Source organism: Denticeps clupeoides, chromosome 4 (genome assembly GCF_900700375.1).
Source record: "Denticeps clupeoides chromosome 4, fDenClu1.1, whole genome shotgun sequence".
Classification (NCBI taxonomy): domain Eukaryota; kingdom Metazoa; phylum Chordata; class Actinopteri; order Clupeiformes; family Denticipitidae; genus Denticeps; species Denticeps clupeoides.
The window spans coordinates 33,220,657-33,363,563 of NC_041710.1; the positions used below are offsets into that span (position 1 = coordinate 33,220,657).

Genomic DNA, 142,907 nt, shown 5'->3' on the forward strand with positions numbered 1-142,907 from the left:
CTGTAATCATGCATGCTACTTCTATATAATCATGTTGGGTCTGAGAGAGGCCAAGCTTCAGTCCAATTACTGCAACATTCAGAAATGCCCCTGACCTGTAAATATGTTGCCTTTTGGAATGTGTTTGAGAATTTTTAGATTTTATGTTTATTTTATCAACCATTGAATTTCGTCTCTGCTACCTGACTCATGTTTACCACAGTAGCTGTGTGACTCTGCATGTGTGTTTCTATTTCTGTTTGGATGAACTTGCATCACCTTCCATTGTCAGTAAGTGTGTGTAGATGTCTGTGAATGTGTGTCATGGTTAAACAATGAACATGCTTAGGCCAAGAGGACCATCTATGTGTGTATGTATGTATGTGTGTGTGTGTGTGTGTGTGTGTGTGGGTGTGTGTGAGAGAGAGAAAGAGAATGTGTGCAGGAAGAAAGAAAACATAAGAATGGTTCATTTTATCCAATACCACACTCACTAAGAATACTAAGAGGAGGTCAAATGCTTCTTTAGGTTCCTAAGATTATAAAACTTGTCATCACAAGTGTAAAAGTTACGAGTATTATGAGGGAATTATGGCATGTTTTTTTCTGCCCACCATAAAACAACATGAAAGTCCACTGAGGTACGAAATACACAGGTAACCTGAACTGAAACAACAATCAGCCAGTCATACAGCCCGACTCACACAGACACATTCGACAGCAGCCACACTTCGCCCACACAGAGCGCATGGCGGCCCATCTGTGATCAGCACAACTGACCCAACAGAAAGAAAGAAAGAAAGAGAACGGAAGGAAGGGAGAACAGGTAGCGTTAATAACTGTTCTACTTTAAAGTGTGTGTTTGTGTAGGTGTGTGATCCTCTACCAACTCTCAGATGCAAGGCTGAGGGTCAGAGAGTCATCAGCGGAACATCACATCTCATGGTAGAGCAGCACCGTATCCGGATGATGGTGATGATGCCACAGTTCATCTGTAAATTTATTTATGCCTGTTTCAAAAAGACATAAAAAGGTTCATCTGTTCATCTCAGATCCAGCTGCTGCTAAGCAACGCCAAACAGTATCAGCTGGATGTAATGAGGTGGAGTGATAGATCATGATGTCCACCACTGAATATCTTAAGAACCTAGAATGATTTACTGTTGCAGCACGGCTGCCCTCAGTCCGAGTGGAAATGATTAGCTGCCCGACTTACCAGTTCTGGGCCATTTTTCATTCATGCCCAGCTGTTCTTTTTCCTAATGGATGATTTGAAAAGATAAAAGTCAGTTGTTACCAGGAGTGTGATGTTTATTACTCAGCAGACAGAGTGAAAAATGATGATACTATGAAATATGAATTCTTGTCAGCACAGGATATTTACTGCAGGCACGGTTGCAGTCATGGCTTTTCCTTTCTTTCTCATTCCTTCATTTGAAGTGTGTCGGACAGAAAGATATCACAGAGCTCGCTACTGAGCTCTTTTTGTCCCCCATGTTACTCATGTTCAAACCACTTGACACAATGCAGCTACTCCTTAGAAACCTCAAAACCATCATACACAAAGACACAAACACACACCTACACAAACACACACACACACACATTTCATTGGTCTGTATTTCTAGGCTGAATATTTCTGAACCTGCTTTATTACCTCAACCAGTCCTCACCAGTCGTGTATTACTGGAGAAAGCAAAGCATAAAATAAACATAATATTTCATCTTCCTCAGAATCTGCAACAAAAGTTTTATCAGACAATGAGTAATATGTGATACTCACATTAACCTGAGGCAGGCTAGAAAGGAAAGAATAGTGTGTGTGTGTGTGTGTGTGTGTGTGTGTGTGTGTGTGTGTGTGTGTGTGTTTTGTCTAATTTTCTATGTGATTCATCAGGAGTATTGCTATGGCAGGTTATTATGTAAAAGTGTCCATCTGTGGTCACGCACACACACACACACACACACACACACACACACACACACGAAAATAAAAACTGTCTGACACATTTTAAGACAAACAGACCGAATGTAACAAATGGAAATGTACAACATAGCAATACACAAACCCACACACACATGAGCACAGATATGAAAATAAAAAGGAATATTGAGCTGCACAGCAAGAGAGAGAGAGAGAGAGAGAGAGGTCTGAGATGTGCGAATCTGTTCATTATAGGAACAGGATTACATCATCTGGAGTCTGATATTCATATCAGACGCTTAACATTTAATTCATATTCAATTTCTGAACAGATTAGACTACATAAACTACAGTAAATACGGAAAGTATTCAGACCCCTTTAATTGTTCCTTGTTATATTTCAGCCATTTGCTCATTTAAGTTTAAATTTTCCTTCATTAATGTACACACAGCACCCCATACTGACAGAAAAACACAGAATTGCTGACAAGTATAGATTTATTAACAAAGGAAAACTGAAATATAAAATTTCAAATATGTGTTTTCATCCATCGTTATGGATTCTTTTATTATAAATTGTCTGCATAATTTGGCTGTTGAAAGACTGGCAGACATATGACCATCAGCTGTGCAGATGAAGGTTCTACAGAGTTCTCTGTCTTTTTTGGTTGGAAAACTTTTCAGGAAACAAGCACGCCTTTTATTCCATTGGAAACATGATCATCTGTCAAGAGTCTCGGCTACAATACAACTTTAATCCAGGGGAAGGCGAACTAGATCCTCCAAAACCCCCACCCACACCTACACTACCTAAATAGCTGCTAACATGTCAGAAAAACAGTAAAATAAAAAACATGACTAACTCGTCTGTAGAGTCTTTCCCTCTCGACAGCATGTGTGAGCTTGTCCAGCCTGAGGCAGGCATGACACACACATACACACACACATACACATACAGATGTCTGTTAAATTTCTCGGTGTTCATCGGGGCCAGGTAGGCAGGAAGGTGACGAATACGGAGCGTCACCAGTGTCGGCATGATTACCTGGATGTGACGTGAGCAATACTGGATTCAACCGGTGAATTTCCAACATGTTTCCATAATTCTACATCAGCAGGGAAAGTGTTTATTACATTTACATTTACAGAATTTACCAAACGCCCTTAACCAGAGCGACTTACAATCAGTAATGACAGGGAGACACTCAGGGTTAAGTGTCTTACTCAGGGACACAATGGTAGTAAGTGGGGTTTGAACCTGGGACTTCTGGTTCACCCACTAGCCTACTACCACCCTTATTATACATTTATCAGTGCGATATATGTCATAAAATAACCATAAAACTCTAATAAGTTGCTTAAAAGGTGTAATGTATGAATGAATTTACTGTAGTTGAGTTTACTGTAGTTTACTTCTAGTTCTGCTGTGTCTGGACTGTTGTTGTCCGCTGGTGGGCGGGGTTTATCCTCCTGCTCTGATTGGATGTGCGGTACGATGTGGGCGGGATTTCGTTTGGCTCTCCGACAAAACTGAGCCAAGGCGCAACTCCTTCTCACACGAGGAGTCTGAATTGCGGCGAGTCGAAACCTGAGCTTTAGCGCTTTACTCTGTGCGTTCGAATCCTCGGAGAGATTCTGTTGCTGCTGAGGAGAAGGAGGATGAGGATGATGATGATGGACGCGCTTGGTCTTCTCTGGGTCGCCCTGACGCTCTGCGCTTGGTGCGCGTCTGGCGAGCGGCACAGCATCTTTTGGAACAGCAGCAACCCGAAGTAAGTTTTGTGTGTGTGTGTGTGTGTGTGTGTGTGTGTGTGTGTATTAAAAGGGTCGAGTAGTCGCGTGTTCCACTGAGGTTCTTTGGCCAAGAAGGAAAACTGATCGCTCGGCAGGGATCGATCGGAGTGACGGGCGGGATAGTGCGACACTGGAGACACGGGGACACTGGAGGCAAGGCGACATTGCGCAACAGCGCAGCGGTCTGGTGTAATACCTGTCACCTGTCACCTGTGACGCAGAGTCGCGCTCCTTGCTCGGGATGTGTTTGAATTATGGCCACATGTAATATGCCTTCTAATGTTAGAAGGCATTTACATGTTAGTTACAGAAAAGTTACATATTGAATAGTCTGGTCACAACGTGTGTGTGTGTGTGTGTGTGTGTGCGTGTGTGTGTACATGTGTGTGTGGTGGGCTCCTGGATAAATCAGGGCCAGCATACTGGTCCAGAGACAGATCATTTGTGTTTATTTTAATCCTGACATGGTTCACATTCTGTCTGGAAGTTGCCATTGCATAACCATAACAAGACAAATCATAATTTTACAATAATCCTGCTTACAGATGCTAAATATAGCCGTGACAGTGGGGCAGCTGGCACAGATGGACTCATGAACGCTAAAATCCGTCTCATTCACTCCTCCGGGAGGATGTGAAGGTCCAAATGAAGTTGTGTGCTGATCTGCGGGCCTGGTGAAGAATACCAGTAATCCCATCAGGAGATCAGGATCCCACGATTTACACTTCAGTTTCCAGTAAAATCTCCTCTAATTTCTGAGAGGAAACAGAGAAAAGATTTAGTCATTTTTGTGTAAGGTTTTATGCACGTACACACACACACACACAGACACTCACACTGATAAAGAACCCATGCAGACACACCCTGAACTTGCAAGTGTATTTTATTGCATATCTTATTTTTAGAGCACGTACGTGTGTGTGTGTGTGTGTGTGTGTGTGAGTAGTAGAGTTCATTGCAGGGTTTCCAGTGTTTGTGGTACAGTTGGGGAGGTGCCAAGGTCTATCAGGTTGATGTGGACACACTGGTTTGTGTGTGTGTGTGTGTGTGTGTGTCTGGGCACTTAAATGATAGCACACGTCTCACTATGTTTTAAAAGAAGCTTGTTTTTCTGTTCGTTAACAATTAACAGTTCCACACACACAGCTAACGAGCCCCGCCCCACCCCTCCCACACACAGTGTAACCCATGGAGAATGTGAGATTTGGGGTATTATTAGTACCAGCCCGCCTGCCAGACATGTTGCTAAACTCAACCCTGTCAGCTGTCCACTGCCCCCTCAACAACACACACACACACACACACACACACACAGAGACCCCTCTCAGTTTCTGTCTGGGGTCTTTCTATCTGCCTTTTCCCCCTGCATAGATCTCCTGCTGTACCTGTCTGTCCCGTACACTTCCCAAACATCTCCACTCCGCCCATCCATGCAGATTACGGGACGGATGGGACAGGATGGGGTGGGGTGGGTTGGAATGGGGGGTAATCTGTGTGGATGTGGCTGAGTTAAAGAGTTATATATAAATGTGCTGTAATCTGGATGTTCCGTAATCCGGGAAGATGACATCTGGGAATGTGTCTGCCGCAGCCATACATTGTCCAGTCTCTTCTTCCAGCTTGAGTCCTTGATTATTGTTGGATGTTGTCCCTTCAAGCATGACACACACACACACACACACACTCCTCTTCCCAATTTTCTCTCTGCTTCTTATCTCTGTCCCAGACATCCGCTCTGTCTCACTGTCCAGAGTCTCTGCCCCCCATTTGCTCTTTCCTGGACCCCACAGGGTCTCTGTCTCTGTTTGGTCTGCCGTCAGTTTCCTCTAAAATCGAAGGCAGATCTTTACTACTTTCATTATGTGCCGTTTTCTGCATTGTTTTAGTAGGCAGCTACATTTTGTGTGTGTGTGTGTGTGTGTGCTTGTTTACATTAAGTAGCTCTCTACTGCCCCCTAGGGAGTTTATGTTTCCCAGGGCTATGACGACTGCTTCTCTAACATCTCAGTCCATGTCTAAAAGGTCTGAGAGCAGCAAGTAACAAGTTAAACAGCAGGTTGTGAGAACAAGGAGGAGGAGGGGTGAAGAGGAAGGCAGTAATGGGAGGAGGGCTAATAGAAGGGTGAAGAAGATGAGGAAAAGAAAGAGTGAGGGAGGGTCCAAGGGGAATAAAAGAGGAGGTGAAGGAAGGAGGAGTGAGACGACAATGATTAATGACAAGTGGAGAGTGAATGTCGACTTTGCAGCATTTAGCATAGACTCCCAGAATGAACATTTGTTCTCTCTCTCTCACACACACACACACACAAAAACACACATACAAAAACACACATGGAATATGCAAAGATCCTACTATTAGTATCTTAATCTGTATCTGTTAAGGCATTATTATAGTTGGATAAATGTTATTTTTTTGCATGTCTGTTTCTTATCATACTGTCTTTGTGTGTATATAAGGAAGATTTCATTTTAATTAAACACTGTTATACAGCTCCAATAAGCCATAATAATTATAATAATTAATTTAGCTACACTTAAATGAATTATACTAAGCTGTAACATAAGTAAGAATTTTGAGTAAACATAATTCATAGAAATGTCATCCCAGATTAAACATTTTTGTGCAAGTTTCACATTTCTTCAGTAAGTATACTAGGGTGTGTAGGATGATTTGAGTTATCTGGCAACATTGGTGCTGGGTGGTTTTACATCAGACCATTTTCAGTAATGAATGTGTTAAATAAAATAAATGGGGGGACAACATGGCTGTAATGGAACTGTGTTGTAATGTGTGTGTGTGTGTGTGTGTGTGTTTCGCTCATACACGTTGCTGGCAGTCAGAAATTACGCAGTTGTTGCACCTCCACCTGTTTCCATCAGTGCTGACCGGCTGCATATGTGTTTGTGTGTCTGCTGACTCAGAAGGTGTGTGCGTGTGTGTGTGTGAGAGAGAGAGAGTCAGAATTTCAGTCCTGATCTTTGACTCCAATGACCTGCCAGACAGCTAAAGGCATTCATGAGTGAGGGAAACAGACGTCACTTCACACACACCCTGATAACCAGCGTAAACATGTCCACTTTCTTGATTTATTAATACAATACACATTGCCCTCTGGTGTACATAAAGTCTGTTGCGTCTTAACAATAGTATATGTGTGTGTGTGTGATTCAGTGGATGTGAACACATTGTGTGACATGTTAAAACCAGATATGCCACGTGACAGGTGTGTACGTGTAAAACACACCTACACACATCAAGACTGTATCAAATTTTTTTCTTCTTGGTTCCACGTTGGTCTGATATATATTTATAAGAAATATTTGCTCTGATCTCCATGGTTCTCTTATTGTGCCAGGTTCCTGTGGGATGATTACTCGGTGGAGGTCCACATCAATGACTACCTAGACATCATCTGTCCCCACTACAAACTGGGCGAGCTCCCATCCCAGGAGGCAGAGCGTTACATCCTCTACATGGTGGAGCGGGACGACTTTGAGACGTGTAAACCTCATTCCTTCGACCAGCTGCGTTGGGAATGTTCCAGACCCTTCGCCCCTCACGCCCCTGAGAAGTTTTCGGAGAAGTTCCAGCGCTTCACCCCCTTCACGCTGGGAAAGGAGTTCCGTCAGGGAGAGAGTTACTACTACATCTGTGAGTGCACGCTACTTACTGTGTAAACACTAGCACCTAACAGTGAAAAACTGTGTGTGTCTATCTAAATTTCCTGTATTTTTTCTTCTTACAGCAAAACCTCTTCATGGCCATGGGCAGGAGTGCTTGCGATTGAGAGTGGATGTCACTGGAAACCATCATGGTAAGAATTGCATGGCTCCCAAACGGAAATATGCCAGTGGGCACTGGACACATTATGCATGTCACACATTATGCATTCTACTGTGAATTCCATTTGTCATTTTCTTTATTCCGATTGGTTCATTAACACAGTGGTGTATTGCATGAAAAATTGGGCCCTGTTTTTAAACTTGCACTCAAGGCAGCAGTACGTTCTGAGCTTGCCGCTTTATCATCCTCAGCCTTTACATAAAAAGATTTAAAAAAAAAAAAAGGAACCATAACCATGCATCTCACCTTCTTCAGGCCACAAGGAGCACAGAAAGACTGCAGAGAAGGAAGAGGTGAAGGAAGAAGGACAGAAGAGACAAGGAGGAGGAGGAGAAGGAGGAGGAGTACACAACCCGTCCAACAGGCTTCCTGCAGGTTAGGAGAACATCCACCTGTTCTACCCCTCCATTCTAGTTTCAACAATCCCAGAAAGAGTGATTGTAACACGTCTCCTTCTCTTGCTCCCAGATGACCCAGTGGCCATTTTTCCTGTTGTCCAGAGAAGTGTGGGCAGCTCAGCAGTGTCCATCTCAACAGGCTCCTTCTCAGTGACTCTGTTCCTCTCCATCATACTGCTGTGGTTTCTTCATGGAAACTGATTGCGTCTGCTTTTAAACTGGACTTAAACTGGATTTAAAATGGCGACCCAGAGTCGCTAAGGCTGGTGCAGGACGCTGAGCCAGAAGAACAAAATGAAGATTTTTCTAAAGAATAAAGCTTTTTTATACAAGATTAAATGCAATTCACATGCCGTGTTTAATATTTAATTGAAGTGAGTGTTTTACTGTCTTTGTGAGCATGAATGCTGTGAGTGTTTTTAATGTTGACTTTTTAATGTTTTTTTGTTACATATCGTTTTTTTGTACATTTTACATATCTTGCTGGTGTCACAAAATATACTGAACATTTAGAAGTGTATTACTGTTTTTTTACCACCTGAGCCAAAAATGGAATATGGTAGATCAACTGTAAAGGCTGAATATGTGTGAACATTTTGGGATTACATGGTAATCCCAAAAAAGGTTATTTCAATGGCCTTGTTATGGACTTGTTATGCCATGAAAATAACCTTTTTTTAGTAAAGGCTGAATTCAATCAAGTCATGTCCCTGACAGTTATTAAAAAAAGGAAAGGTCCCCAGTTCCCGCAGAATGTTCCGTTTTCACTGCAGTGTCGGAAATGAGTGCTTGTTGTAAATGTGGCATCAGTCACCTGGTCTAGTCACACCGTCTGCACAAAGTGAACAGCCATCTGTATGGCATTGTGTTTTGTTTACATTTATGTGTATTAAATTGTATATTTGTACATAGAGATGGTTCTATAAAAAAACTTAAATAAGAATGTAATGTAATAAAACTTCATATGGTCTTATATTATAATCTGTGTTGCTTTATTACTGTGTTTATGATTAAATGAATAATTTAATAAGGCACCACCAGATTGGTTTGAAATGAAAACCGTATGAATAAGATCCTTCATGTTTTGGTGACTGTGAGACTGTAACATGGCCTGACCAGGCACCGTGTCCCCTGCCTTTCATCCTCCCATTCACAGTGTCAGTGCGAGAAGGGCAGAATGAAAGGAGAACAGTATAACCTCTCACCATGGTGTGAAGATGTCACTCTGGCGTTTACGCTCTCACTCTCTGTCATTCTCTGGTTTGCTTCCCGGTGGAAAAATCCACTTCATGTCCAAACCCAAACAGATCTCTATTGAGGGCAGTGGTGGCCTAGCGGTTAAGGAAGCCCCCAAGGTGCCACTGAGGTGCCACTGAGCAAAGGGCCGTCCCCACACACTACTCCCCATGCGCCTGTCATGGCTGCCCACTGCTCACTAAGGCTGATGGTTAAATGCAGAGGACACATTTCGTTGTGTGCACCATGTGCTGTGCTGCAGTGTTTCACAATTCATTTCATTTCACTTCACTTTCATTTCATTTATTCTATTGCACACCAGTAAACCTCACTTTAGACCCCTGGGTTGCTCAAATGTGAAGAAAGCCTCTATTTCGCATATTTAGCATTATATTTACATGTACTACATTTACCAGGCACTTTTATCCAGAACAACTCCAGTCCCCCTGGAGAGACTTAAGTGTCTTGCTGGTCAGGCCATAGGGTGGTAGTAACCTAGTGGGTAACACACTCGCCTATGAACCAGAAGACCCGGGTTCAACCCCCACTTACTACCATTGTGTCCCTGAGCAAGACACTTAACCCTGAGTTGCTCCAGGGTGACTGCCCCTGTAAATACTGATTGTAAATCGCTCTGGATAAGGGCGTCTGATAAATGCTGTAAATGTAAATGCTGTGTGTAAGCATTTGTGTAGTTCTCCCCCACCGATCCTAGATCAGCACATACAGTAATGTCCGTCCAAAACTTTATTTGCGAAAGGCAGAGCTGGGGTGTACAATTGCATGCTCAACCAAGCTAGCAAAGTACACTGCGTTTTTTAAAAAGATGATTTGAAGAAAAATATTTGTCACCACTAATAATAATTATTATTATATGTATTTAATTTTTTTACAGTCATTAATTTTTTTTCACAGTTCGTTTAATTGAACAACTTTCCGTTCAGTGACGTAATACTGCGCGTAATGTGACGTATGAGGGTGGTCAAGACATCGTGCTGTGATTGGCCGAGACTCCGTCCAGTACTATCACGTGGGCCAATCAGAGCAGACTATTCTACCGCAACCGGATTCCAAACGCGGAAACCGAGCGAGCGGGCTACCCTTCGGGAGACGTCAGCGTAGTAGTTCGGTGTGTTTGTGTTGTGTCCTGCGAGACGTGTCCTGTACGCTGTATCATTTTTTCGCCCTTCTATGGATTTTCTGCAGCTTCTGTCATGCGCCTGCATCGTGTTCACCCTCGGGATGTTCTCCACGGGGCTGTGAGTTCCTGCATCCCTACTGTGCGCCGAGTCTTATCCACAAATCACGTAAATTATAAAGCCTGTGTGTGTCCGTGTGTGTGTGTGTGTGTGTGTGTGTGTGTGGTTACAGGACCGACTTGAAGAAAATGAGAGCCAGTCAGAGTGCTGAAAATGTCCAGTTCCTGCCCTTTCTGACAACATGTTTGAAGTAGGGTGTCTGTCTGTGAGCAGTGCTGCTAATATTACAGGAAATTTGCTTTACAAATAATGTCTGTGTGTGTGTCTGTGTGTGTGTGTGTGTGTTTGTGCGCTTGGTGCTCACCCATCAGTAACCTGGGATGGCTGTATTATGGCACTCTGAAAAAGGATGGAACGCTGGTCTTCGTCAATGCCACTGGATCCCTTCTCCAGATTGTCTTCATCCTGTTTTACTTATACTACACCAAGGAGAGGGTGAGACCCTCCAAGAAACAAGCTACACACCTCTACTGTCACCATTGCACAGATGTATACTGCGCGTGCAGAAAAGCTCTAACGTGTGTGTGCGTGTGTGTGTTTTTAGAAAAAGTCATGGATGCAGACGGTGGTGATGGTGTGTGTGCTGTTTCTAGGTCGGGCATATTTCTCTGTGGCCGTCCATGAGGGTGATGCCCAGCTCGCTCAGCTCGGACTGGTCTGCAGCATTTTCACCGTCAGCATGTACCTGTCCCCCCTCGCTGACCTGGTAAAACGCCACATTCGCCACATTTACAACATGGCAAAGATATACATGATTTTCACGACTGAAAAAGACTGAACATTTTGTCCGTGTATAATAATATTTGATCTGCATATTTCTGACTACTGACCTGGAAGTAGATGGAGGAAAAGCTGGGACTAGTTTTTCCTGCCAGTCTAGTTTTTCAGCAGCATTCTCCGGCTCAACCCTTTCAGCCAGCCGGGCTGCTCAATCATACCCTCAACTTCAAACTTGTTACTTCTGCTGTACTTTTTATCATTTTTGTTGTAAGTTAGACCTGGACCTGTGATTAGTGGGTTTGGACCTTGATAAGCAAGTTTGGCTGCCACAGCAGTTCTGGAATGCCACGTTACATTATCTGCATTCAAATGCCAAGGTCTTTCTGTTGAAGTTTAAAAATGTCTTCCTCTCATCTCCACTTTCCTGTTTTCCATGACCTTCCTCTCCTTCTTATCTCCTTTTGTGCCCAATAATGCTTCCTGTTTTTTTTCATTCAGTTTATTCCTGTTTTCATCTGAACTTGCGTGTATGCATGTCATGATTACCATCTTTTTTTGTTGTAAATCTATTATATCATCACTGCAGCAAAATCTGACTCTCTGTCACTCTCTCAGCTAGAGATCATTCGCACACGCTCAGTAGAACGTCTCTCCTTCCCACTGACCGTTGCCACATTCCTGACCTCAGCCTCCTGGACTCTGTATGGCCTGCAGCTGCAGGATTTCTACATCATGGTGAGGAGGGATGGAGTTTTTTTGTTTTGTTTTTGTTAGATTAGAGCACTGACCTTTCTATCTACGTGGTCAGTCTGGTCAGGGGGGGTAGTAGTAGTAGCAGCAGCAGCAGCCTAGACACTTGCCTGTGAACCCTACTACTACAACCACTGTGTCCCTGAGCAAGACACTGTCTCCAGGGGGACTGTCCCTGTAACTACTGATTGTAAAGCACACTGTAGAAATGAAATCTAACTAATGCTAATGAGTGGTAGTAGCCAAGTGGGTAACACACTTGCCTATGAACCAGAAGACCCAGGTTCAAATCCCACTTACTACCATTGTGTCCCTGAGCAAGACACTTAACCCTAAGTTGCTCCAGGGGGACTGTCCCGGTCACTACTGATTGTAAGTTGCACTGGATAAGGGCGTCTGATAAATGCCGTAAATGTCTAATGCTATTCTCCAATCTCATCAATCTCTTTCAAAAATAGTTTTCTCACAGGTTTTCCATTCCATTTAATGCAGTGCATTCAATTCAGTCCTTCTCTCATGTTGCAGGTACCGAACACACCAGGAATCATCACCAGCCTCATCCGATTCTTCCTCTTCTGGAATTTTTCACCAGTCAGGCAGGACAAGCCATCTTATAAACTCATCCAGATTTAAACCAGACTTTGGACAAATCAGGAAGTGCCTTACTCTTCATTTTAGCTTCTGGACATTCATCTTCATATCTGCCACTTCCTGCAGTGATCTGGGCATGTTACTTGAAATGACTGTGGTCAGGCTCTGCAGATGGACCTTCTGCCTGCACTCAGCAAGGCACATCAGTGGATTCCTTCAGGTCCAGTGAAGTTGAGTGTGGTGAGATCAGGTTCCTGTTTACTGGCCAGTTTACTAACTGGCCCAGAAACATTCAGCTGTGGTGGAATGTTCAGGTTTAGATTTTAAAACATCCTCAAAATGTCAGATTAACAGAGGACCTCAGTTAATTAAACCTTAAATTCTACAACCGACCAATACTTTCTTCCCCTGCCATTATGATCATGTGATCACATCCACTTCCATGTGCCTTAAGTGTGTTTCTATATTTATATCTTAGTTATGACCAAATGATGGAAAATATGGGGTTATTTTATGTCCCCAGTTGAAAACTGAAAGATAAGTAAAAGGCATATAATTAGATAATAAAATTATTTAAATCTGACTAGGTTTAGGTGTAGGAGACAACTTAGTATAGAAAATGTTCCACGTGATCATACAGATATTATATATGACTAAGTTCTTACATATGAGAGTGTGGGTGTCTGTATTCATTCCTGTTTGTTCTTTTTTTCCCCCTTTTCACTGAAGGTGCAACACACACTGTGCTAGTAAGCAAATGCCACTTTGTTCTGAGATTGACCACAGAACCAAACTTTTTTTTTTTTTTAAACAAAATATCTATAAGCTGGACCAAGGGGTGACTAAATGCACTTTAACAACTGGACTGAAAGGACATCTTAATTGCCATGTCATTAAATATTTGAGAACTCAGACACTGATTTATAGAAAAGATGCAGGGTTTTGAGGTTGAGGATGTCTCAATTCAGGCTTTTAGAGGGTGTTCACACTCTGGCCAAATGGGGAAGAAAATAAGGTGAAATAATAATTGATATTATATTTAACAGTTATGCATAATCAACAGTGTCCTGAAATGAAAAATTACATGGCATCACGTCATAAAAATCTGAAATGTAACGTCAAATGTGTTCATTCTATGTAGATCTGTCTTTTTATATATATATATATATATATATATGTGTGTGTGTGTGTGTGTGTGTGTGTGTGTGGTAATTTTGTATACATACTAAGTTTTCAGAAACATTAAAAATATATTATTTTTAATTCTGCCAGATTTGAATGGGGTGTTTTGCCATTTGAAACACCACAGCACACAGTTAACCCAAGTTAACAGGGGGCAGTCATGAACGGCACCCTAGGAACAGTGTGTGGGGACAATACCTTGCTCAAGGTACGTCAGTGGCACTTGGCCGGTAGCAGATTCGAAACCCCAACCTCCCAGCAGGCAGCTGTATGAACTTCCATTGCAGGTAGGTATGTTATGAAAGTGTAATTGATGACGTTCTTGTGAATGTCCTGCAGCAGCGGGTTATTCTTCAAACCTGAGCCTCTGCTGGGTCAGCACAGCTTTCCCAGATCTCTTGCACTGAAAAAAAGAATATCATTTTTAATAGTGACATCTGATGCGAACATCAATCAAATTTGATTCACACCATGATTCATAAAACATTTTGTGCACATGCAGATACCCCAGTAGGACGGCTGCATTCTGTTTCTTAATGTAATAATTTATTTGACAAAGAGCCTAACACTGGCATTCACAGTACTTGAAATAAAGCTGAACATTAAAAAGTGTATTATATGTGCAGAATGTACAAAAATATGGGGTAAAATGTATTTAGCATGTCACCAATTTTCAAAGTAAATTTATTTCTAAAGTTGCTTTTAACATGAAATTCCAGATGTCCTCATCCCATCCAATCCACAGATGCAAAGAAATCACACCATAGCTGTCCATACCTTGGTATTGGTGTCCTTGACCTCCCTCACATGCACCCTTCACCCTCTTCCCATATGGAAGAAGGTACATTGGGGCCCTCACTGCCAGACTAAGCAGTAGCTTCATCCCACAGGCCATCAGACACCTGAGCACTCCCTTCAGACTGACACACACACACACATACACATAAGTGTAGGATGTTGGAATATGTATGTGTGCATTAGAGTACAGTGTGTGTGTGTTCCTGCAGCATGAGTGCCGTGTTGTGTCTGGGCTCAGGCTTGATTTCTGATGACAGGAAGTGCTGCTGGGAAACTGGGCAGCGGCTGTTCCCACCACTCATACCAATACGCACAGCTACATACTCTCACACCAGCACAGGATGAAGGGACACGCTTTGTGTTCTTTTTTCTTGGTTGTACGGTAGATCAACACCAACATGCAGTCTCATTTTAAAATTGTGAATTGATGAGAGGAGAGGAACTGCTAATCTGGAGTGAGAGAGGGAGTGAAGGTGTGGATGTGCGTGTGTAACAAAGAAACATACAAGGTGTGATTTGTGAGTTATCAGGTGGGTGGGACTGGGGGGAAGGGGGGGGTGTCATATGTGAGGTTGTGCGTCTAACAATGGAAGCCCAATCAAAAACAGGATCCCTCTGTTTCCTGCATCAAAGATTCTGTCTCTGTCAAACACACACACTCCCATTGTTTCAGTGGTTAAACACCACAAGCCTCTCCTCCGCCCGGCACCATCATAACTGGACAGCTGTTAGATCATGTAGAGATGCCAAAGAGCCACAGAGCAGAACGCCAGAGCAGTAGCTTGTGTGTGTGTTTCATAATGGGGCTAAAAGTGACCAATGCAGACATCTTTTTTTTATGCTATTAAGGGCACTGTTTTTGATCTGTTTTGTATAATCAGGAAAGAGAAAACCCAGAACATGACTTTTAATGATGTGTTCATAATTAACAGAGTTTAAAATGCTCCAACTTCCACATTCAGCACGATTTAGCATCCGAACTGAGAAAAGCGTGTCACAGCGGGACGAACAGAGGAATGTGCTCACTGTCATCTCCTTCCCTTATCTTTCTCTTCTTTTCATGCCATGCGATGTTTAATCCATGTACAACAGACATGCAATATAACACACACACACACAAACAGTCATAACCGCACCTGCTCATTTCCGTCTCGGATGAGGCTAACAGCAGGTCACCAAGGGTAACAGGTGAGGTCAAAGTTGACAGACTGTAAAAAATGGGCTGCATGGGCAGTTAATTTCTCTTGCTTGCACACACACACAAAGACAGATGGTTTTTTCATTACTGCACAGAAACACTCATGGCACACGTGACACTACAAATTCCATTACACTAGTATTTGTCACATCTAGACCAGTTACATTATCACTAGTTAAATCATACTTACAAAATATATTATACCACAAATTTTTGTATCTTATAAGAGTAGGTCACCCAGCCCTACCAATCATATGTGAGAGACGCCTCAGTAATGCCACCTAGTGACATTTTACTGAAGCCATTGCAACAGAGATCAACACATTTTATCCCTCTTCTCATTTATTCAAGGGAATAGTTGGGAAGAAATGAATGATTACCATTTCATATTTTTATCATATGTGTATTTACACACCAGCTGTTACATTTAAAAGAAGCACAGTGACGTGTGCAAACTTCTCCTGCTCTTCAAATAATTACCTGGAATGATGTGAGATTCTCATTCCGACATCCTTCTTCCTGTACTGGGATCACCAGTGGAAATAAACATGTCTGTGGATCACACACACACACAAAAAAATAAAAGTACACGAGAGAGGAATATCATTCAAGGTTTTATTTTACAAACATTCTGCCAAACCAGAATATGGGCCAAGAAACGACCTCAGATCACTACAAGACCAAGCAGTGCAGTTCAGACTGAAGCTTCATATAAAAGGGACATGATTCTGACAACGCACACAAACAGGCCAAAACCTGAGCTCTGTGCAACAAAACTGTACAGTCCCTGACAAACTTCTATTTTGTAGAAACACCTAAAATTAAACTGACTTTTAATTAATCAATTGGTGTTAGAAATAGCTCAATAAAATCCTACCAAATGATGTTTAATGCATTGAAAGGAATTAGTTTCACTGAAAAAAAGATTCCTCATTTAATCAAGACAGAAAGGTCCATTTTTGGCAAGACAAAAGTTTTGTCGCCTATACAGAAATTGAACAAATTTACTGCAAATACAAAAATATCAGCAAATTAAATAGTGATGCTGTCAGATCCAAATGTAATATCTTGAATGATTTCCATGAGCTTGAAGGACTGCATCTATCCGGTCTGGCAATTACAATTTATTGATGAAGTCAGGAATCGCTAAGAAAGCAGTCTTGCATGCCTCCCAGAGTTCATCAGTATTCTTTGGTTTCGTCTTCCATGCTTCCTCTTTCATTCAACCTCACACATGCTCAATAATGTTCATGTCTGGTGACTGGGTTGGCCAATCCTGGAGCATCTTGATCTTCTTTGCCTTGAGGAACATTGATGTGAAGATGGAAGTATGTGATGGAGCACCATCTTGTTGCAGAATTTGGCCTTTTTTATGGTTGGGAATACAAAAGGTAGCTAATATTTCTTTGTATTCAGACTATTGATGTTGCCTTCTACCCTGAAGATCTCTCGCACACCCCCATACTGGATGTAAAAAGCCCATGATTATTACTTCACCAAACTTCACTGTTTTCTGGGTGAATTTCGGATCCATGCTGGCTCCAGTAGGTCTTGACTGTGGTGTGGTGTATTGATCGGAAATCTTCTGCCACTTTTCGAGCATCCATCCTTTTAGCAGGCTGTGGGCCTTGGCAAATGCCACATGGTTTTTCAATTGTCTTTTGTTTTGTGCTGTCTTCTGGGCACTGACTCGACCATGGAGGCCATTTCGAGACAGAATCCGACAAACTGGTTGACACAGGGACTTCAGGTGACCAGGTTTCGTGGAGCTCTGCTGCAGTGGAAAATGGGCTGGCCTTGGATTTTTGAGCCAACAAACGGTCCTCTCGAGCAGTTGTCTTGCGGGGTCTGCCTGACCTGGGCTTGTCAAAAACATCTCCAATCTCTTTTTTTATCCTCTGTACTTGACGCTGAGACACATTGAAGGTGTCTGCCATATCAGCAGTGGATCTGGTCTTCAGCCTCTTCAACACTTTAGTCTCAGGGTGAATCTTAGGCATGTTTGCAGAGGTCTAGTTGCAGTTGATGTGAAGGTCTAGTGTACTGGGATTCTGAGACCTAATTGATCCATTGATCCACAGGTAAAGCTCATATGAAAAGGTCTTGTCACAAGGTTTTGCACTGAAACATTATTACAAAAGCTGTTGGGAATAAAATGAGCCATTTCTTGTAAAAAAAAACAAAAATTCTTGATTAGAAATATATTTCAGAGAAACTTGGTCAATTTGTACACAAACGACAAGACTTTTGTCAGGGACTGTACACACACTCACACAAACACAGGTAAACTGAGACTACCAGCTGCACAGTTTTAAGCAGAATCTTAAAGCATGGACATGTTGGTTCGAGATGGAGTATGTGAGATTGAGGTCCCTGAATGCTCTAGTTTTGGCCCAGTGTTCAGACAAACAAACCAAATGACAAGACACTTGAGCACAATCACGTCATCACAACCTGACAGCTCATAGCACATTCACTCCTGTTGGAAAACCACACCCACGTTCAACATTTGAAATGAATTACATGGACTAAATTACAATCAGTGTACTGTAGGGGGACAGTTTAAACCAAAGCAATTTACGGAATACCACACACACACACACACACACAACACAAAAAAACCCGTAGACAAGATTAAAGGAGAAGTGCTGGCCCAAAGAGAGCAGCCCAGCTGCTGCCACGCCTGGAGTCAAGCACAAGCAGCACACACGACACACAGGACACCGACGTGTGGGGAGAATCCCTGTGACTGAGTCGGAGTCAATAAAAAATAAAATAAAACCACGCACTCAGCATTCACTCACTCGTGGTTGACTGTTAGAAATCTCTCGAGGCGTCGAGAAGAGTTGTAGGAATCGCATTCTGTCGCATTCAGCTGGACATGCAGGTGCTTTATTCTATTCAGATTTCAGCATGAACAAAGGATTTTCTGGGATCCACTTAACAGCTATAGTGCAATTCCATCCAACGAACCCTTCTTAAAACCTTCTTCAATATAAATACACAGATAGATCGACATGTGGGAGAAACGTGCATATATCTTCAGCGTTGACTGAGTGCGGTGGTGCGGGATTGGATGGTCACCCTCTTGGGCGGGGTCTGTTCGGTACTGCGGTTGACTATGAGCTCCTGTAGCTGCAGTGCTCCGCCACCAATGAAACAAAACGCCGCACAGATGGGGTTGGAGCAGTCGACAGGCCCCTCCCACAGCACACGCAGCGAGTGGGCATCGTAGAAGGTGACTCGGCCCTTCTCACAGTCCAGGCAGACACCGAGTCGGGGGGGCAGAGGGGCGGTGAGGGGGGGGCTGCAAGGCTTTGCCGACCCCGTTGCAGACCTGGGCAGGAGAATCTTGCCCATGCCTATGGTGAGGAAACAGAAGGCGGGGGGACAGTCCTGAGTGTCTTCTGCTCCGCTGTCATGCCCACTGTCTGGGTCACACCTGAACAGGGTGGGGACAGAGTCAGGGAGGGAGAGAGGGAGAGAAAAAAAAAACAAACTCACACACACACACACACACTGTCCTCACCGTGGGCTGGCCATGTCCCCTGAAAGGTGGAACCAATCCTGCAGTTTAGACTCCTGTCCAACCCCCACCTACACAACACAAACACATACACTCTTACACAAGCAACACATAAAACTGCAGTATATTTAACACAGGTGGGATGATGATATCAACAATTCCACAGAATGACACACCTTAACCAGGTAGGAGCCAGGTTCTACTGAGCATGCCCAGTAGTGACGTCCTTGCGTGACTGACACATCAGACACCAGCAGGTCGGCGGTCAGGTGACAGGAAGTGAGCATTCTATCTGCCGCCTGGAGAAGGGCAAGGCCGGGAACACTTCGGGCATATGTCAGACCCTTCCCCAGCGCCACGCGGTCAGAGTGCAGACCCCAGCGAGAGTCCAGACAAAACGACAAGACTGCAGAGCAAACGAGGGGGGGGGGGGGGGGGGGGGGGGGGGGTTCAAAAGAGGAACGAGGTACAACACAAGAAGTACGGGATAAGCTGTGGCGCCCCGCTGAAAACAACTTTTATTATGCCTATAGGCATTTCAGAACCGTTCTTCACTGAGCTAAGCAGTGCCGGGGTGGGGCAGCGTAGTGTTGTACCTCTCGTTCCTCTTCCTCAGGGAACAGTGGTTATTCGCATAAAACGACATTCCCTTTCAGTTCATTCACTCGGTACAACACAAGAAATATGGGACATATGTCACGCCCCTCCCGGCGGAACCGAACCAGGGAAAGATGTGGGAGACTAAGAAACAGTTTGCCCTACCAAGGCGATCCCAAATTGGAGTCCCAACTTGTGGGTGGAGCCTCCATTCCCTCACACAAGGCCGCCCTCTAGAGAGGAGATCTGCCCCTGTGTTCCAGATGGTCTGCCGTAACCTGGGTGACTGTGTTCATATGCGCGCAAGTCGACCAGCTGGGCAGCGAGGCACCCGTGGAAGATGTGGTGGGGACCCCTAATGGGCCCGGAGGGGAAAGCAGAACAGTGAGTACACCCTTTACAGCACTTTTCACACACTGGAGATTTAACGAAGCCAAATGTAAGACTTTTTAAGACCTTTTATTAAGGCCACTTTCATCAAATTTAAGACCCTTCACTGGGGTGGTCAACTACATTTCTCCAAGAGATACTGTGAGGACCAGATGCTCTTCTAAAATGCAGTACAATTGTATTTTATCTTAAGTAATATGTTATTGTTATATTAATTTTTGTTATTTGTAGGCTTTGTAAATGTTACCACTCATATTACCTGTAGTGCCACTAGGGGGCAACTGCATAATTTTTTTATTTTCTTATTTCAGGGGTGTGGGATTCGTAAATTTTTTTTTTGCGATTACTGAGATCAATATTGTGATATAATAAATTGCACTTGCTTGCCTATCAATAAAAAAACCCACATCAAATTAATAATGATTGTAAGACCTGAGGGGAGATGGTGGCGACGGGTTGTTTTGTATCAGGGTGTGTGGCCCCATCTCCTGCCTATAGGCGTGATTAAAGGCGTCTTCGGCTGGGCACACAGAGGCGTGGTCATCCCCATACTTCCTGTGTTGTAAATCGACTGAATGGGAACTGGGAATTTTGTGCGGAAAACCAGGCAGCTGACATATTCCAGTTACCAGGGAATACAAGGGATGAGAGAGAAAGGTGGAGAAAACGAAAATTAAAAAAAAAAAATTATAATCAGCAACAGAACAATACTGAATATGTGGAATTAGTATAAAGAACACGAAGATGGAGATGTGGAGAAATACAGTACAGACCAAAAGCTTGGACACAACTTCTCATTCAATGTGTTTTCTTTATTTTCATGACCATGTACATTAATAGACAGTTGGAAAACCATTTCAGGTGACGACCTCTTGAAGCTCATCGAGAGAATGCCAAGAGTGTGCAAAGCAGTAATCAGAGCAAAGTGTGACTATTTTGAAGAAATAAAACATGTTTTCAGTTATTTCACCTTTTTTTGTTAAGTACATAACTCCACATGTGTTCATTCATAGTTTTGATGCCTTCAGTTAGAATCTACCAACGTAAATGGTCATGAAAATAGAGAAAACACATTGAATAAGAAGGTGTTTCCTTTTGGCATGTACTCTATATGAATAGTGTGTAATATGTCGTCATAGGGACAGATAGACATTTATTCTACTGTCATTGTTTTCATCATTTTAAATATACTTAATCCTTATTACTTAACTGGATGGTAGGGTGTTGGTAGCATCCTAGTGTATAACACACACGCCTAGTGTATAACACACATGGTGGAATGGTGCCAGAGCAACAACCTGACACTCAATGTCACAAAGCCCAAAGAGAGGATTGTCAACTTCAAGAAGAAACTGACTGTCCCCACCCCACTGCGCATCAATGGATCTGCTGTTGAGATCGTCAGCAGTGTGAAGTTCCTGGGTGTGCACATGACAAACGACCTCTCCTGGAGCCTCAACACCACCTCCACCACCAACAAAGCCCAGCAACGTCTGCACTTCCTCAGGAAGCTGAAAAAGGCCAACCTCCCTCCACTCATCCTCACATTGTTCTACCAGGGGACCACTGAGAGTGTTCTCTGCTGCTACATCATTTACATTTACAGTATTTATCAGACGCCCTTATCCAGAGCGACTTACAATCAGTATTTACAGGGACAGTTCCCCTGGAGCAACTTAGGGTTAAGTGTCTTGCTCAGGGACACAATTGTAGTAAGTGGGATTTGAACCTGGGTCTTCTGGTTCATAGGTGAGTGTCTTACCCACTAGGCTACCACCACACCACATCACATCACTGTCTAATACAGGAAGACAGCAGAGCACATCATCGGTGTTCCACTTCCACCCATCTCTCAGCTCTACAAGAAACACCTCATCAACATTGTGAAGGACTCTCACCACCCCTCACATCCCCTGTTCTCCCCCCTACCTTCTGGCAGACAGTTCCGCAGCATCAGAACTGTAACTGCCAGACACTGCAAGAGCTTCTTCCCCCAACCAGTCAGAGCACTGCCTATAGACAGGAGATCTCAATGCACTGCCATCACCAAAAAAACTCAACAACAATACACTTCCAGCCTTATGCCCCTCCTAACATGCTGCTCATTTTGCACATTTGTCTTGTCTTGTGTGTCCTGATCATAATATCAAACATATATATTGTCCTGTTTGTCCTTGTTTAGCATACAGAAAGTTTTAAAGTTTTCCTCTATTGTCTGTATAGTATTTAAGTTTAGTTAAAAAAAATTCTGAAATTTTTTGTGTCACGTTACAATACTTGTGTAGATATTTTTTTCTTTCTTTTATGATTGCACTATGGGTAACACACTCACCTATGATCCAGAAGACCCAGGTTCAAATCCCACTTACTCCCTGAGCAAGACACTTAACCCTAAGTTGCTCCAGGGGGACTGTCCCTGTAACTACTGATTGTAAGTTGCTCTGGATAAGGGCGTCTGATAAATGCCGTAAATGTAAATGGGTCTGTGTGAAACAGTATTTCAATACATGGTATACTGTGTATACTGTTAGAATGACAATAAATCTCTCTTTAATCTTGAATCTATATGAACTTAAAGACCACAAACTCCACTTTCTACCATTGTGTCCGTGAGCAAGACACTTTATCCTGAGTCTCTCCAGGGGCACTGTAACTGTAACTACTGACTGTAAATCGCTCTGGATAAGGGCGTCTGGTAAATGCCATAAATGTAAATGTAGATGCTGATTATAAGTAAAAATCTCCATGTCTACGTGTTCACACACATGTGTGTATTTGATTTGTGATGTGATGGGTGTCTCACCAGGTGCTGGCGGAGTGTGAAGATACACCTCCTCACTGTACTCTCCAAACCCCGCCTTGTTACAGCCTCTCACTCGTAGCACATATACGCTGTCCATCTCCAGCTTGTCAATCACAGTACTGGTCCCATGCACCTCGTTCATCCGCTGCCAGTTATTCTGACCGTTAGTTCCATTCCCTTCAGTGACAACTCCACCCCACACCGACCCGACTCCGCCTACTTTCCTGTGGTACTCCACCGAGTAGTGCCATGCATGGGCGGAGTCCTGTGGCAGCCGCCAGCACAGATAGAGCTGATCATAGGCCAGGGTCTTCTGAGTGTCAATCACAGGTGCTGACGGGGCTGCCAGTTACAAGAAAACTATGTCAGGCAAACATAATGATAAATCTCATTTAACATTTGCCATGTATAATATTCCTTCTAAATCACAAATGATTGGCTGTAAATGACAATTATTCTAGATCAAATTTCTTTTTTAAATCTTGGGGGGGTTTTTTATGTGGAAGTCATTCATTTTCTACCTAATGTAGTATCACTTGAGAAAATGCTGTATCACTCAAAACTGAGGGATACACGTGAAGCTTTCAAGTAAACTGTAAAAAGGGGCGGCTCAACATTGGAAAGATGGTGCATGAGAGATTGTAGTGTCTTTTGTAACCTGAATGTCAAGACTTGAATGTATTTTAAACCTTGTATGAACTCAATGCTACTGAGATGCTTGAGATCTCTGGACACATCCATCTGGAAGTGGCGAAACGTGGGATCGATGGACAAAGAGAAATTCTGTAGGTGCTGTATGGCCTTCACCAGCCTGAAGAGAAGAGCCATAAACAAACAAGTCACTTTTTGTGCCATTTCACAAAGATACACACACCGTAGTTCCACACGATGTTCATGGTCCTACCTGTAGTGTGTAATCCTGGCGGCCTGTACAAAGCAGGGCTGGTCGACCTCTTTCAGTAGCTCGTGTGTGTACGTGACCAGGCCAGCATTGTCCTGCAGACTGCATTTCTCGTCCAGCTGTGAATTCAGGGCATCGGCCCGACGCAACCGCGCGTTTTCCAACACCAGCGTCAAACAGGCCTGTCGCTCGGCCAGCACGCAGCGCAACTGGCTCACGCTTGCCGACAACTGTTCTTGCGCCAGAGAGCTGTTCAACTGCAACGAGACACGCCAGATGTTATGAGGTCAGTGTTAAATCTGTAATATTACAGGCCATAGTCTGCCACTGGTTAACAGCTGACAGAATGTCACATAAATCCATAACAATTCAATCAATCGTGCAGCTTCTCACTAGTGCAACTCAGGATTTACATAAACACCATAGATAAAAACAAGGATGAAACAAGGATGATACACCTGTGACACTGATGGATGCGCTGAAAAAGGCTTCTATCATTTTAAACCCATTGATCTTTATAAATCATACATCAATACATCAATAAAAGTCATGTTCTAAGTGACAAAAATAAGTACACATACAAAAACATCTACCAAGTGCTTGTTGTATCTCTTTATGTAAAGCCTGCGGAGGCCTGACCTTGCACCAGCAACCAAGAAGAGTAGACTGGCTGAAAAAGGCTTGCTATCCTTGTCTGTCTTTCATTATTGCTGTACATACTTTGTGGTCTTCCTCCACTGAATGTTCAAAATATTTCTACATTTTTTTACCTCCATCTGTGTTATAGCATCCTCCAGGTGATTAATCTGAGCCTGCACCAATTCCTGGTTGGCCAAAATGAAATTAATCTCCTTAGTGATTTTCTCCTGCAACACACGGGGAACCATTTTAAAGCATGAAAGTGCAGGCTTTTCTTTCTATGGATTCGTTGAGGAAGCATAATACAATTTTTGAAACAGTTCAGAAAAAGCAGAGAGGCTGAACTGGATGTGTTGATAATGGCAAGCATGGATTAATTTGTTGAAAATTCCTTTCTTTTGTTAATAATAAATGCAGCAGCATTTGTTAATCAATTATAAGGCTTTACTTTAATGCAAACCTTTTTATATCTTGCCCATGCTGGCTGTAAAATATTGAACAAAAAATGTAAGGGTTGCATTGTAAATTCAGACGATGTTACCTTCAGGGACTGGAAGGCCTGGGCAATGGGCAAGACTTTATGCCCACTATGGACACGGCGCAGTTTACAGAGCGAACAGAGGAGGCGCTGGCACATGCAGCAGTAAAACTGAAGTCTCTCCTGTTCATGCTCCACACACACCAACACCTGCACAGCAACACAGCAGCAAAACCAAATTAATGGAAATCTTAAAAGCTGTATCCTTTGGAATCCATAAAGTGGCCATCATCTGCTCGATACATGTCTGAGGCTGTGCATGAACATAAATGGGTCACAGCTACACGTGGGTGCTTTTCTCACCTTTGGTCTGAAGTTGTGTGTGGGCAGTATGTGCTCATGCTGTGCTCGGGGGGTTCCCCAGGGATGGTAGAGTTTGAAGCATTCGTTGCAGAAGTTCGCCCTGCAGTCTGCACAGCCCTTACTGGCCTCCATAGCCTGAGGGGCCTTGCAGAACTGGCACATCACTGCAAGAGTGCCCACACTAAGCGAGTGTCTGTACCTACAGAGAGAATTCATCTGATCACTCTTCATAACATTCTGGAGTATATGCAAATTGCCATACACAAAATGGTGATTTGGTGAAAACCAGTATTTGTGTCATTCTGAATTTTTGTCGACGTCCGTACAGCATCCAACATTTGTCTCCTTCCACGTGGTTGTGTGGTACAATGATACAGTTAAATAAAAAATAAATTCAACCTCTCCTCCATCTTCATTTTGATACCTTTTTGCTATTGATTGCATCAGAATGCGTAAAAATAAAAAATTAACCCTTTACGGCCACTGAATTACCCTTGATCAACGGTACCATTCCGCAAACGTATTTCAAGCTGGGGGAAAATATTTGTCATACTGCATTTGTTCTTTTTTCCCCATCCACTCCATAATCACATGGTTTTTAGGTGAAAAATATGGAACTCAGAAGACTCTCTCCTGGCAGTCACCATAAAACAACTCCAGATGGTCCAAAATGTGGTAGCCCATCTCATCTTCAATCAGCCAAAATACACCCATGTCATGCCTCTTCTCACCTCTCTCCACTGGCTCCCGGTAGCTGCTCGCATTGAGTTCAAGTCCTTGATGCTGCCTACAAGGCTGTAAATGGAACTGCACCCTCCTATATCAATACACTACTAGCCAGCTACACTCCTGCACGCCCTCTCAGATCAGCAAATGAAATGAGACTGAAAATTCCCTCTTCACGGGGCCTCCGATTCCAATCAACTCTGTTCTCCTTTGTTGTCCCTGGCTGGTGGAACAACTTGCTTTGCTCCATTCGACTAGCCATTTACATTTACGGCATTTGGCAGACGCCCTTATCCAGAGCAACTTACGACTTTCAAGTTACCATCGATGAAGAGATCAATTCTGGTTCACTAGGACCCCAACAATGAATACAATCTTTTTATTCACTCTGGTTTAGATTCTGTATACAAGTTTGACAACAAGAAAGTTACAATTTAATCTAAATATTCTCTAAAGAGGAAGGTCTTGAGCTGTCGTTTGAAGGTGCTCAGTGACTGAGCTGTTCTGACCTCGAGGGGAAGTTCATTCCACCACTGAGGGGCCAAGACGGAGAAGAGTATAGATGAGCGTCTTCCTTTTACCTTCAGAGATGGAGGGACCAGGCGAGCAGTACTGGAGGCTCGAAGTATACGAGGTGCAGTGTGAGGTGTAATACGGTTTAATAGCCGAGACTACTACCACCTTTATAAAGCTGTCAGGTTTGACTGCAGCTGTGCAGTTTGTTATAATAAAACCCCATTCCCAGCATGTCAGACCTCTGCGCTTCCTTCCCCCGTAAGCCCGTAGTTGTGACAGAATGCCGGAGATCTTCCCAAAAGCGCAGAGGTAAGAAACAGAGGAGAAGAAACGCCACGAAGGACGCAGCCCGGCAGGACGAACGCGGAAGCCGGGGGAGAGACACGCCACCCGTTCTGGTGGAGCGTTTTCTCCCCGATAAGCCGTGGTACGCGGCGCCGCGTGATGAAGCAACACCCGGAAGCAACAACGTCGGCGGGTGAGGGGGCGGAGTGAAGACAGTGGCGTCGGCAGCAGCGAGGAAGTGACGTGGGCAGCGAGCGCAGAGGATGCGACCCCCACGATCTTCGCCATGTCGAGCCAAGAACTCTGCGCTCTGCTGACAAGGCTCCCCGTGGACTGGGACGACACGGACGACGACGAAAGCACGGGAGACGAGAGTTGGGCTCTGCCCATCGCGCCCGTCCATGATCGTCGCGAGGTCTGTGGGGACCCACTCACTTCCAGGGGGGTGAGAAGCGACAGCGGCGGCGTCTCTCCAGCGAGGAGGTGGGCAGGCTCCAGCCCGAATGGCCAGAGTACTGCCCATGGGAGTTGATCGCACCCTGGGTCCAGGATGTCCGCAGGGTGGACGACCCTCGGAGTCACCGGTGCGAGGACACTGATGACGAAAGCGGCGATGCCGTAGATTTTCGTTGGGTGGTCGGGGCTGGGATGGCTCCACCCAGCGCACGCGTCCGAGATTGTCGCGACATCTGTGAAGACCCACGTGACTTCCGAGGGTACGAGGTTGACACGGACTACGACGAGGATGACGCCAATTGGGCAGTCGGTGCCGGGATGGCTTCGCCCATCGTGCCCGTCCATGATCGTCCGTGGAGACCCACGTCACTCCCAGAGGTGCGACAACAGTGAGGAGGAGGACAGCGATGCGGGGGTAAGCTGGTGGAACAGGGCGACAGGAGGTCGCCAACCAGCAACTGCACTGCAGGAACTGCCTCACAGGGAAGATGCGCTCCCAGCTCCAGTCGCCAACCCGCCTTCCCTCTGCCCGGACGTTCCCCAGCTGAACGGCAGCGCATCACCAGCGCCCCCGCATGCTGGAGAAGACGTCCACCACCCCCCACGCCACACGCCCACCACCATCTCCAGCGATGTGCCCAGCCCTCTGGCAGCAGGGAGAGACAGACAGAAGGAGTTTTCGGGACTTCCTGCAGAAACTGAGGGTGGAGTTTGATCGGCCAGAGCCTGAGCCAGGGATCGAACTCTGCCCCTCCACCACATCCAGCGCCAGTCAGGATCTGGGGCAAGAAGGCCCGAGATCCTGGCTGGGCCCCCTGAGGAAGTCCCGGAGTGCTCAGAGAGGGAACCAGACGACCCCCTCTTCTGTCTGTCTCTGTCTGTGTGTGTGTGTGTGTGTGGCAGTTGTGTCCGTATGTCGCCCCCACTTCCCCTCTTTGTGTCCACCAGATGGCGACCCAGCTGCGGAGCCAAACCCCAGGGAGGAGGTTCCTGACCCGAATGTGCTGGTCCAAGGCGAGGTGGACAAGCCCCAAGGTACCCCTAAGTCCAGCCGGGGGGGTGCTCCCCCAAATAATTTTTTGGGGGGGTGCAGTTCGGGTTGGGGGCTCCTCCTGAGGGGAGGGTAGGTGGGGAAGCGATGGAGCTGGGTCCTCCGGTAGCCGATGAGGAGGGTGGGCCAGGCATGGGCCTGCGTCCGCCTCCAGAGGGGTGGAGCGCCATAGAGCCCCCGGGTAGGCATGAGGACCCAGCTGGGACAGGCAGGAAGAGGGCCTGCTTGTCCCAACGGACACAGAAGGGGCTAGCCGGATGGTCTGGCAATGCCCCCCCCTTGGCACCAGGGCCGTGCAGCGAGAGGGGCTGCATAGTCCCAGAAGGCACCAGCCAGAGGCTCCGGAACAATCTCCCTGCGCGGTGCAGGGGGTGACACAAGACGTGTCAGAGGGGACGTGCGAAGACAGGGCCCGCACGTACCCGGATGGATCTGCCCTGATTTTTCTGTGCAGGTCGAGGGTCCGGGGCCGCCAAGCGGGCCCACTCCGGGGAGCCAGGCCGAGGGTCCGGGGCCGCCAAGCGGGACCACGCCGGGAAGCCAGGCCGAGGGTCCGGGGCCGCCAAGCGGGACCACGCCGGGGAGCCAGCCTGAGGGACCGGGGCCGCCACGCCTGACCACGCCGGGGAGCCAGCCCGAGGGACCCGGGCCGCCACGCCTGACCACGCCGGGGAGCCAGCCCGAGGGACCGGGGCCGCCAAGGGGAGGATACAGCAGGGCAGGAGCCCTGTGGTTGCCACCGTCCGCCCCGCCACCTCCACTGATGGTACTGCTGGGGCTCCGAGGACGTAGCACTTGGAGGGGGGGCTCTGTCAGGATTGACTGCAGCTGTGCTCAACACCGGTGGCCAATCCTGACGGCGCATAAATGCCGGATATTTCCGCCCCTTCCAGATCTCCGGCATTTTCGTGAAATTTATTTGGCAACTGTGTGTATGTTTGTAATTTGAGTTCTGGCAATCGCCACACGCCTACGGGTTAGTTTATGTTCTTTATTTAAGTTAAATTGTTTTCGGCCACCGCGCCATTGTTTATTTGTATTTATTTATTGTTTGTTATAATAAAACCCCATTCCCAGCATGTCAGACCTCTGCCTTCCCCCGTAGGCCCGTAGTCGTGACAGAAGCAGTTGAAAACCCACTTATTCAAAAAGTATTTCAGACGAATCTAACACTTACATACACACATGCACGCACACTGCACAAATGAAAAACATTTCCTCGTCTAGCACTTAATTTCTGAGCATGTTCTTTTTTTTTGACAAGTTCGGCCTTATCAGGGCTCTTGGTTTTGTAAGCTCAAAATCTTTAGAAATCAAACGAGAATTGCTGGTGTCTTCCTCTTGTAAGTCGCTTTGGATAAAAGCGCCTGCAAAATAAATTAAAGTAAAGTAAAAAATAGAGCGGATTTCATAGAGCCCTACATGTTCGGTGGGTGAAGGACTTTAGTAGCTCAGCAAACAGAAAACATCAATCCATGGATGAATAAAAGAAAATAGTTCTTGAAAATAACTGAAAAGAAATAGTTGTCAAAGAAACAAAGAACTTCTTGGCCAAAAGATGAAACACCAAAGAATAAATCTTTATAGTGCTGTTTGTCCCATATCAAACCACCGCATTGGTGGCCTAGTGGTTATTTCACCCGTGCTATAACCTTAAGGTTATGGGTTCAAATCCCGCCAGGTCGCAACTCAGGTAGGTTCCGTTGACCAATTGTCGCTGAGTTTACTTACACTTGATCAACGGGACCGTTCCACAAACACAAAAAAAATCTTACCTTTTCCTCACTAAAAAAAGAAAAGGTAAGGTGTCTGCAGAGGTGTAAGTCGCGCTGGATAAAGGCATCTGCCAAATGCCTTAAATCTAAAGAAGACTTCAAAAGGAAAAAATGGAATTTAGGAAAAAAATAATATGGATTTCATAGAGCCCTACATGTTCTGTGGGTGAAGGACTTTAGTAGCTCAGCAACGGAAAACATCAATCCATGGATGAACCTAAAAGAAACAGTTGTCAAGGAAAAAAAGAAATTCTTGGCCAAAATATGAAACACCAAAGAATAAATCTTTGTAGTGCTGTTTGTACCATATCAAATCACCGCAGTGGTGGCCTAGTGGTTATTTAACCCGTGTTATAACCGAAAGGTTATTGGTTCAAAGCCCGCCAGGTCACAACTCAGGTAGGTTCCCTTGACCAATTGTCGCTGAGATAAGTTACCCTTGATCAACGGGACCGTTCCGCAAACACAAATTTTTTTTTTTACCTTTTTCCCCTAAAAAAAAAAAGTGTAAGAGGCATTTTATTTTTATTTTCAAAAAGTAGGCATGGTTAACTCACTTCTTTCTATTGGTGTCGTGTTAATGCATCATAATACACAGAGGTCAAAGTTAAACAATAACTAAGAAGGCCTTTGTTCGCAACATGTTATAAAACAGGATAAATTACTAAAATTGGGTTAAAATTGGGCCTATTATTAAAAACTGGAAAGAAAGTTATCACAGCAAAAACTGTGATCTGATAATAACCTTGAATGACCATGATCACAGATCACTCAGAAACAAGTCAAAATTATTCCATACACACTATTAATAGGGAACTGAAGAACTGTTTTGCCAAAAGAAAGCACTCAAGATGAATCATGAAAAGGCTCCCGTTTGATAGAAAGCACAAAGACCTTAATGTACAAGCCTGCAGAGCCATTGTTTTAATCTGCAGTTGCTTCAGTTGATCTGGTCTGGGTTCGAAAACATTATGTGATGATAATATATAGTCTGTTGAATGCCTGAATATTGTGAATGACCAGATATTTCCATAAATTCCACCTTTCCTGATGGCAAAGGCATTTTTCAAAGCAAAAATTCCTGAGATCTTAATCGAGCTCTAACATTGAAATAATGGTTCAAGAGCATGATACATCATTTTCATACATAGATTGGCAACCAGAAAGTCCAGAACTTAAGCCACTGAGAATTTCTGGGATGTACTGGAGAAGACATTGGTTTGACATTATCAATAGATATTCAGAAATAAAACCTTGGATATGTTTATTAAAACAATGTCTTTGTGATTGTACTGTGTGCTGTAATCTATGGAATATTTTAAGAACAAATATTCAAATGGAAAGGGAAGAGATACTTGGCCAAAAAGACAAAACAAATTACGATATCTGTTTTTGAACCTTATGCTGTTAGGGCACTGGTGGCCTAGCACTAAAAGAAGCGGACGTTGTAACCAAAAGGTTATGGGTTCGAATCCCGAGCCGCGTAACCTTGACCAACGGCCACTGAATTACCCTTGATCAACGGTACGGTTCCCCAAACAAAACTCTCCAAACTTGTTTCAAGCTGGGGATAAAAAAAAAAGATACAGTGAGGTAAGGTAACCACAACTGCTGTATGCTCTTCATAGAAAACATTGGGATTTACATCACAGTGCTGTGCTGGACGTGTTCAGGACCCTATGATTCATGAAAACCCAACAAATAAAATGGAATCCGGTGTAAAACGTGGAATTGTATATAATTTGCGATTCTGGCTACTACATTTCTAACACACCAATGCAATGTAAATGCACGGTTACCTATGACAAAGAGGCTGTCAGTGTCAAATCTGGACCACTTGCCCCATCGGTTCTGTGTGAACTCGGCAAACTCCGAACAGTTCAGCAAACTCTTGGTCTTGCAAAGCTGATTCAAAACGGGATTTTATTATAATGGTTCCAGTTCATAATGCAAGTTGGCACAACTTTGTATTCCAGGTCTTCCCAATGTTTATTTATTGGATACGTTTTTATGTTGATTTCAAATGTGAAGCACTGTTACAAATTGTGTAATAGAATGTGTAACATTGTGAAACAGTTATTTACATGAAATGACCATATTATTTACAAGTAAATGGTTTACAAAAGCAAACAATAAATTCCCAAGCACTTTGTTGAACAATGATTAAATGTGATTTGTCATACTGCATTTGTTCTTTTTTTCCCATCCACAATCACACAGTTTTTAGGTGAAAAATATGTTTATAACAGAAAACATGGAACTCAGAAGACTTCAAATGACTTCAAAGGACTTAAAAAATAATTTTTTGATTGCATAGAGCTCTACATGTTCGGTGGCTGAAGGACTTTAGTAGCTCAGCAACAGAAAGCATCAATCCATGGATGCACCAAAAAATAAATAGTTGTCAAAGAAACAAAGAAATTTTTGGCCAAAAGATGAAACCCCAAAGAATAAATCTTTATAGTGGTGTTTGTCCCATATCAAATAACCGCAGTGGTGGCCTAGTGGTTATTTAACCCGTGTTATAACCAAAAGGTTATGGGTTCAAATCCCACCAGGTCACAACTCAGGTAGGTTCCCTTGACCAATTGTCGCTGAGATAAGTTACCCTTGATCAACGGGACCGTTCCGAAAACACAAAAAAAAAAACGTACCTTTTCCTCACTAAAAAAAGAAAAGGTAAGGTGTCTGCAGAGGTGTAAGTCGCACTGTTAAGGGCATCTGCCAAATGCCTTAAATGTAAAGAAGACTTCAAATCGAAAAAATAGAATTTAGGAAAAAATAATATGGATTTCATAGAGCCCTACATGTTCGGTGGGTGAAGGACTTTAGTAGCTCAGCAACGGAAAACATCAATCCATGGATGAACCTAAAATAAATAGTTGTCAAAGAAAAAAAGAAATTCTTGGCAAAACATGAAACACCAAAGAATAAATCTTTATAGTGCTGTTTGTACCATATCAAATCACCGCAGTGGTGGCCTAGTGGTTATTTAACCCGTGTTATAACCTAAAGGTTATGGGTTCAAAGCCCGCCAGGTCACAACTCAGGTAGGTTCCCTTGACCAATTGTCGCTGAGATAAGTTACCCTTGATCAACGGGACCATTCCGCAAACACACACAAAAAAATCATACCTTGTGTTTTATTTTTTACTTTCAAAAAGTAGGCATGATTAACTCACTTCTTTCTATTGGTGCCGTGTTAATGCATCATAATACACAGAGGTCAAAGTTAAACAATAACTAAGTAGGCTTTTGTTCGCAACATGTTATAAAACAGAATAAATTAATAAAATTGGGCCTACAGGGAGTGCAGAATTATTAGGCAAATGAGTATTTTGTCCACATCATCCTCTTCATGCATGTGGTCTTACTCCAAGCTATATAGGCTCGAAAGCCTACTACCAATTAAGCATATTAGGTGATGTGCATCTCTGTAATGAGAAGGGGTGTGGTCTAATGACATCAACACCCTATATCAGGTGTGCATAATTATTAGGCAACTTCCTTTCCTTTGGCAAAATGGGTCAAAAGAAGGACTTGACAGGCTCAGAAATGTAAAAAATAGTGAGATATCTTGCAGGCTGAAAGACGACCACCACTGAACAAGACACACAAGCTGAAACGTCAAGACTGGGCCAAGATATATCTCAAGACTGATTTTTCTAAGGTTTTATGGACTGATGAAATAAGAGTGAGTCTTGATGGGCCAGATGGATGGGCCCGTGGCTGGATTGGTAAAGGGCAGAGAGCTCCAGTTCGACTCAGACGCCAGCAAGGTGGAGGTGAAGTATTGGTTTGGGCTGGTATTGTGGGGCCTTTTTGGGTTGAGGATGGAGTCAAGCTCAACTCCCAGTCCTACTGCCAGTTTCTGGAAGACACCTACTTCAAGCAGTGGTACAGGAAGAAGTCTGCATCCTTCAAGAAAAACATGATTTTCATGCAGGACAATGCTCCATCACACGCGTCCAAGTACTCCACAGCGTGGCTGGGGAGAAAGGGTATAAAAGAAGAAAAACTAATGACATGGCCTCCTTGTTCACCTGATCTGAACCCCATTGAGAACCTGTGGCCCATCATCAAATGTGAGATTTACAAGGAGGGAAAACAGTACACCTCTCTGAACGGTGTCTGGGAGGCTGTGGTTGCTGCTGCACTCAATGTTGATGGTGAACAGATCAAAACACTGACAGAATCCATGGATGGCAGGCTTTTGAGTGTCCTTGCAAAGAAAGGTGGCTATATTGGTCGCTGATTTGTTTTTTTGTTTTGTTTTTGAATGTCAGAAATGTATATTTGTGAATGTGGAGATGTTATATTGGTTTCACTGGTAAAAATAAATAATTGAAATGGGTATATATTTGTTTTTTGTTAAGTTGCCTAATAATTATGCACAGCAATAGTCACCTGCACACACATATATCCCCCTAAAATAGCTAAAAATAAAAACAAACTAAAAACTACTTCCAAAAACATTCAGCTTTGATATGAGTTTTTTGGGTTCATTGAGAACATGGTGGTTGTTCAATAATAAAATTATTCCTCAAAAATACAAAAAATACAAAATACAACTAAAATCAAAAATACAACTAATTCTGCACTCCTGGTATTATTAAAAACCGTAAGGAAAGTTGTTATCACAGCAAAAACTGTGATCTGAAAATAACCTTGAATGACAATAATCCCAGATCACTCAGAAAAAAAGTCAAAATTATTCCATACACACTATTAATAGAGAACTGAAGAACTGTTTGGCCAAAAGAAAGAACTCAAGATGAATCATGAAAAGGCTCCCGTTTGATAGAAAGCACAAAGACCTTAATGTACAAGCCTGCAGAGCCATTGTCATAATCAGCAGTTGCATTAGTTGATCTGGTCTGGGTTCGAAAACATTACGTGATGATAATATATAATCTGTTGAATGCCTGAATATTGTGAATGACCAGATTTTTCCATAAATTACACCTTTCCTGATTGGAAAGGCATTTTTCAAAGCAAAAATTCCTGAGATTTTAATCGGGCTCTAACATTGAAATAATAGTTCAAGAGCATGATACATCATTTTCATACATAGATTGGCCACCAGAAAGTCCAGAACTTAAGCCACTGAGAATTTCTGGGATGTGCTGGAGAAGACATTGGTTTGACATTATCAATAGATATTCAGAAATAAAACCTTGAATGTGTTTATTAAAACAATGTCTTTGTGATTGTACTGTATGCTGTAATCTATGGAATATTTTAAGCACAGATATTGAAATGGAAACTGGCAATGCACATTCAATCAGAGCATGTAATTTGATATTACATTTTGCAATAGGTAATTCATAATATGTAAGCATGGTGTGAAGAAATCAACTGTGGGAGCAATTATTAGAAAATGAAAGACATACAAGACCACTGTTAATCTCCCTCGATCTGGGGCTCCACGCAAGATCTCACCCGTGGGGTCAAAATGATTACAAGAATGGTGATCAAAAATCCCACAACCACTGGCTACTATCAGTAACACACTACGCCGCCAGGTACTCAAATCCTGCAGTGCCAGACGTGTTCCCCTGCTTAAGCCAGTACAAGTCCAGGCCCGTCTGAAGTTTGCTAGAGAGCATCTGGATGATCCAGAAGAGGATTGGGAGAATGTCATATAGTCTGATGAAACCAAAATAGAACTTTTTGGTAAAAACTCTACTTGTCGTGTTTGGAGGAAAAAGAATGCTGTGTTGCATCCAAAGAACACTATACCTACTGTGAAGTATGGGGATGGAAACATCATGCTTTGGGGGTGTTTTTCTGCAAAGGACCCGGCCGACTGATCCGTGTAAAGGAAAGAATGAATGGGGCCATGTATCATGAGCAAGGGCATTGAAGATGAAACGTGGCTGGGTCTTTCAGCATGACAATGATCCCAAACACACCGCCGGGCAACAAAGGAGTGGCTTCGTAGGAAGCATTTCAAGGTTCTGGAGTGGCCTAGCCAGTCTCCAGATCTCAACCCCATAGAAAATCTTTGGAGGGAGTTGAAAGTCTTTGTTACCCAGTGACAGCCCCAAAACATCACTGCTCTAGAGAAGATCTGCATGGAAGAATGGGCCAAAATACCAGCAACAGTGTGTGAAAACCTTGTGAAGACTTACAGAAAACGTTTGACCTCCATCATTGCCAACAAAGGGTATATAACAAAGTATTGAGATGAACTTTTTATAGTGAACAAATACTATTTTTTTTTCTCATTTTGTCTCTCATAGTTGAGGTGAACATTACAGGTCTCTCTCATCTTTTTAAGTGGGAGAACTTGCACAATTGGTGGCTGACTAAATACTTTTTTGCACTGTAACAGAGTAGAGTCTGTAGGGTGGTAGTAGCCTAGTGAGTAACACACTCGCCTATGAACCAGAAGGTTCAAATACCGCTTACTACCACTGAACAAGACACTTGAGTGTCTCCAGGGGGGACTGTCCCTGTAACTACTGATTGTAAGTCGCTCTGGATGAGGGTGTCTGGTAAACGGCGTAAATGTAAAATGTAAATAACAGAGGCTCTGTCTCTATAAAGTGGCAATTATTCTGATGCATATGTGTGCGAAAGTGCAAAGTGTACCGTTCTACAATGCGCTCCAGCGTGAGGTTCCTGAGGCAGTCAGCGAGACCCCTCTCTCCCAGCTCCACATCTTTCTTACAGGTAGGACAGGGAAACGACATCAGCAAAGGAGGGGTGTCCTTACGCCTTCGTCCAGGGTATGTACCACAGACTGGTGCAGGGAGAGGGGGACAATGAAGATAAGTGCTGCAGAAGAAGTACCGCCTTGACTTGTTTTTACCAGTTGCTGACAAGAGACAGAACAAGACACACAAACCTGTTTTGAGGACACGGTCTACTCCTGTTTTGGGTGGCGGCCTGCGTGCATGCCGCGGTGAGCGTGTGCGGGGGCTGGATGTGGGGGTATTGGGTTCAGGCGGCAGCTCGGGGGGTGGATAGCCCCTCTGCACCAACACATCCGCCGCACACAACACACACACACTGTGCAGACATGGAAGCACTATGGGCTGTTTCACCATTTCCTCACACAGAGGACACCTCAGCTCATGCTCCATACTCTTCAGGTTATCCTAGAGAGAGAGATTTTTTAATTAAGCATTGCCTGTCTCCTAATCACTCATATGATTTTCATTTTCATGCTTGTCAAGTATCATCATTAACATCATTGTCTAACTGGCAGTCATTTTTGACACATGTTTTTTTTTTACCCAAAAAAGCATAAGCTACTCTAGCCTGTTTGGTACCCTATACAAGAAAAAAATTTTACAAAATCACAAAATAAAATCTAGGAATCCAATGTGATGAGTATATGTTAAGATGTGATAAGTATGTGTAATACGTACATATAAAGTGTGGTTAAACTATGATGAGTATGTCTGATGAATATATGTTAAACTGTGATGAGTGTGTGTTTTTATGAATATATGTTAAGATGTGATAAGTATGTGTGATGAGTATATGTTAAAGTGTGATGAGTGTGTGTGTGATGAGTACATGTTAAAGTGTGATGACTGTGTGTGTGATGAGTACATGTTAAAGTGTGATGAGTGTGTGTGTGATGAGTACATGTTAAAGTGTGATGAGTGTGTGTGTGATGAGTACATGTTAAAGTGTGATGAGTGTGTGTGTGATGAGTATATGTTAAATTGTTATGAGTGTGTGTGATGAGTATATGTGGCATAGTACCACTGACCTTTTGAACGGTTCAAAAATCATACACTAAGCATAGATTTTGATGCAGCTAAACACAAGGTGCAGAAAATGCTATTACAATAATACCGGGCATTTTCTGTGACGAATCTGCCAAGGCAAATAAATAAAGCGAAAGCCATTAATCTGAGAGGCATTTTATTTAGTCTCATCTTCCGGATGTGGCCATACGGTGCAGTGCATGTCACTGCTAGGAATAATTAGCCTCCACCCAGATAAATTATAGTCATACTCACGCTAATGCGAACCAGGGCATCCATGATGGAGGTAAACGTTCGGAGTTCCGCTGCTGCCATTATCAGGCACAGCCCTTTATGTCCAATATCCGACGCGTCCGTTCACTACAGGTAAAAACCGATGATGCTGGTGGTGGTATTGCTGATTTCATGGAACGAATATAAAAAAAAACATGCATCACACCTGTACCACCGCTGGCTATAACACACTGCGTGAGATCACAGTGTAAACGCATGGGATTAAAAACCCATTATTCACTGTTGACACTAAATTGTATCGGATTCTCCCTCAGCTCCGCTTCTGCCGAATTGTGCTAATATGCGCAGACCAATTCCGGACGTGTCAGAGGCTTCTGTTCGATGTGGAGTGATGGCGCATGCGCACTGCGGGGAAAACTAGTCCAAGTGCGCGCCGTTCAAAAGCACTATTCGTACTATTCTTGTACGAATACTAACAGATTGTGTTATTGTAGCACAACAGAGTCAATTAAATTAGTCCCTGTCCAAATACGTTAAACCCCCCACTATAATAAAACATCGCCACCATGACCACCAGAGGTACAGAAGGTACCGTTTATCCACCGCGCCGCCAGGTGGCGCTGCTGTATTCGCCCATGTCTTCAGCGGTTTAGGCGGCGTGTCACTGTCCCTACGCGCTGCTGGTCTTCTCGTTCGGCCGCTTGCGGGAGCTGTGGAATAAAATGGGTGAGTAGAGTCAAAACTTCCATCGTGACAAATGTGAGACCCGCGGCTTCCCGGTCAGTCCTGTTCCGCGCTGTGTGCGGCCTGGAAGCCGGGTGCTCAGGGTGCCTTGTCCTTTACCGAGTTGCTGATAGGACGAGCAGGACGACATTAATATGCACAGTTTAATTTCTTACCGATATCTTTAATGCAGATAAAGTATGGACGTTCCGCAAACCGTTACACGAATCGGCTAAATGGCATGCCGTGCAGGGTATCTAGCGGGGACGTGTGTACGGTGAGGTCGGCGAGGGACTGACGTGTCCTACCTGTGTGGACGCTGATGGTTCTGCCCTTCATCTTGAGCACGATCAGTGTTGCTAGATTCTAAATGTTGGATGAATGAAAGTGAAGTGATTGTGAAACACAGCACAACACAACGAAATGAGTCCCTTGCTCTGTTGCAACTTGGCGGTTCGGGACGGTGTTCAGCCTTTTTTTGCTACCTGCCAAAAACTGCTTCTAAGCGCTACAGCACACGCGCACGTCCACATTACGCCGTAAATCTCAAAACGCAGAAAGTTTTTGCCACTCTTTCTTGTTTGCCAAAAGCGGAGGTTTGTATTTTCGTTTTAACGAGGTTTATCTTAAACATTATTAATGATTTATTATATTTGTGTTTATTTCTTGCTTTAGACACATCGAGGTGATTTGTTATACTGTTTACGTTCATACGCACTTCGAATTCTGTAGGTATGGGATGAAATTCTACCATTAAACGGTGTACGCGTGTATTTAAGTTGCTTGATGGGACTACTTTAAACTGTGTGTTTTGCATAGTTAGAGTAGAAATATTACATTTACATAGAAAAGTAAATCTTTATTGTTGTTTAACCTAGAATTACATTTGTTCTATACAAAATATATTTTTTTTATTGACATTGTAGTTACCTGGACAATGAAATTAGCTGGCAAGACCACAAAGATGCATGATATATATACACACACACACACACACACACACTACATACACAGTATATAGGTACAAGAGACATGGGGGGTATATGCAAGGGCATCATAAATATGATAAATAAGGGGGGAAGGGCTTTGGTCTGGAGTCTCTTCTTATCGGATACTGTACAACCAGCGCACCACATGGGGATGGTGGGCACCAGCACAGTCTCGATTGTGGCTCGGTAGAAGGACACCAGCAGGTCGGTCTGCACCCTGTTCTATCTCAGGACCCTCAGGACATGGAGGCACTGCTGGTCTTTCTTCACTAGGGCGGTTGTTTGTAGACCAAGACAGATCCTTGGAGATGTGGGTCCCGAGGAAGCAAAAGCATTACAACATCTTTTGAGAACGAGGTCTTACGAGTCAAGAAAGGCAGAGTTGTTTTTGTTGGTGAAAGAACGTCATTCTACTACAAGTGGATTGATTTTGAGTGTCACTAAAGTGTCACTAAGAAACACCAAAATCTATAGGAAGTAGATTCTGGCAGCATAAAACTTTGGCAACATAGCAAAAACCGACGGATGTAACTGAAATGATCTCCTATGATAGCAAATTCTGGCAAGGCAGCAAAAAAGGGCAGGACACCGGCAACCTGATTACGCATCCACTTCCTTACTGGTGAGGCCACCACTGCCCCTTCAACAACAACTGTTGAAGTATCATACCAGGAGCTTAAAATGCTTGTATTTTGAGAGAAATTATCATACACACACAATTTCCATGTGTTATTAAAATCTGCTTTAATAACACATATCATAGACTGTTCTTATTATAGTGTATAATGCAATTGAAGCATTGCATTATGGAATTTATGGAATAAATGATCGTACATTATGGGATTTTTGGAATTATTAATCATACAAAGTACCGAGGGTAAAATAATTGTACAAATAGGATAATTATCACACGTCTGGCAACAATTGGTAGTAGCCTAGTGGGTAACACACTCGCCTATGAACCAGAAGACCCGGGTTCGAATCCCACTTACTACCATTGTGTCCCTGAGCAAGACACTTAACCCTAAATTGCTACAGGGAGAATGTCCCTGTAATACTGATTGTAAGTCGCTCTGGATAAGGGCGTCTGATAAATGCTGTAAATGTAAATGTAAACAATTCGCTCTGCACCTAACCGTGTCTCTTCACCCTGCTTCTGCTGTTGGAGACATTATTCTACTACACTGGCTTCTTGATGTATGTGCTGTGTTTTCATATATGTTTGCCATAGTCGTGACTTGAGAATAAGTTTTGTATTCTCCTCTTTTACAGCGGTGAAGACGGGCACGTCGCTGGTGTTGTCCAGTCTGCTGTCGGTGCTGGTGTTCGCGGGCATGCAGATGTTTAGCCGCCAGCTGGGCTCCACTGAGTGGTTGACCATCCTGGGTGGCTTCCTTGGCTCTGTGCTCTTCGTTTGCTCCCTCACCGTATCCTTCTACTGGTACAGGATCATTGGGTTTTTAATACGTTAAATTATATGTTAAACAATGTTAAATTAAATCTGTTCCATAGTTTAGCTAGTATTTCTTAACATGTGCAAAATCCACTACCATGAACAACATATTATCAGTAATATATATTCATATATATATTAATATATATTTAAAGTGTTGAGTATAGTTTGTAATTGAATGAGATTCTGTTGTTCTGACTTGTGTATTACCAATGAAGTTATATTTTCTGTGGAGCAGTTTATATGGGTTCAGGCTTCACAGAAAACCTAGGGTTGAATTGTCATAAAAAGAAATAAATATATTTACTGTTAAAGCAGGACATCATTATCCTTCACTACATTACACAGTTTGTACATGAAAGCTCTGAGCTGGCCAGTGCATAAGAAAAAAAGATGAGTTTACGTTGCTGGGTATGTTGGTGGAGGGTGAAATTGTGCATCTGTTCTGCTGAGGCTGGTGATGTGAATGCTCCAGGAAAATAAAACAAAGACAGGCCTGAGCATGGCCATAAACACAGGGGACTCTGTGTGTTGTGTAGGTCCCTCATCATTTTCCCATAGTGCAATATTTCTCTTTAACAACCATCCTAAAGGCCTTCAATAACCTGGAGAACCTGGTTTTTGGGAAGGGCTTCCAGGCAAAGATCTTTCCAGAAAGTGAGTGAAAGTGTGTTTTTTGGTAGGGTCATGAGAATGCAGCATTGAGTATTGCTCAAACAGTGGATGGGAGTGCTTTTTTAATTATTAATTGTGGATTTCTTTTTCTTAGTTGTGCTTTGCCTGTCTCTCTCCATGTTTGCCTCTGGTTTGGTGCATCGTGTGTGCATCACTACATGGTGAGTTCTTCCCACCAGGACTGAAATTTCAATATTGCCAGTATGTTTCACTGATTTAATTAACTGTAGACCATCTCTATGTGAATGATACAGATTATTCATGATCATTTGTCATGTTGTATTTCTGATAAACATACCAAATGCTAGTTTTGGATCACATCTAAACAATAATGCATATTCTCTTTTATAAATTATAGCTGAAATAGCATATATAGACTTTAGTCCCCTTAATGTTCTACTGAATTTAATTCAGTTTTAGTGTCAACCTTGTAACAATTTTACACAATATTAATTAATTAATGTTTGATCAGTGTAATTGTGTTCTTTCTTCCCGCTCTCTCTCTTTCTCTGTCTGTATATTTCTCTCAGTTTGTTATTCTCTCTGTTAGCTCTTTATTACATCAATAAAATCTCAGCAGCTCTCTACCAGGCTGCAGTTCCCATCACTACGCCTGCCAAGCCCACCAACAAAGGGAAGAGAAAGAATTGAAGCACTCATACTTCCATCGTATCCAGTTGTTTCAGGTGTTCTGCAATGGATGGATCCTCCCAGAAGCCGAATTATTATTTTTTACATTCCACTGCCCATATAAAATGTGCTGTAATTGATTGCCGTTAACACTTTTTTTTTGTGTGAATTGGCTTTATAATTAAATGATTTGGAAAGAAGACATGTATTGGTATGGTCATTCTTTTGCGCCACACACAGTGAGAAGCTCACATACATTATTATTATGATAATTGTCAGCATAACCTGTGCAGATTATGGTGATACATGTCAATATAAAAAATTAATTGTTTGTATCACAGTTTTTTTAGATGTGTTATCCCGTCTGGAGTTTGGTGAAAGTGTGATTGAATGGCACCACGATTCTCTCAGTGTTGTTCCTGCATCGAGGACCATAACGGCACTGCATTGACACACACGAAAAACAGAAGAAGTGGCCTGTGATGGTAGCAGCCTTGTGGGTAAAACACTCGCCAATGAATCAGGAAACCACAAAAGTCCCAGATTCATACCCCACTTACTACCATTTTGTCCTCAAGTGTCTGTAGGGGGACTGTCTCTGTCACTACTGATTGGATAGGCTGATTGATAAATGCTCCGACCACCAAGAGCTCCTTTAAAATCTGCGATGGCTGAGTGGTTAAGGTGTTGGTCTTGAAATCCAACGGGGTCTCCCTGTGCAGGTCCAAACCCTGCTCGCAGCGGAAAAAGGAACTACTTTTTGGGGGCAGTGGTGGCCTAGCGGCCCCGTAATCAGAAGGTTGCCGTTCGAATCCCGATCCGCCAAGGTGCCACGGAGCAAAGCACCGTCCCCACTCACTGCTCCTCAGGGTGATGGGTAAAATGCAGAGAACAAATTTCACCGTATCACTTGTGACAATCACTTCACTTTTACTTTGAAAGACACCAGGAAAAATTGTGAAGGTGAATCAGTTCTGAAGAGACTGTACGGTTCCAGCCAGCAGTGCTTGTCAACATCTAGGCCTAGTGGGTAACACACTCGCCCATGAACCAGAAGACCCGGGTTCGAATCCCACTTACTACCATCGTGTCCCTGAGCAAGACACTTAACCCTAAATTGCTCCAGGGGGGGACTGTCCCTGTAACTACTGATTGTAAGTCACTCTGGATAAGGGCGTCTGATAAATGCTGTAAATGTAAACATCTCTGTGTTTTTCGTTGTTTGGTCATGTTTTTTCTGACATTGCAGTGCTGGGTTAGTCCCAGTGAAAACTGATTAGTTTTCTTTCTGTTGTACTTTCTTCTTCGTTTTACCATGAGTCTGTGTACATGATGGGCTACTTCTTTAAGAATGCCAGACATTTTGAGGAAAGTTGGTGACCATGACAACAAACACAGTGGAAACTTCCAGTAAGCCCACTCAAAACACGCCACACCCTGGAACTGGGCCCAACTTCATTTTATTTGAACAAGTTCGGTGCATTTCTGCTTCGAAACTGCAACTCCCAGTGTCCCACTCGGAGGGGGTAGCAAATATTCCTCATATCTCGAAACCGGACGCTGGCCGAATTCGTGAAAAAGAAATTCGTGTCTAAGAAACGTGGCTCCACATTTAAAAAAAAAAAAAAAGAAAATCTACAACGAACGAAAAAGGTGTATATAAATCAATCTGTTTATCTGTGTATATTTCTGTGTCGTATGCCTGCATCACCTTCATCTCACACACACGCTCACACACGTATTTGGGGACGGGCGGTGTCCGCCTATAAATTGGTTTTGTGCTCCGCTACCCAGCACTCCCCGCGGTCTCCGTTCCCGTCTCCGGTAAGCGCCGCTTTCTCTCCTCTCCTCTCCTCTCCTCTCCTCTCCGACTTCTGCGTTCTTGCTTCGTTCGGGCTGTAAATGTAAGATGAATCGCGGTTTCTGCTGGAACTTTTTCCTCCTGAAGCGGACATCACGTGGTGCTGGCCATGTCCCGAAGACATTATCGTTCCTCGGACAGTGTCGTGCGTCCTGCTGCAAACACCTGGGCAAATCCAAAATACTGACTTTACTGTTACAAGAATGTATTCTCTTTTGAAATACTGTATTCCACGTCCTCCATTTTATTCTCTGAATACATATCACTGAGAATAGCTCACACCTCTCCATCCGCAGCAGCAGCAGACATGCCTTCTGAACTGGAGAGAGCCATGGAGTCCTTCATTCAGGTCTTCCACCGTTACTCATCCACAGAAGGTTCCAGTGGAACCCTCAGTCGTAGGGAGCTTAAGACGCTGATGGAGACTGAGCTCTCCACCTTCCTGAAGGTATCGTTCGTCCTTCTCCCTCATCCCTTAGTTCAGATTTCCAAAATTGAAAACCAGTCACTAAAATCCACATCCCCTCTTACCCCTCAGTCTCAGAAGGATCCAGGAGCGGTAGATCGCATGATGAGGGATTTGGACACGAACGGCGATGGAGAGGTGAACTTTGAGGAGTTTGTTGCTCTGGTGGTGGGTCTCTCTGTTGCCTGTGAGCAGTGCTACCAGCTGGCAAAACTGGGAAAGAAGTGAGGCTGCAAGCATTCAATAAAACACTGGTCAATCTCCCACGTCTGGATTTTGTTGCTTTTAATAATGATTGCTTTGTAATAGTCTTGCCATATTGTACAGACACCTATACCTCAAAATATTACAATCTGATTTTCCTGGGCCTTCAGCCAGGTTTCATCAGAGAAGGGTACGTCTGACAAATGTATTCACACCCTCAACTATCACACATGAAATTATTAACAGGGAAACGGCTTTAGTTGCATTTGCAAAGGGAATGCTTAAAATAGTCGTCATCCCCCATGGAAGCCTATTAGGAGTAACCGTTTAGATGTTACTAGGTCTACTCCTGAATTCATTTGCATACAAGACAATAAACCCACCGGTTTTCTTATTAGGGATCATTAGGGATTTCAAAGAGACATACTTTTATTAGTTAGCACATCCTCTTTGGAACTAATTGTTGCTGAAATAGTTTCTCTTTGGATTTAGGGTGGTAGAAGTCTAGTGGGTAAGACATTCACCTATGAACCAGAAGACCACAAAGTCACAGGTTCAAACCCCACTTACTGCCACTGTGTCCCTGAACAAGAAAAGCAAGGGCATTTCGAAATATTTTAATGGATTTGCTAAATTACCTCTTATTTATCAGAATCCCACAAAGGCAGATTATCAGTAACTGTAAGGGTAACATTTTATCCCTTCAGTGACAACTGATTGCAATAGACTTGATATTAGTGGAACACACTCACCATTGTGTCCCTGAGCAAGACACTTAACCCTGCGCTACTCCAGGGGGGGACTCCCCTGTCACTACTGATTGTAATTTGCTCTGGTAAGGGAAGGGCATCTGCTTATTGCCGTAAAATGTAAATGTAAATATTACACTGAAGGTCCGAGCAGCAGACTCATCATTTCACAGTGCACTTAATCCTATGAAGCTCATTTAGAAGCTGTCAGTCTACAAATCAAGGCACACATCACCCATAAAGGATAGTCTTTTAAAAAGTGGCCTGTCAGGCAACAGTGTCATGCACAAGCATAACCCTCGCATAACCCCAAACTCATGTTATGGCAACAAGCGCAGACACATTCAGAGCCCTGTACATTCAATTAATCTCAAGTAATGACACTCACTAGTCAGGGTCGCGCCTACCAAGCCCATACCAGGACGGTGGGTGAAGTGCGAGGTGCCAGGCCGAACGTGGGGTAAGAAATACACCACAGCTCAAAACTATGCAGCATTTACAAGTAGCCTCTAATTTTCAACATTTTGGTTGATTTTTACCATAGTAGGCTACCACATTGCTAGTCACCTTGTCACCATGCCACCCTATATCATCAGTACCAGTATGAACTCATTACATACAGTACAGGCCAAAGTTTGGACACACCTTCTCATTCAATGTGTTTTCTTTATTTTCATTACCATTTACATTGGTAGATTCTCACTGAAGGCATCAAAACTATGAATGGTGACTATAAAAAGGTGAAATAACTGAAAACATGTTTCATATTTCATAGTTTTCATAGTTTCTTCAAAATAGCCACCCTTTGCTCTGATTACTGCTTTGCACACTCTTGGCATTCTCTCGATGAGCTTCAAGAGGTCGTCGCCTGAAATGCTTTTCCAACAGTCTTGAAGGAGTTCCCAGAGGTGTTTAGCACTTGTTGGCCTCTTTGCCTTCACTCTTCGGTCCAGCTCACCCCAAACCATCTCGATTGGGTTAAAGTCCGGTGACTGTGGAGGCCAGGTCTCCACTTTTTGTTAAGTCCATAACTCCACATGTGTTCATTCATAGTTTTGATGCCTTCAGTGAGAATCTACCAACGTAAATGGTCAAGAAAAAAAAGAAAACACATTGTATGAGAAGGTGTGTCCAAACTTTTGACCTGTACTGTAAGTTGTTGATAAAGGTATACAGTGGAAGTAATGTAAGTGCACTTTAAGTAATGTAAGATCGGAGTTGGTGCCTTCGTTGATTAGAACACATCCCACAGATGCTCGATCGTGGGATGTGTTGGAGACCTGGAGAATTCGGAGGCAAAGTCACCACCTCAAGCTCAGAGCTGTGTTCCTCAAGACCACAAGAGGGCGTCACAAACTCACAGAATTTGGGACTGTGGGGATTTGTGTCTGTCTTTGATTAGCTTTTTATTTCTGCACCCTATTGTATTGTGTTCCTCACTTAACGTTTACTCTGAAAGCGTTATTGTGTTCATTATTTGCACATAGACCTATATGCCAGTGCCTTCATTATGCCATTCGACCTTCATGTGGCATCAGTTACAGGCACTAAAAACTACAGGCACTAAAAACAGCAGTAGGTTATGGAGTGATGAACAAAATGTTAGTGACAGAGAAACAGCCTTAGAAATACAAATGGAATTTGGTACACAGGCTTAGAATTATTTTTACCATAACCCTTGTGTGGTGTCCTGTTCTGTTTGGCCCAGTCCAGTGTTTACTTCAGTTAATTTCAATTACATTGTTGCTGACTTTTGAAAAAACAAAGTGGACACCCAGCCAGTCATCTTTGGCCTGTGTGGAGAAGCTGTTGAAGATCTATTTATCCTTTTTGGTTAATTACATTTACATTTGCGGCATTTATCAGACGGCCTTATCCAGAGCGACTTACAATCAGTAGTTACAGGGACAGCCCCCCCGTGGAGCAACTTAGGGTTAAGTGTCTTGCTCAGGGACACAATGGTAGTAAGATTTGAACCTTCCATTGTTAAACTACTAATAAAAACTGCTAACTCATATGAGACAAATTTATGAAACATACAATTTTAAAATACACTAGGCTTGTCTATTTGTAATATGATTGTAATGCCTGAAACAGTGGGTGACAATGCACCCAAATAATAAGTGATTAGCACCCAAATAGTAAGTGATGCAGCTGTGAAAGTCTGTTGCTGGAAATGGTAATCACGTTTGTGGTGGGTTTGGAGCCATTGTCTAATCCTGAACCCGTTCAGCAGGTACCTTAGTTCAACGATGACACCAAGATTATTCGAGAGCCGCTCATGTCAGGTGGCAGTGAAAGTGTCCTTAAAATACAATATATTTTACAAAGAATATATTTTCCTGATTGCAATCAAATGTTGGGGCCTTCTTAGAAATGACCTGGCATTCCCTGTCCTACGACGACCCCTTCGTCTCCTCAGCTAACTGGTTCGGTCTTATACACATGTTTCAACTCGGACTGGAAAAGCTCCAGCCACTGCCACCATGCACTGATAGATTGTCTTCACCACTTTTTGCCAAAAGTGTATCTTTACATGTAAATATCTATTTTTCAATAAATATATGTTGCAAATGATTCCTGTTAATGACAAATAATCAACCCAACTGCACGATATTATTCAGAGACATAGATTGCTCTTTAAAAGGTGAGCACTTCATTGAGACGTTTGAATACTGTACATTAAAAATGTCTTTCTGCTTTCTGCAAACCAGTCTACAAGGACAAGACAGGAATAGCTCAGAGGGAGGGTTAGCTCATCATGGGAATACATGGAAATATCCTCCACACACCAAACCTACCAGCCCTCTCCCAATATGAAAGTTCCCACTTACTCCAGTTTGATAAACAATATTTAGTGTCCTAATGAGACAGACACACCCATGCTTCAAAGGCAGTACACATTCCATAGTTTTTTTTTATTTGTTGTTCTATATCGCTCTTATTCTCACACACATAAACACACATTGGCTTTGTATTTTTCTCTATACAATGTGTCCAGTTTATTTTCAATACTTTCATATTTTCATTGCATAAGATGACCACATAACATGGCGAGAAGTTTTTACTATTTAAATACACTCAGTTTAACAGCTAAATGAAACATGATGCAATCGCCTGCTTTGCATAAACACTTTGACTTGATGATTACAGAAAAAGTGAATGATCAGACTGTACAAGACTTTAAATAGTTAGACACATTAATATTGAAGAGGAGAAGGCTCAGGAACCCTGTTGTGTTTGCTACATGGAAAAGGAGCATTTCATCCTGTTACAGGCATGATTACATTGCTTCCAGTCTCTCGTCCCCTGGGTTTGTATGTTGTGCATCAGGGGAGGAAAAGCTTTGCTGATTACCTTGCAGAGCCAGAGGTAACTGCAGCAGGTTAGGCAAGGCTGTGCTAATGCAAACCATTCTTACTGGCACTTCCCAGCCTTTCCAGAACACTCTGTGATTTTTTACGGCATCCAGCTGGCAAGCTTGAAAGTACAGAGAAATGTAGTGTTAAATAAAACGGAGAAAATGGCGCAGGAAGGAAGGAGAGAGGGAGAAAGAGGGAGGCGGGACGTTGGCGGAGGGTGTGGAATGAATTAAGAGGTTGGGTGAGGATACAACCACGTTGATTTTAAAACTTCATGGCATGAAGTGTATGTACGTGTGTGTGCTTGTGCGTGTGTGTGCTTGCAACTGCACTAACAGAACCGGTTTGTCAAGAACACAGAAAGACAACAGAAATGTTAGCTTTTAAGGTTTTACTTGACTGAAATATACAAAAACAACAAAAAATACTACTGTGACTCAGAGGGGAAGTCCCTTTTATGCTCACATGCCAGGACCACAGTGACTCATAAAGAGGAATCCACACTTAAAAGCCCTGAATACACAGTCACACACTGACAGTGAGCTCCAAGCTCATCTCAGTTTAGTACATTTGCAGACTTTCCAAATACAAACAGCATAGGCTCCATTTTTTTATGATCAAATGCATGTGGAAAACGTCCTTTTCATTATGTTACTACTTTCATGCCATAAAATACAACCATGCCCTCTAAAATACACTCAAACAAAAAGGATGATGCACTGATCCATCTCCAAACACACACCCAACCCATTACTTAAACAGTGGGAAGAGATCTCACGGTGACCAACAATGAGGAAAAACCTTGAGCCTTGCATACCTGTGTGACTATTTGTGTGTACAACTCCACCCGAAGCTGGAGGAGGCATTTGTCTCTCCGGTGAGAGTTGTGACAAAAGAAGTTAAAAAGTATAGACATTCATTTCTCGAAGCTGTGGTCCACATTTATACTTCCTGAACCTCCATTGCTGAATATGTATAATGGTATAAAGTATAGAGGTACAGTGCATAGCCTACAGCGCTCTTTGGCCATATCTATGTGGCAATGAAGTGTGAATAATCCCATTTTTGCATATTGAGCATGACAAGACAGGCTGGGTGGGTTTTGTGTTTTGATTACTTGGCTGAATTTGAAGAAATGCAAACAAGAGCACTTGATGAATTCACTTATTGTTTTTTTAAAAGTGAAAAAAAAACATGTAAATCAGCTGCCATTGAATTTTTGTGTGTGTGTGTGTGTGTGTGTGTGTACACAATGGCACAAGATGTGTAACTCTTGCGTAACATTTCTGAGCAAAATGGTAAAGTTACTGCCGGTTTGAACCACGCCCAACCTTATTTACCAAATCATACAGTTCCAAATATAAATGCAAGCACAGCTTAACCCAAAAGAAAAAAGAAAGAGTTTTTATCATTTTTGACATTTCCTTTCAATGCTAAAAATAAAGAGATGAATTATGCTCAGTCCTAGAGTTAAACTTCACTTAAAGTTCTTAAAGTGAACACTAGTCTTCACAACAACTGAAATATACACAGTGTTGTTTGAGTGTTTCAGTGATACATAATTGTGTAAATACATCATATATTCCATAAGAGAATGTGTATTTTCTGTCTCTCAACCTTGAACAAACTGGTTTGGGGTGTGTCAAAGAACATACAGATTCCCATTTTCAAGCAGGTTCTTTGTGATTGCGCTCCTCTATTTGGGTGCTAGCATCCATGTGAATGTTCTCCTCACGACTTGGGAAGAGGAAATGTTTCAGATGTAATGTGCTTGTTGAGGTTTTTGGAAAATAATAAAAGAGCCAAACAATAGAACTGATTGTTGTTTGGTGTGCACAGGCATTTCATGCATTTCTCTGTCATACATGTCTACCAGTTCCATTAAAAGTCACCATGTGTGCTGTAGGAGTAGGAATATTAAAAGGGAATGTTTTAATGAATCACAAGAACTCTGACCACAGCGACTAAAATCAGATCACAAGGCTCTGTTTGGATCGTTTCCAAAACACTACACTGAGCGTAGAGAAGCACTCAGTAGGGATCTGCTCAGTAGCAGATCCCACAACAGCGACAGGTTTGGAGATGCTATGACCCAGTCCTGATTGGTCCCGACCCATTGCTGGGTGTCCTAACATAATCAATGTTGCTCACTCTGCCTTGATCATAATGATATGGCTGATTGGTGTTTCTAGAGTTTCTGGTGAAGTGAAGTGAAATGATCCCCTGCTGTTCTGTGTCCCCAGTGCCCAAAGAGCAGTGTGTGGGGACGGTACTATCAGGGGGACCTCAGTGGCACCTTGACGGCTCGGGATTCCAGGTCCACTTCCTTATCCACTAGGCCAACATTGCCCCAGTGTAGTCTCCCACTACCAGAAATCATGCAGTCAAGATTCTCACATTTGGGAAATTCACAGGGGCCCTAGGCGAACTGCCTTGGTGTCTCCCCTGCCATCTCATGGCTGCCATGGTATCTCCCCTGCCAGGTAAGTATCTGGCAAGTATTCTGCCAGCACACTTAACCAAATAGACATAAACACTGACTAATATACAAATTACTTTCAGCAAATACTTTTCTGAGTATCTCTTCTGAGTAACTGAGTGTCTCTCTCTCTTTCTCTCTCTCTCTCCCTCTTAATATCTGTTTTTCTGTGGTTGTGTTGTATGCTTCAGCCTACATTCAGTATTACAAAATCTCTCTTTCCACAAAGCATGTATGCAAACGACAAACACAGTCTCGATGGAAACAGCGTTAGTGCCTCCCCTCATTACTATGGAGACAGCAGTCCCAGACGGACAACTGACTCTCACTCTGTGCGTTTGGGTGTGTTTGTGTGTGTGTGTGTCTACCAACATTTCATTAACAAGAAATAACATTCACGTGACCGTACTGATCTTCATCATTACTGCATCTCGTGGAGGGTGTAGTGTCCACACATCTCTTCAGAGGAGACGGGCCAGACAGATAAAGCAGTCAGCCTTGATGTGGCATTACTCTACGCCTCTGGAGACACGTCTGGCTTGTCCCTTGTTCTCTGTACTGGAGGCTCAGGAAAAAAGCAGCCAACTGACTTCACAGAAGCACGCTTTATCTTCAAAGAGTAAAGCAGGAGATCCTCTCAGCAGCAGGGAGATGGATTGACCATTTGTGCTGAAACCTACAACAACATTCTGAACCTCGTTGCCTTGATAATAGAACATGCTATGATAGTATGAATTTGAGCAGGCAGGGTATGAGAACCTCCCAAAACACGGCAAGTAGGAACTTGTTTCAATCACTGATTTCGGTTACTGGCTGTCAGAGTTAAATCCTTTTCATTTGACTTGTAATTCTGAAACATGACACTTGAGCATGCAAACTCTCCTGGCCGCAAGGGCCGGAACGCTCAGGAGCCAAACCCACGCAACGCCATGCAACGCTGCTACACAGCTGCCATGCAAGGAGAAGGTTGAATCACAGCTGGCGTTAGATACCTCTCTCCAGAGCACAGCAGTAAACCAGCAAAATTGCGGCAGCGCCACTAACAATAAGATCTTGGTGTTAAAATGACTAACACCGCACACTCATTTCCATATTCCGGATGGAGAGATTGAGCAGAAAAGGGCGTGAGAGTGAGACTGAGGGAGGGACAGACGGAAGGGAAGGGAGAGGTGGGCGGATCGAGCTCAGGATATAACAGAGCGCACATCCCTCACTCCTGTTTCACTCTCTCTCTCTCTCTCTCTCTCTCTCATTCACTCCCGCCGACCAACTTTGCTGGTGAGTGTGAACTTCACTGCATACTTGTGCAAGCGTAGCCCTTTAAACTCTTTCTTGCTCTACTGTAAACCGATGCTGTGAAAATGCTTTTTTCCTAATCTGTTTTCCACATTCGTTTAAAACACTCAAATTTTCTCTCCATTATGCGAGACACGTAGAAAGTTCGGAAAGTGCTTGCTTGTTTTGTCTGTGCGGCAGATCGTATTTACAACAGCAGAGTATGCATTTAGTTTTAATGGAAGTTAGGAGTGTAGATGTAAGAGGATCTGTAAACGCTAGAAATGCCGTGTCTTTTTTGCCCTAATGAGAAACCTGGATACGTTTTTTCTGTTCCTTCGCTACGTCCATCCCTCTTTGTGACTCTCTCGTCCCTATGCCCTGCCCTCCCTTCCTAACTCCTGGAAGCTGCTGGAGGCATCGTGTGATTGTTGCGAGTTGCTGGGCGTGGCATGGCATGCAAGTGAATAGAAGCCAGTCTGGGCTTGATGATTACAGAAACTTAATGATACAGTCCTGTCAATTCTGTCATGTTTATTTCTAGGCATCATGTCAGATCTCCAGAAGGCCATGGCTATGCTCATCACCGTTTTCCACAAATACTCTGGAAAGGAGGGAGACAAACTCACTCTCAACAAGGGTGAACTGAAAGATCTGCTGACCAATGAACTTGCTGATATTTTGGGGGTAAATATATTGTACACTACAAACCAAAAAACATATTACACTAGACAATATGGTACACTCAGAACCACACTGGATGAACTGGAAATAATACTGTTGGTCTGTGTCCTCTTCTCAGAAAGCGTCTGATAAGGCCCAGGCAGACAAGATCTTTAAGGATCTGGATGCCAATGCAGATGGATTAGTGGACTTCCAGGAGTATGTGACTCTGGTGGCCTGCCTCACCATGATATGCAATGATTTCTTCAACAAAAAATAAAAAAGTGGCAGAATGTGCCCCAGTCCACACATAAAGCCACAAACACATACATGCATTTTCTCATCATGAAATGTCAATGTTTTTATAAGATGGATTCATTATAGTCAAAAAAATAAACAAGCTTGAAACCTTTGTGAAGGAGTTTGTCTTTATTCATATGAAGTCATGAACTTGCCCACATTCTCAGGTCTTCTGTAAATTTCTGTCATTAATAGCAAATAAACAAGGTACAAGCAGACATAATCAAAAGAATGTGAAGAAACAACACTGTTGGCTTGGTGTCAAAGATGTGGCCTTCTACAACAGCAGTGTTCCTCAGGCGACAGTGACTCAGCAGCAGCGGGTCTGTCCTCAGTCCCACATGAAAGGGAGGTAAGGAATTCATATTTTACCCTCATGCACTAACCGCATTCCAAAAGAATCACCAGGACTGAAAAAATGCCATCCAGCTACATGATCAGTTTACATACCATTTCTGCGCCAGCTCCCCGCAGTGCCGGAAATTTGGAAGCTGAGGCAGTATATAGTGTTCTGGTGAAATTTTGTCCCCATATTTGATGGGGTATAAATCTGATACATGGCTCCTTTAAGTAACATTCCCACATTGCCTTCTAATAATAGGGTGGTAGTAGCCTAGTGGGTTAGGGTTAGGGTTAACACTCGCCTATGAACCAGAAGACTCAGGTTCAAATCCCACTTACTACCATTGTGTCCCTGAGCAAGACACTTAACCCTAAGTTGTTCCAGGGGGGGACTGTCCCTGTAACTACTGATTATAAGTTGCTCTAGATAAATGCCGTAAATGTAATAATGCGCTGGCATTCTTTTCAACATGCAGCTCTACCTGTCAGGATCTTTCTAGCGACAAGTTCTGCAGGATATGGTGGCCGGAGCTGATGGAATAGTGTGCTTCCAGGAATGAACTTTGGTGGCCTCACTCACATTTGTGTACAATGAAAAGCTAGATGAAAGAATGTCGACATCCCACCCCACCCATAAACCCACAGCCACAGCCATGCCCATGCACGTTGTCATTCAGTCTAATGTTGAGGACATTTTCACAAACAAACTAATAATTCATATTCTGGAATTCATTCATTATTCTCTCTCTCTCTCTCTCTCTCTCTCTCTCTCTCTCTCTCTCTCTCTCTCTCTCTATATATATATATATATATATATATAAAAATATAATCGTCATCACACATCTGTGCTTAATCAGTCTTCAGTCTGTCTTTATCAAAGTCTCCACAGTGTACAAAATACATGTTATGTACACATCACGCCATCTATCAGTATCCAATTAAATAAGTTTGTAATATGTTAAAGTAGAAGCAAAAAGTCCTGCCAAAATGTCCTCCCTTTAAACACCATTGTGACGTGTTAGGTTAACTACGGTCACAATGTCACGTGAACTGCAGCTGCCTGTCCTTTTGTGAACTGGTGTGGAAGTCCTCCCTCTTGTGTATCATTTGTTAAATGCACTGCTCCCAAAATGTGAATACAGCCAGCAGAAGGAGCCGTACGAACACTTGCCTGCAAACAAAGCTTTTAGAATAATATTAGAAACAGAATTAGTCATAACTATGTCATTTTTTGCACACATACATCTATAAAAAATATCACCTATTCTTGAAAACTTGTATTTTAAAATAATATATACATTTAAAAAGATTACATATAAATTTGCCCTGGACTGGAAATACTCGAACATTAGTTCTTTCAGGTGAAAAAAATCTAACAATAATAATAATAAAACCACCATTATAAAAGAATGTTTTTAAATAAAATTTAATATGAAAAGGCTGGCAAAGCTTTACATGAAGGTAGTCAACTAAGATTTAAACAAACAAACACAAGATTAGACACATAATAAAAAATATACCCATGCAAAGAAACAAAGCATCAAAGCATAAATGTCCATACATTAAATTGTAATACAATCACGTGTTATAAAATGGAATAACATAGGTAAAAAGTATTGAATGCGCTTACGGAAATGTACAAAAGCCTTTGTTGATGATAACATCTTCAAGACACATCTTACATAAAGAACTTTGACGCATTTATTGTTCAGGAGTGAGTTTGCCACATTTTTACACACAGTCTTCAAATCCAGAAGGTTTTGTGGGCACCTTCTATGAGCTTTAGTTATGTCCATAGATTTTCTATGGACTTCGGGTTAGGTGATTGGCTGAGCTATTCTAGCAGCTTTAATTCCCTTCTCTGAAAAAAACAAATGAAATTAATGAAACGTTGTCTGGCCGTACGCTTGGGATCATTATCTTGCTGAAATGTCCATCTTCATCATCCTGCCAGATGGTGGCAGATCCAAAGAGTTCAATTTTGGTCTCGTCTGAACAGAATATTCTTCCAGCATTTCACAGGCTTGTCTAAATGGTTTTAGGCAAAGTTTAAACTCACTTCAGCATGCTTTTTGTTCAACAGTGGACTCTTGCATGGTGAACGTTTATACAGGCCATGTTGGTTCAGTTTTCTTTTAAATGGTTTTACCTATTAATTCCAGCTCTTTCCAAAGCTCTTCACGAGCTTGGACATCTCTTTGGATAATTATTTTCCCTGCCCTTTGCACCTTCCTTTCTTTCTTTGTGTGTTTGATACTTTTTAATATATAATACCTGCTGTATATCCTGAACACCTTTGCCTCATTTACTTTAATACTGTTTTTATTAATAAAATAGTAATGTAGACCAGTTTAAGGCACTGTAAAAAAAGATGTAAAGTAGTAAATCACTCAGCTTATCTATACAGGAGAGGGGTGGCCTCGCTGGTAAGGAAGCAGACCTGTAAATGTAAGGTTGCCGGTTCAAACCGCCAAGGTGCCACTGAAGTCCCCTTGATCAAATCACCGTCCCCACACTGCTCCCCGGTCTCCTTTCATGGCTGCCAACTGCTAACAAATGGTTATGGTTTAAAGCAGAGGAGACATTTCATTGTGTCACCATGTGCTGTGTTTCACAATGACAATCATTTCACTTAAGATGGTCAACATATGCATTCACAGAAACGACAAAAAAGATAAGCTAAAAATAGAAATAAAATGACAGCATAATGTGCAAATATGTAAAATACTGCAATAGGTAGTATTAAAAATATTTTTACAAAAAAACAAGATACGAGTAAATAACAACACATATTCATTTTGAAAAGCATGTCTTTATTCTTGATTTTAACATGTGGTGACCAAGTTAGTCACCCAGTGAAAGTATTATATATTAACCTCAGAACTTATTTACAGGGCACAGTCTGCAAAGTTCCACGCCGAGTTCCTGGTACGCCCTCTTGGCCGCCGCAATGGCTGTACATCTTGATAGGAAGACCGTCGGTATTAAAGCTATTATTGGCTGGCGTAATCTGCGAAAATCATATTATAGCGGCTACGCTACTTGTAATAAACACGTCGACACGTGAATAGCAACGTCGCACAATAAATTTCGGCCTTAAAGCGCGATATGCGTATTTGGGAAAACTCACACTGCGCGGTATATGCATCTACACGACAATGCGGCTGATTTGGCTGCTACAACTGCGGTTGCTGGTATTACAGCGACTGACACGAGTGGACCTGGCCGCCGTGTTTGTCGCTGTACAGTGACGTCATCGGCGCGCGCCACATGTTTCGTCGCAAGTATAATGTGATTTACAGCGAGAGGAAACTGGTGTTTTATTAAAACGCGGGTGAGTGTTTGGTTATGAAAGTAGCAGCAGCGCGAATGCGTGGTGTGTATATATTTTAACAGCCGTAAAAATGGAGACAGACGGCGGGACGACGTGACTTTGACCTGACCAACTACGGTCAGCTAAAGTAAGGCTAGCTTGTCCAGGATGCTACCATAGAGAGCTTACGATGACATTTAAGCTTCAATAATCAGTCCGCGTAGTCCGCATTCAATTCATGGGTATCCAGAGGGACGAGTCTGTGTGCATACAATGAATTCATGAATTATATAGCAACGAACGTTCAACACAGTTCCAGAGCGCGTCTTCCGTGTGCACCGCTGGTCATGCAAATCGACCATGTGCTTTAATTACGCCTAATTTAGTTGTGTTGGGATCGCTGTTCATTGTGCATTATGCTAATGCTAAGCACAAATCAAACAGAGAATCAAACCTAAATGAGCTGCAGTTACTATGCTGGCTATTACATGTTGATTATGGGGTTATAGGTCACGCGTGGCTTTCTTCTTAACAGCACTGCTAATGAAACGAAACATGAAACCACTCGTCTAATCTTACACCGGTTCGATCGCCTGCTGTCAAGACAGGTTACACTGCAGACAGACAGACAGACAGACACAGACGCTCAAAGCCGGCTGGAAAAGTCCGATGACGATTGGAGATCGAAAGCGAAACTTATCTATCGCCATGTTTCTATAAAGTCTGTTTAAAGCGTGACTTGAAGAGACACGAGCGTTTTTTTTCGGCAGCTTACTTGTGGATTGTGATTTCTTTTTAGCTGCTTTTAGTAAAACTTTATTAAAGGCCGTGTTCAGTTTTTGTCCCAGACGGAATACATTTACTTGTTAATCGCCAGTCTGTGCTTCACGGTAGGTATACATAGCACATAATTGTGTATTAAATCCTTTTCGTGTTTAAAAGTCTACTGGAGATTTTACTATAAAGGTTTTATTCGCTTTTTAAAAACTAAATTCGGATTTGCGTGAATTTGGCATGTGCTATGTGGCTTGTGTGTGGAAATTGTGAAAATGACTTGTTAGTGACCTTTAAATCTATACATTTTTAGTTATCAGCAAGTCTTGTTACAGTAATGCTTGTGGATTGGTTTTCATACAGGAAAGGAAATCGAGACGAAAAATGAGCTAGATTATAGTGCATGTTACTGGTCCCTCAGTCCTTGACCTCCCTGTCTCAGCAGCAGTGTGCCCTCTCCTCTAGTTACAAGAAAGCTGAAAACAAGACAGAAATAAAGAATTCCTTATCAGTTTATATATGAGGTTTCTTGTTCTATCTTGTTCCAATCCAATCTCTCTGATTTTACTGAAGGTGAGGAGCTTTGGCAAAGTTGGACCTTCAGATTCAGACGCACAATTTCAATTGGTAGTGCGTACGTACCCCCATTCCCCTGCCCACTGAGCGATGAGCAGAGGAAGAGGAGGGTCATCCAAAGAGCACTACCAATTTTCCAGGTCCCCTTACCGCTACGGTCCCAGCCGTACACCAAGGCATTCCTTTGGCCCAGGCTCTGTCTCTGTAAGGAGTCAGTCCCCTTCCAGCATTCCCAGTAGTCCCGGCTCTTCTGTTTTCCCCAGAGGCTCTGCTCAGAGACAACATCTCCCTTCACCTTTTGGCCTTCTGGCACCTGGCTCAGCCAATGCTGCAGTGCCTGTGGACATCTACCATCAGCAGGTGACTATTCTTCAGGGACAGAACACAGGGAGCCGAGGAGGCCATTCACTCCATCAGCCCCCAGCGAGCAGGGGGTTTTATTCATATAACAGCAGCAGGAGAGGCCATTACCCAAACAGATCTAACAGGGCATGTAGACAGCATTTTGGATTGAAGAAAAGGGGAGACTGGACAAGTTATTACTCAACTCAATACCAGAGTGAGAGGAGGCACTGGCAAGTAGATAACAAAAGTCTCTCATCGCTGTCTGAAGACATCCAGAGGCTCTGTCTCAGTTCAGATAAGTCCAAAAGTGCAGCAGCGTTTGACCAAGGTTCATCTAGCAGTACTTCAAGCAGAAGGAGTTTTGATTTATGTAATGCAAAGCCTTCTATGATCCATTACCCTGAAGCCCAGGGGCAGGTCTACCAGGCTCTATTGCGACTCAGACCCGGGGAAACCCTTCAGCCAAGACCTTTTGCAAAAGGACTGAATGTTCCTAAGAAGGTGGTAAACCAGGCACTATATGCCCTCCAGCATTCAGGACTGGCAAGGAGAACATGTGACATTCCCCCTCTGTGGATGCTTGACAAGGGCGGTGAAGGAGAGGCTTCTGGAAGGAACACAGTTGAGAAATACACTGAAGCAGGTCAAATTGGACTGGAGGTTGCTGAGACAGCTGGACAAGGTGAAACACAGAGGCCTGCAGGATTAAGTAGGGTCACTGACAACGAACACGAAGAGCCAGAATCGGACGAGGAAGACACATATTCACAATCTGTTGACTCTGACCAAAGTTCTCATCAAGCAGAGCAGCTGCAGGGATTGTCTTCTGCAGTTTGGACAAGTACTGGGCTGAATCTTGGAAACATGGCCGACCTGCGGGACCAGATCTTTCAATACCTGTATGAGAACAGTGAAGCCAATGCCCTGCTTATTGCCAAGAACATGGGCCAGCGCAGTGCCTCGCAGGTCAAATCCAGCCTTTACCACCTGGAAAAGCAAGGCGAGGTCACCCGGAGATCTGGGTCCTCCCCTCCGGTGTGGCAGCTCAGCTCACATCGGCGAGAGAAGATCGACCGGCAGCGCAAAGCTTCTGTGTCAGCCATGGAATCTTTAGTCATGGAGATGTGTAAACCTGAAACAGCCAAGGTGGTGACATCACCATATGCACGGTCAGAGCTGTCAAGGGAAGACATTTCAAATGTGAAAGTAGAAGTAGATGTTGGTAGAGCTGATGTGGACACCATTCCCAGCCCTTGTTTTCACCCCCCTCCACCTCCACACCAGCTCATTCCACTTTTTGCAGAGGAGAACAGGAACAAAGGAGGACTTGGTGGCTACCATGGCGGCGATCCCAACCAACTGCAGTGGTCCTCTGATGAAATCCCAGATTTCCTGAACGTGATAAGACCAGCACCATCTGGGACTGTAGCGGTGTCCCTGGCAGCCCCTCCTCCTCCCGCTCACAGCGTGGAGGAAAGTCGTCGGCAGAAGCTCTTGGAAGTCCTGGACAAGAACCCTGTCAGTGGCCTGATGGAGCTGGCCCAGTACCTCGGCCAGACATGCGAGTTCTTGCTGCTGGAACAGTCTGGACCTTCCCACGACCCAAGGTCAGTTAGACATGCGTGTACGTTCGTCGCAGTAATCAGTGTCAGTTATGCTGTTTTATTGCGTCTATGAAATGGACACCTGCCTGTTATTTAGCCAAATTGAGTCAGTCTCAGGATGTGCTGCCGTTAGAGAAGGTCCAAATTAAATATGCCTTAATGAATATGATCGCACTCAGTTTACAAACGTATTAATCAGGTTAAATAGAATTAAGAGAGAACAGTCCCTTCCTCTGATGTTCATTTGTCATTTATTCATTTTAATGCATCTTAGACTTGTGCAGATAAACACTGGTATTGTCCAAACATATAGTAGTAAAATAATAAAATGATGTCATGTGGCAGGTCACAAAGAACTCCTGAATTTGATTTCTATTAACTTCTTTTCTGTCTTTAACATCAATAACAACCTAACTGTGCAAATGTAATACGTCTTATTGGCAAAGTGGGATGGAACATAGAAATATAATAAATATTCGATTCACCTGTTGTGGCTGAGCTCATTGACATGGACATGAACTAACTCGGTCCACTGTTTGGAATAGCTTCCAAGTTCCTTCTCTGTTATGACCGTCTAGTGTGTGTCTAATAAACCAGATGCTGTTACTGGAAAAAGTAGCCTTTGTTCTTAAACACCAACCCTTCCTTTACTGTAATAGGTGCAGCCGAGTCAGCCTAGCGCATCTCTAAACACTGGTCCCTGTGTGCAGGGATGTCTAGAAGGCAGTCTACATGTCTGTGGAGTTCACCCTGTTCCCTTCATACTCGACGTGACCTGATACCACATGCATTTATTCATATTCATTCATATATTATTGTCTTAACATGCTTCAGGTTCTGTATGCAAGTGAAGTTGAATGGTCGACTTTTCCCCCGTGCTGAGGCGTCCAATAAAAAGGTTGCGAAGAAGAACGCCGCGGCAGCCACCCTAAGAGTTCTACAGCAAGAGATGGACGGAACAGAAATGGATGACGAGGAAGAGGAGCTAAAAAATAGTCAGACAAACAATAACAACCAGGTAATTTCATAAATGGTTGTATCATAATAAGAGATTCAAGATGTCGTAAAGTGTCAGAAATTTGATTTACAGTGACATGAACGTGGAATATATGTGGAAATGTGGTGGAATAACCATACAGTCATGACCCATCTGCTCCTTTTATTCTGTAGAGTGCTGATGTTGCTCCTGTGGCTCTCTCTCGTTCCCTACCTGGCGGTAAGAATCCTGTCTCCACACTAATGGAGTTCAGCCAGCGAACTGGGCTCGCCATTGAATTCATCAACAAACGGCAGGAGGGGCCACCACATGACCCACGGTACCACAGGACACCATAACACCATGAGTCCTTTATTAACTGTGCATTTTCCGCATGCATTCTGATTTTTAGCTAATCATAAAAGTCAAAGTAAAATATTATGTGGTGGGATGGGGGGTAAAAAAAGCTTGGGTGGTTCCCGGCCGGTATTATGTGCTGGAGATTTGTTTTGTGATAGGTTGCAACCAGGAAGAAATACTGTGCGTTTTGGACGTTTGGACTGCTCAGAGGAAAAGTGGCTTTTGGGCATGTGGTTTACAGTTAGGTTAATGATGTGCGGCTGATCAGTTATTTTACTGCTCAATAAAGTTGCTCTCAGTCTCTGGTTTGTCCCATCCTGATATATTTTAACCTGCTACACTCAGGCACTAAGCCATTCTGCCGTTGGGTAGTGTGTGCTGTAGTTCAATAAAATCACTTCTCTTTCTGGGTGTAGGAGACAGGACAGAAGTCTATTTTATGTGACATGGCAACAGCCAATTGGAGTGAAGGCCAGGTTTAACATTTATATGTTATTATCTGTATAATTTGAAATATTATGTGGCGTTAAAGAGCTCCACTGATAGTTTTTACTCTCTGTAGCTTGTAAGGTGGGGGGTAATGAAGTCCATTGTTTATAAAATTGATAGCATGCATTGAGAAATTTTAGATGAATGATCTGCACACTGCCTGGAAGTCTCTTCAGAGAAGGAGATCTCTGTAGCAGAAAGCGCTGTTACCTGTCTAGTTTCTCGGTGGTATTAGACAAAAGTCTTTTTAGAGCTAAAATGGTTAAAATTTTGTAGGTGCACCATTTCACAGGTGCATTTGACAGAATATCAGTATTGTGGTTTGTTTTGTTTTCTTGTCTATTTCCTGCCATTTCATTTTGGACTAGATGAAATTTATTCATGGATGTCTGAGGTGTACAAATGCATCAATCAGTTTTTTATGCATCCTCACAGTTTTGTGATCTTGGAAAACTTAAAAAAAGGGCATTCATTTATTCATACTTGTGTTGTAACTCCCTTAGTCTTTAACTGTTCTTGAGAGTAAAATCAGACTCACTGGTGGCTGGTAATAATATTGAAAATGACTTTCCTTTCCTGTAGATTCGTGTTCTGTGTAAAGGTGGGGGAGTATCTTTTCCCAGAAGCCTCTGCTCCCAGTAAGAAAGCAGCACGGCAGCTGGCTGCGGAAGAGGCGGTGAAGAATCTGCTGGCTGACGGGCGTATGCAGCTCAACAAGGTAGAGGACCCCCCCCCTCTCATCCAGCCTCATCCTGTCATGATATATAACATATATTATATTAATATTAACCAGTTAAAAAGTTTGAACATACCCTACCAGAACAATACTATACTGTTGTCCCTGCCCAACCCTTGCTGCAGTCTTCTTTTTTGGAAGATCATTTGGTTCAGAAGCTGACACTGTTGAGGGCTTTTTCCCGCTTGCAAATGGGTTGTACTGGGTCCACTCTGAAATGATCCAATACCTGATTAAATTTTCAGTAGAAATTCCATTTCTGAAGTGTTATGTGAAACCACTTTCTTCCAGTTAATTATCTTTCATTTTTCCTTGCACAGCCCACTTTCTGCCCTACCCTGGACGTTGGGGAGGGGGGTTCATTTCCTTCATCAGCGCCTGTGCATCCATCCCCGCTGCCCCTGAGTATGGAGGAGCTGCAGAGGGCTCATGAGGCTGGGGTGGGTGACCTTATCAACCACCTGAACAACAACGCTGTGTCTGGTCTGCTGGAATACGCACGCTCGCGAGGATTCGCAGCTGAAATACTACTAGTGGAGCAGATTGGTCCAGCCCATGAACCCCGGTATGCCTTATGTGAATTGTACACATGTATGGAACCTGTAAATAAGGAAATAAATACCTTGCAGTGTTTACATTTGCTGTTCTCTGGAGATGCTTACTATTTCCACAGCATAAAGGATGACTGGCTTAAAAAATGAAAACAAGTGTTACCCTAAAGTATAATTTTTACAAAGCACTAACACCCACATTCCCTCTTATCTTTATGAGCCTTAATCTGTGAAACAGAAGTGTTCCATGTTCTACAGAAGATGTTCATGTTCTATTATCTTTTCTCAGGTTCACTTACCAGGCTAAGTTGGGAGGACGATGGTTTCCTCCAGTTACTGCCACTAATAAGAAACAAGGCAAGCAGGAAGCAGCTGATGCTGCCCTCAGGGTGCTTATTGGAGAGGCAGAGAGAGCAGCACGGACTGGTGAAATTTCACCAGAGGTATGCGCCGTATTGGACTCTTCCAAGAAGCTTCATATTTTTGTTGAAACCCCTAATCCTCTGTGCTGTTCAGTTTTAGTTATAATAATCACGTGATATGTGATCAGTTGTTCTGTTTTCCTGTTGCAGTTGCCTGTGACAGGCAGCAGTTTGCATGATCAGATTGCAATGCTAAGCCATCAGCGCTTTAATACTCTGACAGTAAGGATACAGCACAGCCTCTTGGGAAGGAAGATCTTGGCCACCATTGTCATGAAGAGAGGGGAGAGCTTTGGGAAGGTTGTTAGCTTGGGCACAGGTAATATGTGGTAACCGAGTCTGTATTTGCAGTGGGACGTTAGGACTAACCCCGAGTAAATCTTTTTTTTTTTTTTTTTTTTTTTGCCTGCCCTGAAGGAAACCGCTGTGTTAAAGGGGAGGAGCTCAGTCTTAAAGGGGACACAGTTAATGACTGCCATGCAGAAATCATCTCCAGACGAGGGTTCATCAGGTATTTCTACTTTTGCTTTCAGTCTCTTTCCTCTACATAGCTGGTTCTCACACCTGTCCATTTCTTTTTGTTCTGATTCTGTTGACCTTTCTCATTTTAAATCTTCCCCAGGTTTCTCTACAGTGAACTGCTGAAGCATTATAGCAACTCAGAGGAGAGCATTTTTGAGGATGGTGAAAACAAACTTAGGATCAAAGCAGACATCACCTTTCACTTGTACATAAGGTATGTCCAAAACACCATTCTATGTGTGTCTTATGCACACCTAAAGACAGCACAATGTACTCAGAATGGCTCCCTCAGCCACACACAGTTCAGTTACGCCGATTTTCTTTTTAACCAGCTAACAAACTCTATTTCCCCCTCCAGTACGGCTCCATGTGGTGACGGGGCGTTATTTGATAAATCGTGCAGTGAGTCTGCATCAGAGGCAGAGTCATGTCACACACCCCTCTTCGAGAATTCAAAGCAGGGCAAGCTACGCACCAAAGTGGAGAATGGTACACCACAGCAACAGAACCTCCAATTTGTCTCACACACACACACACTTGAACTAAACTAGATTATAACCCAGGCCTTACATGACCTTTCCAATGTGATAAAAAGAACATAAAAAAGGTAATCTGTCTCTGTATTTATGTGTCAATTCAACAATAGGTGTGGCCTATAGAACAACATTTCTCGTACCGTTTCATAACCCCAGCACAGTGTATGCACAGGATTTTGAAAATAAAAGCATACATGTTGAAAAATGAATAATTATAGCTCCCCCCAATACTTTTGGAGAGTGAACAAATTAACTGTGTGCTTTTCTCTATGTCTAGGTGAGGGAACAATCCCAGTGGAGTCCAGTGCAATCGTGCCTACCTGGGATGGCATTCAGCACGGCGAGCGTTTGCGAACCATGAGCTGCAGTGATAAGATTCTTCGCTGGAATGTCTTGGGCTTGCAGGGGGCACTGCTGTCTCACTTCCTGCATCCTGTCTACCTAAGTTCCATAACTCTAGGTGCGAGTCTAGCCAATTGCTAATCTTGTCTGTTGTTACTTTGGTCTCTGCATTTATTCCATTATTTGTCAAGTCAAATTCAGAGCACAAACACATGATAATAGAAAGGTGTAGTATCACCATGGTTTTTCTTGCCAGAATTAATAAAAAGAGTAAAGTCTTGGTCTCGGAATCAGACGTTAACAAAGTCCCAGGTTCAAAACCTACTTACTACCTGAGCAATACCCCGACCTGCTCCAGGGGGACTGTCCCTCTAACAATTGATTTTAAGAGACTCTGGATAAGGGAGCGTAAATGTTTAGTGGTTAAGGAGGCGTACTTGTGATCGGAAGGTCACCGGTCCAAAACCATTAACCGCCAAGGTGGCACTGAGGTTGTCTTGATCAAGGTACTGTCCCCTGCTCTCAATGGGTGATTGCTTAAATGCAGAGGACACCTCACAAATAATCACTTCACAAAATCTGCACAACTTATTGCACTTTTTTTCCTTCTCTGTGGTAGGGTACCTGTATAGCCATGGTCACCTGACACGAGCAGTCTGCTGCCGATTAGGCAGAGATGGAGATCAGTTTGCTAAGAGTCTTCCAAAGGGTTACACACTCAATCATCCAGAGGTACGTGCCCTTTTCATGCATTTTTGGTTTTACGTTTATTCTCATGTTCTTCAGCCTGACCCACTTTTCTTTCTGTTTTTCACTCTCAGGTGGGCAGGGTGAGTGTCTATGACTCCACGCGTCACACATCTAAGACCAAAGAGTCCAGCGTGAACTGGAGCATTCCTGATGGGTACAGTGTGGAGGTTCTGGATGGAACCAAAGGCAAAGTGGATGGGTGAGAAATGCACTAATCAGCAGTAACATGGCTTCAACTTTTCCACTGGTTGCAGTAGTGTCAACAACTGTCTCACATAACAGATCTGGTTGTGGAACACAAAAAACAGTTGACTAGCAGGATCAAGACTTCTCTTGTGTAAACTACTAATATGATACAACAAATAGACCAATGCAATTAAATAATGACTGACTCATTGTGGACCCTGGCTGGGAATCGATTTGTTTTCATTCATAGTTGACCGGGGAGCAGTGTGTGGGGACAGTACCTTGATCAAGGGAACCTCAGTGGCACCTTGGCAGTTTGGTGCTATAGACTTGTTTGCCATAAAATGTTCCCACATGGTCCCGAGTTATTTATTGTGACTAAAATAGTTTCCACGGACAGTTTAAAGAACCAAGTCTCTTTATTCCTCTCCACAGCCCCAGACTGGAGGTATCGCGTGTTTCCAAGTCGCGCATGTTCCGTCTCTTCCGTGAACTGTGCCACCATAGTGGACGCTCTGATTTGCTGAAGATGCCCTCATATGCACATGTCAAAATGGCTGCACACACCTTCCAGGAGGCCAAGTCACAGTTCTTTCAGGCCCTAAGTCACCATGGCTATGGGGCGTGGATCGGAAAGCCTCTGGAGGAGAAGAGCTTTGATGTAGAAGGGTCAGAAGGTTTGACTATTGATGTTGCAAATTCTAACACTAACAATATGCAGTGACAGAACACACGGTACCATACACATTAACCTAAACACAGGGCTGGATTTTAATAGTACCATGGTGCAAATACCAGAGGTCTTCTGGATTTTCAGCAATGATAAAAAAAAGTATACAAGAACATTTACAGCCAGCACTATCTTTAGTTAGATTAAGTGTACACTTGATGTTCGAAAATGCTAGTGTCCCTCCGCTTACTGCACTATTAAAATACAGCCCACTGACACGTGGATGAGAAGCCGTGAGATAAGACATTAGTGTAAAGTGGCGGAAATACTTTTGACTTATATAAGTCATTCAGCTAGAGTGCTGGTAGCCCATAGCTCTGTATAGTGTACTTGATTTTGTTCCAGTTTGTGTGAATAAATTGCTTATATTGGCATCCAGGGTTTAACTTGCAGCCTTAAATATTATGAAACATTGGAAATTTGCCCTTTATTTTAAAACATACATATGATTTATGTTCCTTGACGTTTTACACTTAAGATTTTAGGTTGGCACCAGTACATTTTTAAATGTAACTGTTCATAGGATACATGCACACAAATACAGAAATACCCACCATACACAGTGTATTTGTTGTCTGCTCTGATTGTGTATATATTTTATGATGTATTTTTTTTGTTTTGTACATTGATATATTTTGGTAGATGCAGAATGAGAACAAAGTTGTTTTTTACTTTCAGAAGTGGGACAGAGCAAAGTGTACAGGAGATTTCACCGTTAACGCTGAATTTACAGTAAACGTATTGTCTCAAGATACTTGCTTGTGTTTTCTCCAGATTTGCTTCCTATTGTGTTCTTTAATAAAATGGCTTCCTATTTTGTTGTTGAAATTGTAGTGCTTATCACATGTTTCAATGGTTAAAGGTCCCTATTCTGAAAATGAGCTGCCACTCTGAACAGTGAAGCAAAATAACAAAGCACTTTTTACACTTATCGCCATTTCTAGCCACTGCAGGACCATATACAGGTTAGCGGAACAATTAATGGTCAATAATCTCACAAAGTGAAAGTCATAATAGGGAAACTTCAAACATGATGGCCAAGATGCAGCTTGAAAGAGAGGCCAACAGAGCACATAAATGAACATAATATACACTTGTCTGGAAGGTTATATACGAGAACATAAAAACTGCCGCTGGAGTAGTAGCTCTTGGAGACCACAGGTTGGCAATATCAAACCTGTTCAAATGCAGAGATGATTATTGGATTTGGAGACCACAAAGAGGAGATATAATATGATTACCACTGACCAGTGAAATGAAGAACATTGTCTGGCTGTAATGGAACCTGGTGGTTGGCAGAATACATTTTCTCCTTTAAGTTTGATATGTTGGAAGTAGGTAAAATGGATAATGCAAAAGATTTGAGCAATTTTGACAAGTTGGGTCATAGCATTTTCAAAAACTGCTGCCCCTATAGCATGTCCCTGGTCTGCAGCAGTCAAGTAGTGAAAGGATGAAAAACCTGGGAACCAATGCACACGGAGAGCCACAGTTCGAAAATCTGCAGATTTTATAAATATATATAGTGCTTACTTTTTACCTCTGACTTTTCCAAACTATTGCTTTGTTGTGGTCATGAAATGAAATGAAATAAATCAATAGATATTTTATAAAATAGCTAAATACCTCATTTTCTAGATGAAATTGAAATGTTTTCTGTGTTCTGTTGTGTGAATAAATGTGCCTTTATTTCCATTTCACTGCATTCTGCTTTCTTTTTACAATTTGCGTGACATCCAGACTTTTCTGGAATTGGGATTGTAAAATGGGCATGCAAGCTATGAAAGAAGGCATGGCACAATGGAAAAGGCAGTAAGTGTGGTCCTGCAATCATGTGGATCTGTGGCACATAGCACGTACCTGAACACACCTACTATTAGGTGGGCTCGTAATGATGAAGCTGATGAAACTGCATGAAAGATATTTGAATAATTGCTCTCAGGGACCACATGGGGGAGACATTAAATCTGTTGGAATTGTATACTTGATCACAATACCAGTCACAACCACAGATTCCATCTCCAGCTACACCAAACACAAATCTCTCAGCTGAGATTGGAAAAGTGGCTGCTGCCATTACTTTTACAGCATTTTTTACAGCATTTACAGCATTACTGCCATCACAAGCCAAAAAAATAGATAAGTAAAAAATAAAGCTCCGGCATTGCATCACTGTACCGAAAAGAGATCTTTGAGATGGCAATTTCTTTCAAGAGCACTTCACTGGCACTGAAGAACTGAACACACCCTGTACAAACAGACGCAAGCAGCAGCTTCTCCGGTCAGTGTGTTAGAGAGAAGGAAACTTCCACGGGCTTCCCCTTTCAAATCACTACCCACTCACCAGCTGTCCCTGAACACACGCCATCATTCATAAACACACAATGCAAAATTAATTCACTGTTCACAAAATGCATTTCACAAAGCCAGATGTGGATACGGTAGCCTTTTGTTGTAATTCATCAAGTTAAACCATTTCTATTGTATGAATTCAGTTCACTAATTAAAGGTTCACTGTGTGTTCTCTGAAATTGTATGTATTATTGAACAAACACAGGCAGAACATTCAGACCTGAATCCTGCTGCCACGCCCTGCGCTGCCTGGGAGGGGTGATAGAGTGGTTACATACTGGTCTTTCACAGCATATATACTGGACTGTGCCATTGTTGGAGTACCGTGGGGCAATGAGCACAGATCCGGAGTGTGTGGGCAGGCGGGAGGTCCATTAGAGTGTGTGCACTCAGTGCTGTTAGTGTGTGTGTGTTATTCTATGCTATATATGGATGTACAGTAGGTTGAGGATTTTGAAGGTGAGAGAGATGGGGGGCAAGAGATGGGTGTACACTGATAGGAACAAATATACTAATCAGGTCGGAAAACATATTTTATATGCAGGGCGCAGAAGATGAATTTGCATTCATTTTCCTCCACCTCTACTAAATATCTTTTTCTTGGTAACACTGCCATGTTGTGTCCAGACAAGAGCATTATGATCCTATATAACTCCTGATAACAATTATGTTCTGCACCAAATATGTCTGAATGACAAAAAGGTACAATTGACCAGATGCTGCAGTGCAATTTATCCCAGCAGCACTGATGAGCCACACTCCAGTAAAACCACTAACATTTATTGTAATATTAGCACCTGTCAAGCGGTAGATATATATTCAGCGCCAGGTGTCACTCCTTGAAGCGGATCTGTGTGCAGGATTAAGGATTTGAGTAACAAGAACTAAATTGGGATGCTGGACGACTGGATCAGAGCATCTCTGGCATGCAGTGAGATGCAGGGAAGGCTGGTTGGTCCGTCCAGTGGTGAATTGCTGTAAACCTCAATCCTGATGTCAAATGGACAAGTCCATTAACCAGGGGAAGACATGCATGCTCTGGACAATGTACTGCTGGGAAAGGGAGTCTTACAAAGGGAATCTGCACGAGCTCAGGCAGAATGTTGTAATGTTGTGGCAGATCGGCACAAGTGTGGTTAATGTCTGAAACGTGTACAGCAAAACTGAATGAATAAAAGCAAAATAATATTTCATGAATTTGTGAATCAACTGAACAATGATGAAACAACAGAAGAGATGAAAGCAAGGTTGCTGGAAAAACAGCGACAGCAAGCAACTCAATGCCGTTTTGTGGGAAGAGAGAGCGGGGAAAAAACTCCATTCTGTACACTCTCAGGTTGGCATGGCAACAGCTCTTCTGTGGTGATGTGTAAGAGTGTGTATGTGCGAGCATCCATTTCTTCCTGCTAATATATAAAGAGATTTTCTGTTTTTTCTTGTGGGAGGAGGCCAGCTTTTTCATGCCATGTCTTTACATCTCGTCCCTGTCACCTTCACCGTCAGCAGCAGCACGACCCACGCAGCCATACAGGCGAACCTCTGTCACCCCAGCATGTCCCCTCCCACTCTCTAATCAGTTCAATACTCATTTCCGGCTGACATGACAAAGTGTGACATTTTACCAGGAGCAGGGACTGAAGATCCCAGGTCTGAAGGCGCTGAATGTTCATTTTGGAGAACGGATGCATCCAAACACACACACAGATATACACCAAATCTACACCATAATATTCATATACACCTAATTAAATTATATGTCAACGATTCGGTGCAGCCACGTGTTCTTCTTAACCAATGGCGGTCCCTGTACCCGGTAACTGTGACCTCATCCAGCTCTTTATCATCAAAGTTTCCAGGCAACGACCCGAGCAGAATGACCTGCGAGGGACCCGTCCCGAGGTATATCGGGGTGTCACCTGGAGATGTCGCCGCTCGCCGCCACCTGTTGTCGCGTTCAGGCGTCTGTGCGGCGTTTACGTAACAGCACCTGTACCCCGGGAACGAAAAAACGCCGATCTGTACACCTCTCGGCGTTTTATTCGTCCACAAACCACGGAACGCGACTAACCAGAGGCAAAAAAGGGATTTCTAATAAATTCTATTCCATTTGGACTTCTAGATGGGAACCAATAGGAGGAAGAAAGAGGAGGGAGAGGGCGGGGGGAGAGAGAGAGAGAGAGAGAGAGAGAGAGACCAACTCCTGTCATTTACGCGCGTCTGTCGGCCGTCAGCGACACTTTTTCCGTCTCCGCCGCCGATCTCGCCTGGAGAGACATGCAGAAGTTGGCGTGTGGAGATGAAGCGGCTCCTCGGCCAGGAGAACCCCCCGTCTCCGGCGAATAACCAGCCCCTGGAGGCAGGAGCTTGTCGGCACGGAAACGAGCGGATGAGGATGAAAAAGAAAAAGTGCGGAAGGGGATTTTTGCACTGCTTCTGAACCGACCACAGAAAGCAAGAGGTGAGAGAGGTTTATGAAATATCAAATAGAAATAAATCAGCTTCTCGTTGTATAAGTTGTATGAGTGCAGCTGAAAATCGGTGTGACCGAGATTGCTGGAAGGTGGGAGAGAAAATGGAGGGAGGAGGAGGGCGAGGAAATGTGAACTGCATCCCTCTTCTTCACTTCACTCCAACTCCACTAACCTTTCCCCTCTTCCTCCTCCTCCTCCTCCTCTCAGCAGTCCTTCTCCCTCTCTGCGTCATCTCTCTCACCCTTCTATTTTCCAAAACTTGTACATCTGCGTCTGCCTTTTTCTACTTAATTAGAATTTCTCCCACCATCTTTATCACATTGACCAACCGTTGTCAGTTCACCGTCCTTTTCTTCTTCTTCCTCTTTTCCTTCACTGACCCAAACTCCAAAGGAATAGAGGAAGGCAGCCCAGCCCTCCTGTGGAGCTCTCTGGTTGCCATGGATCATCCTCCCTCCCTCAGCCTAGCCCTGCTTGGTGTCAGCGAGGAAGAGGAGCAGCAGCCGGCCCCCATTCCATGCAGTGGTACATGCCATACCTCCATTACCAACAACTTCCCAGGAGCAAACCACTCCAACCACATGGGAGGCAATAGCAACCTGGAGAGGCTGAACAGCACCCCTTCGCCCACCACTCCTGTGCAAGCCCCTTGCACCCTCCCGAGATCGGGGGTCATGACCCCGCAGCTGCCTCCACCAATACCAAACGTGCTTCATCCCAGTAGCACCCCCCTGTCATCGTGTCTGGGCAGCCAGCATAGTCTGAGTGCAGACACTTCGCCCGTTTATAACGCATTCTTCTACTCCTCCCACTCGCCCTCGGGCGATAAAGAGCGGGAACGAGGGTGCAAGCACCGGCAGGCCAGCCCCCTGGTGCACCGGAGGGACAGCAACCCCTTTACTGAGATTGCCATGAGTTCCTGCAAGTACACAGGAGGGGTGATGAAGCCACTGAGCCGGCTGAGTGCGTCGCGGCGCAATCTCATTGAGTCCGATAGCAGCTCGGGGGCGAGCTCCGCCCCCACGCATGCCACAGCTCCGCCCCTGACCTCACACTGCTCCCAGCTCAGCCCATCACAGAACCCACCTGAAATAGTCATCTCCTCCAAGGAGGACACACACTATGGAGGAGCGGCCTATGAGATGTCAGTCTACAACCAGAACCATGCCCTCTCGGAGAGCAGAGCCACCAGTGGCGGAGGTGGCGGGTCGGGTTCGAACACAAGGAGAGGGGGAGGGACTGTTCCAGGTAGGACCGCCTCCAAAGCATCGAAGAGGAAGAACCAGAACATTGGCTACAAGCTGGGCCACCGAAGGGCACTGTTTGAGAAACGCAAGCGGCTCAGTGACTACGCACTCATATTTGGGATGTTTGGCATAGTTGTCATGGTGATTGAGACTGAGCTATCCTGGGGTGTCTACAATAAGGTGAGCACTGGTCACTGGTCGGTCATTTGTCTCTGTGGGCATGTCACTGTCATATTTGGAGGACTGTTAAAGGGTGCAGCAATATCATGGAATGGTTTCCCTGCTGTCAGAGTGAGCATTTATTTATTTTTATTATGACCATACATTTTAAATATAGTCACAAGTGCAATTAGGCGAATTTCCACTTCCCCTTCATCCAAAATGTTGCACTGGGAACTGAATTCTGATCACTTTCCAAACAGCCAGCATTGCAACATATAACTTAGTCTGCTTGCTCTGTCACTACCTGGGGTTGAATAGGGAGGTTTAGGATGTAAAATCTGTAATATTTATGTGTAAACCTCATACATTTATGACGTAGGTTATTCTTTGAGATTCTGAAGTCATACATTTGTGACAGTAAAGTAATATATTTTTGCAATATTATGTGAGATTAAAGTGGTAAATTCAGTAGAAAGGGAGGACGTTCGTTCACACTGGATGTGCATTGGTTATTAAAGTAACACTAGCATGCCTGGCTGTCTGAGAATGTGTGAAGATTTTACTGCTGTTCTCAGCCGTGAGAACACATCGTAGAAAACAAACATACTACATTGCTTCATTATTTTACTTTCAGCTTTTCCCTTGCAGCACGTACCTTCTTTAACTAATCAATAAATAAATTAAGAATGAATCAGAATGTTCAATTGAAATTGTTCACTGCATCTATCTGTATGTTTAATATGCTCTTTATAATGTGAATGTGTTCATTTTGAGGTAGCAGCTGAGACCTTGAACAATTCACAAAATCCTGCTTATTTGGAAGCAGGAGATGTGTGGAATAAATGTGCCACTTTCTTTTATTTCTGGTCAGCTGGTGAGTGGGAGAGGAGTCTCTTTCCTGTACAGACTCTGTCGGCTCAGTGGGATTGAAAGAATCCCCAAGAAGGTCCTCAGATGCTGCATGCTCAGCTTCTACTCTCAAATCAGTTTTTGTTGGGTGACTGCTGTGACACTAGCTTGTGCTGCACTCCCCTGTCTATACACATAAAATGTCTTTTTTATAGTTGAATAGTTGAACAGAGGATCAAAGGTTAATGCTAACATTACTTTTTGTAGCATTTGGGTTTTTGTTTGTAGAGTGACAAAAGGAAATTATCACCATGCAAAGTTATGGCAACCCCAATACATTTATGTTCATGGGCGACTCCAACTAAGGTTTAGACCTATATGAATGAGCTACGGCTTAATTACACTCATCATCAGGATAGTGTTGTAGTCAAGACTACCTAAACCAAGACCAAGAACGGAGGGAATCAAGACCAAGACTCCAATGTATTGAGGGAACTAAGTCCAAGACACACTAAGCCGACATCACATAACTCAGATAATTAAAATTTAAATTCCTGTTATTTTTAAAATGATATATTTCTCCTTTTAAATCTCCCAGATTTGTCATAGTTACGAGGATGATGGAAAATAATATTCTCAGCAATCCTCTCCTATAACCATTTTTATCAGATCTTGTCAATGGAAAGAGATGGGATGTACCAGAGAGATGTTCATATTAAGTCTCATATACCAGGGACATGTGTCAAATTAACATTAGCAAGACAGTGCTGTTCGCAGACTTACTACAGACTTAACAAAGGGTAGTGTATGGAGCCCCTAAAATAACATGAACTGCACACAAGTCATTTAAAATAATTTACTCTAGATTCATTTACATCTCTAAAAAAGATACACACCTCATGATGGAGAGGACTCAACTAATCAAGTTTTATTTTAATTTTGGAATCAATGTCATATATTAAGATAACAGGCTTAGATTGAAGCGATACACAGATTTAGGTTGCGTTATTGGCTTCATTCGGAAACAATTAGAAGGAAAATGCATGGTTATAGATGGATGTTCATCAGAAAATGGCCTTAAAGGAAAAAAGAAGTTAGAATCATATTAGCAGAGTTGGATTCTGAGGGGTCAGCTTTATTATTAAATAACTGTCCTAAACTTGTCCCCACAAACCGTGGTGCAGAAAATTGTTATATTCCAAACCGCAGAGGCACCATCCCTACACACTGCTCCCCAGGCGCTGGTCATGGCTGCTCACCAATGTGATGGTTAAATGCAGAGGACTTTCATAGTACTTAAAGTGTGGTAGTCGCTAGCAAAAAATGAAATATCTCGCCCTGAATGACTGTACTATGCATGCATACAAGACATTCTTTGGCAGATGTAGGATTTTTTTTCTTATAGTTTGACGACAAGAAACAAAGAGTTAGTCAACGATCTTGTAGTTAGTTATGTTACTTTTCATGGTGCTTTTCTCTCCAGATGCCTGGTGATTGCAGACGTTGTCCCAGGCGTATAGCCAGACACAAATGGGCAATTGAAAACTGTGCACACAGAAAAAAAAAAATTATAATAAATGGTTTTGCCGATGCCCATGTCAAAAACTGACTTCACAGACATTTCTTTGCCAACATCACCATGATGCGATGTATATGATGTGTGGACTGTGACGCCGTGGCAGTTACAATGTAACGTTTTTAAAAAAGGTAAAAGTTGCGGTGCACTGTACTGTGCATTGAGGGTAGAATTCTCTGCTACTGCTTAGCAGAAGAAGAAAAAGGCACAATAGACAAAAAATATTTTACTGGAGATCTGTTCTGACTTAGCACTTTCCAATACTAATTCTAGATTTTGATTAACTTTTTCATTAACATTTAAATATTCTACCTGTAAGTTATGTACAGCAAATCAAGTATCACAGTATTTGAATGTACACAGTATCGCAGTCTTTGAATGTACAGTTTTTGTGTCATGGTTCTGGGCTCTGGACCTTATACAGTGGCAGTCCAAGCTGTTTTTGTTTCTCTGGAAACACGCTGCAATTTTAAGAAAGTCTGTATCAATGGAGAATTTATTTCCACTTCCTGATTTTGACCAAAGGACTTGACTATTCTCATTCACATTTTAATAGTCTGGAGTCAGATGATGCATGAAGTCTGGGAGTCTTCATGGTGGCTTTTGTTGTTCGCTGTTTTATTGAGGGAGGGTATATTTAATAGCATGGAATCTTGACACATTCTTTGTCTGAATGTAAAAATTGCTATTTGTTAAAATGGGCAATGTATTTTTTAGAAATAGACGAGTTTTTTTCTTTATGCACATGCTATTTATTCTACAATAAATGTTCATCAGATTTCTCTTCATCTTAGTTCATTCTGTCCTTGTTTTTTTTTCTCTGTCGGTAATTTTGTGGGTGTTTTAACAGGGGAGGGTTTCGGAATAAGCCTGAGAGTGAAAGGCGATAATAATTATGACTTTGAAAAAAAAACTCCACAGAATAGCAGCATCTGCACTTACTGCTCAATTTTGATTTTAGCCAAGGGTGCCTATTGGTTGGTGTGTTGTAGAGATTGTAGCCCGATTAGGCACATGCACCTCATGTATGTGTTTGTCTAGTTTTAGAAATTGGCAAATATTTGCGCATTGTGATTTTTTTTTATATTTTATGTTTTGGTACTGTGGTGTGTGGTGCTGCCCCTTAGCTGCTCTGCATGAACCAAATGAGCAAAACTGTAGAAGCACCCTTCTCTTCTCCTGCCTGGAGAGTCAGCCCACATCTATTATCTTTCTCTTCTACTGGGAACAGAAATGGAAACCAAGCGAGGGAGACCATGGGCAGACAATTATACAAAAGCATACAGTAACATTCAAAATGATCCTTCATAAATGTCCTTGTTTTTGATGAAAAAACGATTGTTTGTCTATTAAAACATAAAAATAATAAAAACACTGTCCATATATTGTTGAAAAAGTCTGTGGCAGCTGTAATGGCTGTTAATGGATGGAATATACTGTATGTATAAGTATAGAACCTCAGATATTGATTGAAGAATACAGGTAATTTTGCATTTTCTTTTAATGCAACAAAGGGCATACTGACATTTTAAAATCTACTGTCTCATTACTGTACAAGTCTTTAAAACATTTTATATATTATTGATGTAATTCTATAGTGGATCATGTGTTTTCAGCTATTACTTGAGTACATTTTTGTATAGGACATCATATGAGTATTGTGTATTGCTGATTATCAATAATCATACACTTCTAAGAGATAGTTTATTTAATTACTTATAATACAGGTAATCTGGAAATGTGTATCTGATATAATCTTGCAAATATGTCTTTGCCATGTGCATGCCAGACCACTTGGCCTCCATTTAGATGGATCTGATTCCATTAGTGAGCTGTAGTACAGGACTTCCTCACAGGCTGCTGAGGAGAAGTATGATTGTGCAAGGCATATTCAGTTCTGATTAGAAGGAGTTTGTGATTTGCAACCTTAACAGCTATTGTATTGCCAAATATTATGCCTGGCGGTGGAGTCAGTGAGGGAGAAGGACAATGAGGTTAAAAAAAAATAGTGCTTGTTTTTCTTTTTCTTTCATTATTCCCCAGTGAAAGCATGCAAATATTCACAAGTGCAAAAAAAAAAGGCTTCCCAAACGAATACAATAATAACAAGAGCAAACACTGGATGGCGAGCCAGCTTGGCTTCCGGCTTCAGCTCCCCCTATTTATTGAACCTTGAGGCTTAATACAGGTTAAAACCACTTGTAGCCTCTCCTTCTGGGTCAAACCAACTCTCAGCAATAATCTCAACATCATCATATAACAATTCACAAATCACACAGATAACCACACTCAAAAATACTCACAAAATATATACAAGCATATACTAAGCTCTGAAATAACTAAAACCCAACACTCAAACATACATATAGTAATGGTGACCCCCCATACCCCTTGTGTTAGAAATTAAGGCCCCCAGCAGAATAAATAAAAAAAATCAATAAAAATAATACATAAAACAAATGGTAAAGTGACACCCACAGGGTCTATGTGGGCACCAGGTTAACACCAACACAGCACAGTCGTACATCATCTATCTAGAGATTACAATTGCCAAGGTTTAAGAGATAAACTAGGATGCCATCCATCCATCAGTCACCTCCAACATGAATGGCATGTCATGAATTGCACACAACTTATGAAACTAAACTGTTTGTACCTTGCATATTTGCAGTAGTGGCCTAATGGTAAAGGAAGCGGCCCCGTAATTAGAAGGTTCGTGGCTCAAATCCCGAGCTGCCAAGGTACCGCCAAGCAAAGCACCGTCCCCACACTGAGCAAAGCTCCCCGGGCGCCTGTCATGGCTGCCCACTGCTCACCAAGGGTGATGGGTTAAAAGCAGAGGACACATTTTATTGTGTGCACCGTGTACTGTGCTGTGTATTAAAATAACAATCACTTCACTTTCACTTGCATATTTAATGTATGGAATATTTTTGTTATCTGTTACTGAAACTGAACTCACTTCTTGGTTCTCATGCTGTTGGACCACCACATACTGATACCTGTGCTTTCTAAGATGGCCATCTTGAGCTCATACATGGTTAAAATTTTATATTGCTATGCGTTCTTTCATTGCGACAGGACAAACAACTCTGTTTGCCTCAAGGATCATTACTGGAACAACTTCTCTTTGTACACCACTCAACGTACACCACCTCCTTGGCTTGGAATATTTGCTCAAATGGCTTCTCCTGCCACTACAATGCAGATGATACCCAAATCTATATCCTGGATTCTAGATAAGGGTGAAGATGGGTATTAAGCCACCAAATTATACAGATCTCAACTCAATCCAATCGAGTATCATATCAATATGTTTACATTACTTAAATGATCTGCCACTGACAGCTATGTACCACATATGACAATATACTTCCTCATATCTCAATGGTTCAGGATGGTTTTGGTGCCAATACAGACAAGAGTTTTAATGCTCTGAGGAGGGCACTGGTCAATCTTTGGCACTGTTGGCAAACAGCAGTATTTTGAATCTCATGTGAAGAGCTACAAGAAACCAGAACTCTAAAAGGTTGAAGGTCTGTGGTCCTGTATTCTGGATCAGTTAGAGACATTGAATGGTGTTCAGAGACAGAGCTTCATGGAGTGATTTGCAGCAGATTAGACTTGAAATGAATGACAGGACTTCTCAATGATTGAAAAGAATTCACCATGAATAAGAAAGATCACCAATATGAGAAGAACAAGTGATGGCTGCGTGGTGCCGTGCCAGTTAGCCATGTGGTCTCACACCTCCGAGATTGTGAATTTGACTCCCGGCTCGGACCCTGTGTGTGGAGTTTACATACAGCCATAACTCAGAGCAGGACTACGTGGTTATTGAAAGTGAGTGAGTGAAAGGACAAGTTATTGTCCCTGGTTACTCCAGTGACTGAAGGAAAGATTGGAGAGTTTTTGGGATGTGCAAGGGTTCAGTTTAACATTCTGCTAATGAACTGTCATCCATGATGAAATGTCTGTCAGATATGCAAAGATTTCGTCAGATCTTGGAGGAGAAAAGGAGAGACTAAGTTAAGGGTTAAAGGTCCCCTCTAACAGGAAGTTGTGTCTGCATTTTTTCCAGAATAATTCAAATTAACCCTCTGTTTTTTCAGAGGCTTGCATGACTGAACTAAAAAAATATATTTGTGCTTATTTTTACATCCAATCTCGGAGTATCTGCAATGCTTCACATGTTTTCAAGCCCTGATGGTTGGTGGAGATAATGTTTTATGGGAGGGGTGGGAAATTCTCTGGACGAGAAGGTTGAACAAAAGATGACCAATTTTCAATCCCTGTATATGACCAATTTTCTTGTTAGAAATCAAGCTATTTGTGAGTTTAACTACCAATTTCAAGACTCATAAGGAAACACAGCTGAAAGCTAAGGAGGACTGAAAATCATTTGTAGCTTCTAAGTGGCAGTCAATGTGCAAGTTTCTACTGATTAGGATTTTGAATCATTTTATGTAAGAAAGAGTAGACTGTGCACCTAAGAATTTTTGCAAGGAAGGACGAAACTGTGGGGCTTAGTAGGAAAAAGACTGAGGAGTGTGAGCATTTCTTCAAGAGGGTGGTAGATGGTAATGATAAAGTTGATCATAGAGTAGACTACAACTCTGTGGAGATTTAAGTATGAGACCAAGTAATCAAAAGCCTGCTGATAAAATGCAAAATATGCATGTCCCTCTGATTACGTGATAGTTTATGTAAGGGAACGGGCAGACTACAGCGGTGTGAAAAAGTGATTGACCCCTAAACCTAATAACTGGTCGGGCCACCCTTATTAACAACAACTGCAATCAAGCATTTTCAATAACTTGCAGTCAGTCTTTTACAGCCAATTGATGGCCAATTCATCTTCCCAGAATTGTTGTAGTTCAGCCACCAATGGAGATTTTTTTTTACTTGAACTGCCTTTTAAAGGTCATGCCACATGTCAGGTCAATAGGATTCAGGTCAGGACCTTGACTAGGCCACTTCATTATGTTTTTCTTCAGCCAATCAGAGGTGGACTTGCTGGTGTGTTTGTCCTCAATGACTTTTGTCTCGTTAGTCCACAGAGTATTTCTCCAAAAGTCTTGGGGATCATCAAGATGTTTTCTGTCCAGCTTGAGACGAGACTTAATGTTCCATTTGTTCCGAAGTTTTTGTCTTTCGTTTTTTGCCAGGCCATTTTTTGCCCAGTCTCTGCCCAGAACACTGAGATTAACTGAGGCTTGACGTTCTTTGGATGTTGTTCTTTTGTGACTCTTGGATAAGTCATTGCTGCACTCTTTGGTTGTTCGGCCACTCCTGGGAAGTTAAATTTTTTTGCCAATTGTGGCAATATTATGATTCATTTTATTGAGACAATACCGTTAAGGTATTTTTGTCATATTGAGTTACCAGGTGAGGTGCCATAGTATCCTGTTCCAGGACTTGTGCTATCACTACTGCTTGATATGTCATAGTGTGCCCCATTGATGCTGAGATAGCAGCTTACCATTATTGTTAATTCTCAAGTCCAGTGGGTCCGCCTAGTTTTTGCATTGACTTTCAAAGATGGATGCTTTTTCCATCCTGCACATGTGAGACTGCATAAATTTGGTAGGGAAATCTCAGTTGGTTTTAAGCTCAACCTTCAACCTTCAGGGGTTGCTGGCAGGTTTAATGTCCAGTGAAATTTCTCAGGGTATGTATTTTATCACGTTTCAAGGATCTCATAAATTTATTTGTCATTTAATTTTTACAATTTTCTATAAATTTTATAAATTAATTTTATCCAGGATTTCTTATATGGACATATTTTTCATTTGTAAGGCTCTTGAAATTACCCTGTGTAAACAATACAAATCACGCCTTGAAACACAGTCAGTTGAAGTGGGGACAGGAAAAAGGCTTGTTGGAGGCGTTTAAAAACAGACTCTAGTGTCTCAAGGTGCTGGGTCCAGGTGGCTGAGTGGATTATAATGTCATCTAGTTTAGTGACCGCATTAACCTTCCTGTAGTTAGTACAGAACCAAAAGGTCCTGTCCGGCTTAGGGACCAGTAGGCATGGACTACACCATGCACTGCAACTCTGCACAGCCAGCTTGTTCTCCAACAAGTACGTCACTTCAGACTGGATCACCGCTCGCTTAGTTGGATTCAGCCGATACGGGTGCTGCCTGATGGGAAAATGACCACCAACATCAACATCATGTTGCATGACAGACGTACCTACAGGGACATCAGAAAACAACACAGCATGTGACTGAATTAACCAACTAACTTGTCTGCGGTCAACTGCAGGTAAATGAGACAAATAAGCTTCCAAATCCTGCAGAATCTCACTATTCTGCAGCCGGGGTGAAGCTACAGGGACATCATGCAAAATACAGTCCATCCCACATCTGCTTTTAAACCAGGCCAAAAGAAGTACCACAGAATCCGATTGTAGGTCTTAGTTACTCCCAGGTGACCCGCAAAGACATTATCGTGCCCCAATGTTAAAACCTGCGACCTGAATTTAAGTGGAACCACTACTTATAAAACAGAATTCCAAATCAAATTATCAGCGACCGAAGGTGTCCACTTCCTCATCAAAACTCCATCATCATCAAATGCCAGCAAGTTCCTTGTTAGATCCTCCTTACAAACAGACACAGAACGACACTTAACCAGAGACGAATCTTTCAGTTGTGCCTGGGAAAGTTGTGCTTTACTGATTGACAGCGACAGCGCACATTCTGCCTCACCTGGCATGGGCAGCGACTCTGCCACTGGGCTTTGAGGCGGCTGCGCTGCAGATGAAAACGCTAAACCTGGCGCAGAAATAAAAGTGCCAGCCAAGCGGGGAAAACTGTTGCAAATTCAGCGTCCATGTCGACCAGACTGGGTGACTCGGTGGGAGCGTCGATCACTTTCGGGAAAAGGAAGTACCTTCACACCCGCTAAATCATTGCCAAGGATAAAATCAACTCCTTTACCAGGTAGCTCAGGACGGACCGCTACATTACACAGGCCGGAATATAAATCACACCACATTTTTACTGAGTGCAGGGGTGCCTTCAAGATGCCCAACTCGACCGCCTGCACTAAAATAGACCCACAGAATGAATCCCCAGAGAACGGTAAAAGGCCCTCTAAAATGAAAGACTGGTCTCCGCCAGTGTCACGTAAAATGCGGACCAGGACATCTTCTCCGCCCTCATAACACGAATGGTTCGAAAGACGCCTCTATGTTAGAAGGCGCGTTGACAGCACAAATAAAACCAACCCCTTTTGGTGCAGGTCTCCTTTGCGCATTTTTCTTTTTTACAAGGCTTTACTAGGCTACTAGGCTTAGAACCGAAACCAATGACACCCTGCTCTACCAGACTGATTTTTACAGCTTTTTACAACACAGTATCTTTTAACCATTTATCCCCACCAGTTAATGGAATTTGGTAAAATTCCGCCACCCCCACTAACTGGTCTTTGGTAAAACTGTCCAATAATTCGGACTCTCAGAAAACCCCACGAATTCCGAAGCCATGTTAATTAATTTAACGTCGTAATGTCTACCCGACTACCAAAATGGCACTGATAAGACGAAACCAACCACGACCTGTGGTGACCTCGCGTAACCCCGAAACTCTACACAACACTGCCTACCGCCTTGCTAGTCTTCGAGGAAGTACCGATTTTAGGCGACTTTAAACGCGTAACTCGTGGCTTCTCCGAACAGAGATACCCGACGCGTACGAAATGCAAAATAACAAGAAAACAGTGCCCGAAGGAAGGATCGGCACTTGGCACGACCCAGCAGTACGCGTCTTCCTTTTTTTTTTTTTTTTCTAACTTTGTTTATTAGAATTAGAGCATAAGCAATAACAATATTCTCAAAAGGTTACAAAAGAAAACAGCTCAAACAATCTAAAATCTAGACCCCAATAAAAACAACCAAAAAAAAGACCCCAAAAAAAACAAAAAAAAAAAACACCAAACCGAAGAAAATGAAAAATAAATAAATAAATAAATATGTAAATAAATACCTTAAAATCCACCTCTGCAGAGCTCCACCGAGACATGAACGGTATCACCCAGGACCAGAAGGGAAACTCTTATTCATAACCAGATCAAGAAAAAGACCCCATATCTTTTTAAATGTCTTAAGGGAACCCCTAAGTGAAAGTCTTATCCTTTCCAGTTTAACAAAATAAAGAATATCTCATATCCAGTGAATTTGTCTAGGAGGTTTCGAGGATTTCCAGTTTGTTGTAATTAGTCTTCTTGCCAGTAAGGTAGAGAAGGCCAGAATGTCCCTTTGATGAGCAGATAAAGAAGAAGGTGAGGAGAAAACCCCAAAAAATGCCCCAAGTGGGTTGGGCTCTATTCTTTTCCCCACAAATTCTGACAACATGTCAAATATTTCAGTTGAGTACTGGTGTAAAGAAGGGCAAAGCCACAATATATGAATAGTATTGGCAGAGGACTGCTAACATCGGTCACACAATGGACTGACGCCCTCATAGATTTGTGATAACCGCAGCTTTGTGTAATATGAATGGTGTAAGATTTTAAACTGTATGAGGCGAAGTCTAGCGCAAATAGATGATCCATGAACTCGCAGCAGAACCTCCTCCCAAATCTCATCAGGAATTTCCTGTCCCAAATCCTCTTCCTTAAGTGTCTTCAGAGGGGTTAGTGAATTAGCACATATATTAAAAATCTGATTATAAATATAAGAAACCAAACCTTTCAGAAATGGAGTTGGTTTAAGAAGGTTATCTAAAAGTCTGGGGGAACAGGCATCTGTCTGGCGTATTTTCCCATTCTCCCTTTCCTCCCCTGTCTCCCATCTCTATAACGGCGTCACTCCGATGGGAACGCAAATCAGCGTCAGGTCTGGGAGGAGTTCCGTAAATTACAGGGTCCTCCTACACAAAGGAAAAACACAAACAAGACAGAGAACACAGACCACACATCACATGACCACGGGACGTAACATAACATAACCTCAGATTCATAGGCAGTTAATGAGAGTTCTTGGAAAAAAAAATTTGTTCATTTTGCAGTGGTCAAGGAATCCCTAAGTCTGTTGAGTAATGATGTGAAATAACTCTGTACTGAAAGCGATCAAGTGACCATTGTGTTATGTGAGCCTGGCCTTAATTCCCTAATGTAACACTCAATTTGGGAGTCGTTTGCAAAATAACCAATATATTGGTTTCAAGTCTTGATGTGGAACAGATAATGTAATTGCATGGAATAAACAGAAGTATACAGATGACATATAGAGCTACACTGTAATAAATGGGGGATACAAACATTGACTGAATAACAAAATGGGGCGATATATCCTGTACTATCCCTGTTTTATCCCTGACCCCCATGATTCCCAAGCATTCACTTAAAATCTCAACAGCGTACAAGAAAAATTTGCTTTGGTCCCATCTACACATAATAAATGCACACAAATGCAATGACTATATTTTTAGCATTATTTGTTATGAATTTATTACTACTTTCTTAAATCTAAGACATTGAGGGAGGGGGCATGGAAGCTGATGAAAGAATGGTTTTGTCCCGTCTCTTGAACTTCACTGTTCTCGACTTTCTAGGTTCTATAGATTTCAATGTTTGGGAAATATACATACCAGACTGATAGAAAACACAGAATTAAAACACTAAATAGTGTTGTAACCACACAAGAGCCATTACACTTTCCGGATGACACTAATGAGATTTCATGTGCAACCTTGGCCAGGACCTTTCTGACTCTCCCAACATTCCTTATGGACCACTGATTTCTCCTGTCATCCGTAAAGAGAACAAAGTGTCATTCTTCCTTAAGATCCTTTAACTCCAATGGTTGTCACTGTGAAACATAGCAGCACATGGTGACACAATGAAATGTGTCCTCTGTATTTAACCAATAGGTCACCCTTAGTGAGCAATGGGCAGCCATGACAGCGGCACCTTGGTGGTTCATGATTCAAACCAGCAACCTTCCGATTATGGGTCTGTTTCCAAACACTGCACATAGGTCTTGGAGTGGTCAACTTAGGCCGTGGTGCAAGTTTGGCCTCATTACAGATGAATGTGACAAATTGAACACTCCCCACCTCTACATTATTCTTTGTGTTTTGAAGGGGTTGCCATCCCATGTGGGACAAAGAGGCTGTTTATTGTGGATAACCCTCCTATTTTTTTCTCAGGATAAGACACGTCAAAATTCAAACACATCCCCTGCAATCATCCAGTTAACCCCCAAGGATCTTTGTATGTAAAGGAAATCAGTACAGAGGTCTAGCTCCTTTAATCTTTCTTATGAAGTCTCAAATTGGATTCAGTAAAAAGCTTGTTGGTGTCTTTGAGGAGAAAGATGACAGCCGATTCAGAGACAAGAGACTTAAGACAATCCTCTTAAACATTTTCTCTTAATGAAGTATCTGATATCCAGGCTAAAGTCCAACATTGCCGCCCTCTAAATCCAACTGTATTTTCCTTCCCTAATTAGGCAAAAAGCAATCTACCAGTCTAGCTGTTACTAAAAAAAAGTCCTACTGACAGAGCAACATACTCCTTACTCCTTATTGTAATCATGAACCAACAGACTAACCTGCTGTTTTTTCAGGTATTTTGTGTTATAATAGGTCCATAAATTTAGAGGGAAGGTATTATTATTATTATTATTATTATTATAGCACTCTCAAACTGTACAAATGATGTTAAATTTATTTATATAATATATTTGTAGAACATATGCATGTAAAAGCATAAACATTTAAGGAACATTTAACTAAGAGCTTATTAACTTAAGCAACAACAAAAAAAAAAGTTGGGTACTAAAAAAAGAATGCAGAAATGATTCCAGTTTCCTCATTAAAAAAGGATTAAAGGATCAATGTGGGCAAAATAAGTTTGTTGTGATGTCTGATAAATAATGCACAACTCCCTGTCTCCTCTCCTATACCCAGACCATGTACATGTGACTGACTAACACACCTCCTTCTAAGATGAATACCTTCAATTCAAATATGTTGGCCATTTTTCAGCACGTAATGTAACAGATTAACATATTACCTCACCTAAGAGGCCAGTCTCAGATTGGTTTTCAAATGTCCTGTCCTTCAGCTTCATTGTTTACGACTTGTGGTAACTGAATCAATTCCACCACTAAATGGATCTTGTTACAAGGTGGAAATAGCTACCTTACTTGGTCTAAATCAAGCCTTTTGAATGTATTTGTATGTTTATGATTGCTCAGTGACTGTATGTTTATGATTGCTCAGTGACATTTTTAGAATGGCACAGATACTGGATCCTATGCCATATCAGTAATTATTAAACCATTTGTGTTTTCACCTGTTTTGCAGAGTTCTATGTATTCTCTGGCACTGAAGTGTCTGATTAGCCTCTCCACTGTCATTCTGCTGGGCCTGATCATCGCCTACCATGCTCGTGAAATACAGGTAACCCATATCAACTGCATGCATATTCACAGTCATCACCATACACAAAAACTGTATTACCAAAAATGCTTATGCTCACATGATTGACACTTGGGGTCAGTGGTGGCCTAGCAGTTAAGGAAACAGACCCTGTAATCGGATGGCTGCCAGTTCAAATCCCAAAGCGCCAAAGGTGCCACTGAGCAAAGTACCGTCCCAACACACTGCTCCCTGGGTTCCTTTCATAGCTGCACACTGCTCCCTCTGGGGATGGTTTAAAAGCAGAGGACACATTTTGTTGTGTGCACCGTGTGCTGTGCTGCAGTGTTTCACAATCACTTCACTTTCACTGTAAAAACTGTGTGCTGTGTCACATATGACAACTAATCACTCTCACTTTTCACACTCACACACACACACACACACACACACACACACATATACACATGTATATTTACAATTTTAGTCTGTTTTACATAGAAACATAAAAAAAATTATTTCTCCTTGAAATGATCTTTTGTTCTGAACATAACATGAACAAAACATAGTGCCTTGCTCTCGTCAGACATCCATGGTTTTACCTAGGGGTAGCACAAATAATTAAAAAAAGTTTGAATTAAATTAAAATGAAAGCCCCCCCAGAGCATTCTCATGTGTCAGGACGATGTATGCCTGGTCTGTTCGAGGTCCCCCATCCAGCTTGGTGAGCAACTCTTCACTTCTGGCTTGCTGTCTGGTCAGGCGCAGAGTTCAGCAGATGAGTGGTCCAGTCCGCCAGTGGCAACAGAAATAGGGGAAAAGAGGGGTCAATTTATTCCATGGCTGGTCTAGTTCTCCTCCAGCCAGGGCATTCTTTAGGCTCCAGTCTTCCACTGCTACACACAGCCGGGAACCAAGAAGCAAATGAAACAGAGCAAAAGATACACTCTCCCAACCAAACACAGTCACTATTAAAAAAATGTGAAGATATTTTTCTTTCTGTGACAACAGGGAATTCATCCAACCAGGTGTGGTAATCATACATGGTGAAGTGCTTCCAGTGCATATGGAGGAAGTGGCTGACCAAGAAATAGTTATATAAGATTTATACAATGCATGTGTTGTCATATATAATATGCAAGTCCACTTAATCATGACTGGAGTGTGTATTATGGCTGTCAAAATTAACATGTTAGTTACTGTGACTAAATTTCCATTTTTAGTGCTTTAAAATAAATAAATGTAATAAACACAGCTGTGTTTTATTTACTTCCTGTGTGGGGTCTGACCTCTGTCTCTGGCTAGGAGGAATTGCACATGGTCAATGTACAGTGAATACGGCTGCTCGATTTGGGGAAAAAGACATATTGCGATTATTGAGATCAATATTGCGATATGCGATTGCGATATGATAAACATACAAACTACTTATAACCTGAAATGCCCAGTGCTTTCAAAATACAATATTCTACAAAATTAAATAAATCACAAAAAACTCTTTTACATTACTGTCGAACGACAAACCCTGGTAAGGCTAAACAACTGTTTTGATTATATTTGGCCATTATAAAATCCCGTATTATAGTTCTTACGTTTAACCAAAACGTGGTTTGGAGGCTGACTTGAACTCAGGGATGCATAGCTTTGCTAGCTTAGCTAAGGTTAAGATTTGTAAACAGAGGTGAATTTCTTTAGGAAACCTTCAAAGTTTGAGAAAAGTTAACTAAACAGCTAAGAACAGTCTAAATAGTTAATGCCTACATTTAGCCAAAACTTTGTTTGGAGGCTGACTTGAACACAGGAATGCATAGCTTTGCTAGCTTAGCCTAGCTTAGCTAAGGTTAAGACTTATAAAACGGGGATTTTATAATGGCCAAATATATTAAAAACAATTGTCCAGCCTTACCTATGAAATGTAATCCCTGGTTTGGAGCATACAGCGGTTTGTACAGCCCCAAGCAGCACAAGAGTGAGGCATTTTTATGCACTTCTCTCCAGAGACATGTATATGCTTCACGCCACAGCAGAGCCTCTCGCAATATGGCGGCGACGTTGACGTACGATGCAGCGCGTCATGCGGCGTCTAACCATATGTCTCTGAATCGAAAGTCATGTGACCAAATACGTCACATCCGACTGAAGTCAGACTCGCAAACTTTGAGAGAATGAGAGAATGGATCGGATATGTTGCCGATCCAATCCATGTACTAATCATTTAAATCGCAGCTTTTTGCGTTCATATAATCTGACATCGCGATTATGATTGCGATTAGATTAATCGTGCAGCACTAACAGTGAAGGAGTTTTTGGACTGATTCAGATGCATCTTTTGTGTGTTGCATTTAAATTATTTGGGGACACATGGCTGCCAAGGCGATTAAATGCAGGAACAAAGCATTTAGGAAGTGGCCATGATGTGCTTGTGCAAAGAGTGGAAATCAGGCTGAAAACCCACACAGTACTATGTCACGTGTGGAAGTTGCAGGCATACATTGTATACACTGGATACACTGAGATTTTTGAGATACTTGTGCATTTGCTCTATGCATATGGGACACAACAGGCTGGGAAATTTCCGTGTCCACCTTAAACTGGCCTCTGCATGACCATGCACATTTCATCCCACACTCCGGGGTGAGGCTGAAATTACAGTACTTCCTCCTGCTCTGCCTGGTAAGCCATCAGGATTGATGATGCATTCAGGCCCCCATAGGGCTCTATTTCATCAATCTGACACATAATGGAAAATGGAAAGTGCAAATAACATTAATGGGCGTGTCCAAGTCCATTTAGCTCTTTTGACAGCGGAAAAAAAGACTTCATGCCAATGAGGTTGTTCCAACTCTATTAATTATTCAGAGGGGAGTTTTGAGGGTATGTAACAGACCTATCAGAATGGCACAATCTTGATCGCAATAAATTATTGCAACCAGAAAAACATTGTGAATATTTTCATAGGTCATAGTCCGAACCCAACAGGAAGTAAACCAAAAGCATTGTATTAAAGATTTACAGATGAATCGCAACAATGAATGTGTATATCACACTTTTGCCTTTTTTTCTTCTTTTGCTTAATGATTGAGTAAATTTGTTATGGACTTTCCACAAACTCACACTGACAGATTACCTTGCCTAATAGAATTGAATTATTTAACACATTCGATTTAGCCAGAAAGAAAGAAAAAAAAAAGAAAGAAATGAACATGTGGAGAATATTGATTAGTTTAAGATAAATTTGTGTCCCATGCAAGGGACCAAATCTCGTTGTCATGTTAGTTATGTGTCTCATTCAATTCCTTAGCCTTTTTTTCTGCAGTGCAAAAAGGCACATTATCCTTCTGACAAAGGCCACAGTCACCTAGGGTGAGAGAACAAAGCAATTCTGGGAAGCCGCACCAGCTGACTTATCTTTAACAGGAAGTCTGAAAACGTTCATGAGAAATATCCATTTGTTCACTATAGGGCACTATATAGTAAATAAGTGGAAGTTTCATAAATAGCATGAGACTCAGTTGGGACGCTGGTTATATGCTAAATCCTAGATGGGTCTCATTGTAACAAGATAATCTTTGTAATTAATTTGGTTTTAATGTTGTAATGTTAGATCTGTGAATTTACTTATAAACAAGTGAACCTCACTCTTAGTAATTCTCTCTCGTTCCCCATCTCACAAACCCACAGGCTCATTTTTTCCCATTGATTTTTCCATTCTTCTGTTTTTTTTCCACTCACATATGCTCACCTACACACACTGTCAATCTCTGTAGCTTCTAGACACACAATCACTTAAGAACAGCTATACAAAGTAATCTCTCTTGCTCTCTTACACATACGCACTGAGACATGTACACAGTCATTTTCTCTCTGGAGATGATAATTAAGCTTGCCTGGCCTTTGATGTTGTTGCCTAGGCAACAGTCACCATGACAAGGCTGGTTTAAAAAAAAAAAAAAAGACACTCCATTTCTCACACCCACATCTATACACACAAAAAACACATTTGCAGTATATATAACAATTGCAGCGGTTAGAGAAACTCTGTTCATCAGATTTATGTATAGGCACAACATCCTTGTGCATCTACCTCTCTCAACCTCTCACACACATACACTTGCAACAGATAAATGGATGGAGCAATAACTACAATGTTCACGTTACAAATCACCAACAAGAACCTAATAATGTCCCAGGGCCAGGGAAAGACTTCCCACTACTATGGGCAAATATGGATATAAATAAAAAACACTTAATTACTTAATTAATTACAAGTATTTGCACACTAATGCAATTTTTAAAGGCACACATTTTGCTTCAGTCATGCTAAACACACACAAAAAAGCTTTTATTATTTGCTTTCAAACAAATTGCAATTTTGTCCACACATCTAGTAGAGACAGTTAGCAATTTTTAGTGTGTATTTATCACATGACGTGGACAACTGTTCATGACTCAGAATTGCAGACATCTTGCTTACTTTGACAGTGCAGCATTTTATTAGTAGATTCTATCAAATCAAATTAAACATTTTAAGGCGGCGCTCCTGAGAAATTTGCATCATTGAGCTTCATGTCTTTCACAACACAATGAAAACAGTGACACTAAATATTGAATGCCACCTTGTAGGTCAGTTTGTATGTTGCTTGTTATTGTGAGCTCTCACAGGAGTACCAGCAACCTTGCTGTGAAGAAACAGGATATGTATGAGACATTGTTATTTAACCCATCTAAACTTACATGTGTATCATTGGAAGTGATGCTGTATTTAATTAATAAACATGGAACAGGGTTTTTATCGATCATTATTGGCAGCGGTGGCATAGCTGAAACAGAAGCAGACTCATAACAGAAGGGTTGTAGGTTCAAATCTCAAACCGTCAAGGTGCCTCTGAGGTCTCCTTGATCAAAGCACCGTCTCAATGCACGAGCCTGTCATGGCTGCCCACTGCTCACTAAGGGTGATGGTTAAAAGCAGAGGACACATTTCATTGTGTGTGCTGTTCTTGCTGTGCATCACAACAAAAAAAAGTCCATCCGTATTTTGGACATTGCGCCTTAATTCTGAACACATACGTATTTAAATGACTTGACATTATAAGAAGATATTTCGCCAGTCTTTCAAACACTCCTCAGAGTGTGTCGAGTCATTTCACAACCATTACCATGGTTGCAGCTCACTACTCTCCATCGAGCCAAACGGCAAACAAATATAGCTGCAAGCAGTGATTTGGGAGTAAAGAAGCCAGGAAATAAATTTCTCTGGATAATCATTACATTTTCAGTTTGATGACCTCAGAACTGATTATGATTGCAGAACAGTGAATGTGTCCAAACCCTAAAATCAAAAGAAACATGACCTCACTTGACAAAAATTATGTTTTTCTTCTTATAATTGTGTTAGAAGTGTTCCTTTGTCTGTTTGGGGAGGGTCTTGAGTCATTTACACAAGTTAATCCAATAGATAAATACATAAAGTATTGCTGACAAAGGGCATATGCCTTGCTATGAAAGACTGACGACAATTAGTGTACAGTTATCGTACATGGGAAGGAAATTAATTGTAGAAACTGACTACATAGATTTGAACAGATGTGGTTCAACATCTAGACAGATTACTAGATTGAAAATGATGGTCATTTAAGAATTACCATCTTTAAATCTTTGTGATGTTTTTAATCTTTTGACTTCTTGACATAATTCCATTTAAATGATGTGGTCACTTCCTTAATGAACTCATACCAGATTGCATTCAATTAACAGAAATAACCAGAATCTAATTTCACCTGCAAGATATGTAAAAATAATATTAATAATAATAATTTCTGTGAATAAACGGTTGGCAGTGTATCTTATGTTGTCTCATTTGTATTTGAATTTATATTCAAATAGACTTGAAGGGTTCACAAACTTTCGCTTCCTCTGAGCAGAATGGACTGAAGGTACTAGACTACAGTAATTCTGGGCAGAGGTGGATTAATTAATTAACCGGCATAGATGAGACCTAGGATTTTCTGTGGAAAGCCTTTGTCCTGGTTAAAAATAAATGGCTAATCAGCTTCAGCCTGGGTCATGTGGTGTCTACCGGTATCAGTCTGTGGTGAGCCATTCTTAGACATCAACAAATACTTTTTGTAAAGTGATGATGATCATCACTTTACAATTATTGTTAAGGTACAGCAGTTCAATAACTGTCTGCTTTTCATTTTTAACATTCAATGTTGTGTTTCTTTATTTCTGTCCATGTTTAGGAATAGTGTAGAGCTGCCGTAAGAGGAAAAACTGAAAGTGATTGTTTTTGTCATTGTGATTCATAGCAAGCACAGCACACGGTGATTCAATTTAATGTGTCCTCTGCATTTGACCCATCACTCTTAATGAGCAGTGGGCAGCCAGCCATGGGGAGCAGTGTGTGGGGACAGTACCTTGATCAAGGGGATCTCAGGTGTACCTTCGCCACAAATTGGTTTTAGTGCAAAACACCTACAACCATTATTTAGATTGCAAAATGATGATTCCTTAATTTTACTCCTCTGCAAAACAGATTTTTTTCACAATTAAGCCACTTTTCCAAAGGATTCCAAAAGTTAAGAGAAGCTGTTTCTAATAAGCTTCAGTTAATCAGGCCACATAGTATTGGGAGGATTTCAGATTTATGAGTAATTCATTTCTCAAGAGGTGGATGTTATAAAAACATTATTACAGCACTGTACATTTCCAATATCTTGCACCTGAATCTGAAACAGACAACTTAAAGAGACAATATTATTTCTCCTGTCTTATTCTGTGATTAATAATGTACACTCTCTTCCCCTATAGCTCTTTGTCATCGACAATGGGGCAGACGACTGGCGCATTGCAATGACAATGGAGCGGGTGCTGCTGATCACCCTCGAGCTTTTGGTTGCGGCAGTGCACCCAGTGCCTGGAGATTTCCGTTTCCAGTGGCAGGCACGCCTAGCCTTCTCCTATGTGCCCTCACAAGCAGAGGCTGACCTGGACATGGTGCTTTCTGTACCCATGTTCTTGCGCCTCTACCTCATTGCTCGTGTCATGCTGTTGCACAGCAAGCTCTTCACTGATGCCTCATCTCGCAGCATTGGTGCCCTCAACAAGGTAATAACCAAAATTTTATGCCTTTTCCATACTAACATAGGTGTCTGTTAGCATATGTACAAGCATTTGAATCATTTGTCCAATTGGACAAGTGTCTGAGCTCTCATTTAAACACCTAACACTCTATGATAATATGATATATTATTTTGGTGTAAAATATGTTTTAACAGTAAAACACTGTAAATGTAAAATAATAATAAAGGTTAATAATTAGGTTATACTGGCTGGAGCCGATTCTTGCAGGGGTCATGACTTCCCTAACTTCCACTATGAAAACATATCCCTCACCTCTAGTGGGTAGACCAGTCTATATGTATAGTGGGTAGACCAGTCTATATATTTTTCTATATGTGACCCTTATTTAGAATGTTTGCAGTTTACACAATAGGTAGAATTATACCTTTAAATGTGAAACAAAACATGACAAATGTGTATCGCATACTAGGGTTGCAGGGTTTGACCATTAACTGCATGAAACGTTGAGGTTAATCCACCATCAAGACTTCCCCAACATTGAAAAAAAAAATTAAATTTGGCGGAACCAAAGACATAAAATAGCGCAACCCGCGCAAACAAAGTGAAATGCACACAATCTACCTCATGCAGATCTTGGCAGAAGGACAATGAGAGACAACCAACAATGGGGCTGCTCCACCTTGAAGTCACCTGTGTGTGAATATTTTGGATATGTTAAAGGAAAACATGTTTGAAAAAATGTTAAAGGAGAAATCCAGGACCACAGATTCAGGACAGATTTACATAGATTTCAGAAAAAACATTGCAGTCAAAGAATCCAACACCTTGTCAGTTGCAATGGTGGCAAACAAACAGCAAAAGGGTAATCCAGAAACGTAGTCGAAATAAAAAGGCAGTTGTCAAGAAACCTGGTCAATCAGGAAATATCGACAGGCTTGGTGCCAATGGATGAGAATCATGGAACTCATGGAGGAGGGCAGGGTCCAAAATGACCCAGTGTGGCATCCAGGAGTGAAGCCACTACTCTGACGATGGACATCCAGGAGGCGTTGTACTGTGAAGTGAAAGTGGAGTGATTGTCATTGTGATACACTGCAGCATGGCACACGGTGCACACAACGAAATGTGTCCTCTGCATTTAACAATCACTCTTGGTGAGCAGTGGGCCGCCTGTGGACAGGCGCCCAGACAGAAGTGTGTGGGGACGGTGCTTTGCTCAGTGGCATCTTGGCGGCTCGGGATTCGAACCGGCAACCTTCTGATTATGGGGCCGCTTCCTTAACTGCTGGGCCACCACTGCAGGTGTAGGTGTATGTGTGCCGTCTACATGCCAAGGCAGGGGTGGTCCTGTTGGATCGGGGAGGAGTGGTGAGGTATGGGCTTTCTTAAGATGGGACATGTTGATCACAGGACTTACTCGAAGACAGTTGGTAAGCGACTTGGGTGACGTGCCGACATACATGGAAGGGTCCAGTGAGTCGTGGTCCCAGCTTCTTTGCAGTGGAGGCATGGGAAGTCCCCAGGTTAAAACCCAGACCCGTTCCTCAGGATGATAAATGAGGTTGGGTTGACAACTTTGTTCTGCCTCTTGTTTCATCACTTTGTCTGTGTGACCTAAAGAATGCGGTCCCAGATGCGATGAAGTTGTTGGACTCGCAGGTTCAATGCAGTGTTAAAAGAAAAGAAAAGACAAAAGAACTACTAAGACGAAACAGAGAAATTTAACAAGTAAATAAATAAAGAAGAAATTCATACAAAGCGAATTACAACGAATAACAACAAACAAAACGGGGAAAAAGAGAAAAACAAACACCAAAAAGCAGGCCGACACAAGTTGCGTTGCCTCATAGGGGAAGCGCATGGGAAACCGGAAGTGATGCAATTGGGAAATGCTAGGGAGGCGGGCGGGGCGGGGCGGGCGGGGCGGATGGTGCGGCAAGTGCAGCCCCGAAAAATGAAAACTGAGGCACCTTTTATTCTGGCTGTCCACAGCAGGAACAGGTGGGCTGAATTTGTAATCACCAGGCACCTGCTAACACAACACAAAACACACAACAGAAACACACCAAAAATACCAGGATGTAACACCCCCACCTCCAAAATTTACATTAATTGGTAGGAGCGTGACAAGGCGTCCGCCAAAACATTATCACAAAACATTATCATTATCAGAGCCTCTTTTGTACCTGATCTCCAGATGAAACCCTTGTAAATATAAGGACCAGCGCATAAGACGCTGATTGGCGTTTTTCATTCTGGTGAGGAAGACAAGAGGGTTATGATCTGTAAACACTACAGCAGGAATGGAAGTTGAGCCCACAGAAACTTCAAAATGTTGCAACCACAGGAACAACGCCAAGGCTTCCTTCTCAATGGTACTGTAATTGAGTTGATGCTTCAAGAACTTCTTAGAAAAAAAATGAACAGGGTGATCAAATCCATTAATATCTTCCTGTAAGAGAACAGCACCCACTACAGTAGCACTTACTGGAGGCATCTACCTCCAGTATGAATGGAAAGTGAAAGTTTGGAGCAGCAAGAACTGGAGAATTACAAAACAAGGCTTTGGCATGTTCAAATGCCTTCTGGCAATCTGTGGACCAAAAAAAGGCAGAGTTTTAATGGAGCAGATTAGTCAGTCAGTCAGTCAGCAACACAACATTAGAGACGTTTTTAGAGACGCAGCTCTTGCTGAGTGGTTGGTACGGGAAAGTCAGAGAGGGCTACTACTTTAGCTGCAAGGGGGCGAACTTGTCCCTGACCAACTTGTTTACCTAAGTAACTCACAGTTGCTTTAGCAAACCGCAGTCATAAGACTGATTACCTTGTGTTACAGCTATGAGATGCAGAGAGAAACTGGCCGGCATTTTCACTCTGAAAAATTAGTTGCAGATACTCCAGGAAGTTGTCAATGGAACATCGAAGTTCCATTGACTAGTGTTTTCCAGAGCGCATCTGGTGAGTCGGGAAGCCACATAAGCTACCGCCGGCAATCTCGTAAAAAAGGAATTTCAAATGTAGCCTGTTTGCATAGATTAACATGGGCATGGGCGTTGGGCGCACAAGCAGCTGAAGTGGAAGACTCACGGGTAATGCGTCGGGTTTGATGATGCATGTAGCCGGGCTCTGAGGAGTGGTGTGGGGGTCAGGGCTATGACATAGATCCTAAACTTTATTAATTATGGTGACCAGACGTCCGTAAGAGTGGAATTTTTGGTGGCCTCTGTGGATTGCTCCAAAAAACTACTGCTGCAGTCTTGCACCTCATCGTGCAAGGCTGAGCTCACAAAATGTGAACATGTTCACCTTTTTGCACTTCAACTGATTTGTGAACTTCAACTGATTTAGTCACTACATTTAAGTTAAGGATTAAGGCAGCAACAAATGAGCTGTGCTACCTATAGATGTGTACGGTGATTACTTTAATTTTATTTACACATTTTGTACAGATGTGCAGAAAAAAATTTCTATCTGACTGCCATAGACAATAGAATGTTAAACAGCAGCTTATTACTGTGTTATTGGTAGAGTACAGTTAGCATGGTGGAAGGTGGAAGACCAACTACATGGTTACATATTGGTTACAATATTTCATGTCTAAAGTAATTAAATTAATTCATAACTATTCAGATTTTTTTCTGGATGTCTCTGTTAGTGGGCAAACTGGGGTCAAACAATCTTTGATGGTGCAATTATCTGATTTTTTTTTTTTTTTTAACCAGGTCCACTTTAATACCCGATTTGTAATGAAAACTCTGATGACCATCTGCCCAGGAACCGTCCTGCTGGTGTTCAGCATCTCACTGTGGATCATTGCTGCTTGGACTGTACGGGTCTGTGAGAGGTGAAAACAGGAGACACCATGAGAAAAAAAGAGGGATGGGTCTCCCTCGCTGTCTCACTCACTTCTGTGTGTCTCTCATCAGATACCATGACGCTCATGATATCACTAGCAACTTCTTGGGAGCAATGTGGCTGATCTCCATCACCTTCCTGTCAATTGGGTATGGGGACATGGTACCCCATACTTACTGCGGCAAGGGCGTATGCCTGCTTACCGGCATTATGGTAAGAGCAGCACGTTGATGAAACCTATGCACATTTTGATCTGTCATTATTAGGTTTAATAGTCATGCCATAACGCTATTTTACAAAGACAGTGTTCAGAAATACACTGCCCTCCTGCTCTCTCCCACGCGCACCCACAAATTACAGACGGGAGCACACTCAACAATCATTCCCTCTCTCACATACACATACTCCTCCACATACACACCTGTCTAACCCTAGCTTTGTACACCTTTTTCTCACTCTTCTTACCAGTACTCAATTGTACACACAATAGAACACACACACAATGCTGACATAATGCTCACATAGCTCAAAGGCCATTTCTCAAAGGAACATTGGAGCTTTTGATGGTTATGACACTAAGTCGTATGCTACGTTCACATTTATGGCACTTATCAGACACCCTTCTCCAGAGCGCCTTAAAAATCAGTAGTTACAGAGATCAGGGTTAAGTGTCTTGCTCAGTGTCCTGGTTTCAACCAGGGTCTTTGTGGTCTTCTAGTTCATAGGCAAGTGTCTGACCCACTACACTAATACCACCCTGTTAGACTCTTCAATTTGGTGGTCAAAGTTCAATGACACTGAAGGCATTGTGACACATTGTAAGAGAAATTGAGCAGCAGCTGAAAAATTTGTGCTCACATTTGTGCAGCAGCTGGCAGTTTCCTCTTGAAAGCTACTTGTGCTGGGCTTCCACACTGAAGTCCTGGGAACAACTGGACCTCGCCACTGTGAAGTGAAGTTAGCACTGTCTCCCTCAATCACTTTTAATACTGATGAGGGAAGAATGAGCCATTCCTGACAGGAACATCTTTATATTAATCGGTGACAAATGATGTAGACATGTGAAACACTTATCACCTGTCATTTTCTGTCAGATAGTGAAGTGCTGAATAACAGATGCTACAGTGTCCAAACACTGTAGACAAATGCAGCCATCTGTACTGTCTGTTAAGAAATGTTTAAAAAAGTGTCCTGGTCAAAAAATATATTAATAGTAAAACCAATTGACTATGGCAATATGTGTATTATATTGTCACTATTAATCAGTTACTGTAGTCTGGAAATATCACTGTTGTCCTATACCTTCTTTTCTTGACTATTGTCACTGTGTTCAACAATATGTGAAATGTACATGCTGTGGCAATTGTTTCACCTTTCTTTTGACTGATACCTTTCAACAATGATATCCCTTTGATGAAGAGAGGGAGAAGTAACACTGCCCTGATATTCTGCCCTGATAGTCATGTTAGTCATGAAAAAACCCAGTACTGTAATACAGGTGTAATATGTTCACCATATTTCACCAAAATATTTCTGAATGATATGTCAAGCACAAAAATGAAAAACAAACTTCACAAACAAACTCTTCACTCTATACAGACATTCTGTATGTGAAAACTAATGGCTTTCAACATGTCTTCCATCTCCTCGTCTCCACCATGTTGCTATGCACTCTGAGTTTGAGTCTTTGTTGGCTTAGCATGCTTGTTTATACATACACAAATTACACATATAGTACCATTTGCATATCCATATGCTGTATACATATTGTGTTATATGACAACAAGTAGTTGAATTTAAAAGTATCAATGGAAGGCCGAGTTTTGTTGTGATCTTGTTGTTGGTAAATTGTGTTACTTCCTATGCACATGATAGGAATCAATGCTTCTGATGCTGAGGTGGGTATGGTGGGGTTGGCGAAATATTTTATGTCTAACCAATTTCATATCATCAGGTATCAGATCTATTTCTGACTTTAGACTTTAATCTATGTACAGTTGTGTGGAAAGGTTTTAGGTAGTGGTGAAACAAATTAATAATGATTAAACAAAACAAAATAATAATGATAACATTAATAATGATTAAAGAGTGAAAGTGGTGATATTGTTTATATGTAGAGATGTGGTAGAAGAACTGGGTGTTAGTCTCTCCCAACTAAAATAAATGAATGATCACCTACAGACTAAAGGCTACCAATGGAGAACAATATTGCTGCTCTGAGAACAATAGGAGAACAGACTATCTTTATCTACACACACCATGTCAATTTTTATGAAAATAAAGCAATTCTGCATAAATAGTTTTTTTGTAAATTAATATTTGATAGGGTTTTTTGTTATTTTAACAAAATTGCATGCAGTGGTTTTGTTTTCACTGTTTCGTATTGCACAGTACTGTAAATACTGTAAACTGGTTAATAGGACTGTTTCATTCATATATGACATTATTTATTTTAATTAGTTAAATTCAGAGCAAATGTCATGATTTATTTATTTATTTTGAATCAAACTTAATAATATCATTTGTGACAAAAAATGCCCATTAACCTTTAAGCATTAAGCATTTACATTTTAATTGGGCTGATGACATTTGTTTACTTACAATGAAAGGTAGGGCTTCTCTACCCCCCTCCACAGGTATTAATTCATAGTTCATGAATATTATAATCAAAGTGATTTATGAAAATGATTGTCTGAGCTGACGCCATCATGCATTCACTGACGAGCTTGGTATTGTCTGGAGATGAATTTATGTACAGATATTGATTTATTTTTAGGTATTTAGTTTTATGATGCTTATTGATGACATTAGTTCATGCTAACTGAGTATTTGGTTAGGTCTGAATGTATTAAGTGTATGTCTGCTTTTGCAGATCACAAATCTGAGCATAAAGGGAGCAGAACACAAATATTGCACCTAGTCTTAAAGGGACCCACATTAAAAGTATCTGGGGTGAATTGTTGTGTGTTCTGCCTATTGTGTGTATTGGTTTGGGCAGTTAATTGTATCTTCTCCTGTAGGTCACTTTTTTGGTCAGTTTGTTCAGTTACTTTATGATTAGTTTAGTTTAGTTTAGTTTAGTGTGTGTACCTTATGGTTTTCCTTTTACTGTCCCTCACAGACACTTTTCATCTGTCCCCTCCCAACTTCCAGGGTGCTGGATGCACAGCGCTGGTTGTGGCTGTGGTGGCACGCAAGCTGGAGCTGACAAAAGCAGAGAAACATGTGCATAACTTCATGATGGACACACAACTAACCAAAAGGGTAAAAAAAAACAGACACATGCATGACACACACAAGCTTTTTAACATCTTTGCTCACCAACCCTTTGTTTGGCATTAAAAAAAAAAAATTCATACAGTTCCTAGTAATCTACCATTCTAAACACCCCTGCCAACAAGCCCTCAGATATTCCTGAAAGTCTTGCAGCACAAAAAATTGTGACATACAGGAAACGTAATCACACAGCACAGACAATACATAATACTACCAACCTGTTATATGAAATATTGTCAGGTCATGAAAAACAGAACATTAAAGACTTACACAAGAAATACATGGAATTCATGGGGGGAGAACTCTGTGGAAAGGAACCAGTTAGCAGGAACTTCAGGAAGAGAAAGTGGGGTATGCAATGGATGATGAGCATGGCGTGGGGGTCCAGGAGTACCTGGAACAGGCAGAGTTTCCTTCACAGGAACATGTGCAGGGCTGCGGTAAGAAACATGAGAGAGACAATCAGTAGTGACAGGGACACTCCCCTTAGAGACACTTAACGCATTGTGTCTCTTTCTCAGAGACACAATGATTGTAAGTGGGGTTTGAACCTGGGACTTTGTGGTGTTCTGGTTCATAGACGAGTGTCTAACCCACTAGGGTGCTAGGTGGTTTTCTAAAATGGTCACACCTTCTGAACAGGACCCCCAGGGGACTTGTGACAAATACCAGAATCGGAATATCTTTATGGTCATCGTAACAAGTACAATTAAATTAGATGCCGTCCCTGAGCCGGAGAGGTATCTATAAATATATAGTAAGTATAAAAAGGAGAAAGCTAGCATAGGTACTAATATAATTCAAAGTATAACACAAATATAATACAAAATATTCAATTGAAATTTAAGATATGAGGTAGGTAGACAATCAATCTGCACAAAACCTTATGGAATGAATACTCTGTTTGCTTTTATGAACTAACTGTATTAGACAGTTATTAGACATTATTAGCAAAGAATAGTCATTGTTTAAAACATTTTAGACCTCGGTCAAAAACATTAACATACAGGGAATAAGAAATGCATGTATTGTTGAAAGGCACTGCTGTGTGCTCGTTTATGTAGCCTATAGATGTAATGTTCATGTCTCTAATGCAGACAGATATGTTCTCTGACTATTGTATGAAGGGGTGCATTAATCTTGTGCAGCCCAGTAGTTAACCAAGGAGGGCAAAGTGTCATTAGTACCATGGACAGCAGTCAGACCCCGACATCTTTCTTTCTCTCTACCTCTTTCTGGGTCCTTTAAATTTTTTATGTACTTGAAAGAACTGGGTTTCAAATATAGCTCCTCCTAATCAAATATGTAGGATACATCATGGTTGCACACGTTGAGGTAGGACGGCGTGATGATCAATAACTGCAAAATTTTAAAAAGGGATTCAGCTCCCAAGAATCTTAAATGTAAGTAAGTCATTACTTGAATAGAGAGGAAATATCCATTCAAAAGTGTTGGGCCATTTTGAAATAGAAATCAAGATTTGAAATAGAAAAACAAAAATTATGTTCATATACAATGAGTGGAATATAAGTGGCTCATTTTCAGATGTGATTTGTTTAGGGTTTTGGAATGTCCTTGTCCTCATCTTCCTTCGCTTATTCGGGTCTGGGTCGCGGGGGCAGCATCCCAAGTAGGGAATCCCAGACAGCCCTCTCCCCAGCCACCTCCACCAGGTCCTCCGGCACGACCCCAAGGCGTTCCCAGACTGGAGTTGACCCGGGAGCCTCCTGCCGGCAGGACATGCTTGAAACACCTCCCTAGGGAGGTGTCCAGGAGGCATCCTGACCAGATGCCTGAACCACCTCAACTGGCACCTCTCGATGTGGAGGAGCAGCGGTTCTACTCTGAGTCCCTCCCGAATGTCCAAGCTCCTCACCCTATCTCTATGGTTGCGCGTGGCTACCCTGCGGAGGAAACTCATTTTGGCCGCTTGTATCCGTGATCTCGTGCTTTTGGTCATTACCCTGTAAGAATGGACATTACAGGAGCATGCTTTTGTTTTGCATAGCAACCATCTACAAGAAGATATGTGACATTCCTGTGTCAATAGCTGTGCGTGAAGATTCAACACCTCTGTTTTACATGCCTTTTGTCTGACGGCAACGTGTGAAGTATCAGCCGTCAGGACCGCCCAGTCTCTTAGTCTTCCCCAGATGGGAGGCACCGGGGCCGTGACATCAGAAACAACAACCCAAAGCTTATGAAAATAGAATTGGAATGTAGACCGACCGGTAAAAAGAGAGTGCTTGCCCAATCCGCCTGTCAATCTCCTGCTCCTTTCTTCCCTCAATTATGAACAAGCAAGAGCTGAAGGTCAGAGACTGATGAAGCTTGGAGAATCACATCATCTGCAAAAAGCAGACACGAGATTCTCCTGTCACCAAACTGGACACCCTCCACACCATGGCTGCGCCTAGAAATTCTGTCCATATAGGTTATGAACAGAACCAATTACAGCCCTGACAGAGTCCAAACCTCACCGGGAACAGGTCCGACTTACTGCCGAGTTCACGCTCCTCTGGTACAGGGGCTGAATGGCCCTTAACAAATGGCCATCCACCCCATACTAAAAAGAGTTGGTCAGCAGTTCCACGGCCAGGACAAAAACCACACGAACCCTCCTCTCCAGTACCTTGGAGTAGACCTTTCCACGGAGGCTGAGGATTGTGATCCCCCTATAGTTGGAACATACCCTCTGGTCCCCCTTCTTAAAAAAACGGGGACCACCACCCCAGTCTTCCACTCCACCGGAACTGCCTCCGATGTCCATGCAATGTTGCAGAGACATGTCAACCATCTCAGATCTCGTCCACCCCCGGGGCCCCGCTGCTGTGTAGCTGTTTGACTACCTCAGCAACTTCCGGCCCAGTCCATATCACAGCTCTGGTTCCTCCTTGGAATGCGCGTTGGGCGGGATAGAGGAGCTCCTCAAAGCATTCCTTCCACCGCCCGACTATAGCCCCAGTCAACGCCAACAGCTCCCCATTCCCACTGTAAACATTGTGAGCGAGTTGCTGCCTTCCTCTCCTGAGGCGTTGGATGGTTTGCCAGAACCTATTTGGAGCCGATTGGTAGTCTTTATCCATGGCCTCACAGAACTCCTCCCACGCCTGACATTTTGCCTCTGCGACTGCCACTGCTGCACCCTGTTTGGCCGACCGGTACCTGTCTGCTGCTTCTGGAGACCCACAGACCAGCCAGGCCTGACGGCTCCCCTAACCTCTGGTGTCCACCGGTGGGTAAGGGGGTTACCACCACGACTGGCGCCGGCCACCTTGCGACCACAGCTAGCAACAGCCACCTCAACAATTGCAGAGCAGAACAAGGTTCATTTGGACTCAATGTCCCCCACTGCTCTCGTGACGCAGTCAAAGCTCTGCCAGTGGAAATTGAAGACCATCTTGACAGGTTCTTCTGCAAGGCGTTCCCAGCTAATGGAACTAATGTACTTTCACTTTAAAAGGTTAGGTTTGTTCGATTTGTCAATTATTTTAGTACAGCTGAAAACTGCCTTTCTTACCAACTGACGTGCCAATCACTCTGAAACAGGGCCTGCCTGGACTCATCAGACTGCATGACCTTATGACCTTTTCCCAGAGTACAATCTGGGACAAGAAATTTTCTAATGACTAGCTTCAGGTTGTGGTTGCATAGTGTCATTTTTTTCTACCTGCTACTAATGCTGTAATTATGAAAACATGTGCCCATCAGATAAAGAACGCTGCAGCTAATGTGCTGAGAGAGACATGGCTAATCTACAAACACACCAAACTCATGAAGAAGATTGACCACTCCAGAGTTCGTAAACACCAGAGGAAATTTCTGCAGGCAATTCACCAGTAAGTCACACTAAAATTCAGTAACATGGAATAAAACGTTTTCATATCATCAAGCATGAACATGATATAAAATAAAAAATATCCATAAATATCATACATTTTTTATTTAACTGATCTTTTTCAAATGGACGTATTTCCATGACTAACAAAAACATTGATTTACAACAATAAACAACAAACAGGGTACAGTGAGTGACAATTATTAGTTGTCACTTATGACACCCCATATTGAGCATGAAAGGCGCCCGGGGAGCAGTGTGTGAGGACGGTGCTTTGCTCAGTGGCAACTCAGTGGCACCTTGGTGGTTCAGGATTCTTTCCCGCCAGGCCACCACAATGGTCAATCTCATCAGTATACAAGAAACCATAAAATGCACAATGACTGAGCAAGAACAGGACACAGAAAGGATACAGTTATACTAAACATAACAGGCAAACACAATCAGGAAATTAGGAAGATGTATAGTGAAAATGAAACTCCTCAGCATAGCACCCTGAAAAGTCAGGGTCTTGACATTAGTATTTCTATTCAACACTTTTACCTGGATATTATGCCACTTAGCTGGGCAGAACTGGTCAAATTCATTTAAATTTTTTGGTAACACGGCAAAGTATTGAATTTTGAAGTTGTATTGACTGCTGAATATGTGTATTTAGGCTGCGCAGTGTGAAAATGGAACAGCGAAAACTCAGTGATCAGGCCAACACGCTTGTGGATCTTTCAAAGGTGGGAAAATGCACACAGACCCAAACATTTGACACTGCTCAGGGAACATGGGTATCACATTGGAGTCCAACCTCCATAGCAGATTATGCAGCTACTGAGCTTTAGCAAGACAATAAGGTTATATGGACAGAATTAAATAACCAATTTAGTTGGTGACCTGCTTTACTAGTTACCTGCAGTGAATTTTTATTAACCATTTTGGTCTACCATGGCATTGCTGGAAAATTTACTACACTGACCCATAGCTAGTGGACAGATACACAACACTGGACCAGCCTGTCAGATGAAGACAGGTTTGTCTTGGGGGAGGCCATGATGTTGTACCATGGGGAGGGTAATTTTTTTTCTGCAACTGTTAGCACATTGTAGTTGAAGGCCTGATGAGGCTATATATATTTCTGGGAAATTCATCATTCATTTAATGGCACTGTCTTGAAATACTGATGATATCAAGAGATAAGCAATTATATGTAGCATTATCAAGAGTAAAAACATACACTCCTGCGCTAAGGCAAACTGTGTGTTGTGGAAGAAATTGTTATCGAGAGATAATTTTGTGCATGTTCACAGTTGCACGCAGAAAACCTCCCTCACTATAATTTATTTATGCTCCATATGTACAGATGTAACGTAGTGATTTTGGTGGCTGTGACCACTATATTCAGCACTCACTCACTCATTAAGCTGAAATTTAAGACTTTGATTATTTCTACATTTTAGGTAGAAATAATAGGATCCAGTCTGCAGAAATGGTAGAGGAGCGCAGAGCAGAGCAGCCTAGTGCAAATTTGAGTGGAGGAGCAGGCGGAGCAATCAGCCTCATGAGCCATGAGCAGAAATTCTCATCACTCTGCTCTGCTCATATGCTCTGACCCATGCAGGGATCTTCATGACTGAATGCCGAAGAACCCAGAGATCATGGGCATCCAGTATTCTTTTTTCAGCACAGGGATTTCAGTAGATTCTCTAAAACTTGATGACATTGTGACATTACAATGATCACACACCCCGGAGCAACTTGATATCCGTAATTATTGGGACAGTGCCCCTGGACCAACTCAGGGTTAAGGTGTCAGGGACACAATGGTAGTAAGTGGAGTTTGAACCTGTGATATGTGGTCCTCTGGTTCATAGGTGAAAGTCTTACCCGCTAACACTCCTGTAGGGGAATGGAACCCCGGTCTCCTGTGTGACAGCTGGGGAAACTCACCACTATACTACACAGAGGAACATCATTTTGTAAAATTCTAAATGCAGTGTTTTGCAGATTGGTGAAATTTTGTCCCAGTCAGATTTAGGGGGTTGGGTTATTTGATTCACACCAGCAGGAACAATTAGTTGAACTGACTAGCTGACTCACGTTGTCATCTTTCTGACGCATCATTTAAATACCCCTCTCCTCCTGTCCTGTAACGTTCTTCTGTCTGTTTTTCTCATCTCAGATGCAGACAGTGATGTATGAACTCATGTCTGAACTGAATGACCGCAGCGAAGATCTTGAGAGGCAAATGCTAAGTCTGGAACAGCGAGTGGAGCAGCTGACACTGGGTTTCAGCACCCTGCCAGTCCACCTATCTGCCACACTGAGTGCCCAACACAACGCTCTACTTTTGCTTCTGCGGGAGCACAATGCCAAGTCCCCAACGCTGCCAAACCTAGGTCTGAGTGCCGCCAATTCCACCAACACAATACCAAGTCAGAACCCTGACAGCCCAAACCTTACATCCTCCAGCTGCTTAGAGACCGAGGGGGGGCTGAATAAAGTCTAAAGAACCTGGAAATAAGACTGGGAGTTAAAATGGACGTGAGAAAGAGAAAAGGATTGAACTGAAGAATGTGCTTTGGAACAATAAGAACGTGGTGAGGAGGGCATGGCTCTGTGAATGGTGAATCCTTTCATGGGATGTGGACTAGTTTATGAACAATGTTGCCATTCATAGGAAACTGGGACAAAGTGTTTTCAATTATCTAATTACTAGTTGTAAATTGTAAAGCAACCCTTTAATGAAAATGGACTATCACAATGTAACACTGCCAGCATGCATACACACACACACACACACACAGCAGACATCCAAACTTTATCTTTAACCTGTGACAAAACACAAAGCATCCTTAGCACATCATCATGAATTCAACGCAATACATCCACACAATCACACCCTGCATACCGACCAGATCACTCAGTAAATTTAAATCATTTCATGCCTGTAGATCCAGAAGTCATGCCTTTACTTTATATATTTATTTACCTTTTTCATGTAAGTATGCATCATAATGTGCTAATACATAAATACACACCCACACATACTTTCTATAATTATTACCAAAGTGCTCTATCTTTAGGTGACTGCAATGGCCTTCATTGAATGGGAGGATTGACCTGGTTGCAAGAGAGGAGGAGTTGCAATGGAAATCTGTGAATGGCAAAACCTGTTTTTTGCCAGATTAGATAAGTGTTTTAAAATGATCACAAAATTTTCTCTCAGCTGCTTTTAAAACAAATAACAAATAGAAATGATTCTAGTTATGCTTTAGATTATAATGTTGATATTATTATTTGTTTATTACATTTATTTACTTATGAAATTACTTTTTTTTATAATAATTCAATAATATCTTACACTGTCATATATAACTTGTACTATTATACTCTAACATTCATTATCACATTTATTGTTACTACATTAATACTAATGACAGTTTATGAATAAGGAAAGGGTGCCATTTGAAGTTACAGTTTTTGTAATTTATTTTAACAGAGAAGATTAATAAAGTATATATCTATATAAGATTACAGTGTTTGTGTGAGATTATTACTGTTGCTACATTGTCAAATTCCAGGTTTTGTGTTGTTGTGTCATTCCTGTTTAAATATATCTTGAATTATGTTGATTATTTAAACCTGTGTTCAAATTACTTTGTCTTCACATGTGCCTTATTTCCTGTTTTTTTTTTTTATATATATAAATATGAATTCTGTATTGCCTTATTTTGCTTCGCCTTGTTGTCTATGCATATTAATCTATGACCTGCACAGAGCATTGTCTTTTTATTGCATACATATTAGGAGCCTTGTCCCCATTTATTTCTGTTTTGGTGTTCTTTTGTTTAATAAATCTTAATTTTTCAAAACATTTTAAATAGTTTTTTCTGTTGTATGAGCACAGTAAACCTTTTAATAAACATTACAAAAAATATTGCAGTGGCAGCATTACTTTCTGTGTAATATAATACACTGTCAACGTGGGAGTTCGGGGACGCACTCACAGACATGCTTGAAGCGGGGGAACGAGTCTTCGCACGGGGAGTGGGCACTGGAAGAGCTGGGTAGGATGACCGGAGGCGCTTGGCCCGTGGGAGGGAGGCAGAAGGTGAAAGGTAACGGGAGTGGAGCAGAGGACGTGCCGCAGCGCGGCTCCTTGGGGAGTAGCGGGGAAGGAGGTGAGGGGCTGAGGCTGGGGTGGACCGGGGCAGAGGAGAACAGGAAGGTGGCTGGATTGAGGATGGTCCGGGTGTGTGGGTTGGATGGGAGGGTGTCTTCGGTGGCACAGGTGGACACCGTTGCTTGGCTATGGGTGGCAGGAAGATGGGGTAGCATATACATATCGTCGTAGCAAAAATGGGGCAGGCAAACCCAAATTCGAGGACAGATGAAGGTCATAGGCATATTCTGCTTTTTAAGTACTATTCATGTTCTAGCATTTTTTTTGTATTATTTCCTGTGACTGTTAGGGCCCTAACCCACACATTCTTCATCAGGTACCATCATTTAACCACAATGTAAAAGTGAGTTTTTTTAAACATAATATTACAATATAACAGTGGTTTTGAATGCATTGTTGTTGCAATTAGTGTAAAAGACATCCTCCTGAGTGTAATCATGTGAAATTACTCAGCTCACAAGACGCCTGTACAAGTGAGAGTTTGTTGCCAACACATGAAAAATGCATGAGGCATGATTGCATAATTTCACCAACAAGCACCAATCATCTAGAGTTTTTAATGATTCTGGGATAGTATATAAAGTTGTGGGTGTAGGCTGTCAGTTTTTGGAATGTATGTCTGATGAATAAAAACATTTTATTTAGGGATAGTGGTTAGTTGTTAATTGCATAATTGCATGTGCCCTTTTTAAATAATAATTAGAACTGAAATCACCCAAATGAGCCATGAATTTTGGCCTGGTAATGCACACAAACAGATAATTGGCTATTATTTTTTTTGGTGAGAAATCAAGAAAAGCCTTTAAAATGGTTTTGAAAGTACTGGTTGTTAGTAGTGTTCAAAGTCTGATAAAAAAGTGAAGAATTAGTGGTTCAGTTGATTACAAAAATTTCAGCCTCAACTTTCAGGAAAGTTGGTCAGTAAAAAAAGCTCAAGCTATTTCAATGAAAATTCTAGTTTCACTGAGTGGCTGTTACATGGCCACTTGAACAACAATGGACTGCGCAGTCAGCTCAGTAGTAAAAGTCAGTACTACACAAATGGACTATGGTGAAATGTAGTAAATTCAATGCCCCAGCCCAGGCATTGCATATGCTTAGATGGGAAACAACTAGATAAACAAGCACCAGTTCAAAAGAAATTAAACACATCTAAAAAAAACAAGCCCTACATTATACAGCAGATTCAACAAAACTCATATCATCAGTCTCTCCCAGAAAATCAAGTCTGCATGAAATCAAGTTTGCATCGCATACTGAGCTTTGGCCTACGGTTCAGTCTCAGGTTGGGACAACTGACTACAACTGACTGCTTTCATTTTATCTCATGTGGCTTCTAAAAAAATCTCAGTAAACTGCAACTCCAGGCTGTGGGGGTGTGTGACACTGGACCAGGACTGGTGAACCAATAAAAACAAAGCATCAAAGTGGGCTCTGAAACCAAGATGGAGGAGAGTTTTGTATTTTATTGATTTAGTTCAAACATATACAGTGGGGCAAAAAAAGTCATCCCACTTAAAAAGATGAGAGAGGTCTGTAATTTTCATCATAGGTACACTTCAACTGTGAGAGACAGATTGTAAAAACAATTCAGGAAATCACAAAATGTTCTTGTATTTATTTAATATGTATTTAGCACCTACAAAGAAGCAAGAACTCCATCCCTCACAGACCTGTTACTGTTTTTTAAGAGGCTTTTTTATCCTTCACTTGTTACCTGTATTAAGACTGGGATGAGCCAATCTACAACAGGCAAGCATCTTGGTGAGAAAAGATCAACTGTTGGAGCAATTATCTCACCTCATGCGGCACAAATGACCAAGGTCCACCTGCTTAAGTCAGCACATGTCCAGGCCCATTTAAAGTATGACAGAGAGCATCTGGATGATCCAGAGGAGAATTGGGAAAATGCCATGTGGTCATATTTGGAGAGGGAAGAATGCTGAGTTGCATCCCAAGAACTTGAAAGTGAAGTGATTTTGATACACAGCACACGGTGCACACAACGAAATGTGTCCTCTGATTTTAACCCATCACCCTTGGTGAGCAGTGGGCAGCCATGAAAGGCACCCTGGGAGCAGTGTGGGGACGATGCTTTGCTCAGTGGCAGCTAAGTGGTACCTTATTGGATTGAGATTTGAACATGCAACCTGATTCGAACATGCAACCTTTCATACCCGTTTTCATACTCATCATACCCACTGTAGAGCATGAGGGTGGAAACATTATGCTTTGAGGGGCAGAACGACTGAGCCGAGGTTAAGAAAGGATTAATGGGGCCATGTATCATGAGATTTTAGGCAAAAACCTCCTTCCATAAGTGAGTGTATTTAAGATGAAACATGGCTGAATCTTCCAGGTAACAATGATCCCAAACACACCCCCCAGGCAATGAAGAAGTGGCTACGTACAAGGTTCTGGAGTCTATAAACCTCAATCCAATAGAATCTATTATAGCAACAGCCTTCTTGAAAAGATCTGCAAAAAAAGTTGTGCCTGTTCCTCAACCCTGTTATTTCACATCACTTTTAGAGTCATTTAATGGCATTCCGTTAAAAAGCTTGTTTGCCAATTGAGTGTTTTCACCTTAAATAAGAATCCTGCTGCAAAAATAGGACATTATCACATTAGCCGTAATAAATTCTAGACCTAGTACGCTTGAGTACATTTGAATGCAAATACTTTTACTCAAGTGAAAGTTTAAAGTGAGAACATCATCTACCACTGTTTAATGTAAAATACACCAACAATAGGTTTTGGAATACAAAAATAGCATCCACAATGATAACATACAGTAAATACATCCAAAATCTCATTTTAATGATGTTCAAAATGACTGTTGGCCGTAATATAGATATTAAATATAATACCGTTCACTTTTCATGCTACATGTTTGTGTGCTACTCTAAGTTTACCACTAGAGGGCGTGTATGGCGAAGCACTGTGAGATCAAGTTTAAGTTGATCTTTATTGTCATTTCAGCTACATAAATGTTAGACAGTACATAGTGAATCGAAACAACATTTCTCCGGAGCCTGGTGCTACATGTAACATTTAAACAAAGTTACATACTGACATAATATTACGAGAATAATGCCATAATATTATGGGATTAAAGTCCTAACATTAGGCATAACATAAGTCATAATAATATGAGAATAAAGTAGTAATATTACGAGATAAAGTTGTAGCATTTCAAGCATTGTCATCCTTTGTCACCATTATGGAAAACACTGAAGAGTTATTGAAGTTATACCGGGGGTTGGATTTAGTCATCATGTTATGTGGATGGAGGCATATAGTACAAACAGGGACAGTCACTGACTACTTTATTTCCACATTCATCCTATTCAAAGGATGTCCCGATCCGATTCGGGTACAGAAAATTGACATGTCAGGGAAATGCAAAAACCACTTGGATCACAAGTGAAGGTTCATATATGGGTACCGAACAGCAAACCAGCATATAGAATCATGGTGGGGAGTCCTGCGTAAACAAAATGGCCAGTTTTGGATTGACATTTTTCAAACGCTTAATCCAATTCTGCTACCTCAACATGGTCCAGGTCTATCTATTTTACACATTAACAGACCATAAATAGTATTTGAAAACTGAAATATACTTCCTGGTGTCCCCGGAATGCATAGCGAGATGTTTGAACAAACATGACTTTTGATCACGTATTACAATTGTCTTTTATTATTAATGCTGCTATAGGAACATTGAATGGAATAAGCAAATTGACATTTGTAGAGGAACAGAGATGGTACCGCATTCCACAGTCCATTAACATTCCTCCAAAGATAACCCTCACTGACCAGGGCAATATGACCACTCTAAGAATTACACAGCTCTCTCTGCTGGTCTAATGATACGAACAAATGGGCCATAAAAATCCAAGACCTCTCTCTCCCCAGGAGACTGGGGCAAAGGTCATCCAGAGTTCCCTTTGTCTTAAAGAAGAATACTTTCTTTTCTCCTGGATGATTGGACTAAATTCTGGGAAAAAAGCTGTTGGGCAGGGTGGGAGGAGTCCTTAAGAATACAGCGAGCGCGACGCAGACAGTGCTTCCTCTGGATGTCCTCAATGGATGGAATTGGAGTCCCTGTGATGCGCTGGGCAGTTTTCACCACCCGCTGCATCGCCTTACGCTCAGCAACAGTGCAGCTTCCATACCACACTGTGAGACAGCTGGTTAGGATGCTCTCTATTGTAGAGTGGCAGAAGTTCACCAGGATGGTAGTGGATAGCTGGTTCTTCTTTAATGTTCTCAAGAAGAAGAGGCGCTGTTGAGCCTTCTTGACCTACTTGACATACCTAGTTAACTTCAGGTTTTCTATTTATTAACGAGACTGTGGTACACCATGATACAGATGAATATGTGTGCACTGTTTGGTGTCTCTGTAACCACCAAGTTGTAAACTGATCACACTATTGGCTTAGGCCTCAACCTGGGGTGTGGTCTTACTGCAGATAAAGATGGGGCCAGCCAGTGTGTATGGCAGTTGTCAGCTCTGTGTTTGTCCGTATTGTTACAGTCCTCCTGAATTATGCTGGCTGTATAATCATTTACAGTGGAAAATTCTTCTTTCTATTGGACTTACATCTCAAAGTCTGTTAAGGCACAATCCAAGTGCACACCTCTATTCACAAACTGTCTTATCGGGAGTTCCCACTTACCTGTACCGCAGGTAAGAGGCCTGCCCGCCGCAAACGCCCTTCCTCTCTGGAAGGACTTCTGACAGTAATTTTACCGGATCTCTACCTGCAGATTTTTGAAGCCGGCATACACCTGGCTGGCACCTGTTGTCACCCCGGGCGAGGCGGAGTGAATCTCCATAGTCTTCGACCCATCACCCGGGCTCCCCTGATCGAGAACAGTGCAACGACAATGACAACCAAGCTGGCGCTGGTGAACACCAGGTCTCTGAATAACAAAACTTTTATCCTTAATGAACATCTGGACACGGCGGAGGAGTTGCTGCCATTTAAAAAAATACCATCTATTTTAAACAACTGGCGCCTGTAACTAACTTTGAGTCCTGCTGGTCCGGGCCAGAGAGAGCTGGGGGTCTGGTTGGTTTTAAATGCTGGTCCGGGCCAGAGAGCGTTGGGGGTCTGGTAAGTTTTAAATGCAGGTACGGGCCAGAGAGTGCTGGGGGTCTGTTTGGTTTTATTCACTCACCTGTAGAGGTGAGTGAATAAACTTTGACTCTGTCTTGGGTTAGCTTGTTTTTAAGAAGTGCTTGTGTTTTTGTTGACGTGACTAGACGAGCTATGTTAATGTATTAGCTTTCGCTATCGTTATTGTTGTCAATCGGCATCAGTTTCACCCGAACTAGGTACACGCCCACTATTGTGTAGTTGTGAAACGGGTTATAGTCAACTGCAATATTTGTGGACCGCACCTGTAGCCACTTACAATTTGACCTGTACTTCTGGTACTACTCTCGCCCTTGTGGTACTGTGGTACTACTGGCACTACTACTGGTACTACTCGTCAGCCGTTGTGTGAAGACCTGCGACTCGTCCTGCGCGACTCAGCCGAGCAGTAAAACCAGGTAAAATCACTTATGTTCCTCTCCAATTTCTTTCTGCTAATCATGTCCTTCCAGAGCATTCCTCTCATTCGCTCCAGGCGCCCTCCTCGGGCTGTGGAACTGTCAGTCGGCGGTCAACAAAGCCAACTTCATTCCTGCTTTTGCAACAGAACAAAACCTCCAAGTGCTCGCACTGACTGAGACCTCGCCCCCACGACTCCTCTACACCTGCAGCCCTTTCCACAGACTTCTACTTCTCTCATGGCAGGGGAGGGGGCACAGGCTTGCTCATTTCCAAGGAATTCCATGCAGTAACTATTACACACCCAGTAAAAATGTCCATAGTTGCTGTATATCGTCCTCCAGGTCCGCTGGGGAACTTTGTAGAGGAACTAGACACAACTCTCTCCACCCTTATAGATGAGGAACTGCCCCTTGTGCTACTATGAGACTTCAACCTCGATCTCCTCAAGCCACAAACAGCAGACTTCCAACATTTCATCTCTGCTTCCAACTTCACACTTCTCTGCATGCCCGCAACGCACAGAGCTGGAAAACAACTAGATCTCGTACTTACACGCAAATGCTCCACAGCCAACACATCTGTCATTTCTCTACATCTATCCGATCACTCTTTTATTCACTTCAGACTATCCCCCCTGGCACGCACCACACCCACCTCACACTTAACACAATTTCGCCTACACGTGCGACTCCACCCTCGCCGTGGATTTCTGACGAGGTTCGCCGCCACAGGACCAATCTTAGAGCAGCTGAAAGGCAGTGGAGGAAATCCAAGTGCCCGCTTCAACTTAATAAGTATCAATCTCTCCTGAAATCCTTCTCTGCTGCTGTCACTACAGAAAAGACCAGATACTTCCAGGATAAAGTAAGCAACTGCAAAGACTCTCGCAAACTATTCTCTACTTTTAACCGCCTCCTGAATCCTCCACCCCCTCCCCCCTCCTCTTCTCTCTCATCTGAAGACTTTGCTACCTTCTTCACAGAGAAGGTGGCTGACATTAGCAAACAATTCTCAACTCCTAACCCCAGAACCCGTCCTGCTGTTACCTCTGAAACCTGGACACTGTCTTCCTTTACTCCCCTCTCTGAATCGGACGTGTCTAAACTTCTCCAGTCTAGTCACCCCACCACTTGCTCCCTGGATCCAATCCCCTCACACCTCCTTCAGTCCATACAGCCCACCATAGTATCTGCTCTGACACACGTCTTAAACTCCTCACTCACAACAGGAACATTTCCCACTGCTTTCAAACAGGCTGTCATTGCTCCCCTGCTCAAAAAACCCACATTAAACCTGTCTCTATTGGATAGCTACCGCCCAGTCTCCAACCTTCCTTTTCTTTCAAAAATTCTTGAAAGAGCAGTCCTGGCTCAACTTTCCTCATTTCTCCACGAGCATGATCTTCTCGACCCTTTTCAGTCTGGTTTCAGGAAAGGGCAGTCAACTGAAACCTCCCTCCTGGCAATGATGGATGACCTTCGTGCTGCAAGAGCTGCCCGCAGATCATCCGTCCTTATCCTACTGGATCTATCTGCTGCCTTCGACACAGTTAACCATGAAATTCTTCTCACCACACTCTCTGATTTAGGAGTTACAGGAACCGTACTAGATTGGTTCACCTCTTATCTTCACGACAGGTATTTCAAGGTATCATGGGGAGGTGAGACATCTGTCCTCTCTAGGGTAACCACAGGGGTTCCACAAGGCTCTGTCCTTGGCCCCCTATTTTCTCAATATACACTCGCTCACATCATCCAATCACATGGCTTCTCCAATCACTCTTATGCTGATGACACCCAGCTCTATTTGTCATTCCCACCAGAAGATGCTACTATAGCAACCAAAATTTCGGCCTGAGCGACACCAGCAACTCAACCTATCCAAAACCGAGATTCTGATCTTTCCGGGCAACAATTCCCCTCAGCAAATCCTTTCAATTCAAATTGGCTTGCTACTGTTAACACCCACGGCATCTGCAAAAAGCCTTGGAGTTTGGATAGATGACAAACTGAGTTTGAACCATCACGTCGCTGCGATCTCCAGATCCTGCAGGTTCACTCTCTACAACATTCGCAAGATTAGGCCTTTTCTCTCACAACAGGCTACGCAGCTCCTCGTCCAGGCAATGGTCATCTCCAAACTCGACTATTGTAACTCTGCAGTCACCATAAAACCACTCCAGATGATCCCAAATATGGCAGCCCGTCTCATCTTCAATCAGCCAAAATACACCCATGTTACACATCTTCTTACCTCTCTCCACTGGCTCCCTGTTAGCTGCTCGCATTGAGTTCAAATCCTTGACGCTTGCCTACAGGGCTGTAAATGGAACTGCACCCTCCTACATCAATACAATACTACCTAGCTACACTCCTGCACACTCTCTCAGATCAGCAAATGAAATGAGACTAAAAATTCCTTCTTCACGGGGTCTCCGATTCCAATCAACTCTGTTCTCCGTTGTTGTCCCTGGCTGGTGGAACAACCTGCCCTCCTCCACACGACTAGCCGAGACTATCACCACTTTTAAGAAGCAGTTGAAAACCCTCTTGTTCAAAAAGTATTACAGACAAATCTAACGCACATGCGTACACATTGCACAAAAAAATTCAAAAATGTATATATAAATTATAATTTTTTCTTCGTCTAGCACTTAACAGTCTCTGAGCATGCTCTTCGCTGACAAGTTGAGCCTTATCAGGGCTCTTAGTTTGTAAACTCAATATACTATAGAAAGCGTCTGCTAAATAAAGTAAAGTAAAGTAAAGTGGTGGCTGTGGTGACCCTCTGGTTCGTTTCATGCCTCGTTTTATGTCCTCGTTTAGCAGTTGTCAGGAACCAGGATTTATTTGCTGGTCTCTTCACTGGGGTCTGCCAGTAGTCTGGGCGCTTGATTCCATGTCTCGGAGAAAACAAACAGAAGCAGCAGCAGATGGTGGCACTGTACGACCGATACTGAAATATGTGGTAATAGTGGCATATTGGTGCACACAGTGGCCCGGTACCCTAACTAGGACAGCCTAACTTGGATGAATTTAACTTTGTCTGTTTCTGTGTCTAACAGCGGGACTCTGTGATAAACTTTATAATTGACACTGACTTTATAATTGACACTGAGTCAAAGTGAAGTGCTACAATGAGCAGAAAAAAAATTGTATTGTTCTCTTCCAAGATGGTTGCCTGTAACCACTACTAAGTCAAGACAAAATGTCTATTTTCACTGCAGTGACAGAATTTTAAAGAATTGAACTGACATTTATGTTCTATTGTACAAAACAGTGAATAAAGTAAATGTCAGTTTTCAGCGTTTTATCTTAGTCACAGCATAGACATTAGACATTTCTTTTTAAAAAGGTTACAGGCAGTCACTTTAAAAGAGACCAATACAAAGATTCCATTCAAGGCCTCTATTGTCAAGATTAAATTAAATAACATTTGTAAATATAAACAATTTCATGTAACTACAGACCTGATTTATGGAACAATCATTTATTTTAATTTCTAACATTATTTTATTCTTAATTTAAATCCAAATTGCTAAACAGTTGCATGTCAAAACCTTTATACAAATATAAACAGTGAACAGCAATCCTGAGTGTAAAAAATTCCAGCCCTGACGTTATTGTGACCTCTTATTTCAAAATAGTATTTTTTTTACAGAATTCAAATGTTTTTAATTCAACAATAAACTTTCAATTTCACATGACCCTGGGGATTCAAAAGTGAAGTGATTGTCACACGTGATACACAGCAGCACAGCACACAGTGAAATTTGTCCTCTGCATTTAACTCATCACCCTGAGTGAGCAGTGGGCAGCCATGACAAGCGCCCGGGGAGCAGTGTGTGGGGACGGTGCTTTGCTCAGTGGCACCTCAGTGGTACCTTGGCAGATCGGGATTCGAACCAGCAACCTTCTGATTACGGGGCCGCTTCCTTAACCACTAGGCCACCACTGCCACACCACTGCCCCTGATAGGACTAGTTAGACTGTGTACAGATTGAGAACTGTACATGTGTGAGAACTGTACACTGTGTGGATGCTTTGATTTGCTACAATGAGTAGAAAACATTTCTGTGTTCATTCCATGCTCCCCTGATGCCACAAATGCTAGAAAACCAGGCGTCCGCGGCGTCAGGTGACCGAGGACTGAACACAAGACCATTTTTCTGTTCATTGTGACAAAATCTAAAGCCGTTCAGACCAAACGTGCTGCGCGTTGCAGGGCTCAGCGTAAAAATATGCAACTCGCAGGAGGACGATAATGTCGTGTTGTAGATCTCTAGACATTCAGAGAAAAATGAGCTTTTCCTCAAATCACTGCACTGGCTACCCATCAAAGGTACCCAATTAGGATTGACTACAAAATCCTTCTTTTGACCTATAGAGCTATAAAGCTCTAAATGGTCTTATTCCACAGTACATGAGTGAACCCTTGGTTATTTACAACCTGCACGCATCCCGCGTTCGAAAGGTGCAGGGTCACTACTGGTACCCAAAATACAGAAGGTCACAGCTGGGAGCAGTAGGACTTTTTCTCTTCCTGGACAAATTATCATTAACACTGCACTGACAACAATTGCAGGCTCATTCTACCTTGGAAGGGGGTCCCCTCTCTGTGTCACTCCTTCAAAAGTTTCTTTGTGTTCATAAGGTTGTGTGTGGGGAGTGTTGGCTGTGTAGGGCCTGTCAAAACCCATTGAGACATACTGTATGTGATTATGGACTCTATAAGAAATAATGTTGTTGTGTTGAATGAGTGGGTGGGGCTGGCTGTGGGCGGAGACGACCGTGGTCCAGGCTGGCTGTTTTGCAACCTGCACCTTTCCGGTTGTTCTCCCTCCCTGCCTTCCTTTGTAGGAATTAAACACTTGTAGTCAGTAGTATTCAGAAGTATTCAATAGGTTCTAGTACACTAGAAATACATGGTTTGTAGTAAACCTGCTATACTTATACGTATACTCAAGTATACATAATAAAAATGCATTAAAATATCAAATACTAGGTGCAACATGCAATTTTTGATATATGTGTTAACACAGTGTCCGTAATATTTGTTGTGCGTAACTTCCAATGCGGCATTTGCATTTTTGTGTTGACCCTTCTGGGCCACCAGAGCAGATCCCTGCAACACACAATAATGATGGGGTTGACCACAGCAGTACATTTTTGAAATCTGAACAGCCAAAACAGTTCACAGGCTCCTTTTTTCATCCTTTGGCTTTTCTCCAATGCCTTTTCATTCTGCAATGCCTTATTACTCCAACTTTTAGATTTTTTCATTGGCTGTCATCAGATCAATCTCCAATATGTTTATTTTCAATTCAGTTTCCCTTAGTACTTTTTCTTGATAACTTTCTATGTCTTTTAACTGGTAGATTGCTGTGGAGTACTCTACCATCAGTCTTCCTAAACCAAAACGGTTCACATACTGCTCGTTTGATCCGTTGGCCTCCTTATTTGGCAACGCCTCATCACTCTCCAACATTTTTATGTTTTCCTTGGCTGCCGTTAGATCAGTTTCCAACTCTGTTATATACTAATCAGCTACCCTCAGTGCTCTTTCTTGAGACTTTTGCATTCGTGCCAAATGGAGGATTGATGATGTGTGATCTGTGATCATTCTTGCTAAATCGAAAAAATTCACATGTTCCATTTTTGATCCTTCGGCCTTCTCATTCTCCAACGCCTTCTCATTCCTCAATGCCTCATCACTCTCCAAATTGTTGATCTTTTCCTTGGCTGTCATTAGATCTGTCTCCAGTTTTTTCATAAGCAAATCACCTTGCCTCAGTGCTTCTTCTTGAAAGCTTTGCACGTTTGTCAACTGTTGTATACATTTGGCGTGATCTGTCCTCAGTGTTTCTAATTCTTTCTCAAGGTTTATTGATTGTTCCTGTCCAGTTTCTTGAGAGTTTTCGAGGTGGTTCAACTGGCGGATTGCTGTAGAGTACTCTATCATCAGTTTTCCAAAACTGTCAACATGCTCCGTGTTTGATCCTTTGGCCTCCTCATCACTCTCGAGCATTTAGATTTTTTCCTTGGCTGTCATCAGTTCAGTCTCCAATTCTTTTATATAACAATCACCTTGCCTCAGTGCTTTTTCTTGAAAGCTTTGCACATGCGTCAACCAGTGGATTGCTGTTGCGTGATCTGTCATCATTCTTTCTAAAGTTAAAGACTTTTAAAGACTTATTGATTGATCCTGTCCTGTTTCTAAATCATTTTGTAGCATCATGTACATTACTTCTTCATCTATAGTATTAAATAGGCTTAAATAGTTGTTTCTTACTGTTCTTCGGTAACTTTGTCTAAAGTGATAGCAGAATGGTATATTTAAGTTGTTGTTGTTAAAGAAAATTCCCAAGCAGATTCAGAATCTGTCACTGAAAAATAAACAGCTCTGAAATGCTTCAAGTCCATCTTTGTATTGGTCTCTTCTGGAAAGGTAGGAATCTAGACCTTGTTTACTGTCTCAATTGTAAGATTGTATAAGACTTACAAATGTGTGGTGTATATCAAAGGTAAAGTGTTTTTGTGTAGAACTATCAGTTTTTTTGGCGTAGTATAGAGCTATCAGTATCTTACTCAGGTGGTTAATCTGTAAGTTCCCCTGAGGTGTGAATTAAGGGGGAGACCCTGTCTGTAATGGTAAGTAGCAAGCTTTTTCACCCAAACTTTGTACCTTCCCATTTTCACCTTATCCCTTTTACTAAAGTACCTTGTGTCTGAAACCTATCCCAGTAACCATCTCTTACAGGCTTAAGAAAATGCTGAGGCTCTGTTACCAGCAACCTCTTCTACCCCCTATATATAATATAGAGTGTGGAGAGTGACACAATACAATAAATATAATAAATATTTAAATGACTATTAATTCACACATAATTCACACATAATTCACACATAACACATTTTATTTTTTTACATTTTAAAAAGGTATATATATTTATTTTACTGTCTATATATTTATTTCAAGGTCTGTGTTGCAGCACAGAAAAAATTATTTAGGCCTGTCAGTATGACATACCATTTACTTTGTTCTGGGAATACATTTTTGTCTCTCTGAGGGTAACCCTTGAAGCTAGCGCCCTGAAAATTGAGTCAAGGCCTTCTGCCTCGCCGAGTCCTACGATCTGACATATAGTTGATGCCGGCAACGGGGGTTTGGAAAATCTGGAAAAACCCAGAAAACTGTGACAAAAAAGGACGTGTTACATTCAAGGCTGCCACGCTAAGACCGTGAAACAAACAAAAACAACTGAGAGGTCAGGCCGACCTCTCCACACAAGGCCTCGCCATGTCTTACATTTGTGGCTGCCACACTAAGACCTTGAAACGCACAAAATGACATATTGGTTGCTTTGTTGGGGACTACGCAAACGCCCACAAATCGTGACCAAAATATTAAAACATTTTGTTTCTTAGAATTAGCGATGACACTGATACAACAGCATCGCCAGCACTATAATTCAATAGAATCTTAAACCAGGCACTTCATTAGGATGCCTGCTCAATCAGCCACTTTATTAGGAACGCCCGGTCCTTCGGCCACTTTATTTATATCTTGGCCACGCCCTGTTAGCATTTTTTGGTAGCATTAGCATGCTAACATGCTAATTTTTCAACATGCCCCAAACGTCACCAAATTTTACGTGACACATCTTGGCCATGCCCTGTTTGCATTTTTTATGCTAACATGCACATTTTTAAACATGCTCCAAACGTCACCAAATTTAATGTGATGCATATTGGACACGCCCTGTTAGCGTTTTTGATATAAGCATGCTAGCATAATCATGCTAACATGCTAATTTTTCAACATGGTCCAAACGTCACCAAATTTAATGTGACACATCTTGGCCACACCCTGTTAGCATTTTTGACATTATTATGGTAGCATTAACATGCTTACATGCCAAATTTCACGTGACTGCCCGCTCCATCGACTTTAATACCACTGACACCAGATCAGGAAGCTATGCCCGCTCCTGTGACAAACCGCCTGAAACAGTATGACAGACCATTTACTATTGTGCTGGGAATAGGTTTTTGGCTCCCTGAGGGTAACCATTGAAGCTAGCGACCCGGGGGTCGGGCGAGACCTACGATCTGACATATGGGACGAGTTGTTGCCACCAACGGGGGCTTAAAAAACCCGGAAAAACTCGGAAGATCACAAAGATTAGTTTAGCAAATCTAATTATGTTTATCTGTTACGTACCATTTTGATAATGCTCCTGATGATGCGCCTGTGATTTCTGCGTCTCCATTGAACAGCACGTGAATTACAGCAGGGCTTATTCCTGTGACTTGGGGGCCATCGTGCAAAGTTGTGGGCTAACATTCTTCCGGCAACCCGGAAAAGATTTCTCACCTTTGAAGATAATGGGACGAGGTGGTGAGGTTCACCTCAAATAGCAGAATTTCTGTTGTGAGATTATTGTTGTGAGAAAGTACCACATCCCTCCCACAGCAGCAGCGTCCGACAGCAGCATCACCTGAAATAAAATGCAAAAAATTTATAAAAATGTATGGTAAGGAAATTCCGAATACAACACTGACTGCTATTCAAAATATCCAAAATAATCAAATTACTTTTGGTCAAAGCTCTCATTTTAAAATGGAATCTTTCAAAACTAATACCATTCGAGGGTGTCACGTCCATGCGGGCATGACGCGGCGGGTGAACGGAGAGGAGGACGAAGAGTGACGAGGAATGACGAGGAATGAAGGACGCTTTCACCTGACATCACGGAACAGGGGTTTAATGGTGAATCACAGGACAGGGGAGACATCCGAGACGAAGACACTGGTGAACACGGAACATAACTTCAAAGACCTGACAGCGGACAGAAACGAACAGGGCAGCTTTATACAATTAACACAGGTGAAAACGATTAGGGAACATTACACAGGACAACAATGAAACTCCGGTCCAGATCCTGATCCGGACCGGAGTAACCCCCATTTCGGACCGGATCCTGACAGAATCCCCCCTCCAATGGCACGACACCTGGCGGGCCAGACGAAGCAGTCCATGAAGGAGGGAGGAAAGTCCAAAACACAGAGTCTGAATGGTCCGAGTGGACAGGAGGAATCGAACGGAATCGATTCGAAAACCAGAAAGGATGAGATGAACAGAGAGGAATGTTAAATGACTGAATGAATGACTGAATGAATGGTCCAGTATTCCAGATGGACGAGCGGCGGTTCTCCAGCGCAGACGGCTTCGGGCCAGTTTGGTACCGGCACCTCGTCCGCCGTCCGCATGCGTCCGCCGCTCCCTGTCAGTCTCCGGCTCGCCCCGCTGAATGGCCGCTCCTCACCTTCAACGCCGCCAGACACGGGACTGAGAGGCAGGGGTCGGGACCCTGCTGAATGAAGCCATGGAAGGCCAGGGACAAGGAAGCTGGCGGCGTCCTCCCGGCGAGTCGCGGCTCCTCCGATCAGCGGGGCTGCGTCAGGTGGCGTCCAAATGTGGGTCAGGTCTTTCTGTCACGTCCATGCGGGCATGACGCGGCGGGTGAACGGAGAGGAGGACGAAGAGTGACGAGGAATGACGAGGAATGAAGGACGCTTTCACCTGACATCACGGAACAGGGGTTTAATGGTGAATCACAGGACAGGGGAGACATCCGAGACGAAGACACTGGTGAACACGGAACATAACTTCAAAGACCTGACAGCGGACAGAAACGAACAGGGCAGCTTTATACAATTAACACAGGTGAAAACGATTAGGGAACATTACACAGGACAACAATGAAACTCCGGTCCAGATCCTGATCCGGACCGGAGTAACCCCCATTTCGGACCGGATCCTGACAGAGGGTGCAGTGAAGTGGACATGCCCATTCTTGTTCTTTTTTGTAGAATTTGAGTAGAGCCCGTTCCCTGTCCTATCATTCTACTAAATGTATGTAATGCCTTATAACAGCCCTAATGTAATGACACAAACCATTGTTGGATTCTGTGTGATCAAACTCCACATTGTCAATCACTACTGGTAATACTGCACTTTCTGCTGGTGTTTCAGGTCTCACTGGAACACTGTCAATGACTGTGGCTGCTGGCGGCTCTCTATCATTTTCTTCATCTTTAGTACATCCTCACTTGATCTCTACCTGATTCCTGCATGGGAGTTAACACAATTAATATAGTCATACTTCTTTATTTCAGTGTACTAAAGTATGAAATAGACATTTTCTTGTCATGGTACTGATAATGCAGGTCTCATAGGTCTTATGCAACATACCCAACAATCCACTCTGTGCAGTTTCATTTCTGAGAAGGGAACTTCTTTCTGACAAGTGATGCATGTGATGATTGGTCCAAAGGAGCAGCCTAGGCTCTGTAACCAATAACAAATATAATAATATATAATATAATATTGAGGTCTCATTTTATTCATCAGTGAACATGCATCTTATATGATAATTAATCAATATCTAAAGTAATTTACTCAAGGTGGAAGGTCCTGTTGAAGTGGGCGTATGTAGATCGTAGCATGTCCAATCATCTTAACTGGATCTTTCAGACTGGCAAGGGTGTATCCAGTGCTGGGACACTGAAGTAATGCAAGGTTTTGACTGTGATTCTGCAATTTTTAGAAGTTCAAAGCCTCCTCCTTCTTGTATCTTGGGGAACACTTCCATCAGTTTATTTGTTACAACCACGGGATCATGGTCATTACCTAAATATAAATAAACATAGGCCTAATGCTTAAAAACTCAGTCAGTTAAAACTCTGCAAGCAAGCTCTTTATAACTGATGTCTAAACTATGTCAAATATGAAAATGAAATATTGATGGCCATAAAATGAAATTAAACAAGTTATGTGCTTAGCTGCTAATTGCTATGGTAAATTCATTTTAAGTTTCTAAACTCATACTCACCTGAAAGTGTCACTTTATGCTCTCCAAGTCCAGAGACAAGAAGGTCTGCTTTAAGCAGAATGCTTGGAACTTTATCAGCCTCATGGTCTGCCAAACAGAAGAAAGTGCGTGTGTAGCTCCTTCGATTAACTTGGCTTTGTACAGCTCATAAAACTCCTTCTAGCCCCGACATTATACGGAGCAAAGAGCCTCGCTACCTCGGCTGCAAAGCAGTAGAAATTTCACAGTATAAGCCCTAACTTAAAACAACCAGATCGGCCAGATTAACATTATTTGAAACAATACACTTGCAAAGCATCATAAAACAAAACTACTCACTGCAATGTACGGGAACATTTGTGTGTGTGTGTGAGCGTGTGTGAGCGTGTGTGTGAGTGTGTGTATATCTTTTTTTTTTGGTAATCACTAATTGCTAACCGTGGCATGTGCCCTGGTTATTAGTAGCACACTACATAGTTAAAACAATCAGTAGTTACAGGGACAGTCCCCCCCTGGAGCAACTCAGGGTTAAGTGTCTTGCTCAGGGACACAATGGTAGTAAGTGGGGTTTGAACCTGGGACTTCTGGTTCATAGGCGAGTGTGTTACCCACTACGCTACTACAAACCTCATAAGAAAGATAAATGTGAATGTCGCCACCTACTGCTGGAATAGAATTTTTTTTACTTGCTGTGCAAATTGACCAATGAGATCTTATGGTGTGTTGACGACCTACAGTGTCAGATACATTTATTTTCATGATGTGCAGCAACACAGACCACGAAATAAATAAATAGAAAGTGAAATGTAAATTTTATTTTTTAATGAAATGGATATATTTGGTTACTTAAATATTAAATAAATTATATATTTATTTTATGATGTGCAGCAACAGACCATAAAATAAATAGACATATATATATATATATATATATATATATATATATATGTGTGTGTGTGTGTGTGTGTGTGTGTGTGTGTGTGTGTGTGTGTTATGGCAAGCCAAACAGTAAATTGACAGGGAACTGAATATATGGAATGAAAGTCTGAATATATGGAATGAAACCCGAATATATGGAATGAAAGTCTGAATATATGGAATGAAAGTCGAATATATGGAATGAAACCCATATTTAACCCAGGAATTACAGGGCAAACTAACTTTAACATTTCCGATATACCAGCGCGCCATGCAATGTTTAGATTCAGGCTGCACATAAAGTTTATTCTATTTTACACTCGTCGCTGCCCGTGCGAGTATCTCCGGTGCCGTTTTAACGTGTAAAATCTGCACCAGCGGAATTTCACCAGCTACACCGGGTTCATCATAAACTCAACTCACTATAGAGCACAATCAGCCACAGGGACGATTTTATACAAATTACAGTGCGGTTTAGCGTGTTTAATTTAAGACACAAAGGTTCTGCTAACTTTATACATTAATGTATAAAATAGAATAAACTTTGTGTGTGCAGCCTGAATCTAAACGTTGCAAGGCGCGCTGGGATCGGGCAGCGCTGGTATATCGGATTTAAAATGTTAAAGTTAGTTTGCCCTGTAATTCCTCCCTGTTTACTTAGGAATGTAGGAATGGTGGTGGGAAGCTCGCCTGTTTCGGTCAGTGCGGGTGCTTGACGAATAAGCCGCTACTGTCGCTGCAGTCGGTCATTATTAGCAGTGTTACTGCAAGCATTAGCCAGAGTGTTTATTATGTCGTCGCTGCTTAACCGTCCGGGAGAAACCACGGCCGGACCAGCGGGGGTGACGGGTCCCCGCTCCAGTCAACGATCCGGCATGATTCGAATCACTAAACTAGTTCTGATTGGCTGATTACGCTAACGAACAAGAGCTCAAAACATTGTGATTGGCTGGAAAAACAACATCAGCCAATCCCATGAATTTTGAGCTCTTGTTCCTCAATCTGATTGGCTGAATAAAAAGTGCCTCTCTGGACAGTGAATCAGGAGGAAACCCACACCGCGACAGAAGAACATGTAAACTCCACAGACACAAGGTGCTGTCAACGCTATTTGTCCCAAATCAAATTACTGACACTTTCACTTTTTAATCAATATTATTGGTGTGTTTTACACTTGGCTAACACACTCGCATCTGAACCGGAAGAGCACAAAGTCCCAGGCTCAAACCCCACTTACTACCATCGTGTCCCTCTGTCCCCAGGGGGACTGTCCTCGTCACTACTGAATGTAAATGTATTGTTACGGAACACGTAAAATAATATAGTTGTATATAATCCAAGTGAAATATAGTACATAGTGAACTATACAACATGGTTTTTAATGTTTGTCTTGTGTTTTGGACGTGTGAGGCTCAAGAAAGTCAAAGGAGATTTCATTCATCTTTTCTTTATAGATTCTTTATTTGCCGTATTTGCATTTTGTAATAACGCTCATGTTACGCTCGCCTTTGCGATGTCCGCATAGCTGCGTCCTGTTCGCCAGCCTCCCTGATGAACCTGGCCAGCCTTGTTCTTGTACTGGTTTCTTTTCTCCACGTCTCCTTGTGAAGCTTCTCGAAGATGCTCCAGTGCTTCTCTCATGTCCGCTGTCTGCTCGAGTTGCCCACACAGTTCCTTCTCCCTTCTGAGGAGGACCTTCAGGGTTTCCTCAATCTCCTGCCTCTTGCATGTATTGTTTAAGTCCTGGAAACGTTTTTCCAGTTCGTTCCTGTTAGATGTTTCTTCAAGGAGCACTTTTTCAAGTTCTTCTCGTGCTCTGTGCTCATGGTCACGTTCGGCTGTCATCATCTCAAGTTCCTTTTTCATTTGCTGGAGCGTCTCCTCGTGGAGACTGTCTTTGCTCTCCAGCTGATGACGGAACTTTGTCTCTGTCTCCAGAAGAAGCCTCTCTTCCTCTTTCCTGCTTTCTCTTTTTGCTTCAAGCTCTTTTTCAGCTTTCTCTCTCCTCCTCTGCTCATCTGTCATTTGACTTCTCAGCGTTTCCTGCTCCTTCTTCTTGTTCTGCAGCGTCTCTTCATGAAGAGCCTGCTTGCTCCCCAGCTGACGTCAGATTTCATTCCGTATATTCAGACTTTCATTCCATATATTCAGACTTCATTCCATATATTCGAGTTTCATTCCATATATTCAGACTTTCATTCCAAATATTCAGACTTCATTCCATATATTCAGAATTTCATTCCATATATTCAGACTTCATTCCATATATTCAGACTTTCATTCCATATATTCATTTCTCTGTCAATATATATATTATTTATTTCCTGTTTGGCTTGCCATAATATGTATGTATGTGTGTGTGTGTGTGTGTGTGTATATATATATTATATATATACACACATTTTTTGTAAAATATCTAAAAAAAAGTTATGTGTGAATTAACCTATATTCTGCCACACTGTAAAAAAAATCTTCACCCAACTCAATTTCAAGGCAACATACTTCACTACCAACTACCAAGGCCAACTGTGTTACCTACTAAAGATGTCTACTGACATAAATATTTGAGTTTTGAGTCATCTAAGTTTTACAAATGTATTCTACCAAGGTAGAAGAGTTCAAATAATTTAGGTATTTGAGTCAAAACAGATATACAATTTCAACCAATATATGTAAATGGATTGAAAAGTCCAGCTAATTTTGAACTAAAACACACAAGTTGCACAAAACTATGTATACAGGTTCAACTAATTTGGGCAAATCAGTTAAAAAAGATTTCAACAAGTTGAACAAGTACTGAGGTTCAACTAAAAGATTATTCACTGCAATAGGCTTATTATCAATATTTTAAAATCACAAAACCTTAATATTACACTAAAATTCAAGCTGCCATTATTCATAGTGAGTTGCTAAATGTAAATATGAAATATAATCTTTTTCACATGAAAGTTATTATATTATCTTTTTCACAAGTAAGAAAAAAAAGACAAGATACATTTAACAGGTAGTGATATATTGTTTTGGTTGTAGACAATAAGGTGTCTACACGTTTAAGGCAGGACTCTATGTGTGCGTGTAGCTGCTGTGAGTGAGTCCATTTGAATGGATGCTTTTTTAAAAGGCTCTTCCATGGAGTCTTTCTGGTGTGGGAGGAGAGGTTAGTGCATGAGTCTGTCAAAACTGCTTGTTTGGCCTGGGTGCAAGTAATGTCTGTCTCATATCTCTGTGAAGGTGGGTGATAGTGGTTTGTAGTGTTTGTCATTTGTTTTGATGCGTCTGGTCATGGGGTGTTTTTCTCACCTAGAAGAGTAATTGCCATGCTTTTTGTGTTGAATGAAACATAATGTTTTCAGTAAGTGTCCCTGCTGGTAGACTCTTTATCTGGGTGTGCGATCGGGGTGGCCTGTCCAAAATTCAGGGTTGTGCTGTGCTTCATTGCGGTGGGTGGACATTTAGTCCATTACTACGACATCTTAAATACCATCCAAGTGGTTCATTTTCATTCATCATGTCTGTTCTAGTTTGTTTTACTTCATAAGGGAATTCCATGTTGACCCTATTAGTCTTATGTTGATTGTTCTTTCCCAGACCTGATTTGTTGCTTTATGTGAAAGATTGTTCTACTTTTTGTTTTTTTTTATTTTTAATGTTGCATATATGTATATACATATCTGCCTGAGATTTGTCCATCTCTTGGCTTTGCTTATTTCTTCTACTGAGAGATTCTAATACAACAATATGCAGCCTAGCACTACAATCCACAAGAAAAATACATAAAATATGTTATAAATAGCTTTAAAGAAACATAAACCTTATCTCTTTGTCAATAAAACGAATTAATTCAGTAAAATGTACAAATTTCTACTAAATGTACTTCTGAAGTTACTGTAAATTTATTAAGTGTAAAATTGCTGCAGTTTCAATTCCATATGGTAAATAAAACCAGCCAGAAAGGTGGAATTCTCTCTTCAGGATACATTCATTCCCTTGGTTTGGATCTCCACTTTTATCTGTGTCCTGGGTAAGAAGTAGACAAGGGGTAGACACTGATATTGTGTCAATCTTTCATCCATCATACATAGTGACATGGGTGCAGAATGGGGGCATAAAATACTCACCAAGCAAGAATCATGGTGAATCATGGTATGTTCATGGAGGTATGTTGTTGGCTGAAAATCCCTATTTGCTTCCTGTAGCCTCAGCTCTACATCATAGGAGAAGGTAGGCACAATGAAGACAGAGGGAAACTTAGATATAGTGGAAAGGTTGAACCTGTGAGCAATATTATCGTGTCTGATGAGATTCAGGTAGAGGGAGCAGAAGACATGCCAGACAAGGATGAATCAGAAATTACATCACTTTGTTCTAGAGAGTCACTTCTGAGATAAGCAACTGACATTAGTCTTTCAGATAAGGTAACATCTTTCCTCCAGCTGAATAGTTTGTCATTCAGAGAATTAACATTCAAGAGATCTACTGATGCATAACAGTTTTCAGTTAGCTCATAGGACCTGTAGTATTCCATGTACCATGCCTCCATCTTTTCTTGTGATTGTGATGTCCCGTGATGTCCACGAGTATGTGTATGTTCTGTTTGTGTCTGTCTCTCTCTGTCTGTCTGTCTGAAATGTTGCAGGGTGGCTCCTCATCAGCCCATGATTGGACTCCTCCCCCTTTTTGTAGTGATTGGTGGGCTGTAATAGGGCAGTGGGCTCAAAATGGTGTCTGTTTGTGAACAGATGAGGTGTGGTGGTGTGAAGCAAAGGAATTTGACCAGAAGACAAGAAAAGAGCATAGATTTCTTATTCAAAGAGTGCATTATCTTTATAATACTGACCGTCTTGAAAATAATTTTGCTCTGGATAAGAGCATCTGATAAATGCTGTAAATGTAATTTTACTGTCCTGGAACTGATTCCTGGCCAATGACTGCACTTTAAAAAAACAATCCTGAATATTATAATCTATCTGTATTTTAAGTGACTTGGAAACATGCAAGATATCATTCAATTCAATTCGCATGTCCTTAGTTGCACTATTTGAAACCTGAAGTACACAAAAAAATATCAAGAAGATCTCTCTAAAGGATAAATATAACTTTCAGTGTGATCCAAAGCCACTGGTTTGGACTGTGCAGATGCTGATGATCTAAAATCATGATGCCTGCTTCTAGGACTGCTAAAGCTCAAATATTTGTTCTAAAAATCACACTGAAAAGGGACATGGCACAGATTTGTGACTCATCAAATGATGTCCAATATTTTTAAGGTATGTCCACTTATCACAAATGTCTTTAAAGTCACACAATTCACATGCAAATGTTGAATATGTTTGTCTGTTCCTTTCTTCTTTAGAATGACAACAAGATAGGTGGGATCTCAATGTACCTGGAGTTTTGAAGCTGCCAGCTACACAATCTGGTAAAGGGCAAAGCCAGTTTGATCCTCTGTGGTTTATGCATATATGCTTCAGGAGAACCTATTGAAGTGAAGAAGTGCAAAACTTGCATAGTTTACACTGCATATGTTATTTCCAAAAGAGCAAATGTGAGTATTTGATTTTATGATATTTCAAATAGTAATGTCATAAAAACTGGTACTGGCACACACATTATACGTCTTGCATTAATGAGAGCATGCTGCATGGTTGTCAGGATTGGCTCAAGGTGATCGCGACAGCTGAAGCCAATTCTGACCACCTATAAAAGATGGTAACTCCGCCCCTTCTGGAGCGGCAACATTTTAGTGGACTCGGTTGAGTTAACTCTGTCACTTGACCTTCGTTCTTGACCTGGCAACCTTTTGAGTTCTGGCAACCGCCACACGCCTGCAGGTTTGTTTACGTTGATTGTTACCACGGACAAGAACGAGCAGACTTACGAACAGATTTTTTTTTTACCAGAGCTGTCTCCCTGCTGAACTACTATTTATCCTGCACTTGGTGCTTATTGCACTTCTGGTTAGACCTAAACTGCATTTCGGTGCCCTGTACTTGTACATCTGTAATGACAATAAAGTTGAATCTAATCTAAATATCAAATAAGATTATGTGCACAAAAGGCAATGGAAAAAGCTAAAAAGTTGCAATATGGAAGTATTTTATGAAAGATTATAAGCACAAAAATTCTAATGGCAATTCATTTTGCAATTGGCCATTCAGTATTAAATCAGAGCATGTAATTTGATATTACATTTCTCTATTGGCAATTCAATGTGCAAAGTGCTATTTCAAAGTATTTTAAGTAAAAGAAAGTTAAATAACAATTCACTGAATTGCATTTCATAAAGCAAACTGTCCGATCGCTCATCAAGGCGGGCATTCACTAACTACATCACATGTATGTGTAGTCAGTATAAGTGGTGTGTAGTCTGCACTCGTAGTCTGTATAGTCTGCAGAAAACAGGCATAACAGAACCACATAATACCTTACAACATGCACCCCACACTTTTTACACCCCCATTCATATCCAATTTCCATATCTTCAGCAAAACAGTACTGAGCAGACAAATTACAGGAATAAAGTGAACATTTTAATTAGTGGTGGGCCGTTATCGAGACTCTTATCGGGCGATTAAAAACGTGCTGCGTTAACGTGAGACTCTTATCGGCGATAAAAAAAAAATATCGCCGTTAATCTATTCACAAAGTTGGGTTTGGAGCTGGGTCTAAATGGTTACACTAGATTTATAAGTATATTTCTTGTGTCTTTTAGTTTCTTATTTCCTAAAGACTTTTATTTTTTATTTTGTATACCTAGCGCGGATGTATACCTGCACTGTAGGGGGCGAGAACGAGTCTTCGAACTGTGAAATTACTACAGCTGTAATACTCGGATCCTTTTCAGGATTCGGCTCCCTCTGAGTCACTCACTAAACTGATCCGGTTGTGTGAGTCACTTGAGTCACTTGAGTGGAGCGCTAACCCGCTCTCTGATCCGGGTGCGTGAGTCACTTGAGTCAGTACGCACCCGGATCAGAGAGCGGGTTAGCGCTCCTGGCGGTTAACTTCCTCTACAACCGGACTCATGTAAGCCAATATATTGGAGTTTACAATTTAGACATGGTGTAGTTAGGACTCGAAGGATTCGGTTCAATGGAGACCTAGATTGCTATAGATTAATCTAGATTCATTTAGATTGCTATAGATTAATCTTGATTAATCTCACTGTAATCTTGGAATTCATCTAGATTAAGAAAATTAATCTATGCCCACCTCTAATTTTAATAAACATACTTGTATTCAACATACACAAAAAAATAATTATTTTGGTAAATCCACCAAATCTCGTGCTCTAGTCTGGCTATTGTCACCTTTCTCAAACCATGCATATTATATCTAATTGTATTTATATATCTAAGTCTATTTGGCAGATGTAAAGTATACATGCATGTGTTTGTGAGTCAATTTTTATTTTATTATTATTATTATAACAGCTCAAGGGGGTCCTAGTGAACCAGAACTGATTACTTCATTAATGGTAAAATGATAGCATGTTCTAAGTCACTCTGGAAATGCTGGAAATGTAATGTGTAATGAAGGAATATCCTTTAAATCATGTTTATAAAGAATTTCTAGGACTGCTTTTTTCCTACAGTTTCCTAAAACCTTCCTCTACTATAATTGGGATCCTGACTCACTCATCCTGCATCCTCATTTATAGCTGGCCACTCTTTCTGTGTCTGTCAATAATTCCTATCTTGTATTACCTGTCCCCCTACATTGAATTTAGAAAGTCTTTTTTAAACATGTATCTGAATGCAAGCTCAATTATGTCATGCATTGTATGCTAGTATGCACACAGCAATAAAATCACTTGGTGGTCTTTGCTTTCTCCTCAATGCCAAATATGAACATAGATTGTTGTGTTTTAAATCTTTTGATTTTAATTCTGATACATATAATCTTGCTCAAAGTAAGTGTTAATAATACACGGATAGAAATGTATCTGCTCTAGTTCAGGTCATGAAACTTGTTTTTTAAGTGGGTGGGATCAAGAAAGGTTTATGATTGGTCAGTCTATGAGGAGGAGCTGTTAAAGTTTAAATTGCATATGCATATCCAAATGCATACAAAGTTGTAAAGCATTTCCAAATTCAAATCTGCTGCTGAGACAATCAAATGATGATCAATCAATGAGGAAAATGAACTGGAACAGTGAAATGGCACTGCTGTTATGGACAGAGCCGAGAAACTGTAGACCTGTAAAATGATATGTAAAACAAGTTTAAATTTATGTAGAAAAGACATTCACAAGACCTCATTTGGACTAGAATTAGCCCTTATCTGGTGCTCCTGGGGAGCACTACATTTATTTCTACATTTATTTTTTTCTAAATCAAATGAAACATGCTTTCAATCTGTCAGTATTCTGTGGTCACAGTGCGCTGTGTAGAAAGTGTATTGTCGTGCAATCACGATGTCAGATCGTGCAATTACATGAACACAAAATGCTGCTTTTTTCGCTCTCATTCTCTCTTGAACACTTGCTCATTGTCTCACTTCTGTGTTCGTTCAAATTCAACCGCACGCTTACTCAACTCTTTGCACAGCATTACAAGAGTTGCCGCAAAAAAACAACCATTTGACACAAAACCAACTAATCACAGACCAGAATAGCTTAAATATGATTAGCGTATGTTGTTCTGGTCTGTGATTGGTTTCATATTTACTTTTTTTTATTTGTCACATACACAGTCATACACTGTATGATATGCAGTAAATGCTTGTGCAACTGCTACTGACCTCAATATTACAAATATTGCAAATATAAACAAATAATTCAAATGTATGTTTTTAAACATAAATTATATGCAAAGAGTAGGGCGAAGGGGTACAAATGTGTAAAGTGCAAGGGACTGGGGGGATTGAGTCCAGAAGTTTGAAAGTGCTGGCGTGTATTAGGTGTTCTGTCCTATGTAGTGTTGATGTTGAGGGCTCGGATAGCCTACGGGAAGAAGCTCCTCCTCATTCTCTCTGTGTTGGACTTCAGGGAGTGGAAGCGCTTCCCTGATCGCAGCAGAGAGAAGTCCATTGTTGGGGTGGCGGAGGTCATTCACTATCTTCCCTGGTCCAGCACCGCTTGCTGTAGATGGATTGAAGGTCAGGGAGCTTGGTACAGATGATGCGTTCAGCTGATTGAACCACCGTCTGTAGTGCTCGCCTGTCTTGCATGGTGCTGTTCACAAACCAGGTTGAGAGGTTTCCCGTCAGTATGGTGCAGGAGTAGAAGTTCCTGAGCACCTTGGAGGGCAGTCTAAAGTCTCTCAGGTGTCTGAGGACGAGACGCTGCCGGGCCTTTTTCACCATGGTGTTGATGTGACAGGACCATGACAGGTGCTGCGTGATGTAGACACCGAGGTAACGGAAGCTGTCCACTCTCTCCTGTTGATGACAGGGGTCTGGTAGGTCCTCTCCTGCTTTGTACTGAAGTCCACTATTAACTCCTTTGTCTTGCTGATGTTCAGGTTGAGATTGTTCCTCTGGCACCAGCTCACCAGATTTCCAACCTCCTCCAGGTAGGCCGTCTCGTCGTTGTCCGAGATCAGGCCCACCACGACAGTGTCGTCAGCAAACTTGATGGTGGTGGAGTTTGTAGTGGCTGCACAGTCGTAGCTGTACAGAGAGTACAGCAGGAGGCTCAAAACACAGCTTTGGGGGGCTCCAGTGCTGAGAGTGAGGGTGGCTGAGACATGTCCGCCCATCCTTACTGCCTGTGGTCTCCCGGTTAGGAAGTTGGAGATCCACTGACAGAGAGATGAGCTGAGTCCCAGGTGCTCCAGCTTGGTGGTGAGTGTGGAAGGGATTATCATACAAGAACATTTCCGTATATTCCAGTGTTGCAGTCTTTACAGCAAATACTAAGTAAGGAGCACATTTTTGATCAAGTGGTTGACAGTAAAGTTGAACAGGAGGCCTCAGTCACAAGTTGTAGGTCTAATGGTAAGAATTTCAAGTCCTTTAAAGATGGCATGTTCTGCACTCAAGTTGAGGATCTCTGTGGAGTGAACTGGATACTAAGTAAGCATCCTCCTGGGTCCAACTCGGCATTACCTTCAACATGTTTAGCAATACTTTGCAAATGTATGATTATAGAGGTGGATACACACTGGAACAGCACCTTCCACATGCTGGAATGCATATAATGAGAGGGAAGCAGAGGGGGCAACTCTGACATCTCTAAATACAGACATCTCCCTAGTTAATGCCCATGAATATGAGGTTATTGGAGGCAGTTGTCCTGTTCTTCAGTTTTTATGGTCACCAGAATCCTCCGTACTATATGAGATGGTGTTCTCAAAGGCTGGGGAGGTGAGTTCTAAGAAAAAGACCAAATACACTGAACAAAAATGTTTTTTTTTTTCAAAAGTCAAAAAAGGTTCCCCTGAATGTAACACATAAGAACTAAACACGATCACTGAACAAAAACACAAATGTTAGCCTCTTAGTGTTTATTTTAGACATTTTAGTTGTGTGTACAGAGACAATCAGAATATCTTTATTGTCATTGTAACAAGTGCAACGAAAGTAGATGCAGTTCCTGTGTCAAAGAGATCAGAAAGAAAGATATAAATAATGAAGTATAAAAAGAGAAAGCTAGCATATATACGATAATATAAAACAAACCGATAGTAGACCTATTATTCCTGTTGGCAAATTTATGCGCATCAGAGGTGGATAATTTCACTCTCGGAGCCTCTTTAACTAATAAAATTACTACCAAACAAAATAAATAAAAGAAAAATTCTGTCCGATATTTGCTCATACACTTCAAGACATTATTCCACGAAGCGACGCTTGGGATGAGACGCTGACGTAACGAACCGAGGCTTCCTTTGTTATTGGTCACGTGGCTCTGCTTAAAACGGTACACGCCTCAAGGCGGGGCTTCGCTTACCACGCCCCTTATCCTCTATACGCGCTTCGGAGCTTCATGTCCCCGTCACTGCATGAAATATTTAGCGACCTGTCCTTATTTGTCGTGATACACGGTTGTGTATCAAATGTATCCGAATCAGGTTTCAGATCCAAATCAGTTTGCGACAACTGCACAGAAGCGGTAGGAAGAGGAGGAAGAAGGCGGCGGAAATGGGCGCCGCGCCGGTGGCCATTTTATAAAGACGCGTGCGCCACTGTTCCGCTCCATGTTTGTGAGGTCAAGTGAGGTCAAAGTGTCCTGTTCACTGTAAACTTGTTCACACGTGGCAATGACAACGTTGTTGCGTAACAGTTGTATTTGATTGTTTAGATCAGTAAAGAGTTCTTCTCTTTATTATAGTTTATTATATTATTCAAAGTAGTAAACAGTCACATTTGATTTATTTTATTCGTTTTCCCTTTAGCTATGGTAAGTATTATATCACAGCACAGCATTTTATGGTGTTATTTCTTGTCATGCAAGTCTAAATTTGAGTTAAGATGCCGTTATAAAGACTTGGATTAATATTAATAATAGGTTAATATTAATGTCCCATGTACTGTTTTTTTGCTCCACCGCTCCCTCCCTGGAAGCCCGGCCCTCCCTGCTCCGCGCTGCAGTGCCGAGCAGCAGCAGCAGGAGGAGTGTGTGTTGGTGGGGTTGGATTTGGAACAAGTGAAAGTTCTTTTCGTGCCGACAATGAGGGACCGCGGCATTTGATCCCGCTGTTCTGCTAAATGTCCACGTTTCTCTCCAGAAGCAGGAAAAGTGTTTCCGCGGAAACACGTCCTACCAGGAGAGCGGAGAGCCGGGGAACATTTGAACGACTAAACGTTTTCTCTTGGTGAATATACACTGTGTAAAAACTTTTTTTTACTTTCCACACCTTGTTACGGTGGAGCAATGGCGAAGAAATACGACTTCCTCTTTAAATTATTACTGATCGGAGACAGCGGAGTTGGGAAAACGTGCCTGATCATCCGGTTCGCGGAGGACAACTTCAATTCCACCTACATTTCCACCATCGGTAGGCTGACGTTCCTGTTCGGGTCGAACCGTGTAAAATATTCTGTTCGAGCCAAATCTGAGCTCGTCTCCCTCCTCCCCCAGGGATTGACTTCAAAGTTAAAACCATTGATGTGGACGGGAAAAAAGTCAAATTGCAAATCTGGTAAGAAGCTTTCTTATTCCCCCCCCCACCCCTGTGAACGTCTGTGTACAGATTTCATGGCCTGTTGATGCCTGGATTCCTCCACTTCCTGGTGAGAGAAAAATGTGTGTTTTTTTTTCCCTGGGAAAGGACAGGCTGGCTGTGTCAGGGCACGCCTGCTTCCCGCTCTCACTTTCATTTCAGTTCAGAGGAATGGGACTTTACTGTCATTCTTAGGCTCTTACCTGCTTTGATTTTAACAAGTGATGTGCTATTCGTGGCTGTTTTTTTTTTTTCTTAGAAATTTAGACATTATTGTAATTCTAATATTTTACCTGTTATGATCGGATCAAGTGATCTGTTTTTTTCTTTCCTTCAGTGGTAAAAACTTGACCCATGACCTGTCCCCAACTTGAAATACCACCGGAATAACATGATTTTGTCAAAAAGTCCTTATCTTTTAGGTTATATAGAATACTAATTTGTAGATCTGTAGTAGGGGCAGTGGTGGCCTGGTGGGTAAGTACTCGTAATCAGGAAGTTGCAGTTTCGATTCCTGAACCACCAAGGTGCCACTGTTGTCCCCTTGATCAAGGTACCATCCACACACACTGCTCCCTGGGAGCCTTTCATGATTTTGTCAAAATGTCTGTATCTTTTAGGCCCACCACTCACTAACACATTTTGTTGTGTTACTGTGTGCTGTACTGCAGTTTTTCACAAGGACAGTATCTCCCTTCCTGTTAGAGATCGTCACAGCAGATCAACCGGTCTGATTGTCCGCATAATTAATTTGGCAAAAGTTCTCAGATCTAAGGGAGCACAGCGAAACTACTAGCAGTCTACATGGGACTTAAAATTAATATTATGTTCTTAAGAGTCTGTTTCAGTTTCCGCTGTAGTGAGATCAGCAGTGCCTGGAGCAGAGCGTCATATGACCTGTGGATGAGAACTGAAATACTGAGTGACGTAGGGAGTTTGTTAAGTGAGAAAAAACGTGCAACCTTTTCTTCAGATGATTTGTTTGCTGCAGCGGCAGGGATAACTTTTTAAAAAGTGGCTTAAATTATCTGTTAGTGCAAATCATTAAGTGAACAGAAGAGAAGCCAATGACAAATTCTGTCTTTTAAAGACTGAAGTGGATAGTATAACGGAGCAGTAACCAGTGTAAAAATGTCTTGATGCTGTCTTTGGAGCCGTGAAATTTGGTGTTCTAGGTAGAGGCCTTTATGGACTATGTTGCCATAAGCAGGTGAACCAACACGCGGTCATCTGTGTCATCTGCATTTAACCAATCAGCTTAGTGGGTAGTCATGAAAGTCGGCCAGGGATCAGTGTGTGGGGACTGCACCATGATCAAGGGGACATCAGTGATTTGGGATTTGAACTGATTTCAACGTGATTTGACTGATGAGGGATGCTGGGCTCCCTGGCCTTCCTGCTCCTGGAAGGATTTCAAATGCTGTGACAATCAGGCGTAAAATGTGCTTGATAAAATAAACTGTACATTATTAAAATAATTGACATTTAAAGAATGTGCAGTCAATTCTTAATTTTGTTCCATGCTTTGGAACCTTGTCGTGATTTAAAATGTAGTGTTCTGATATTGGTGAGGCAGAAGAGTGAATAAGTTTTACTTCCATTTATTATTGTAATGTCCATTCTCAGGCTCTGGCTCAGCTTCATTCACTTTCCATAACCGCTTTCTCACACACACACACACACACACACACACATAGTCAGTTCATGCATTTGGACGATAGGAGGAAACCTTGTGTCTATCCTCCTCACCACCGTGCTGCCCCCCTTGATACACAGAGGCAAAAATCTCTGCAAGCATGTTTTCTTTTTATGGTGGGGGTGGAAATATATCAAAATTAGGAAGCAAACTGGCAATAATGAACCATTGTCTATCATAGTGGCTAGGACATCAATAGATCATACTACAATGGAGACCTGCTGGTAACAACAGACATTTTTAAAACCAGTTTCATATATTCATATATTGTTCAGTTCTGTACTGATTTAATCAGAGCTTGTAAAAATTACTTTTAAAGCAGTTTACATGTTTAAATGATGTTTTACCTCCTAAAATTCTTTTACAGTCCGTGACCTTAATGTCTTGATTGGGCACATACATATTTTGAACTGTGGGTGTATGTGTGTTGTTTTAGGGACACTGCAGGACAGGAGAGATTTAAAACCATTACTACAGCCTACTATAGAGGAGCTATGGTGAGTACAAGTAGCTATGAGTGGAACATGGCTGCAGTCATGCAAAGAATCAATAATCATCATCATCATAATTTTCACCCAGGGAATCATTTTGGTATATGACATTACTGATGAGAAGTCATTTGAGAACATTCAGAACTGGATGAAGAGCATCAAAGAGGTAGGATATGTTGTTGTGAGCCATGAGTATTCCTGATGTGAGAGGAGCATGTTCGTGTTTGTGCATAATAGGTCTGAACAATATATATATATTGAAATTGAATGACTTTTGGGACATTTTTTGTCGACTTCACTATGCTGTGATGTGTATGATGTGTGTGGACTGTGAAACCCTGGCAGTGTCCATTGAGAAAATGTTACAATGTAATGTGATTCAAATGACTGGGTGCATTTGAATTTAGGAGTGTAAAAAATAATGGTACTGTTTTGTTTGGAAGCGCCGTTTTCCCATCAAGACTACTATGTCCGAGACCAAGACATGACTGAGACTTTATTTATATGATTAAGATTATTTATGCATCATTAATTGCTCTGAAGGGATTTCAGAGCAACTAAACTCAATTTCAAGTTTCTAAAGAAAATACATTTAAAAACAATCTGTGTTTGGAGGACTAATTATTACATTTAATTGATGCAACGTTGTGTTGCCCAGAATGCTTCAGCAGGAGTCAGCCGAATGTTGCTGGGGAACAAGTGTGACATTGAGACCAAAAGGAAGGTGCCCAAAGAGGTGGGTGTGAAGGTGAGAGCCAGTTATTATATCCAGCTAGGGTTGGGTAAATTGGGAGTGGATGGTGGTTATTGGTCCAGTTTAATAGTGGAGCCTGTCATATTTATTAATATGCCCCTTTATTTTGGCATGAGAACCCAGCCAATGGGGACACGTGTACATTTCTTGGTGCCGGTTTCAAACCTGGGTTAATGGGGAGGGTTTCATCAGAAGGGCATCCACTATGACGTCTGTATGCGAGCAGTCAAACCGGTTGATCTGCTGTGGCCACTTTAAACAGGAGAAGCTATATTGTTGCTTCCATGAGAATTCCGTTTTTGTCTTGAATAACTTAAAGAAATCTCTCAACAGCTGGCCAAGGATCATGGGATTTCTTTTTTTGAAACAAGTTGCTAAGTCCAGCATCTGCGTGGAGGAGGTGAGAAAATCATTGAGTGCTGGTATTACATTAAAGTAAACTTTCATTCAGAGTTTGAGGGTTCTTGAAAATGGTAAGAAGAAAGTATGAAACTTTAGGGAAACATTCATTCATTCTGGCTACAGTGAACATAATTTGGTCTATTTTAATTTTGACACTTCACCTTCTCCTTCCAGTCATTTTTTTTTACTGGCTCGTGACATTTTGTTTAAGATAAACAAGAAGCAGGTCAGTAGACTACACATTTTTTAATTACAGAGTGCTAATGGGATTAAAATAACACATTTATTTTCTTGATGAGACTGTAATTAAAT

At 42.1% G+C, this 142,907-nt stretch overlaps 9 protein-coding genes and 2 non-coding genes across 21 annotated transcripts in view; 9 read left to right on the forward strand and 2 right to left on the reverse strand.

Annotated features, from left to right (window-relative positions):
- Positions 1 to 3,439: 3,439 nt before the first annotated feature.
- Positions 3,440 to 8,920, forward strand: efna1b (ephrin-A1b). The gene is made up of 5 exons (XM_028977011.1): positions 3,440 to 3,675; positions 7,054 to 7,349; positions 7,444 to 7,512; positions 7,797 to 7,916; positions 8,010 to 8,920. Exons 1-5 carry the CDS (start codon positions 3,563 to 3,565, stop codon positions 8,138 to 8,140), a joined length of 729 nt encoding a protein of 242 aa, XP_028832844.1. The 5' UTR covers positions 3,440 to 3,562; the 3' UTR covers positions 8,141 to 8,920.
- A 1,293-nt stretch (positions 8,921 to 10,213) lies between these two features.
- On the forward strand, positions 10,214 to 12,880 carry slc50a1 (solute carrier family 50 member 1). Its single transcript, XM_028977415.1, has 6 exons — positions 10,214 to 10,434; positions 10,547 to 10,624; positions 10,746 to 10,869; positions 10,979 to 11,140; positions 11,770 to 11,889; positions 12,430 to 12,880. Exons 1-6 carry the CDS (start codon positions 10,367 to 10,369, stop codon positions 12,535 to 12,537), a joined length of 660 nt encoding a protein of 219 aa, XP_028833248.1. The 5' UTR covers positions 10,214 to 10,366; the 3' UTR covers positions 12,538 to 12,880.
- Positions 12,881 to 17,859: 4,979 nt separating this feature from the next.
- trim46a (tripartite motif containing 46a) lies at positions 17,860 to 39,239 on the reverse strand. Of its 5 annotated transcripts, XM_028977629.1 has the most exons (14): positions 39,172 to 39,239; positions 38,733 to 38,850; positions 38,162 to 38,303; positions 37,033 to 37,285; positions 36,777 to 36,927; positions 25,371 to 25,569; positions 25,071 to 25,217; positions 24,661 to 24,756; positions 23,894 to 24,147; positions 23,679 to 23,800; positions 22,990 to 23,331; positions 19,376 to 19,605; positions 19,203 to 19,270; positions 17,860 to 19,115 (listed from the first exon to the last, which is right to left on the reverse strand). In XM_028977629.1, exons 3-14 carry the CDS (start codon positions 38,219 to 38,221, stop codon positions 18,716 to 18,718), a joined length of 2,322 nt encoding a protein of 773 aa, XP_028833462.1. In that variant the 5' UTR covers positions 38,222 to 38,303; positions 38,733 to 38,850; positions 39,172 to 39,239; the 3' UTR covers positions 17,860 to 18,715. The 5 variants fall into 5 exon arrangements, 3 of the variants coding, with proteins under 3 accessions (XP_028833462.1, XP_028833463.1, XP_028833464.1); XM_028977630.1 differs by lacking the exons at positions 38,733 to 38,850; positions 39,172 to 39,239 and adding an exon at positions 38,346 to 38,545 and having other exon boundaries at positions 38,162 to 38,266; XR_003749569.1 differs by lacking the exons at positions 17,860 to 19,115; positions 19,203 to 19,270; positions 38,733 to 38,850; positions 39,172 to 39,239 and adding an exon at positions 20,619 to 20,797 and having other exon boundaries at positions 19,545 to 19,605; positions 38,162 to 38,546.
- Positions 38,772 to 42,812, forward strand: krtcap2 (keratinocyte associated protein 2). Its single transcript, XM_028977633.1, has 5 exons — positions 38,772 to 38,866; positions 41,125 to 41,279; positions 41,899 to 41,962; positions 42,075 to 42,141; positions 42,511 to 42,812. Exons 1-5 carry the CDS (start codon positions 38,863 to 38,865, stop codon positions 42,629 to 42,631), a joined length of 411 nt encoding a protein of 136 aa, XP_028833466.1. The 5' UTR covers positions 38,772 to 38,862; the 3' UTR covers positions 42,632 to 42,812.
- Positions 42,813 to 43,271: 459 nt separating this feature from the next.
- On the forward strand, positions 43,272 to 43,353 carry trnas-uga (transfer RNA serine (anticodon UGA)). The gene has a single exon. It is a non-coding gene; the product is annotated as a tRNA-Ser (tRNA).
- Positions 43,354 to 44,329: 976 nt separating this feature from the next.
- Positions 44,330 to 45,203, forward strand: LOC114788673 (protein S100-A1-like). 2 transcript variants are annotated; one of them, XM_028977477.1, is made up of 3 exons: positions 44,330 to 44,434; positions 44,768 to 44,919; positions 45,010 to 45,203. In XM_028977477.1, exons 2-3 carry the CDS (start codon positions 44,779 to 44,781, stop codon positions 45,163 to 45,165), a joined length of 297 nt encoding a protein of 98 aa, XP_028833310.1. In that variant the 5' UTR covers positions 44,330 to 44,434; positions 44,768 to 44,778; the 3' UTR covers positions 45,166 to 45,203. The 2 variants fall into 2 exon arrangements, with proteins under 2 accessions (XP_028833310.1, XP_028833311.1); XM_028977478.1 differs by having other exon boundaries at positions 44,344 to 44,434; positions 44,771 to 44,919.
- Positions 45,204 to 51,586: 6,383 nt separating this feature from the next.
- On the reverse strand, positions 51,587 to 51,743 carry LOC114789404 (U1 spliceosomal RNA). The gene has a single exon (XR_003749664.1). It is a non-coding gene; the product is annotated as a U1 spliceosomal RNA (small nuclear RNA).
- A 1,121-nt stretch (positions 51,744 to 52,864) lies between these two features.
- On the forward strand, positions 52,865 to 54,082 carry LOC114788261 (ictacalcin-like). Its single transcript, XM_028976643.1, has 3 exons — positions 52,865 to 53,009; positions 53,551 to 53,693; positions 53,809 to 54,082. Exons 2-3 carry the CDS (start codon positions 53,556 to 53,558, stop codon positions 53,947 to 53,949), a joined length of 279 nt encoding a protein of 92 aa, XP_028832476.1. The 5' UTR covers positions 52,865 to 53,009; positions 53,551 to 53,555; the 3' UTR covers positions 53,950 to 54,082.
- Positions 54,083 to 57,563: 3,481 nt separating this feature from the next.
- On the forward strand, positions 57,564 to 68,351 carry LOC114788876 (double-stranded RNA-specific adenosine deaminase-like). Of its 3 annotated transcripts, none has more exons than XM_028977807.1 (15): positions 57,564 to 57,645; positions 58,972 to 60,926; positions 61,758 to 61,941; positions 62,094 to 62,239; positions 63,331 to 63,466; positions 63,805 to 64,049; positions 64,325 to 64,478; positions 64,608 to 64,776; positions 64,875 to 64,968; positions 65,080 to 65,193; positions 65,338 to 65,468; positions 65,793 to 65,975; positions 66,477 to 66,589; positions 66,679 to 66,806; positions 67,229 to 68,351. In XM_028977807.1, exons 2-15 carry the CDS (start codon positions 59,065 to 59,067, stop codon positions 67,515 to 67,517), a joined length of 3,948 nt encoding a protein of 1,315 aa, XP_028833640.1. In that variant the 5' UTR covers positions 57,564 to 57,645; positions 58,972 to 59,064; the 3' UTR covers positions 67,518 to 68,351. The 3 variants fall into 3 exon arrangements, with proteins under 3 accessions (XP_028833640.1, XP_028833642.1, XP_028833641.1); XM_028977809.1 differs by lacking the exon at positions 57,564 to 57,645 and adding an exon at positions 57,650 to 57,772; XM_028977808.1 differs by lacking the exon at positions 57,564 to 57,645 and adding an exon at positions 57,783 to 58,514.
- A 3,722-nt stretch (positions 68,352 to 72,073) lies between these two features.
- Positions 72,074 to 109,243, forward strand: LOC114788177 (small conductance calcium-activated potassium channel protein 3-like). Of its 3 annotated transcripts, XM_028976461.1 has the most exons (10): positions 72,074 to 72,333; positions 72,740 to 73,773; positions 87,502 to 87,597; positions 94,369 to 94,665; positions 98,364 to 98,485; positions 98,568 to 98,709; positions 101,650 to 101,760; positions 105,484 to 105,611; positions 106,269 to 106,338; positions 107,781 to 109,243. In XM_028976461.1, the coding sequence occupies exons 2-10, from the start codon at positions 72,787 to 72,789 to the stop codon at positions 108,105 to 108,107; spliced, it is 2,280 nt and encodes a 759-aa protein (XP_028832294.1). In that variant the 5' UTR covers positions 72,074 to 72,333; positions 72,740 to 72,786; the 3' UTR covers positions 108,108 to 109,243. The 3 variants fall into 3 exon arrangements, with proteins under 3 accessions (XP_028832294.1, XP_028832295.1, XP_028832296.1); XM_028976462.1 differs by lacking the exon at positions 94,369 to 94,665; XM_028976463.1 differs by lacking the exon at positions 72,740 to 73,773 and having other exon boundaries at positions 107,781 to 109,242.
- Positions 109,244 to 138,663: 29,420 nt separating this feature from the next.
- The window catches only part of LOC114787955 (ras-related protein Rab-13), a 4,667-nt gene continuing 423 nt past the window's right edge, over positions 138,664 to 142,907 (forward strand). The window contains exons 1-7 of one of the 2 annotated variants that reach the window (XM_028975956.1): positions 138,664 to 139,087; positions 139,171 to 139,231; positions 141,385 to 141,445; positions 141,528 to 141,605; positions 142,098 to 142,175; positions 142,527 to 142,593; positions 142,770 to 142,821. In XM_028975956.1, coding sequence (XP_028831789.1) covers positions 138,964 to 139,087; positions 139,171 to 139,231; positions 141,385 to 141,445; positions 141,528 to 141,605; positions 142,098 to 142,175; positions 142,527 to 142,571 — 447 coding nt within the window. In that variant the 5' untranslated portion in view covers positions 138,664 to 138,963 and the 3' untranslated portion in view covers positions 142,572 to 142,593; positions 142,770 to 142,821. Of the gene's footprint in view, positions 139,088 to 139,170; positions 139,232 to 141,384; positions 141,446 to 141,527; positions 141,606 to 142,097; positions 142,188 to 142,526; positions 142,594 to 142,769; positions 142,822 to 142,907 lie in introns of both variants that reach the window. The other variant, XM_028975955.1, reaches the window with a different exon arrangement.

Bases quoted from the DNA above. Each gene is read 5' to 3' on its own strand.
- LOC114788177 (XM_028976461.1), top strand. From the start codon at position 72,787: ATGGATCATCCTCCCTCCCTCAGCCTAGCCCTGCTTGGTGTCAGCGAG. The intron at 73,774-87,501 runs GTGAGCACTGGT...CCTGTTTTGCAG, and splicing joins CCTGGGGTGTCTACAATAAG to AGTTCTATGTATTCTCTGGC. The intron at 101,761-105,483 runs GTAAAAAAAAAC...TGTGCCCATCAG, and splicing joins ACACACAACTAACCAAAAGG to ATAAAGAACGCTGCAGCTAA.
- krtcap2 (XM_028977633.1), top strand. The intron at 41,280-41,898 runs GTATCCTTCTAC...ACCATCCTAAAG, and splicing joins TCTTCGTTTGCTCCCTCACC to GCCTTCAATAACCTGGAGAA. The intron at 42,142-42,510 runs GTGAGTTCTTCC...TATTTCTCTCAG, and splicing joins CGTGTGTGCATCACTACATG to TTTGTTATTCTCTCTGTTAG.
- LOC114788673 (XM_028977477.1), top strand. From the start codon at position 44,779: ATGCCTTCTGAACTGGAGAGAGCCATGGAGTCCTTCATTCAGGTCTTC. The intron at 44,920-45,009 runs GTATCGTTCGTC...CTTACCCCTCAG, and splicing joins AGCTCTCCACCTTCCTGAAG to TCTCAGAAGGATCCAGGAGC.
- LOC114788876 (XM_028977807.1), top strand. From the start codon at position 59,065: ATGAGCAGAGGAAGAGGAGGGTCATCCAAAGAGCACTACCAATTTTCC. The intron at 64,479-64,607 runs GTATGCGCCGTA...TTCCTGTTGCAG, and splicing joins CTGGTGAAATTTCACCAGAG to TTGCCTGTGACAGGCAGCAG. The intron at 64,969-65,079 runs GTATTTCTACTT...AATCTTCCCCAG, and splicing joins TCCAGACGAGGGTTCATCAG to GTTTCTCTACAGTGAACTGC.
- trim46a (XM_028977629.1), bottom strand. From the start codon at position 38,221: ATGGCAGCAGCGGAACTCCGAACGTTTACCTCCATCATGGATGCCCTG. The intron at 24,148-24,660 runs GTAAAAAAATGT...GTCTCGTTGCAG, and splicing joins ATGCTATAACACAGATGGAG to TTGAACAGCTCTCTGGCGCA. The intron at 23,801-23,893 runs GTAGGACCATGA...TCTTCTCTTCAG, and splicing joins GCCAGGATTACACACTACAG to GCTGGTGAAGGCCATACAGC.
- slc50a1 (XM_028977415.1), top strand. From the start codon at position 10,367: ATGGATTTTCTGCAGCTTCTGTCATGCGCCTGCATCGTGTTCACCCTC. The intron at 11,141-11,769 runs GTAAAACGCCAC...TCACTCTCTCAG, and splicing joins TGTCCCCCCTCGCTGACCTG to CTAGAGATCATTCGCACACG. The intron at 11,890-12,429 runs GTGAGGAGGGAT...CTCATGTTGCAG, and splicing joins TGCAGGATTTCTACATCATG to GTACCGAACACACCAGGAAT.
- efna1b (XM_028977011.1), top strand. From the start codon at position 3,563: ATGAGGATGATGATGATGGACGCGCTTGGTCTTCTCTGGGTCGCCCTG. The intron at 3,676-7,053 runs GTAAGTTTTGTG...TTATTGTGCCAG, and splicing joins TGGAACAGCAGCAACCCGAA to GTTCCTGTGGGATGATTACT. The intron at 7,917-8,009 runs GTTAGGAGAACA...TCTTGCTCCCAG, and splicing joins GTCCAACAGGCTTCCTGCAG to ATGACCCAGTGGCCATTTTT.
- LOC114788261 (XM_028976643.1), top strand. From the start codon at position 53,556: ATGTCAGATCTCCAGAAGGCCATGGCTATGCTCATCACCGTTTTCCAC. The intron at 53,694-53,808 runs GTAAATATATTG...TCCTCTTCTCAG, and splicing joins AACTTGCTGATATTTTGGGG to AAAGCGTCTGATAAGGCCCA.